Here is a 144,179-nt window from a genome sequence, read left to right as displayed (position 1 = left end):
TGTTGGAGGAACCCCCAGTCTTGCTTCGCATCACCTACCGCGATCATTGGTTTAAAACTTTCAGATGTTGAGGCTCCTCTGCCTCTCTCCTATTCCCACTCGCTTCATCTCGTTCACAGCCTGCGATCCGTCCAGAGTCTCTCCCGTCTTGTTCACTCTTTCGCTCTTCCCCTCCCTCCCCTCCGTCTTGCCCGTGAGTCAGACTCTGTACCAAACAGATGAATGTCTTCGTGTTGGCAACACGCCAGTGGTTCTGGGAGGTAATTTCCCTCAACACAGCCGTCCCACTGTTTATATTTGTCACTTTCTGTTCTCTCCTCCATTTGAAGCACGCAGTGGTGGGGGATGTCGTAGTGTGGGGAGAAGCCCTCTGTGTTGTAAGGTGCTGGAAAATTGTACTTCGACCCCATAGCCATTTTTCATTTCATCCTCGGTCGGCTCACGTTTTCAGGGTGGGGAAGTAATTATAATACCGATTTTCTTCTAGATGATTGCTTTTGAAATTTAGATCATACATGTTTCTCCGTGTGCACTCATTGTTTTGCTCTTAGAAGCAGATGCAAGACATTAAAAACGTGTGAAACAAATGAAATATCCCTGGAGTTTCCAGTTACCAGATGACCATTCATCACAAGAAAATGTGTGAAATACTGCCAGTAACATCTTGTTTCCCCTTTGGCAGACACAGGTTGGGTTTTAATCGAGTTTAAGTGTTCATAAAATAAAGTAACGCTAACGTTGTCCAGGTACATTCACAGTGACTTTGGGTGACTGGTTGAAAAACACAGGAAGCGAGCTAATGAGATCTGTTCTTTTACAATGCAAGTGCATTAGTAACTGCCACAATCACATCTCACGTGGCAAAATCGATCCATAATTTGTTTAGCTAAGCCGTATCAATGTGTGTGTTACTTCCCAGGGCAGAGAGAGTTATTGGGTTGCAGCCGTACCAGCCTCTGTCACTCACAACAATAAATGTGAGGCATGCAATCTTTCTATCAGCTATTAACCAGCTGTGAACCTCTGAGGGTTCGTTGACTTCACATCTGGATGGATGAAATGGTTTTTCCTTCCCAAGTGTTAGGTGTAATCTGTTTTTTATTTTATTTTCTCTCATTACCCTTTTTTTGGTTTTCAATTTTCTAAATTCTGAGGTATTTAAATCCATCAAACATTGGGAGGATATTTAAGTAAGACTTGAAATACAGACATTGCTTCACTGTCTTTTCAGACTAAACCTATGCTTGATTTATTTCTCCTGTCCATCTGAGTTTTTCCATTTCTGATGTTTGTTGAAGGTGTTATCTTTTAGTTTCCAAAGGTTGAGAAGGCTTCAGTTCATACGTTTTCATCAGATAAATTGAAAGCCCAAAATCACAAATTTGTATCCGTGGGTTTTACCGTCTGATCTGCATCCAAGGATGGATTGAGTGGCATCATCAGACTACCAGAATAGAATCAACTCTATCCCCTAAGGTGATCTTGATCTCAGGCTGATTGCCATTTGTGATCTCGATTATCCTCCGAGTATTGGAGCTGAGCTTCTAATTCCAAACAGAGCAGTGGAGATTATACTTTGGGAACATGCCACGAGGGTTGTAGCGATGCACAAGACGAAACGCAAAACCCAGGGATGCTTGTTCTCATTAACACGTAATTGTCAGGACTCTGACTCTGTTGAGTTTATTTCTTACTTCAACTGAGATAGTCACTCGAGCCAAATTCTTTACCTCCTCCCTAATGTACATTTAGGCAGTGCTAATAATATTGTGTTGAATGGACACAGAGGGATTATATTTTATTATTGAGGGCTCAATAAAATGTAGCACAGCTAGGAGATTTAGCCTTCTTTTTTCTCTTTCTTTTATCGGCTCCATGCATATGCAGCGCTAGTGTTCTTAACACCTTCATTCATATGACATTCTTGGTTATAAAATGGATTACTCCATCCTTGTGCATGTTTTTTTTTCTTCTATTGATTTAAAATGAAATACCTCTGATGGACCAATTCAAGAATACCCACAACATTAAACTTGACCGTTTAAGCTTGCAGATCTTTTTGTTGAAGTCAGGAGACCACCATGTGGTAATGCCTGGCACAAACTTTTGTTTAGGGTCGGCCTGGCGCTGCATCACGGCCTGTCCATCCCGTTAGTAGTTTGCATTAGTAGTAATAGTATTCCACTAGTGTGATTTTGTGTTGTTTTGTGCTTTTAGGCTTAATATTCTTGTTGGCATAACGAGCATAGTTTGTAAAAAGCCTCCTGCACACATTGTCCCACAGCCAAACAATAGCTCTACACTGCCGAAATATTTAATTAAAAATGTGGTTCTTCTTGTCTTTTCTCCGTCTTTCTCTCTTCAGGACCCCCGAGCAGTGTCCCAGTGTGGTGTCTCTTTTATCAGAGAGCTATAACCCTCATGTGCGTTGTGGGGCTGCCATGGCCCTGGGCATCTGCTGTGCAGGGACAGGCAACAAGGTGAGTTAAATTTTCTGTTTCCCTCATGGTGTTGAACTGCTGTTCATGGAAGTCACAAAGTGTTTCAAAATAAGAGCTAACCAGGAAGCTTAGGAATGTTTCCGTCTGAGCTGCTTCTGGGTTTTTAATGTGAAACATGCAACAGTGTCTGATGTAACACTGACATATTGTAAAGAAGGAGAAAAAAAAGCCTGTTTCAATAGTTGAAATGTTCCAATGTCTCATTCTCCAGCTCCCATTCAGCATACTATAGAAACGTGAAGGGTGTTGATCAAACCTTACATCAAATTCCCATACAAATAGGTTAAAATGTAAAGACTTCACATTTAATGAGATGTCTGCACAAGAGGACACTCCTTTTGGAATCAGTGCTCATCACTAAAACGTGTATACTTTTTTCCACTACAAAGGCGACACTGAATTTGCTGCCCTCATTTAATCTGTTTGCTTTCTTTGTGCCTTGGCGTAACATGTGCAAACACTATCCTCGCTGCACAAAGGGTTTTCCTCAACCTTTTGATGAGTCCTTAGTCTGTAGTCGCTCATCTAAGATAAGTGACAAACAGCCGCTGCAGAAAAAGTGCTTTAACCATTATTTTAAATGACGCTATATAGTGATTAAAAAATAAAGTAAACGGCTACTTTCCTTGGAAACGTTTGACATTTGCTTTGTCTGTACTGCGGAGCTCATAAACTGGTAGATCTGCTTACAAAATAGTCCACATTGGCTCACAGTCACCAGGCTGTAACCTGTCATCGCGTTTCGGTTCATTGCAGTCCGCGAAAGGAGAGTGAAGAAGACAGAGTCGGATGTGCTGCCAGTTCCTGAGTTGTCTAGCTATGTGGGCTGATCAGTCTCAGGTGGCATAGCTGAAGCTGAGTCATGGCTCATTACATCCTGAGCCCCGAAGCGCTAAAGTGAATGTTTTGGACCAGATCAGGCCAAGCCATGCTACAGCTGATCGGCTCCAAAGCTCCACTGCTTTGGGTTTTTCCAGAATAAGACCTCAAGCACATTAGGTCCTCGGTGAGAATAATGATGTTGTGGCAAGAGAAGTGGGCCACCTATATAGAGGGAGAACATTCCTCTGCTGTCATTTATGCACCTTGGCCTTTGGATATATTTTCTTTTATACATAACGTACAAAACTGCACAGGAAAGCTGTTTTTGACCTTTGTTTTTTCTTTGTTCACCAAAAAACAACTTGCATTTCATACTATCATATTATACATAATTTCTGCACTGTTGCATTTATTTACACAAGCTTCTAGACAGTATTTAGCAACACTCGACGTAATCTAATTTAAAGCTACGTGCTTTAACGTGGATAAAGAGGATCTTAAGCAACCGCATTACGTGTCGTCCTGCTCTGCTGATTGGGCCTGTCAGTAAATACCCCTCAATTAAATCCCTCGACAACCCATCAGAAACAGGATGTAGTCGACTGGTGTTGGCTTTACAACCTGACTTATCATCCCGCTACACGACTTGTCTCAGCCAGCGGAACCGAGAGCACTGATGAAACATGGTTTATTTTACCTCCGCTGTCATCATCCTAGTTTGTTTCTCTTTCCTCTGCGGAGTTGACGCCTCCCTCTGAGCCTGGCGGTGTGGGTTACAACCATTACTGCTCCTCTGAGGAGAGCTCAGAAATAATGAGAGGAAAGAGGTGGACCTCCCTCATTTTTACATTTATAGCGATCATGGGTGGAAACTAAAGAAGGCGGGGCTAGTCACAACGGTTAATCAGTTTTCCTGGACTACCAGATATGGATGTCACTAATTTAATTGTAATGTGCGCTGAATCTTACTATTAGCCAGTCTGTAATTGTTTACTTTTATAGCTTAGCCACCTGCTTCATAGAAAAATCTTTTTATGTCCTTCATGATGCATTTGTGAGAGAAACACATATTGATGAAATTGCGTTTTCATCAATTAAATATGGGATTGCATAGGACCAATTTCACTTCAGTTTGAAACATAAAAGTACAATACATTTGGACAACCTTTGTAAGTAGGCTGAGAGACACTAGAGACAGCACAGCTCAATCCTCCATTCTCTCTTTTATATTTGGTTCATCTATATCTGATTGCACTAAACAGATTTTTTTACATGCTTCTTCGTGTGGCACTTTCAACAAAGATCGAGATTAATTGCTGTCTTAAAGTAAATTATCACGGGAATTCCATCCTGAAGTTTATATACAATCTCAGGGAAATTGTGGCCAATATTAAATTGCCTCATCTGCCAAGTGCATAGCTTTCCTTCTTGCAGCAATGGTTTGTTCCTAATGCGAATCGGATATATACAAAACACTGCACAAAGTGAAGCTGAAAGTTATTATTTTACATTTCTTCAAGGAGTTCTTGGTCCTCACTACTTCTTTTTTTTTCTTCTTCTTCTTCTTTAAATAAGAACGTGGGAAAATATGGCATTTGTGAATTTGTGAAGCCCATAAATAACCGTTAACTGAAAGTAATTAATTTTAAATCATATTACCAACTTTCCTGCCGTGCCTTTTATCTACACAGGAGGCTATCAATCTGCTCGAGCCCATGACGAATGACCCAGTTAATTATGTGAGACAGGGTGCTCTCATTGCCTCTGCCCTCATCATGATCCAGCAGTCTGAAGTCACCTGTCCCAAGGTAAGATCCCACGGTCTGCGTTTCTTCCATTTGTCAATACTTGTTTGTTTCATCGCTTCTCATCGTAGTCTTTGAGGCAGCAGGCATAATCGCCTGGATCAAGTTTTGATCTAGAAACCTTTTACTTCGGTCTAGCAGACCTTTTAACATGGCAGATACATTTTCCAGACCAGAGCTATTGCCGAGTAAAGAGGGAGGGAAAAAGAAATGGGGACGACTTGACCAATAGAAATCATCAGAACGGTCCGTGTCATGGAAGGCTGGAGAGTGACCTGTCCAGGCATAAATGCACCCTGTACTTTGTCATAGACAGTTTAGATTTGCCAGACACATTTTCAAAGATTCTCCATCTGCACAGCAACAGTCCTTAAAGCTCAAGGCGGTATGCAGGATTGTGCAAGAGGCAGTTTTTTTTTCTGATGAAGTGGAATGTAAGGAGGTATTACACCCATGACTGTTTATTTCAAAGCCCCACTCTTTGTAATTTCCACTTCTGCTTCACAGTTGTAGACAAAAGTCTCAGGCCTCGCGTTTTAGAGCGGTATATTGCCGGGAGTGCCGAGACTCCCACAGAGACTAAACCATCATCATAGCCGAGGCAACTACTAATGTGGCTTTGTTATGAATATTGTGCTGACAGAGTGCAAGTTTGAATGTGGCTGTCACATGACGTAATGCAATTTGTCAATGTACCTTCCTCTTAATTTGGAGAGGCTCTAACAAGGAGACTTGGCACAAATACAATATGTACCGATGCACCCTCTGCAGTATTTGAAAACATGATGGAATCATTAGTCTTTAATTGCGTTAAAAAATAGTCCTTTTTTTAGTTAGTCATTGTTGAAAGGCCCATTTGACAGAGTTGCATAGTGTTTCCAAGACTTGAGGTTAAAACTCAGTTGCTACTTAGCAACCATATAAACTAGTTTTTTAATGATCCAGAACATGTTTCTTTCACAAGCACTCGACTCGAACATGGAGTAGCAATGTCTTTGATTAAATTGCAATATATTTGTGTAAATCCAGAGCCATTTGTGAAAATGAATATCATAAAACATGTTAATGTTCATGTTTTGATACTTTTATTAGATTAAAAATGCCACATTAATGTTGAGGAAATTAATCATTTCCAGTCCCTAGTATTGTTCTCATTATCATTTATATGCTCCAATTCAAAAAAAGGAACCTGATCAAACGTTTTATGACACAGATAGGTTGTAGTTTGTTTCACACCATCAATTATGTGTCTGAACATTACCATGTTTTCCTCCCCGCACTGTTTTTAGGTCAACCAGTTCAGGCAGCTTTACTCCAAGGTGATCAACGACAAGCACGATGATGTTATGGCCAAGTTCGGAGCCATCCTGGCCCAGGGAATCCTTGATGCAGGTTGGTCTCAGGCAGATACGTCTTGTGCACATGTTCTGTTTATACAGGCAGGGTATTGAGGTCGGTCATGATTTTCAAATAGTCCGGTGTAGGCTTGGTCTCACCAGTAGGCAATGTGTTTATTCATGTCTGTCACTGAGTAAGAGATCAAACTGGTGTTTGGCCCCACCTGCCTGTGCCCTTGGGCCCACAGGGATACAAAAAGACCCACATTCTTAATTGCACTGTAAAACAAGTGCTCTAACTTTAACATGGGTTGTGGTTTTGTGTGTGTGTCGTAGTTTGAGTTCCTTTCGCACTCAAGCAAACACAGAGTAACCCTCTTCAGCTGACCACCCGTGCACTTTGTCTCTGGAACAGATCATGCTAAGGTGCATTAGCGTTTGGCGTTCCACCTTAGCTCGGCGGTACTCTCGGCCATATGGCCTCCCCCCCTCGTGATTACTGTTTGTCTGATGTTCTCTGTGTTTGTGTGTCTATGCTGATGTTTGTGGACACAAGCATGCAGCATGTGTTTGTGTGTGTGGTCCAAGAGAGCTGCACATCATCACGTGGAGAGCTACACACTCGCGTACACACGGAGCACCCCCATATTCACATGTATACACAAACCCTCAATACAGGCAGGAGCAGAAATCCATGTTGGAGCACTAACATAAAACCCTGTGTGCTAAGCCAGAAAGAAACCAGCTCTGCTTACATTCTGCTGTCTAAATAAACGTTCAGGTGTTTCGGACTTACACAAAGTGAAGCCTATCTCAAGCATTTGCACCGTGCAGCGTATGTATTTTTTTTTTTTTAGATGTGACTCTCGCAAGTTTTTCGTCAGTCATAAAAATTGCCTCTTGATTAACTCCGCCCCTTCTGGGGGAAAAATGGTTTGATGGTTACTTTTTGCTCTGAGCAGAATACAGACAGACAGGGCCTCAATCGTATATCAAATCAGGCACATTTACCGTAAGAAACTCGGCTCACACGCCAAGATGACCCTGCGTGAGACCATCCAGACGAAAACCCTGACCGCTGGTTTCATTTTTCATACAGCAGACATACTCTCCACTCTCCCTCAGTTCTTAAAGCCAAGCTCTAGCTCTCCGTGCTTAACCCACGTTTTCAGTCCAATCCAGTGTATGGCTTACAGTTTAAACACATCCATGCAGGAAACGCACCACTGCGCTGTTAGTGTCAGACACGCTCAAGCTTGTGTTGAGTGAATGTTTGAGTACTCTGCTTCTTCTAAGGACGGTGGTTAGCAGTTTTTGAGCTGCACGGGTAATTGTATTTAATTTGACGGGCGGAAGCGATTACAGCTCAGTTTCATGATCACAGGAGATGTCGCTCTCTTTTGCTTGTTCTCTCACCCCTTCATGTTCTGCCCCCATTTACAGACTTTTCCTTCACTATTTGGACCATGAATTATTTGTATTTAATGCATGATTCATTACATGAATGAGGGGGGGTTAAACTACTATGATGCTGTTTTCCTGGATTTGGATGTTTGATCTTTCCACAGTGACATAGCATAAGTAGGTTGATTGTTTATATTGTCATATAACACCTTTTGAGGAATCACTCCTAACCATGTGCTTCCCTCCCAAACAAGTCGGAATGAAAATTGGCCCACCAAACTAAGAGTTGGCAAAAACAGCAGGGTGGGGGAGCTAGTCGAGTGCTCTCAACCTCTTAAGTTTTTAAGAGACTCTTAAACACCCAGTTGTGGCGCGGCGAGCAGACCTCATGACTTATTCTGGCCAACGTTCAATCTGTGGGACTGGAATGGTTTCAACTCTGGTTCACATGTCAAGATAAGGCCCCATTACTTTTAAACCTACAAGGAAAAAGACAGCAGATGATTTAACTGGTATTGTCTGGGCGTATCTCATTTTTGGCTTGAAGGGCTACTCCCGAGGAAACCTACCCTTTTTAAAGGAACGTTTTTCCTTTCATCCCTATCGAAATGACAGATTCATCCTGGTTGCCTCCCACAGTCTCTTCCTCCCCCTCCCTTTGTCTTCCTTTCTACAGTCCCCCGTTACATTTATTTTCCAGAAAGGCCAAGAGAGGTTTGTTACTCTTTGGTACCGAACCAAGAAGTACCCTTGACCCCTGTTCATCACCATCTTTTTGGTCAGCTATATATGTATATATATATCTTTTTTGGGACGGTAGATGCAGTAAATCTCCAGGGTCGATCACATGGAATAATGATAGCTTTTTTTTTTAAATTATTTTTAAATACAGGATGCTCGAGACAATGCATACTTGGGTTTCATCAGCTTGCCGGTTTGTCCCTATGATATAAATCTGGCTTTGGAATCAACAGATCCAATAAATTAAAGTCAAATGACGACCTTCTCAGGGTGGTGACCATCCTGGGCTTTACCCTCATTAACCTTCCACCTCTTCATCTTCTTGTGCCAAGCCGACATGGGATTGTTTCACAATCAGTGATCAGTGATAAAAAACGTTTCAACAATTACATTCCTTTATTATTGTTCACAGTTGGCCAGCAGTTCATAAAGCAGCAGCAAGTATGTTGTGTCAAAAAAAAATTGAAAATGGCAAACTTTGTGACTTCTAGTATATCGGTAACTTCATTTACAGAAATACAAACAATATTTGTATAAATGTGTTTTTTAACTGGCTGGATAACCACCAATGTAATGTAGGTTTGTAGTGACCATAATACTGAAACGCTCTTTACCTCCTCTGTTTTCCAGGTGGACGTAACGTGACCATCTCTCTGCAGTCCAGGACGGGTCACACTCATATGCCGTCATTGGTCGGCCTGCTGGTCTTCACCCAGTTCTGGTTTTGGTTTCCCCTCTCCCACTTCCTGTCATTGGCCTTCACACCGACTGCTATAATTGGTCTCAACAAGGACCTCAAGGTACTGAAGTGGTTAGACTTGCTGTGATTTGGTCACATGCGGTTGTTGATGGTGCCTTTTTTTCCCTATACAGGTCAAAATCTTGATTTAATAACTTCAGAACTTAAAGATCAAGAACATTTCTTAATGCAGAAATTACTGTAAATAGCTGGCATCCTATATCAAATTCCACGATAAGCACTCAGCAAAGCAAACTATTACATCATGTATTCTTCTCTGTTTTTTTGACACCAAAATGGATTAACCTGGCTTTTCCAGGTAGCACTGACCAAAATCCATCCATATCAAACCAACTTTTAGTGTTAATGTAATATTATTGACCTGTATCTGGCACTGCCTTTGTTTGAAAATATTTAGCTTTTTGCCTTAGGACAAGTCCATCCTGATTGTGGGCCCGTTTTCTCACACATACCAAGGGATCACTGTGACATATCGGGGTCTTAAACGGGCGCTGTTTACTCGGGTATCAATGAAGAGATAATGCCCATCTAATATCTGACATCAGAGCCAGTTGCACACTTTTGTGTATTGTGCCTCCCCAGCTTTACAAGGCACCGGAGAATATAGTTGGTGTAAAGCCCCCAATAATACACCAGGGATATAGAGCAGAGGGGAGGTGGGGACAGCAGGGACTGGGTGCTGCACCCTGCCAAGGCTCGTCAGCACCTGTTTAACTACGCAGCACGAGTCTGCACAGAAAAGGCCTCTCACCGTAAGACAAAGAACATTCTCGTCATTTACAAGTTGTTCTATTTTAGCAACAAATAGGTTAGCTTTGAGGAGAATATATGAAGAGTAAATTCACTGCCTCTCCTGCCTCCATACCGCAGTGAAAGGGCTGAATTATGAGGCGATAACCAGAAAGAAGTCCCCCCTGGTAACCTCTTGTACTGCTGTAGGACCATAGGGTCTGTTTAGTCATTTAGTTTCGGAACACTGTTTTAATTTGAAGGCTCACATTAAACAGACGGCACCTGGTGCTGCTCTGGCTGGAGAACTTCTTTTATGTTTGTCTAGGTAAAGTTGACAGAGCCATTTCTTTTTTTCATTTTTACATGAAGTTAAGCCCGTAGCGGTAAGTGCTTCTTCTTTTGTCCAACAGGATAAATGTAAATTAAACTTTAAAACTACTCCAAATAGACCCTGTGACGGCACTACCTGTGTCATCTGTCATAACAGCTTATTATGGGAAACACGGGCGATACAAAAGTGACTGAATATGAAAGTAATTGCTAAACACTGGGCAGCCAGGAGAATCTAAAATCAGCAAATCAGTGTTGAAATATGACATTTGAGGCGACATAAAGCTGCCAGATTTCAGAGAAGGTTTTGATGTGACATTTTCTCTAACAGAAAATTTAATAGAACCACCGTCTATCAGCGTTTTGCCTTGTGCGTATCCTCAGTTCAAATTAGTTCACTATTCAGACTGAATCAGACTTCCTATAATAGAGCACTGAAGTCACACACCCTTTCCTTGCTAGTCTGTGTTCCAGTGGCATCTGTAACACAAAAGATTTAACTATAGAGAGATTTAAGCCATCAATCCTTCTCTAAAACATGTTGCTATCCTTTTCTCTGCATTTCCTGAGATGTATGAGTGACTACTACTAATGAAAATTAAAATGGCAATGAAACAAATGTTGGCTAGGAGAGAAGGTGGTGTTAAAGTCTTTTTTAGGTTCAATAAAGACCTAAACAAACAAGACTTTTTGGCTGACCTTCAGAGTTCATTCTTGACTTTGGGGAAAAAAACAGTTGACAAAACATTTTGCAAATCACGGTTCAGTTTCTTTGAACTGTCAGATTTTAAATTAACGAGTCTACAGCATCCCAGCGGCCGTGCAAACAGTGTCTGTGCTGTGAGCTGAAGGCTAATATTAGCATGGCAACATACTCACAGACTCGTCAATTAATCTAGTCGTTGGATGGGAGAATAATCTGCAACTGTTTTGATAGTGTGTTTTTTTTTGTGTGCTGATTTTCTCCATTTATGTGAAGGTAAACCAAATGGCTTTGAGTTTTGGATTGATACAAAATAGTCTGCTTGAAGACGTCACCTTGGGCTACACAAAATTCTAATGAGCATTTTTCACATTTTATTATTTACTAAAACATTATCAAGGAAATAATGCATTTTAATACATAATTAGTTTCAGCCCTAGTTAAAATGCTGGCATTAAGCAGGTTTTAATGGTCACTAACACCTTAGTTTTACTCTAATCCAAAACTGTCATGCTCAAAGTGGCCTAGAAGAAGAGCAAGGAATGTTTAATGTGTATAGCCCAAATCGAAGTGTCAACTATTGAATGGTGGTGGAAGTACCACTTCCATCCCACGCTGCTCGCATGGCTAAAAATAATGTTGGTTAGATCACGGTGAGGTCACATACTCGTTACTAAACATCGTCCACTCTTCTGTCTTCCTGTTCAGATGCCTAAGGTGCAGTATCGTTCCAACTGTAAGCCCTCCACCTTCGCCTACCCACCAGCTCTGGAGGTTCCCAAAGAGAAGGAGAAGGAGAAGGTGAGAACTCGAGGAGCCCCAACAGATCATCTTGTTTTACATTCCTTTCTTCTGAAATGATTATTAGTTGCGGAGGACTGACCTTCGTATTGATTTGTGAATAATTCTGAACCCTCCCCGTCAGACTCATCATTTCCCTGCCTGTTATATTTATTATTTCAGCGTCTCTGACCCATTTTTCTTAGTTGCTTAATTTCACAACCCTTGATGCTCCTGGAGAATGTAATGAAAGACAAAGCAGCGTTTATTTTGCGGTTGTCTAGTTTTCTAACACGTTAAGCCATGTTTGTAGAAGGTCTGAGTGTCTGTGGTGTTGTCTTACATTGTGGGAATATCTCCGCTCTCTCTTTGTGCGTGGCAGGTATCCACCGCTGTTCTCTCCATCACCGCCAAAGCCAAGAAGAAGGAGAAGGAGAAGAAGGAAAAGGAGGAGGAGAAGATGGAAGTGGTGAGTTGAAATGAAAAGCCCCCCCTCTCCTTCCCCATTACTAGTTATCTTTTTTTTTTATTTCCTTAATTGTTTTCAATCTCACTTTTTTGTCTGTGATGATTTATTTAATATGGTTTATTGAAACAGAATAGATAGTAAGATATAGGAATAGATTTACAACTTGTGTCTTGGTAATGATGGTTTTAGTTTCAGGTTGCATACCACACGTGGCTTTTCTTGGATGAGGATAAAATCACAAATATTATTATTATTAAATATCCTTATTGGGGTATCTGTGCAGATCCATGCACCAGCCTCCTTTGTTCTCCGGGGCCAGTATAACTTTCATTGGGATTTTCTCTGGGCGTTAGCAGCACGTTTGATCCGCTCTAACACGCTGCATCTCATCCATGGTGCTGAGAGATGAGCTTGGAAATGTCCAGCCTGCTCATATTTCCCCCTTTTCATTTTATTTGGCTTAACTTATTCAGAAGGCGGTTTAAGAGGATCTATCCACTGTTAATGGGGTCAAATAGTTCAGAATGCAGTGGTTATCATTTTCTGGACAGTTTTAAAGAGCTGACTTTGCTTTTGACAATTTTATTTACATTTAGGACTATTTTCCCTTAAAAATATCACTGTGATATCTACACTAAATATATTGTCACTAAAATATGTTGTGATTGAGATGGAAATTGAAATGTCAAGGAAAATAAAATGGATGCATTATGTGTGTTTTAGATATAAAGACAAATTATAAAATGCTTACAAAGAGAGAGGTAACAAAAGTAAATACAACTGCAGATTTACCAGGGCATTAAGAAAAATGATCACAGTATCCGTGATGCAGAAAATGCTGCTTCTATGTCACAGGAGGTCCAGGAGGGGGAGAAGGAGAAGGAGAAGGAAAAAGAAAAAGAAAAAGAGAAGGAGAAGAAGGATGAAGAAAAGGAGAAGGAGAAGAAGAAAGAGGCGGAGCCAAATTTCCAGCTCTTGGAGAACCCGGCCAGAGTGATGCCGGCTCAGCTCAAAGTCCTCAACATGCCCGAGACCTGCCGCTACCAGCCCTTCAAACCGGTAACTAAAATGATTCAAGAGGCTTCAGCAAAAACTTACCACGAGTTCCACAAAGAGACGTAACAAACCCCACATCAAGAAAGAGGGCCGAAAGCCACCTTTTCTATTTCTCTGTTAAATTTAGTTCACAGCTTCCTCACAAGTCAAAACAAACTGGTTTAAACCGTATCAAACCGGTTGAACGTCGAAGCACCCGAAGTGTCTTATTACTACTATTAATAACAGGCTCCATCTTTTTTGGTATATAATGTAAAGATATTATTTCCAGGCGAAGCTACAAGGTATTTTTCAGTCGTCTTAAGCATAAACAATAAATGTTCGGTTATGTTTTTTTAGTTCTTCTGCATCAAAAAGCTTCTTATATGAATCACCATGTAATAATCACATATGGAGATCATCGAGGGAGACATCTGTTGCCAGATGTGATGCAGCAATATGCTTGAGAAAGTCTACTGTGTTAATGACCCTTCCCAAAAAAGGAGTTAAGCGTGCTTATTTTTTTTAATATAAAACCGATAAATCGACCAAATCTTAACACACTTAAAAGAAATTTAATGATATTCCACAATGTAGAAGTATCAAGAGGATTTATTTTTTTTCTTTTGAAATAAATCGCTCAAATCAGGATCCAGCCTGTTGGTTGATTTTGGCCTCTGTCAAACATCCTCAAGTCCAAACTGCCTTCTCTTCAGGCCTATAAACCAGACAACCGCAGTCCTGCTGTAAACGTTGACAGTTTTCCGCTGTTAATGGCAGGAAGACGTGCGGTCATCCAATGAGCACTCATCCCAATCCCGTAAAGAGGAAGTACTGTTTGATTTTGTGTCTAGCAAGCTAAGATTTTAGTATTACATTGTACGACGACTTGCATCAAATGCCAAAACTATGTCTTTGTATGTGTGACGTTTTGGAATGTTGCCTTTCCTTTTAAGGGTTTGTTTTTACATTCAAAGACGGGTTTAGGAAGTGAAACGGTTTTATGGACTTATCTTGAAATCCTGGTCAGTGTCAGGAGGTTTATTGAAACCTTATTATGCAGTTCAGCGATAATGTGAAGTTCCTGTGAAGTCTTTAATTCTTCTTCGGAACGGAATGGTTCCACAAAATTATTATTATTTTAACCTCACTTCTTAGTTTCAAAGTCAAAAACCACATGGTTTGTGTATTTGTGAACTTTTGAATAAATCAGCCCAAAAATCCTATTTTATTTACCCTATTCCTTGTTAACTGATAACACTCTTCTAACAGTAGTTTAGCATGATATATTGTATTGGGCCCTATAACATCAGTTATTCTGTCACTTATTTTTTTTCCAGATTCTGTTTTTTTTTAATTCTGTGATTTCCTTTCTTAAATTTTGCTGAATTCTGTGTATAAATGACAATTTAAATATTTGAACTCAACTCATTCACGTTTGGTGTGAACACACCTTTAGATGCAAATATAAAATACTGTACTTTGAACAGGGGTGGTTTTAACATACATTTCTAGTGTATTAACCATTAACGACCCTCAACCCGTTTGCTAAATGCTTTTAGTTGATTGTTATTTTCATGTCTGCCACCAGCTTCATACAGGTGGGATCATCATCATGAAAGACACCAGTGAGGAGGAAGAGGAACTCGTGGAGCCTGTCTCGGCTCACGGCCCCAAAATCGAGGAGGAAGAGCAGGAACCAGAGCCGCCCGAGCCCTTCGAGTACATCGACGAGTAGAAATGCTCTCACAGCAGAGGTATGCATTCCTGAAGCTTGTTATTCATTCATAACTTCAGCAAACCTAAAGTGTCTGCTGATGTTCAACACACTGGTCCCGTTTCCTTGCTGCTGTTTAACTTTCCGTCCCGGCTACTTCTTCGGCGTGTCTGCAGCATCATTGTCCCAAAATGTGTTGAACCTAAAGGTTTACATCAGTTGGAAGTGGCTGCTCACAGTCGAGGTTAGATGTAACATTATGTCTGATCACCTGACACCTCCCACATCGCTGTCGAGCCATTTAAAAAAAACAATATTGGAAGTAATATTATGTGATAACACACAATGCAGGTTTGTGCTGTTGTTTCCAAAGCTAACTTATAGTTTCCCCCATCTCTGACTGTGGAATGTAAACATCGCTGCCATCTCCAAACACCAGCTCAAAGGGCAAACCTTCACACTGTATTTGCTGATGAAGTCGTGGTGCTTAATGATTCCTGGGCTGCTCGTGTTTGTGTTGGATCGGCTGCCGCCTGCCTCCCATGTAGGAGCTCGCCGCCGCCGTCGCATGTGGTTAGACCGATGAGGTGTCAGTGAAATAATTAGGGCTCTCTGTTCCTACTATGTCTGTGTACTGTGAGGTCGGTATAAGTGTGCGACAGAGTAAACACTGCAGAGATCATTGTAAGGCTTCTAAGCGATGAGACGGCGCGGTGGCAGAGTCGTGGCAGAAGGTCACGGGGTTAAATGCCCAGAAAGCAAATGTGGTCAGTCACAGTGCATTTGAGAAAATCTGTTTTCCTGACTGTATGTTTTCTGGTCTGCAAACCCCTACACAGTCATGCTCCTATAGGATATAATAGGATCAAGTAGAGCAGATGTTTTCACAGCAGGCAGCAGGAAAATGTGCAAAGTCAACTGGTAACGGTTGATCAGAGAGGATGTTTTCGACCGGCTATGTCGATCGATAGCTTAATTTACAGTCTATATGTTAACGGATGGGAGGCACAATCCCAGTGTGAATGTGTCATAATAATAATGATTTGAGTATGTTTGGATTATTGAAATGAAGCTAACCAGTGTGTTTTCTCCTCTTCTCAGGCATCTGAAGAAGTGAGATCTCAGCATGTTGGTCCAGCGTCTCCCCTCCCTCCCCTGCATCCATCTATTCATCCAACTCCCTGCTTCACTTCCTCTTTTACACGTTTCTTTCCTGTTCTGTCTCCTCATTTGCGAGACAGGGAATGTTTTACATCCTCAAATTGTATAATTTTCTGTCCGTACAATAAAAAAAAAAAAGATATATATTGGAGGAATGGCGAGTGTGTGTGTTTATTTGAAAGGGTATTTCACCAGGCATGCATTGAGGGAGTTTCTCTAATCCCACACATTTAGACTGGTTTACATTGTCAGCACTCAGCAGCTGCTGCTTCGGCCTGCCCATCAGTCTGTCTCTGCACAGTGGGCCGAGGCTGTTGTATACATACTAAACAACCGTGGGTGGTAGGGGAGAGGAGTGAGCAACTTTCTGGGTGTCTTCAAATCTGCACATAAGAAAGTTATACTGAGTAATCCATTTGGGCGTGACGGAAGGAAAGATTTAAACTCTGGAGGGCAGATTACATTCTTATGATTTACTGTAGTTTGACATGCTATTCTGACTTTTTAATGTTTTCCAACATACTATACTATGACTTTTTTGGACATACTATACTGTGAGTTTTTTCTCTACATGCTATGCTTTGACTTTTTTCCAACATGTTATACTATGATTTTTATCGACATTCTACACTAAGACTTTTAGGACTTTTGACTTGCTATACTATACATTTTTTTATGACTTTCTTCAACATGCTACACTGACTTATTTTTTTCTACATGCTATACTTTTTCAAAATGTTATACTATGACTTATCGAGATGCTGTACTAAGATCTTTTATGACTCTTTTCAACATTGTATAATTTTACTTTTTTATGACTTTGACATTCTATACTTTGACTTTTTTGACATCCTATACTGATTTTTTAAAGACTTTTTTTAATATGCTACACTGACTTTTTTATGATTTTTTGGACATGCTATGCTTTGACTTTTTCAAAATGTTATACTATGACTTTAAATGACATGCTTTACTGACTTTTTTCAAAATTGTGTACTTGTGACTTTTTTACGACTCTTTCGACATGTCATACAACTTATTTCAACGTACTATTCTAAGACTCCAAGCCGACCCGGGGCATAAGCAAACTCTGCAACTGTTTTGGCCACTAGGGGGCACCCAAGAATTCTTGAAATGTTCGGGACATGTTTTTATTTAAACATTTTTTTTTGATATTTTGTCAATGGTATTGCTAACCATAGAAGTGTTCTGGTTAGAAACTTTAATAAATTCCTGCTACTGCTGTTGGAGCTGAGGTCTCATTCATCGTGCTCATCCCACTTCATGCGCATGTCAGTGGATGTAATCTGCAACGAAAGTCGTGAAAAAAGGACCATCTGCAGCAGAGAAGAGGAAAAGAAAGAAATCCGACGATGAAGCAAAACGGCAAGACAATTGGGAATTTTGTATTTTTAAAATTATTATCCAAAAGTAATTAAGGTAGTAAACATGTACAGTAAATGCATCGACTCCTGGTTTATTTTGTAACCTTTTAACATGTTACGCATGCCACTGAGTACTGTACTGTCATTTGAATATTAAAGTGAACTAATTCCAGACATCTCTAGAGAGTTTGCCATTTTAAGAAACCAGAAAAGGGTACAAACAACATAGCATAGGATGTTGGAAAAAAAGTCAGTATATTATTTAGAAAAGTCGTAAAAAGTCATAGCATGAGTTAAAAAGTCCTAGCATAGCATATTGAAAAAAGTCAAATTCAACATGTCGGAAAAGTCATTAGTATGTTAAAAAAAGTAAAAAAAAAAAACAAGGATTAGTATAAAATGTAAATACAAAGTCAAAGTAGAGGATGTCACAAAAAGTCTAGTAAAGTATGTTGAAAAAAAGTCGTAAAAACAGTATAGTATGTAAAAAAAAGTCATACAAAAGTCATGTTGAAAAAAAATTGTAGTTTAGCCTGAAAAAAAAAAGTCATAGTATATGTCGAAAAAAAGTCATAAACAAAGTAATAGTATAAAATGTAAAAAAATTCACAACACAATATGTTGGGGAAAAAATTGATAAAATAGTCATAGGATATGTATGTCGAAAGAAGTCATAAAAAAAGTATAGCATGTCGAAAAAATTCCAATAAAGTAAAATAAAGTAAATTAAAGTAAAGTAATAAGTCAAAAAATAAAATTAAAAACATTTTTTATGACGAAAGTCATAAAAACAACATAGTATAGCATGTCAAAAAGGTCAGCATAGTAGCATGACGAAAAAAACTAGTATAGCCATGAAAAAAAAGTTGTATACTAGCATGTCGAAAAAAATTACTAAAAAAGTTATAGTATAGCATGTCAAAAAATGTCATAGTAACACATGTTGAAAAAATTACCAATAAAAGTCATGCCAAAAAATGAATAACAAAAAAAAAAGTCATCATATAGCATGTCGAAAAAAGTGATAAAATAGTCATAGTATATGTATGTCAAAAGAAGTCATAAAAAAGCAATGTCGAAAAAAAAGTTGTATGATAGCATGTTGAAAAATATAGCAGGTTGAAAAATGTCATAAAAAAGTCACAGTAAAGTATGTCGAAAAAAAGTAATGAAAAAGTCATAGTATAGCATCCATATAGCACCACATTTAAATGACATACAATGTATGTAACCTACTAAACTGGTTAAGTCATTCTTAACCTGGTAGAAGCTTGTTAGAGAAATATAATAAATGTAAGCTACTGAAAGTGAGTTTTAAATGGACCACTGATGATTAAAATATATTCATAAAAAAAAATTCTCTGTAATAACTTTAATCCAACTATCCACATTGTAAATTAATTCAATTCTGTAGCAGCTTTTGTGGTTTTGGTCTTCAACCAAACATCAAGTCTGTCATATTCGAAGTGGCCAGTTTTCCCCAACCTAAGTGTGATTATATTTGGAAAATGAAGTCTCGGGTGGCAAGGTGGTTTGGGAAAGGTTCAGGAAAAACGATAACGCAGAGTTGCTTTCTGGATGGAATGTGTTTCATTTTTTAAGACCGGTGGAAAAAATGTCTTTGCTGTGAAATAAAGGGGTCAGAGATGATTTGCAGCTTCCAGTAAAACCAGCCTCTGTACATTTTGGGCCGACGTTTAGTCTAATCAATTCCTCCCTTCACATTCCCAGATTCTTGATCACGCAGGACTGTTTAGTAACCAATATCTCGGTTGTCTAGGATGACTATGCACAACATATGAGGTCCATCGGACTTTGACCTCAACGACTTAATCCATCATGGTTATCATGCATGTGATGCTGTGAAGCATCTGCTGTTTGACTGATGCAGAGCTCCACGTCTGACTCGTCCTCTCCTAAATATAGAGTCCACAGCTGAGGGATGTAACGATCACATTCCTGGAGATGCTGTAACACCTTTGGAGTCTCCACAGGAGGGAATGTTTAGTTACACTGCGACCTGTCTCACTCTCCTCGTCTCCACGAGACCAGGTCTGCTGCAGCCTTCTCTTCCCGTACGTCCCGGGGGGAAGTGCGGGTGGGATCTAGATGTAGATTTGTAAGTCCTGTGTGGAAAGTATGTCTCTGTACGGAGCCACGTCTCATCCGTCAGACTTTTCAAACATTCATTCCCACATTTTTCTGTGATGGAGTGGACTTCCACCTCACACCTCCTTGTAGAATAACAGTATGAATCTTTTCTCTTCTTATGGTAAATCATATCTATGGAGCCGACTGTGTGCTTCCACATGTAACACGGCAGTCCTGGATGTTTTGGTGTCCGAGTGTTTTGACTTTATGGCATTTTATACGATGACTTTATAATTAATTTTTTCTACATCCTATGCTTTGACTTTTTTTTTGACATGCTATACTTTTACATTTTTTTATGACTTTCTTCAACATGCTATACTTTATACTAATTTTTTCGACATACTATACTATAATTTTTTTATGAATGTTTTCAACATGCTATACTATGACTTTTGTTTGACGTACTATAATCTGACTTTTTGATGATTTTTTCTACATTCTATACGACTATTATTTTTTCCGACATGCTTTATAATGACTTTTTCATGACTATTCGACTTTACTATTACTTTTGATGACTATTTTCGACATACTACACTGTAACTTTTTTATGACTTTGTTCAACATGCTACACTAAGACTTTTTTCGACATGCTACACTAAGACTCAGACCCAGGCATAAGCAAACTCAGTGGCTGCTTCGGCCCCCTGCGGCCACTAGGGCTCTTTTGGTGTCCGAGTTTTATCCATGCTATCTGCTCAGCTATATTTATGCCAACGGCAGTCTAAGCTGAAATATCGCAACATATATTGTCCTTTCATAAGGATGGAACCGTTGAACTTTAGCTTTCAAAATCGTCGAGTTTGGACATGTGCTTTTTAAGGAAGTGTGAAAGGTTTCACAGCTTTCTAATGAGTACGAACTCCGAAGCACCATAGAAGGCAAAAAAGGATCCCTTTGGTGTTAGAGGCAGGCAGCCAACCGACGGCGACTAATGTCTGTCAGTAAACTGGCAAAAGCAAACGTGAAGAAAGGAAGGAGGAAGAGGAGGAGAAGGGTGATGGTTTGTGTGAGCAGACGGAGCATGTAGTCACCGTCTGTGGACGCGGCGGTGGTCACTGCGTCGGTTAAAGGAGCGTTAAAGCAAACAAGCAGACCCACCGGGGAGCTCCTCGGTCAGGTTAGCGGGGTCGAGGTCGCAGAGAGGTTTTTGGCTTGACTCGAGGGCCAGCGAGTGATGCGCCGGTGGTCCATGATAGAGATCTGGACTGAGCAGACTCCTCTGGAAGGAGGTTCTGTTGTGGGTCTTGGTCTCAGCGGCCTCCAGCTCAAAGGTTTCCTTTTATCTCTGGAAAAAGAGAAGATAGAAGAAAGGAAGCAGCGTGGAGTTAGAGTTCATATGCCACAGGTCGACTTTTGGTAAACTTTCATATATATTTACCCAGCAATCATTGCATAGCTGTATGGCAAAAATAGCAAAGAAAATAATATATTATTAATTTCATTCAATTATAAAAAAAATGATCAAAAGAAAAGAAATTACTTCTATTATTTATAGTTTATGGAGAATAAGCATGTACATTTTTGCTGCTGACTATTTCAGCAACAGTTTTACCTATGGTATGACCTTTCGAGGACATTTTTTTGTGAACTAACTACACGCAGGGCTCCATTCTCCACCCACAACACCACATTGTGTGAATTAGTTGGATAAAACAAGCAGCTTGCAATTTCTGACATTTTAAAGCTGTAACAATTAATAAGAAAAAGGTTGACAGATAAATAGATTAAAATAATCAATGGTTGCAGCCCGACACCAAATGCCATGTTTGTTTAAAGTTGAACAAAACTGGTAGCACCAGTATTGATTCTGTCCAATTGCAGCAGGTAGACTGGCGCACCATCCGCCACAGGAAGTAGTCCCCCGACTCTCTGCCACGGTAAGTAGTCCCCCGAATCTCTGCCTCAGGAAGTAGTCCCCTGACTCTCTGCAACAGGAAGTAGTCCCCCGACTCTCTGCCACAGGAAGTAGTCCCCCGACTCTCTGCCACAGGAAGTATTCCCCCGACTCTCTGCCACAGGAAGTAGTCCCCCAACTCTCTGCCACAGGAAGTAGTCCCCCGACTCTGCCACAGGAAGTAGTCTCCCGACTCTCTGCCACAGGAAGTAGTCCCCCGACTCTGCCACAGGAAGTAGTCTCCCGACTCTCTGCCACGGGAAGTAGTCCCCGACTCTCTGCCACGGGAAGTACTCCCCCGACTTTCTGCCTCGGGAAGAAGTCCCCCGACTTTCTGCTCGGGAAGTAGTCCCCCGACTTTCTGCCTCGGGAAGTAGTCCCCCGACTCTCTGCCACGGGAAGTAGTCTCCCGACTCTCTGCCACGGGAAGTAGTCCCCGGCTCTCTGCCACGGGAAGTACTCCCCCGACATTCTGCCTCGGGAAGTAGTCCCCCGACTTTCTGCCACGGGAAGTACTCCCCCGACATTCTGCCTCGGGAAGTACTCCCCCGACTTTCTGCCACGGGAAGTAGTCCCCCGACTTTCTGCCACGGGAAGTACTCCCCCGACTTTCTGCCACGGGAAGTACTCCCCCGACTTTCTGCCACGGGAAGTAGTCCCCCGAATCTCCGCCTCAGGAAGTAGTCCCCCGACTCTCTGCCACAGGAAGTAGTCCCCCGACTCTCTGCCTCAGGAAGTAGTCCCCCGGCTCTCTGCCACAGGAAGTAGTCCCCCGACTCTCTGCTACAGGAAGTAGTCCCCCGACTCTCTGCCACAGGAAGTAGTCCCCCGACTCTCTGCCACAGGAAGTAGTCCCCCGACTCTCTGCCACAGGAAGTAGTCCCTGTGCCACATGCGCTGCCTGTTCACCCGAACCCTGCCCTGCCCCGGTGACTTCAGGTTACTGGGTTGACGTTCCCTCGGCCTCTGTGCACCCAGGAAAGGGCGACTGATGTCAAAACAGTCTGAAGAGTTATACAACGCTCTCATTCGTCGCTGGTGTCTGTCAGCAGCAGCTGGGCAGGACAAGTGGCAGCTCTAAGCACTGCATTTAATCCTCCAATAACACTTCATTGATTAATCTCCTTCTTGAAGCCTCTGAGTTTCAGAGAGTGTCCCGACTCCCGTGAGTGGTTGAATTCAAGCACAAGAGGCTCGAAGTTTAAAGATGGGACTTTTAGTTGCAGCTTCTCGATTGTGAATATATATATAATATATTATTTTCTATGATAACAAAGCATAACTTCAAATCAACTCAGCTTCCTGATTTATTTTTTATTTAAATGACTCAAGGCATTTCCAAACGTCCCCTCTCCACTCACAAACGTGGGATCACTTCATTGTTGGTTATATGGGATTCTTAGAAAGTGCCTTTGCTCGAATGTTTCCTCACTTTAGGTGTTGGGGGAGAAGAGCGTTGGTCACTTTAAATCATGTTCCCAGTCAGTCTAGAAAACAGAGGTCATCTACCTGACCTTTGGGGTTCCTTACTGCCCGTATTCTCTGGATAAGAGGAGTTGTGGCTGAATGCTCCCTCAGTCTGAGAGGAGGTTTCCATCCTCCGAGTGTCGGAACAGCTGGACTCCAGACCTCCCCGACCGATGAGACCGGTTGGAAAGACTGACGGCTGACAACCCACCGTGGCGTGGAGCCCCGCTCTCTGGGGAAGCTTCAATCAGAACTAAAAACCTCCACAAAATGGAAGAGGGGGGGGGGGGGGGGGGGAAGATTTAGAGGCAGCCAGGTCTGCCCAATTCTGGGAACGCAGGCTGGAGACAAAAACTAAACAAGCGCTTGTTCCTGGAGAACGAGGCGTAGGTGAAGGTGGTGCATGGTACAACGCGTTACTGCACGTTGTCTAACACCCCCCCCCTGGTCGGTGTGAGTGCGGTGGAGGATATTGTGGTATGAAAGTGTGCTCATAACACTGCATCTATTCATGCAGTCCGTCCATTCATCATCAGCATTTAGAGCAAACAAGCAGAAGTGTTTGGATTCCCAGCACGAGGCCGCTCCAAAATATGAAACCTAAACCCTTTCTGTTCAGTGTGAACAAGGGCGGAGTCAATATTTATATATTAGCAGCGAGATTCGGAGGCCAACAGCTGTGGAAATGCTGAAACAGAGCTGAGTTTCCCCCGGGATGAAGGATTTTAGTTTAAAAGTGGAGAAACGCAAACTTTACTGAGTTTAAGTTTGAGCTGATCGAGTTCTGACGACTGTGGACGGTAGTGGAAATAACTCCAATGTATATTCACTCAGGATGAAAATTTTGATTTATTATCCATACACACACACACACACACACACACACACACACACACACACACACACACACACACACACACACACACACACACACACACACACACACACACACAGTATCATTGAAAAGACTGGAATCACCTGTTATACAGATGCTTTTCTTCTTTCTTTCAATAACAGGGATACACGTTATAATTAAGACATCAAATGTATTATTTATATTTGAAATAGTTTGGGCCTCAAGAGTAACATTTATAATATTTATGTATTTTATTTAAACTTTCAGTTAACCAGTGTTGCATTTCAAGGAAATTCATATTGTAAAAATACAATCTAACCAACCAAATTGTTTCCACTTTGAATTTGTTGAAACTGAGATCATTACTGAACTGCATCGGGGCTACAAATATTCAGGTTTTTCTTCGGGCCCTCTGCAGTCCAATCAGAGTGGAGTGGATGACTAACCTTCTATTTCTATTGTTTAAAGACTAGTTTTGCTAAAGCAACACACCTGTTAATAACAGGAACTTGCTTCTAATTCAATCTGAACAGGAACGTAACTATAATGTGATTTATTGTGAAATAATAGATTCTACGAATGCTACAACCCTCCTAGTGAAGTGAATCAAAAAGTAATTCATGAAATATTTAGACTTTTTTTTTTGCATTGGAAGTAAGCGAAGCGATCTCATCCCACTGGCATTTATTTTCTGTTTGTTTGATGAAAGTCAAACTTCAGTCACCACATGACTCGGTGACTTGTTAACACGAATGTTCCCCGGCAGTCTGAGCGGCATTAATGGGGCTTGGCCCTCTCAGCGTTTGTTCACATGGTGTTTTTATGGAGGGAAACATCTCCAGCGGCGGCCCTTCGTTTCTCCACAGGCGAGCAGACCACAGACTTCCTGGAAAAGGCCCGGTGGCCAATTCACGGCCTGTGAGCCGGCACAGCGGCCACGACGGGCATCGGGTGACATTTAGACTCATATACGATGTGGCATTCTGTCGCTATGCAGTTTATTGGATAATTACTTTATAACAGAGGTCTTCAACGTGTTTCAGGCTGAGGACCCCCAACGCCTACAGTGACCCCTGTTATATATCATATGAAACTGTGTTCCTTATTAAACCGGGTCAATAATAATGTGTAGTGCAGCCTATAGTGCCATGTATGTGTTCTGCTAAATGCCCTAAATGTAAATGTATAACATCACTTTGTAATGATGTATGTGTACAATGCTAAGCCATTAAAATAATAATTGTTGACAGATTCATATATATTTATAGAACACGTAATTCTATATTTGGAATTTCACAAAAATTAACATTTATATTTGCTTATTAGATGTTGAATTAATGTTAATGTGTTTTTTTGGGACATTTTGAATTTTGGGGGGAAAAAAAGTTTGGGGTCAAATCATTTTGGTTGGTTGGTGATTTGGTTTTATTTCTGGCAAACAGAACAAAACAACAAGAAAAAAGAGGAAAAAAAGAAAAAAAATGTATTCTTATTCTGTTACTTTTCTTGCTTGTTTGTTTTTTCCCCCTTTTTTTTTTACATTATTCTATTTATGTTATTTTTTTCACATGTTCGAAATAAAAATTTGAATTGAATTGAATTTTGAGGACACACGTTATCAGATCTCTGCTTCATAACATACAAATAATTTAACTTTTTATGTATTTATTTGCATTTCTTCCTCCTATAATTTGCATGTGATGTATGTACACTGTGCCTTGTTTCTGCATGTGTTGATTTATATCTCTTACTACTGGTTTAAAACTGACAAGTATAAATATCAGCCTCAGAAATCCAGATTATATGAAGCCATGAATGATATTGTGATATAACGTCTGGATGGAAATGTGTGAAATTGTGCATCAAAAACCACCAAGACGATTTATTCTCCCCGAAAGTGAAACATTTTAAAGAAGAGTTAATTGCCTTCGTCCCTGCAACCATTTACAGTAAACCCACGGCTTAACGGCATATTTCCACCTGATTATTTTACCTTCATCCTTCTCCGTCACGTCACCGTTCACATGCATTCCGTGAGACGAGGGAGGAAAAAAGAAAACCACATCAACTGTACGTTATGATGAGTTATGATCGTGCTATCGTTGTTGAGAAAGCAATGTGTGTTTTCAGGAACATTAGTTAGAAGCAGACTAAACACACAAGTTGGCCTGCTGTACACACACACACACACACACACACACACACACACACACACACACAGACATACAGACAACTATAAGTCATCTGAAGTGGAGGGGACGACCGGCCAGCATGCTTCTCATTTAAACAGCAGAGGAAATAAACACGGCGTAATTATTAAAGGTGGAATGGGAGCGGGGAATATATCCATGGATGTGTATCAAGATTGGCACAGGGAGAAATTCATGACATCACCAGTGTACATTCATGAGTGAAGCCTCTGTGTATTTAAAAAAAAAAAAGGAGAAAAAGAAAGAAAAACTGAATAATTTCCATCTCAGGTTAATGTTAACTTATAGCTTCAGCTGCGTTTATCATAGAAGTTTGGTTTATTTGTCGTGAGCAAACAGGTGCAGTGATTAAAAATGATAAACTGCTATAAACTATAAACACAGAGCAGAAACACATCACTTGAAAAATCATCATAGTCTGATTTATGTGGGGCTTAAAAACAACATCTCAGGTTAAAGTATGTAAAATAATATTAAAAAACTGGACAATCTCAGACTTACATAAAAGTTGCTTTTCGGGATCCTCAGTGGAATTTCAGGGTCCAGATATTTCTCCTCCAAATATGAAAAACTGAAAGCAGTGCTCCCCCTGCTGGACAAATTGCAATACAGTTTTCTGCAAAACATAAACACCTATATGTGACTGGAAACTAGTAAAGATAATAATATTTAAATTCTGGGCAGTGTCATGGAAGATCCTGTACGCTGTAAAGATTCCCCAGATATTCAGTAAAACACCTCTGTGGTTAATTAACATGGCATTTAATTTGGATTAAGATTAAAAATACGACACACATGAACTTGTACATTTAAATAGATAAAATCACTTACTCATTATCTGCCTGCAGTTCTCCTCTGCAGATGAAATCCAGTGTTTGATGATCATTCAACCATATTTAAAAAAAAAATCCATAGCACAAATCTTGGTGTTTTACATTAAAATATTGACTTCCTTATCCAGCATGATGTACAAAGGTAATTAGATGAAATTACATATTATGAGCAACAAATATAGGGAAGTGGAAGTGACAGAGCACAAAAAATGATTATTAGACTCTCCATTATTTCCATATTATCATAATAATTTATAATAGTCTTTGCAGATTTATTTTAAGGTGTCCATATCTAACTCACCACTGTTCTATGTACCAAACACTAAACTGGTTATCCCCCCATGCTCGAAGATGCTACCACTGGTTCCAGTTCATCTTTAAATGCATCCATTTCAACTACCCTTCTTATTTAAAACAATCCCTGTTACCATACACACCCTCATACCCACTAAGACATATTCAGCAACCTTTTTTCTTTATCCCAAGAACCAACAAAGAAATTGGGAGACGTTCATTTAAATTTAAAGCTCCTTCTGACTGGAACACCCTGCCTAGTTCCATAAGAACTATTAGCTAATTTCGTCTATTTAAAAATACACTTTTGCCCTTCCTTGTGGAACCATGTACCTGCTACTAGTGTTAGAATCTTCGAGCTCCTCCTATCATATGTGTGTGATTATCTGACATGGCTATTGTGTATGCATGGCCATTGTACTTTTGTGTTATTGTGTTGCATAGTGCAACAGTCTTGTATTATATTGTGTCACAATGCCATGAAAAGATTTGTCATGCAGTAGTGTTAATCGTCTGCATTGGTGTGTGTTGTGTGGTTGTATATGTCAAGTCAATTGGCAATTGTTATAATTGCAGCAGGTGGGGATGGAGGGGTTTTGGGATTGGTGTCTGGATAGGTGGGTTGATGAGAGCCTCTATGTTTCTATGTATTTATGTATGTTATGTCTGTTGCTGTAACAATGTCTTGTCTTGTATTATTGTATGTTGGACCCCCTTGAAAACGAGATGACTGTTCATCTCAAGGGGTTATCCATAAATAAACTTCAAACTTCAAACATAAATTAGATTATAATTTTAAAAAAGCGAAATATAATGGGCCAATTCTGTAATTCTGTTAATAGATAGTTCACAATGGTTGGTTGATGAATTCCTTCTTTGTGTTGCTACTGAAAAATTAATTCATGATAAAGAGGAAATGCTCTTCCTTTGAATTAAGTCATTTATGGGCTTTTTGAAAGGGGGGGGGGGGGAACTTTAGAAGCCTTTTTGTTTTTAAATTATTTTGTGGGATTGTTATTGGGTCATTCCGTGTCATTTCATCAAATTTCTGAAAATCTTCCCACCTGACCATCTCAGAATGTCCTGAAAAAATTCAAGTACAAAGACACACTTGTTCATAGGACAAATCCAAAATATTAGGTCTCTACTGTCAATAGTTTTCTCATGAAACATCATTGAATGAAGGGTAGTTTAGACGGTTTTTGGCATCATGCTCTGAAAAGCCATTTTTAAACAGCAATATCTGGAAAACTATCTCACCTGTGGCCTTCAAAATTTTTACAGAGTATATGTGTTACTAATAGCCTCCAGACATGGAATATCAGGGATGTAGCTCAATGATAACCTAGTATGGTAGGTACTTAAAATGAGGCTTGTTGAAATAAAGTAGTACATTTGAAGGGTGGCTGAGCTCCCATATTTGCAGATAAAAGACTTCTATCACTTCTGCCTCTATCTCTGGGGTTAGCTTAAACATTCTACAAAATATGGTCTCTCTTAGATTATTAGTTTCACAGATATTAAAGCTCAAAAATGGAAGTAAACACATCTTTGCCCAACTTCAGGGTCATATTCCAAAAAACTGACAACACCTATCAGGTCCAAACTTACTTTTTTTTAAAGATCATATTCTTGTTAAAATCATATTTAAAAATTGGGAGGGTTTTTTGCCTCAATTTGTCGCAGTGATTTTTTTAAATCCTGATATTGGTGGGGTTTTTGTGGCCGTTTTTGGTACTGCATGTCTTATTATCCTACAAGTAAACATCACAGCAGGGCAATTCAAATGTGTTTTTTACCATTTACCAAAGACTTACATGTGCCTAAATGCTACTGATAAATGAAGCCTTACGAAAACATTAAAATGTAGCACAGTTGTAGTTATAGAGGCAATAAGTCCTTGAATGTGAGTTGAACATGCTGAAAGCAGCTTTTAATGTCTTATGAACAAATATAGCATAATATTGAAGACTGTACATTTTGTCATACTTTAAGTATATAAATTACACAACTAAACCAAATAATAATCTTAATTTGAGCATAAAGATTTTGAATTACAGTAGAAAAGTCTCCAAAGTTTGATATTGAATAACAGTTTGTCTCTATGCTCACTATGAGACAATATGTGAGTTATGATCACAAAAGGTGGATAGGAAGTATCAGAGATGTTTCAGATCAAGATGAAGATGTACTGGTTCAGTTCATGCACCCACATGGCCCTACCAAGAGTTTCTACTGGCCAAGAAGAGAAGATGTGCAATGTCCCACTGCAGCATAGAATTGCCAGATTTGACGTTCCCTCTACAGAAACTGGGCGCATGTATGCCATCAAGAAAGATGAGCACAACAGAGCAGAGATGTACATTACACAATTTCTAAAGTGACTGACAAATTAATGAATGTGACGAAGGAATTGGATCTAAAAGATGAAAAATGTGATCCTCACAGTGAGCATAGAGAGAAACTGTTATTCAATATCAAACTTTGGAGACTCTTCTACTGTAATATAAAATCTTTATGCTCAAATTGAGATTATTATTTGATTTGGTTGTGGTATTTATATACTTAAAGTATGACAAAATGTACAGTCTTCAATATTATGCTATTTTTGTTCATGGTTTAAGACATTAAATGCTGCTTTCAGCATGTTTAACTCACATCTAAGAACGTATTGCCTCTGTAACTACAACTGTGCTACATTTTAATGTTTTCGTGAGGCTAAATTTATCAGTAGCATTTAGGCACATGTAAGTCTTTGGTAAATGGTAAAAAACACAATTGAATTGCCCTCCTGTGATGTTTACTGGTAGGCTGTTAGGACATGCAGTACCAAAACCAGCCACAAAAACCCCACCAATATCAGGATTTTAAAAAATCACTGCGACAAAATGAGGCAAAACACCCTCCTGATTTTTTAATATGATTTTAACAAGAATATGATCTTTCAAAAAAAGTAAGTTTGGACCTGATACGTGTTGTCAGTTTTTTGGAATATGACTCTGAAGTTGGGCAAAGATGTGTTTACTTCCATTTTTGAGCCTTAATATCTGTGAAACTAATAATCTAAGAGAGACCATATTTAGTAGAATGTTTAAGCTAACCCCAGAGATAGAGGCAGAAGTGATAGAAGTCTTTTATCTGTTAAACTGGGAGCTCAGCCACTCTTCAAATGTACTACTTTATTTCAACAAGCCTCATTTTAAGTACCTACCATACTAGGTTATCATTGAGCTACACCCCTGATATTTCATGTTTGGAGGCTATTAGTAACAGATATACACTGTAGAAATTTTGAAGGCCACAGGTGAGATAGTTTTCCAGATATTGCTGTTTAGAAATGGCTTTTCAGAGTATGATGCCAAAAACCGTCTAAACTACCCTTCATTCAATGACGTTTCATTAGGAAACTGTTGACAGTAGAGACCTAATATTTTGGATTTGTCCTATTAACAAGTGTGTCTTTGTACTCAAATTTTTTCAGGACATTCTGAGATGGTCAGGTGGGAGGCATTTGATGAATTGACACGGAATGACCCTATTATTACCCTTATTTATTTTCTTTATTCCATAAGTTCAGCTTCTGATTTTCCCATCAGCAGCTAAAATGCATGTTAATGTAGATGTAATGTTCGACCGGGCTTTGGTGTGAACAAACTTCATGTTTAATGAATATTTGAAGACAAATCAATGACAACGTAGCAAATTGAAAGAAACAAACCATGTAAAATACCCGTTGGTGGTAATCTCCGTTCAAACAGAAGTCACATTAACTCATTCCTGTAACGACTTTAATGAAGCCAAATGAGGCGAAAGGGGTTGAAATGTAATTTTGAGACAAAGCAAATAATAAAAAAAAGACATTCTGTTATGAATCCTCAACCCATATGTAGTATTTATATGTATATGTATGTCAATCCATTGAAGTTCTTGCATATTAAGGTAGAATATACAGTACATGTATACTGGTATATAGACAGGCAATATAGAATGGGCTACACTGAGTGAAGGATACAAAGAACAGCATATACACAAGCTTATATAATGATTCAAGTACCACTAACTTTATACTTCACTTCTCTGGAGAATTCTAAATAATCTGTACAAAATGTACAAGAGTCGTATCCCATGTTGCTTCACATCGTATGTTACTATATAAGACTTTTTTTTTTTTAAAGGACAAAAAAAAAAAAAAAGGAAAATTGCAGAATTCATTGCTGGATTTTAACATTTCCGTGCAGTCGTCTTGATGTAGTTACAACTAAAATCAAACACTCGTGAAATGTCTCGTTAACAACTCATCACATGAAATGACAGCAAGTCTACAACCGGAACTCAAGTCTTTACAGAATTTCCTATCCAGACATATTGGAGACTGTATGTACGATATTTCTGTAATTTCCTGGGAATGTTTATTTTAAAAATGTCTCTGTAATTTGCTGCTATTTTATGGAGTGTTTCATTGTTAATTGATTTTAATTATCTGCCTGCATAGAGGAGTGATTTTATAAGCACACAGCAAGTCAGCTGTACATACATTTTTTTTAAATTTGTCAACAGGCATATACAATTTAAGTAAGTGTTTCATGAAATCAAACTACATTTTTGATATTTGTTATGCTCAGCAATAGTCATTCACTCCATATTGACTTCAATAAAGTAGGCAACGGGCCACACACTGGACAACTTAAGAGGAACATGAAACACATAATTATGGTAGACTTCATACATCTGGTAGACAAGACCTGTTTTACGAGTCCTGAGTCCTTGTATCAAAAAAAGAAACTGATTTAGAGCTGTGACAATCTGGTAACAATGAAAACATTACTTACATGAAACAAAACCCTGACATGCAGTATCAACTATTGAATTAGCCTCTTACCAATTATCTGATATGTACCTTTTTTTTTAAACTTTGTTTTTTAAACTTTTCTAGAGATCTTGACTTGAAAAACAACAAGTCAGGAAGTAAACATTGACAGACAGGCAGGCCGTCCAATCGTTATCTCCGGTCTGACTTTTTTGATTGGACAGGGTTTTTACAGTCCTGCCACAGCCAGAGATTACTTTTTTTTAATATATATATATCAGAGATTTTAATGAATTCATTGCCATCGGTATGTTACGAGGATTTCAAGTAATATACCAGAAAGTGTTTCTGAAAATAATCACCTACTCAACCTTTAAGTTAAGCTTCTTTAAGGGAAAATCCTATATTTTCTATAATTAACACCAAATGACAGAATTCTTTCCAGGAAACTTCATATGAACTTGTAATTGTTGTAAGACAATAAAGTGCTACTGGTAATTCTGGAATAAAATTCCTGCATGCCCAAATTATTGTAGAGAACTCTACTTTCTAATAACCGCATGAGACCGAATCTATAAATGAACAAAGATCTAAACACGACTGATGCCGTTTTTATTCTGCAATAAATCAGGACGCTGAAGGGATGATGGCCTCACTGACACGTACTGCAGGTTCTGATATAGAACATTTAAATCATTCGGAGAAAAGTGTTAAAAAAATAACTAGCATTAAAAAAAAAAAAATCACCGATTTCACATAGCAGACACGCCACAAACACATTTACGTTCATAATCACTGTACATTGTTTAACATGTCAACGTTTTACCATCAAAACTGGTAAACATGAGTGGTGATTTAAGACAAAAGGATTTGTGCAAATAAGAAAAAAGCATATTGTCGCGTATACGCTGCTGAGATTTCACTAAAGCAAAACTGATATAAAAGATGCCGATGATGATGATAAAGAGAATCTATTAAAAAGAGCAAGCACTTAAAAATGTAAGAGTATTGTCATACATCTACCTCTTTACACATCACTTTAAAAACAAAAGGAAAAGAGGAAATTGTCTTTGAATTTCTTCTGTCAGGACATAAAAGATTAAAAATAACTGACGGCAGCGATGGCAGCTCTACATTCAGACTGAGTTCAATTATGATTTGGATTGTTTTTTTAGGATTTTGCAAAGCCTTTGCAAAGGCTTTAACACTGTACCATCACTTATTGCAATAATAGGTCCTACTGGAAAAGCACGGTCAAAAAAATACAATAAAGAAGTGAGGTTAACTGTTCACAGAAGTTCCCCTTCACGTGAGTGAAGTGCCTTCAACGAGGGCTGTAAACTCAGCTGCAAGAAGGTTGTTTCTTGTTTCTTTACGGCGACGCGAGTCCAGCTGTGGTGGCACGAACCGGCTTCAAACGCTGAATCATGTTGGAGGGAAAGTGGGCGATGTCTTCCAAGACATCCTTTTTTTTGGGGGGGTCTCTCTTGGGGGACGAGCAGACGGTGCAGCCGAGTGCTAGCGGACGGCGTTTGTGGTTGCATCAGGGTCGCTGCAGATCGTACTGCTGGTAGCGGTTGAGCTTGTCTGGGTCGTTGGAGGCCATGTGGGTGAAATCCTGGAAAATGTCCTGGTAGGTTTCATCTCCTGCAAGAGAAACGAGGACAAAACACATCAACGATGGGAAAGGCAAAGAAACATTAAAAAGTTACAAACAATTATCTTTCTTCTTTATCTTTCTAATTACACAATCTGAGAGGGAAAAATCCATTTTTGTTCAATGGTTCAAACTTACATCCCCACTAAGGCCCCTCCAACCTGTAGTGTTACAAGATCCTACTTCATTTTAACTACAGATACAGAGAACAGGGCTGCACAATCCTCCGTGCAGCAACTATTGGTCCCAGAACAGTGGAAATAATTACTCAAGTTTATCTCCAGTCACACTACAAGAGCATTAAAGAAGTGTTTTCTGCACACACAAGTACGATATTTGCTTCCAATACTGAGACATTAAAACCAGATAAAGCATTTTGTGTCTAAGATAATAACAATCCCTTAAGCACCACATCAAATTCTGAACGTAGTATTCCTTCCTGCCACATAAATCTGCTGCAAAAAAGTTCCATAAACATTGAGAAATAAATGACTCCTCATGTCTTTAAGACTAAATGATGCCTCATCAAGCAGATAGAAGTGTGTTGCAGAGTGCTCATGCTCAGTGACAGTATCGTCAGAAGAATGAAGCATAAAAAGTTTTGCCATACCTGTCAAGAGTCAAGTGTCGGGCGTGGCTTGAAATATGAAACGGAACGATGCAGAGGCAAGAAAAGATGGGAAAGGAAAAGAGGAAGCAAAGAAAAGGCAGGAAAAACAGCAGGAGAGTAAACCAGGAAATCGACTTGGAAAGAAAAGACAAGCCCACAGAGATTCATTTTTTGTCATCAACTGTATTGTGTTTTAAAGTGCAGGAGTTTATGTACAAAAAAAATACAGTTGTGTTGTGGCCTCATCACCGCAACGGAGAAACAGAACGGAAGAAAGGCACAAAACTCTGGGGGAGGAGAGCGAGAAGAAAAACTAAATACAGAGCAGAGTGAATTTACAGAGAGAGAGAGAGAGAGAGAGAGAGAGAGAGAGAGAGAGAGAGAGAGAAGAGAGCAATAAAGACGAGTGTGTTATAGACGTGAGAGCAGCCGTTCTTAATCTGTTTGAGGTTTTTTTAAGTCTACATTTTCACTTTTCAGGGTGTTTTTTTATTTTAAAAAAAATTTCATTTTGGGACACTTTTCAGGTTTTTAAACAATTTCCATTTTCTGTTTTTTTCTTTTCTTCATAAATTAGTGTTTAAATGCTGCCTCCAGAAAAAGGAATCAGGCTGAGAACCTCTGCTCTGCACTTCTTCCACACACTCAATCAGGTAGAAACACTCGAGTCGAGGGAACTGTAATTTTTCATTAAAAAGGCCGGACTGACGAGGTTAGTCCTCCCTTCTCATTCATTAGCCCTGAATATCCCTCATCAATCTCATCATTCATCGACTGATTCGAGGCTGCCGACGAAGAGGCCCTCGGGTTTCGAGGAGGACGGCGAGCCGATGCCAGCAACGAGGCAAAACCCTCTCACAGAAGCAACAACAATGTGAGGATCACTCAGTGACCTGGAAGCACGTACTTCAGACTCTCCTTCTGCCGGAGACAAAGCTCCTTCTGTTCCTCTCACGGGCGAACTGCTAGTGCGTCTGCTGTTTGCCTTTAAGGCATCCAGAAATAGTTCCTGTACCGTTCCCTGTCAACACGTATTGCACAAGCTAAGGAAAAATAATTAAGAAAAACAGAAGGATTTATTCTTAGCATTCAGGTCCAAAACATTCCTGGCTTATTTAAAAAAAAAAGCAAACTGAAAAGATATTCCTTTTTTTTTTTTAAAGCAGCATCCAGGCTAATACCAGTCCGCCTACATCAAGCCCTCCTGTCAGAAAACGACGAGATTTCTGAGCGTAGCCCTCCCTCCTGTGGTCAACACGAAGCCTACAATCTAACTCTGAAGGACACGATCAACAACACAGTCAGTTAATCTCTATTCAAACAAAAGCATCCCCCGAACTAGTCATTCACAGGGTCGGGGCTGCAAGTGGAGGAGACGTGGGATGAAACTGGGGTACGTTTCAATCATTCATTCACTATCAATAACAGCCCAAATGAGCTGAGCACTCATGTCTGTTTTTTATTATAAATAGATAAATATAAGCTAGGACCAGCAGGTGATAAGAATATATACATGGTTATGGATATTTGTCTACACTATTGCACTTGATGATGTTCCATCCTAAGATGGATTGTCTATATCGAGTAAATAACCCACAAACATTCGATTACAATCAATGCGAAGGAACAAAAAAAAGGCCTTCATCGTCTTACAATTCTGGATTTCCCGTGATTACGGGCCAAACGACCCAGCATACCTCACCCACTAACAACCAAGACACAATATTGTCATAACAGGAAGTAAAGAATGTCAATCAAAAATAAAAAAAAAGTAAGGATGTGAACAGAATCTCTACTTGTTCTGTCAGACTACGAAGAAATATGCACAAATACACATCATTTACAACATGTACAGTAAGTATACTTATTATACGGTTCCTAGAATAATCTTTATAAAAAAAACTGTTCTAAAATATATATTTTTTTTCTGACCAGGCATGTCACAACAGCAAGATGCATTATGTTTGGAAACAAACAGTTCACATAAGTAAACAGGCCTTAAAATGGTTAAGACTTTTAAATAGGAAACCAATACGATGGCAGGACACGGTACAGTAGTTGCATAACCATTAATAGGAATGTGCATAAATTACTTCTTACATTTAGAAATTAAATGATGGCGCACATAACACCTCTCCTCCAGATTGGTCAGATAATAAAAAAATGGCATTCAAAAGTGATGATTATTGCCACATAATGAAAACTGCCGTCACTTTGAGGTCACTGGATACTGGTGGCAGTTACTGGGGTTTGTTTTTTTGCAAAGAGAGACCACACTAATTGAAACGTATTTAACTCAAATTATAAAAAATAAAAAATTCTCACTAGCTGCTATAAATCACCTCTTAAACAGAGGGAATCTGCTAAATGTTTTATAACTTAAACTTAAAGGGAGGAAGTACACACGATGTAGTAAAAAGTGACACCGTTTCATTTAATTCTGTGCAATCAATAACTCCACATTAGTAACAGTCACTTAAGGGAAAATGCGGATCCACTTCGGAAGAAAACTCTTCAGAAATGTGTCGATGAGTCGATGGCTTTAACCCTGTCACGTTGATAGAGTATAGCACCTGACATTTATACCACACCACGGTGCAGCCGGCCCGGCGTCTGGACTACAGCCGGGGCGTTAAGATGGGAGTTGCACTCGCAGTACAAGCAGGACACGGGAGAACAACCGGCAGGGTGGAGAAAAGTCCCCGCCGAATGAATTGTCTGGGTAATCTGGAGGTTAACTGTCCAGCTGCAGGCTAATAAACTCCTGCATGCACTTCCTGTACTGCATCTCGGTGGGGCTGTTGGTGTTATATTGACCTGACTGGCTGTAGGGCCCCTCCGCCTCCCGCATCTCCTCGTTCATCTTGGCCAGTCGCAACCTGGGGGGGGAGGATAAGAAACAGGAAGTGACCGATTATTATAGATAAAAACAATATTGATAATGACTTTCTAAATGCTGTTGAATTTATCGACACACACGTCACATTCATTCCTTTTTCAGAAGCAATGCCTTAAAAAAATAATTAGCCTCACTGATACGAAACATCTCTATTGGTGTATTTATCATTGTGGAAGTTCATAATAGAAAAACACTCACAGAGTGACGATATCTGCGTTGGCTGCATCCACCGCTATCGTCAAAGGGGTTTTCTCGTCAATGTCTGCAGCATTTTGGTTTGCTCCTCTTTTTAAGAATAAACACACTTGCCTAAAAAAGACAAAAATGATGGTCACACACAATCTGAGTTGGATCAAAGTTTTGGTGAAGTATTGATGATGAGAGAGTAAGACGAACCCTGTGTGTCCCAGCATGGTGGCGTGGTGGAGGGGTCCTCGGCCCTGAGCGTCCTGCTGGTTCACATTAGCTGCGTTTTGGAGCAGAAACTCACAGGTGACCAGCGAACCCTGGAAGGAAACATTCACAATCATTTTCCAATGATAAAGCACGCTCAAATTTGAATGATTATTTGGCTCAAACTTAATTGCTCATTAAACTGCTGTCAAAATGAATAAAAAATACATTTTGTTGGATTTGCGAAGTGCTAGTGTTCATCATAAACAATCTAACATTGTCTATGGAGGACATTCGTTTCTGGTCTTTCAAACTCCCCCCTCAGGATATTATTTGGTCCTGGGTTGTGTCGCCGGTAGCGATGCTCACCCCCTGCACCGCCATGATGAGGGGCGTCCTCTTGTCGTCCTCCGTGTTGACCCAGTTGACCTCGGCTCCGTGGGCCAGCGCCTCCGACATGTCCGGCAGGCTGCGGGCGCACGCCGCCCAGTAGAGCTGCAGACCCGAGCTGTACTCCTTAGGCTCGTAGAAAACCACCTCCTTACAAGGCGACGGAGGAGGCAGCGTGGCAGGCATGGCCATGGGCGGAGACTCGGCAGCTTCTGGAGAAATGGGAAGAAAAAAGGTTCATCTGTGTGTTGTAATGAAACACCTATAGATTTGTCCTTCTTGTTTCCAACATAGTGAAACGCTAAAAAAAGACAAGGACATGTTTGTCTTTGACAACAATAAAGGGTGTGTATTAGCTCATGTGCAGACTCTGAAGGCATCATTTATGGCGATTATATGTTTTGAAGGCCTGTGGATAAGCCAAACTGCAATTAGCAACGTTTTTTCTTTCTCTTACATCATTCTTGGGCCCCAAATTCTGGCACAAGGGTCTGTTTTTTTCCCCTACTTGGCTAATATATCTCTTGCTTTAGATCTAAATAGGCTAAAAACAGAGGTGTGTATGCGTGAGCGTCTCACCTGCGTCCGTCAGGCTGTTGTTGGAGGCGGTGGTGGCCAGCATCTCCCTGCTCCCGTCAGCACTGTTCTGGATGCCGCTGTCTGCACTTTTTACTGTAAGACAAAGACAACGAATCACGACTTGTAGAACGGCACACAGACGTCATTCACTGAGTGTATAAAACAAAAGGAACACCTTCCTGCTGATTGTTTTCAGATCATCACACAACCTCCTTAAGAAACCCTCCAGAAACCGTTTAATAAATATGTTTTATGTTCTATTTCTTTTTCCAATTCCTCTGGAATGAATCCCAGAAACAGCAGGTGGTCCTAATATTTTGTACAGTGAGTGTGCATGCACAAGTCCTCTGCTGAAATCAACAGAAAGGGAAGCGAAGAGCGGATCCCCACCATCACCTTGTGTTTCAGGACCCTAAACAGCAAACGTGATGAGACAAATACAAATGCAAATACCAGACACTGACCAAAAAACCATGTGTGAGAGAAACAAACCCCAAACCCAGCAGGACAAACAAAACACTGAATGCGCTGCAATGAGGTCTGAACATGGCGTGATGGTCCGTTAAGGAGGTCTTGATGAAGGGGGGGAAAGGAGCGGATGAAGGTTCGTTAGTGGACGGACACAAAGCCAGTGGATACGAATGGACAGAAGTGGGGGGGGGGGGAAGCAAGCGAAACACGAAGCATTTAGTACTTACTGCTCCTGAGCTTGGCAGAGTTGTCAAAGTAGGAGAAGAGTGAGTCAAGCTCGTCGGGACAGAAGAGAGAGTCGCGGCGAGCCTCCATGCCGCTGGCAACCGCTACGTTTTAGATAACGGGAGTTTGGAAAGCGGAAGGTGGAGGGTGTAGATTAAGGAGCAAGATGGGGAGTTATAGGTGAGAGCCAGGGGAGGGGGAGGGGGGGTTAGTCCAGAAGCACGGAACATGAAAGGAGGGAAGCGATATTGAGGAAGAGGAGAAGGAGGAAAGCAGGGTGGAAGCAGAGATAGTTAGACTACCAGTTCAGTCGAGACGGGAACAGAGAGACTACAAGAAGCAATGGGAGGTAAAGAGGGCTGAGACGTGCTGTTCACAGGGAACATACAGTGTGGAGACTTATCCACGCAATGCATTGCAGTAATCACATATATCATATTATAAAAAAAGTGACATTTTGTTTCTGAAGAGGGATTAAAAGTTCTGAAAAACATCCAAACTCTGTATTTTCTCTGGTGGTTATCATGTGTGTGTGATTGCCAGACAGCATCCAGGTCAGGATCTGTACCTTTGAATGAGCTTTGTTGTCAGTTTGTTCAGTCCATAAGTTCAGAGACGTTCAGAAATGTTACAGTGAAACAGTAAAGCTCTGGTGTAATAATTCCACCGACCTGTCTGGCCAGGTCGGAGTTTCGGGGTGGGCGGCGGCGGTCTTGGAGGCAGATGCTCGTTGCTGCTGCTCAGCCTCTTCTCCTGTTTGCTCAGAGAAACCACTTTGTTGCGAAGCTCTGCGTCCGTCGGCCGGCGCACGAACCGCCGGTCCACGTATTTGGCTTTGATGTAGGCCTCTACCTCGTGTCTGGTATGAACAAGAAGGGCGTTGTTTGTGAATATGGTAAGAATAAAAACAAATCGTAAAAAACAAAAACATTTTCTATATATATATATATATATATATATATATATATATATATATATATATATATATATATATTATAATGCCTCTATTCTAATGTAATTTTTAAATTATCAAGTCTTTTAAGTCAGATACAGAAAAATACTAAATACGAGGAAATAAATTATGGAAGAAAAGTCTGAGAAAAAGCAATATGCTTCCTGCTGGTTTTGTACCTTGGGTCTCCTGGCTGTGGCTTTCTGGCTCCCAGCTCCTCCCGCCGAGCTTCGTAGATCTGGTTGATCGCTCCGTTTCCCAGTTCACACATCAACTGTGAAAGGTTCAATAAAAACATATCACCCTTTATCATCACTTGACTTTCTGTTTGAACTGGATGTTGGTGTAAATATGATTTCCCTCCCTCACCTTTAGGAGTTCTGGCTCCCATGTATCCAAAGTCAAAGACCGAACCTTCGAGAAATGTACACCCAGACTCCTGCAGGTGGAAGAAGCATTAAAAAAGCAGAACGTCGATTAAGTTCTGCAGTAAATATGCAGCATTCTTACTTTTTGTAATATATATCATCATTAAAAAATATATAACTACAGTTGAGGCCAGAGACTTAAAGGGGCCACAGATGGGGTTGATTAAAGGGAAATATATGTATAAATTTGTTAAATTGAATCCCTTAAATTTATGAACCCATTCTGTTTAGGAAATCACAATTAGATTATTTCTTTAGGTTGTAGTGAGAAAGATGGGAAGATTTACTATACAAACACACCATGTAGTAACACCTGCATATGTGTGTACATCCGTGTGATAACATATCCATAAAACAATCAACACTTCTATAAAGTATATTAAGAAGTACATCAAATATAAAAGAAGCAAACATTTACACGTAACACGAGATGATGAATATGACACAATCTTCAGTAGTTGAGCAGTCTGCAGGCGTAACCTACATCGCCTGAATCCCTGGACTCTTTAATGTTAGTAAAACCTTGGCCTGAATGATAATTACATATTCCACTCAGTAATTAAAGTAATGAAAGGTTGCAGCAACATCCCAAAGCAGGCCGAGTGTTCATAACAGTGAGTTTGCATTTCATGAATCCATGAAGACCAACAGTTTGTACAAAAATATTGAAACGTATAAAAACAGCAAACATGCAATGACTTTCTTTTTATGGGACCAAAATTAACTACATCCCTAAATACAATGTGCTGTAATTAGTTTCCCCGGGTTTATCCTTTCTGCAATAAAGCTATTTACATATTCAGAGTACTTAAATGTATGAGTTGGATATGTAAGAGTTTCATCATTTTGCATTTCCTTCATATTAAAAAGGTTTATCATAATGATTCATTAACAAAAACACACGCTACTTTACCTGTGGATACCAGAGCACTGTATGCAGAGGGTGATGCCCAGATTGATGCTGGCCCAGCGGGGGTCTGGCTGCCCACAGTCGCAGCAGCAGGTGTTTCCTGGGATGGCCAGGACCTTCTGCAGGGCACTCTCTCCTTTTAGTGGTCTCTCCTTCGGCTCCCCACCAGAATCCAGGCTGCCTGTCGACGTGGAGGACTTCCTATCCAGCTTCTGACATGAAGAGAATTAAGCTAAATTAAACTCGACAACTAAAGAATGGGAAATTGATGTTACATACATGAACACAGGTTCACTCAAGTTTCAACACATTTATTAATCTTAAATTTCATTTCTGTAATCTCAAAAATGTTCGTCGTGTACATTTATAAAGAGAAACCTGATGAAAATCCAAACTACTTTTTGTTTTTACACACTGTTTTAAGCATTTATTTCAAAGAATTAAGACAAAAACGTGCCAGATTTTTGAAAGCTGCACTTCTCTTGAAAATAGGAGCAAAGTTATTTGCAAAAAGGACATTTTATGACACAATTCCTGCATAAGAAAGACAGAAAGGACCAGGCGGACTGTAACAATTATAGGACTTAAAGTGTTAAGAAAATGTAAATCCCTTCAACTCTTAATTCAGCGTGTTTGGTTTCTACCTCGCCGTCCTCTCCCTTGTCACGGAAGGCGGTGGCGATGCTGTTCTGCACGGCTTTGATCCAGGCCTGTCGCAGCTTCTCTGAGTCCGCCTGCATCATGCAGCTCCTGTTGGGGACAGACGTGCATCACACAACTGCTGCCTGCTAAATGTGTGTGTGCACATGTGGTAGGAGGTGTGTGTACACAGCTACTCCACCTTCCCATCTTCAGTAACATATTCCTGTGATCATTGGACTGACCGGGACTCAAACTTACTTGGTGGGTGACACCACTTCGAAGCAGAAGCGACGCTCTATGTCCTCACAGTGTTTAACGGTACATAGCCTCAGGTCTTCCACCACCACTGTAGGGTTGTCCTGAAGGGACAGCAAAGCTTGTTAAAACACAATACAAACACACACACACATACAGACAGAGAGTGCTCAATGTTGAAGATTTTCCTTACAACATAGTAAAGGTGCTGCTCACTTATCTTAAAATAGTAGTTACTTCTGTCTTGCAATATTTAAATTAGATTCACGAATAAATACAGCGCTAGAAATAATATTATAGTCAAGCAGTTGGTTTATCAACGCAATAAACTACATCATGGTTTCCGGCTTCCAGAAACACTTTTAGAAATACACTCTTCAATTGTTTTTAATTCTGCTTTAAGCTACGATTGTATGTTATACTTTCTTAAAACTTGTTTTTGTCATCCCCATCTCTCTCCCTTTCACTTTCTCCCGATAAAAGGCAAAAACAGCCCAAAAAAATGACCCCCAAAAAAACCTTGCATTTAGTTACTGTTACGCTTATATTTGAAATGTGTTAATCGTGGTTAAACCATGTTAAGCACTTTATAGCTTTGTTTTGAAAGGTGCTTAATGAATAAAGTTAATTATTTTCTATCATCATCATCATGGGATGGTGTGGTGTCATTCCCACCCTCTACGTTATTTGTACTGGAAGGTTAAACACATGCATATTTTATTGTGTCAGTGTGCAGGGAATCACTTGACATACCTTAAATTTCTTCTGGTAAACTAGCTGATTGTTCTGGATGGAGAACCAACGCCTGAGAGGACATCACGAGAAAAACAAAGTCACATGCTGCTGCCAGAGTTATTCCTGAAATAACACCCTTTGACATAATTCTAGTATGTATGTGTGTATGAGAGAGAGAGAGAGAGAGAGAGAGAGGTTGCAGTAACAAGATGGAGCAAAACCATATTTTCTGAATGTTTGAGGAGTCCAACAGTTATATTTATTATATTTGTATTATTGATAGTGATGGTGTTTTTCTTGCTGATGTATTAAAATGTAAAGCAACCACATGTACTCGTATGGACACTAATTGAACCGTGTCTTTCGTACCTATTCCACGTCTTGAAGGCATTGCTGGCCCTCTTGAACAGGTAGCCCTCCATTGCGATGCCGTTGTCTGCATCCACATTGTACTCCAGTTTGGTGTCGTCATTCGAGAAGTCCTGAACAAACGTGTCAGAAAAGAAAAAGGGAAAATTTAAAAAAAAGGGCACATATGAGGGGCTCAGTTGTGATCTCGTGCAGACCACAGCTGCTCGGCTGCTTCTCACACACTCACACACACACACACACACACACACACACACACACACACACACACACACACACACACACACACACACACACACACACACACACACACACACACACACACACACACACACACACACACACACACACACACACACACACACACACACACACACACACACACACACACACACACACACACACACACACACACACACACACACACACACACACACACACACACACACACACACACACACACACACACACAGCTAATGGTTGCAGAGTTATATTTGTTTCGATCGACCATACGTATTGACTGAGAAGGGAGGTTAAAAATACATCTAACAAAATACTGGAAAATATTTTAATGTCAAATTATATGCCGCTTTACTGAGATATGTCTTCACAGTTTCAAGGCATCTGATTATTTTGCTTTCTCCTTCATCCTCATCTCTCTTGGTCTCTGAAGTTGGAACTAATAAGGGGACAAAAACATCCCATAAGTCACCTGGCTTGTCCAGATATTATATAATGTAAAATATTGAATATTTTCTGTTTGAATAATTCAAAAGTGGATAATAGACCCATCATGATCTTCCCATTAGTCTATACTCCTTAACAATTCCTTAATTAAGACTGAACAATGCCATTATAAGGTTTTAATTAATAAGATATTCATCTCCATAGTTAGTAAGTTAGATATTATCTTCCAAGGAGTAAAGCTGCAAAATGAGCCGTCATACATCCTTCCTCTCACTGAGTTACGTTGCCATGGGGACTGTGTGTGTGTGTAACTACCTGACCTGTTGCCGCACTTTCCTACACACACACTTTCTCAGCTTCACGTGACATTGAACACCATGATGTGTGTGTGTGTGTGTGTGTGTGTGTCCATGTAGACTCAGTTTACAGCGAGTGTCACCATCTCCACAACCGATTACAGCTCTACGTCTGTTACTGTAGTGAGCTGTGGAATCACCTTCTCTGTCGTCCTTCTAGAAACAGCCGGTCTTTGCCTGACACATAAAAAATACTTTGTCCTGTATTATGGAACATATTACGACGTGCTGCTTTTACAAAAAAAAAAAAAAAAAATGTGTATGACCCTGACAAATTGAAATGAGCTCCAATGTGTGTCATCTTGCCAGTTGTTTGATATTAATTTAGAACTTTAGAAGTAGTTATTAACCATGCAGTACCTGGTTCCCTCGTCTCAAATCCAATGTTTTTTTTTGTGGGTCTACAGATTCACTGTGTGTGTGTTTGATGTTGTGCACTATTTGTATGATGTGCGTTGTCTGTTTCGGCATGAACGCCGTCTCCTTGCTTGTAAATGTAACCTGAGCAAAAGCTTATGTTGAACCCCTCTGCCCTATGACACCATGGTGTGTATCAGATGAATGCACACACACACACACACACACAAACACACACTTTTCCAGCATGACATTCACTGGGACAACTGAGGTTATTTTGGGTGCAACGAGGGGAACAAACCGTGTCTGTATTATCATCTGATAATGGAAAGTACCGGCCCCACCAGTAGGAAAAAGAGATACGTTTAAAGCCTCAACTTATCACTTTTTCCTACAGGTGGGAAAGATCTGAATTCAAACTCAGGCCAAATAATGCTACACCACTGTACTGCTGCTGTCATGTGATCACCTGGTTTTCTTGTTTGAGAAATGTCTGTGACTGCCTGGGAAACCCTAAACTGATACTGGTCAAACATTTGTTTTCATTTATTATTCAATGATAAAAATGACAATGGACTGCAAAAGCACCAAACTCACAAACCTGAGTTAACTGTCGCAGACACCGGCACCTACAATGAGGCGTCAAAATAAACATGCTGCATAAATCAAGGCAAATCAACACTAATGCATGTGTTGCACTCTAAAATGAAGGTGCAAACATCGACACAAACACTGCAATGCAGTCTCTAAGTGTGTGCAGGAGAGGTGGTGAAAGATGAAGGGGGGGGGGGGGGGCTGCTAGGGTTACGAAGCGGAAATCGGATGGAAATCGATGCGGGGACTCTACGTACGGAGGTCGACCTCCAAGCGCAAAAGTTGCGGCAGTCTGGTAAAGCCCCGAGCTCAGTCACCTCCTAAAATGTCACACATAGCAAGAGAACGGCACACAGAAAACATAAATAAATGGGTATTTCTTATGCTAACACAAGGTGTATTGAGAAATCCTGGAGTTGCCCAAATAAAAATGGCGTACACACAAACATAAACACAAGCTATTGCTATAAATAGCCCATGGGCACAGAGACACTGTCACATGCGTTGACACTAGATACTCTGAGTCCTCCTTGTTTAAGGGCACTCACCAGATACCAAACGTAGTGGAAACGGCTGAAAATCCTCATTTTTCACAGGTTTTATGGAGTGTGAGGCCCTTTTCTGTGTGTGAATGTTTCCCTGTGAGGCCGGTGAATCTTCGCTATCTCTCCCTGTGGAGCATCTCAATGGCTGTGTGTCACTTCACAGCTGTCTCTTCAGCAAACCCTCACCTCCTCCTCCTCTTGTGCGACTGTGTACGTCTGTCAAAAATTTCGCCTCGGAAGCTCCTCCTCCCGAGGCCCAAGCGAAGGTCACCTGTGTGCGTTTGTGCGTGAGCGTCTGTGTGTGATGCCGGCGTGACCGCTGGGTGAGAATAATCAAGTGGAACGTGCAGAGGAGCTCAGGCATCAAACATTTATACCGACTTCAATTTAACAGACGTGCACTCAGCTTTTCCCTCCCTCACTCTCTCATCTCCCGTGTGTTAATAAAGTGGTCACTCCTTCAACCATGCTGAATGTCTGAGCCTTTAAAATAACATGAGTTATCTGGCATATTCCTGCGGAAAAATCAATTAAATTATTTTAATACCGTAGCCGTGTCCGACCCTATATTGTCTTTTGTTGTGAGACGATGTATCGCTGTCTTGCCCTGTGGTCATAGTGCTGCTGCTGCTGCACAGAGGCAGATAGGAAGCAGACAAACACAACCTCAGGACCCCCTTCAACTCTCATGAGGATGGAAGATTGATAATGGAAAATGACCAATGACCAAACCAAGTGGACAGTTTGAGAAAACCTATCCCAAAGGGAGCAATAAGTAAAGGCTTTAGTGTCAAATGACGTACAACACATAACTAAAAGATAATAAAATAATAATAAGGGGCTTATATGGTCATTCATCAAGAGCAACAAACAATTACTTTACAATACTTCCGGCTTTCAAAACTCAGTAAGTGGCTTTTACTCAGGTATAAAATGTGCTTTCTTTGCCCAATGGAGTTTCACAAGCATTGCCAGTGTGCATAATCTTCACACATTGGGGAAATATAAATGTTTGAAATATTTCAATTAAGTAACGCAGCATTATGTTAATATACCAAATCAACAGCAAACGCTGCTTTTGCTAAAATCCAGGGTAAATATACCAATACAACTTATTTCTTTTCCCACTTAATTCAACTGGAAATCTCTGAAAGATCACTGAAAACAACTGTTTAGTGGTTTAATAGCAGTTAATACCTGAACAAAACTAAGCACAAAACACAAAAGTGTAAAGACACGCGCAATACGGCATAATGGTGTCGAAATGGACTTAATTGGATTAATTTTGATTTGATGAATCGAGGTTCACTTATATACACTTACTGCAAATGGACCTGAGACACATGTGGTGACAAAAGCCCTGTTAAACGGCATCATACCATGCATGCTGCCCCTTTAACTTGTGATGAACCGGCTTATTGCAAATGACATGAGCTGCAGAGGTGGAGTCCAAGCAGTTAGAGCAACGTGTACAGCAAGTATCCGACCAGACATGCAGACGTGACACAGAAAAGACAGTGAAGGAGAAAAAGAAAGAGGAAATCAGCTTACCTGCACAGCAGCCTGAAGGGGCCCAAAGAGATAGGGGGGAAAGAGAAGCAGAAGTAGAAGAGAAGAGGAGACAGTTGGTTAGCAGTATCTGTGTACAAGCAGCCAGACGAGAGAGAGAGAGAGAGAGAGAGAGAGAGAGAGAGAGAGAGAGAGAGAGAGAGAGAGAGAGAGAGAGAGAGAGAGAGAGAGAGAGAGAGACACGAACATATAAATAGCATCTCGATAAACTGAGGAAGGGAAGGTGGACGATGCTGAAGGACAGACGGAGGTTGGTCCATGTACCATCACTGACTGAGCAGGAGGGAAGAGAGAGAGAGAGAGACGGAGAGAGGGGAAAAAAAAGGCAAAAGAAAAACACAGATGGAGAAGGCATATGAAAGATGACAAAGCCTAAGGAAACGGAGTGAGGGGTAAAAATGTACTCCATGCACACAGTTGGGGACTGAAATGAACATCGCTGAGAGGCAGGAGAAAAGCCCAGCAGACAACAGCTGGGTAAACACGGTGTCTGGAGTTAATGATGATGTACAATCAAAGCTCAGCGCAATTTACCACCTTAACCACACATACTAGCTTTTGTTCCCTTCAACTGTAGAGCTCATTTGAAGTGAAACAGAGATGTGACCGAAGGCGTGTTTCCATCAACTGTTTGGAGTAAATCAACTTGGCTGAAGCTGTAGTTTGGTCAGAAGTTGTTGTAAAAAACTTGGAAGAAGAAGGAGAGGTTGTGAACCAGAAATAAACACAACAGAGAGAGAGAGAGAGAGAGAGAGAGAGAGAGAGAGAGAGAGAGAGATAGAGAGAGAGAGATATAGAGAGAGATAGCGAGAGAGCGACTTCAGGAATTTGTTTCAATAATCCATCAATAAACTCCTTTTTTGACAAAAGGCAAAAACTACCGTAAGCAAGTAATGCGATACTTCTCGTATCAAGTGCGTATAAAAAAATATGTGAATGGAAACGCGTCTGCTGTAACACAACACCCCATATCCTGTTGAGGGTTCATAGAGCTCAACAGAAGTCAAGTTCCTTAATAACAAATGTTGAGAGAAATTAAATTTCTCCTAAGTTAAAGTTTAAGCAAACAGTTGTCCGCTCTAGTCTCTTTATGTTTAATTTACTTGCAGTGTGACTCAGTGGAGATATTAGGGGTTGGCGTGGTTGCTGACCAAGAGATGGGAGGTTACCGAAACTCAACCTTGTTTGTTTGGAAATGGGTTTCCGTCAGTCGTCAATAATGTATGGGTGTGTGGCTGAGATCATCCTTAGGGATCACCTTACACACGAGTACTACCTCCGTTCACGCCGATGAAAAGTTGATAGCTTTACTATGTGAATGACCCTTTGGACAACTTATTTTACCTGCATAATTTCTTTTAATTGCAAATAATTCATTTCAATTTAAAATACTTCAATGCACCACAACCTTGTAATACTGTAGCATGGTGACCCCAACAGCATAGTGGTCAGAGAAATCCCATTCCAGGGGAGCAGTGAGGGATCATAGGACTACGAGTACAAGATGCCATGGGGGGTAGAAGGTAAGTCCTGCAAGATCCCAGCAGAGAGCTGAGGCTTTACTTTTTAATAGGAGAAGGCCGAGTCCAATGAGAAAGACTTTGAGGGATCCAACAGCCATAAAGTCACTCCACATGTTAAGAAATCCAGGCTCAGAGTAGCTTGGACACGTTGAGTATATACTGAGTGCTTGTTTATGTTTTTTCTGTGTTTTTCTGTGTTGCTGGGCAGAGGACAGGAGGATAAAGTTGTCATTTATGATTTATATTCACAATTGTGGACCTAATTATGTTGATTTGTGTGCAAAGAGCTAAACGTGTGAATGCTGTTAGGCTTCCATGTGCATTTGAGCATAATTGAAGATATTGTGTGTGTTTACCTTTTGTTGGATAGTGGAATGTTTCTGCTCCATGTCCCTCTTCTCTTTGGCAGCGTCCACAACCAGCAGGTCCAACTGCAAGGGGACAGAACCACCGGTCAGCCGAGCTCACCAAAACACACGTATTTAAGTCAAAACTGCAACAAACACACACAAATGTTTAAGACACACGTCTTAAAAAAGGTGAGTAAGTGAGAGAGTCTGGGCCATTAAAATGGAAATCTTATGATTTGCAAGCGTGTGTACACAGAAGTGTTCCTTTCTCCAAGCTTGAGAGCATAAATTATATAAAGGAAACGAACAACTTCCCAGTGGCCGCATCGAGACAAGACGGGCCTTTCTTCTCGAAGACAGAATTAACCGTGCTGTGGAGGGTTTCATCATGTGTGAAATTGGATGGTGGGTGATTGATTCTCCCCGTCCCCACGAGTAACCATCTCGTGTAGAGAAGACAAACAAAAAGGATCTTGTGAGCAGGCAAAGAAACCAACACATCCATTTTTTTTTTAACTCAAATCAGTGCTGGAGGTCATACAGGGTGATGCCAAAATGTGCCATTTTTTTTTACCTCTTGATGTTCTGTGACCGCGATCTGACCTAAATCAAGCCTCGAACACAAAGGGATCAGTATCTGCCGAGTACACGTGTGTGAAATGTTGCATGCGTACGACGAATTAGCCGGGTTCGTCGTATGATTTTAATGGCTGCTGTGGCTTTACGAGCCCCAGTTACTGCACCGCAACTTCAAGTTAGATGGCAATTCATACTAATGGGTAACAGAGATGGGAGAGCGGGAATATCCATTGTAACAGTGGAACATACGGACTATTCTGTGTCATTCATTTTGCCGCCTGTCTCCAGATATTACTTTTGAGGGGGGAAAAGAAAATTAGACAGTATTTGAGGGAGCCTGTTCTTCTGTTTTGTTTGGAGAGGAAATGGGTGGACGGCAGAGCGGCAGGATGATAACATCACATGGGAAATGTTTTCCTGTCGCACCATAACAACTAGTCCAGGCCGGTCCAATGCAGTATATATCTGCTTCTATCTGCATCTGCAAATGCAGGTGTGTGTGTGTTTGTATCTCCACATATTTTGGGACAAACTTATCTCATCTCTCTTACTATGCAACCCCCCCACCCACCACACTACCGACCACAGCAGCACACTGAAGCGTTTTGGTCACTCGGGCGTTCTGCTCAGATCTGTCTCGACATGCAACAGTGTGATGACAAACTGCATGATTCATGGAAAAGATGCACAACATCCTCTATAATGGATATATTCATTCCACACATGTGCCATCCTGAGGCTTTGTGTCATTGAAAGAAATCGGCAGAATCTTATATATTTAGCCGTTTCCAAAGGCAGAGGTGGAACAAAGTGGCATATTTAACATGAATCATAAAGTGGTCATTCAAACACAAGATATGTGATCTTATAATCCCCCTACTGTAACCTTCTGTATGAGTTATTGAGCCACTATAAAAACATTACTGTAACCCATTTTTTCAACAAATTTACATTAATTTTATAGTTTATTTAACAGGGACAATACATACAACATTACCTCAAGTAATTGGAAAAATGTGATGTATGTAATATGTTAGGCTTCGGCTAGTTTACAGTCTTTTCCCAAGTGTTACTTTTACTCAAAGACCCAATTTATTTGTTTACCTTCACGTCTATCATTTCCTCTCACCAAACTGTAAAGAGTGGAATAAAATGTACTAGAATTTTGTTGGTCTCCATTATTAATTTCCCCACCCTTGACCTCTTTTTCACCGACTACAGGCATCGAGTCGTATCACCAGACCTGTTGACAGCTCCTCCACACCTCCCTGCACAGCCTCTCCACCTTCTTCAGCTTCATGATGGACGGGAGAAAAGGGAATAATCCACAATCCTCTTGTCACTGCTTCCCACAGCTCGGCCTCTTGATTTTTCCGTCCTTTCAAGTTCTGCACAGTTCCAAATTCAGTGAGGCAGGCTTACAATCCCAACACATCGCCGTTATGCTTCTGTCACCAGCCCACTCTCTATCTTTCCCTCCCTCTCCAGGATCTGGTTTCTAAAAACGTCTTCTGCCTTTTTTCCCTCACACAATCCTTGAAGTTGTTTTGGAGCGTCGGAGGCTTACAGTCCATGCCTTTCCATTCTAGTCAATCACTTTTTTTCTTTGAGAAGATTACATTCCGTCCTTTTATCCCTTCCTATAATCAGCTTTTCAAAGTTGTGTCCCCCCTTTTACTTCCCTCTCACTCTTTGCTTCCCTCTGTCCATTCCTTGATAGTACCAACATCAGATGGCTTCCAACTTCAGAGCAGGAGGGTAAAGAAACCACACTCTCCTCTCCAATCCAATTTAGAGGACCACTCTCCCAGCGCTTCACATCTGCCTTCCAAAATTCTTGTTTGTCTGTTTTTCAGATAGAATCCACCGTTTGTTTCCTGTGACATGTTTTTCAAAATGTCGGTTCAAATGTCAGAAAAAACATGTTTACAAGCTCCACTCCACTTCTACTCTTCTGCTCCTCTTCGGCTCTCCACGGTGACTCATTTCTTCCTCGGTCTTGCATTTGCAAATTTGACAAATATCTCTCATTCGGCTCTTTTTTACCGCTCCATTCTCAGCGTTTATATTCAGCATCAATCTCAGGTTTCTTTGCCGCATTCGCTCAGCTGACGTTCAATGACTCTGACTGTCGAAAAAAAACCTTTCCAGCCCATCTGACTGCTTTTTCTTCCTCATTCCTGCGCACTGTAACAGTAGCTCAACTGTGATAATCATCTTAAAGCCACAACCGGGCCCATCCTCTGGCTCAGAGGGACGGCTCTGTTTATCAGAGGATGCACACAGACACACACAGGGCTGAAATATCAATTTGATGGAAAAGATAGCCGTAGACACACACTGGGAGGATAGGCACACAAACACAAGGAGAGAGGTCGCCCGGATGTGAAGGCAGGAGGTGGGTCCCTGATGATGCAAGTGTAAACCCACGACCATTTACACATAAACTCAAGACGGCCAAGTTTCACGGCCCTCACCTGAAACAAACTCTAAATATGCTTCTGAACAGGAACGCTGTTTAGGTAATCAAGCAGTATTATCTCTGTGTAGATAATAAAACGTGTTTATGCACCGACAGTGCACTGGTATGTAAACTTAGCCAACATTTATTCTGCTCCTCAAAATAGACCCATGTTTGCTTATGTTGCAAGAGTTTATACTGCGTGTTCTAATAACATTGCAAGTGTTGTCCTGAGGAAGCTATATGTTTGTTTTTACAAAGAGGATTATATTAAAAAGGAAAAAAAAACGTAAACGAATTGATAGACGCTCAAATTAATTTCTTAGCTGAAGTGAGTTAGTTCAATATCCATCTAACAAATTAATGTAATAGCATATGTTATACATTTGAAAAATCATAATATATTTTTTTAGTTGCTCAAAATTAAGTAATAAAATGTCATTATTAAATTAACAAAACAGTATTACCCTGCTGCTGCATAACAGATGTTATGAAATCTGAATGATTATGTTATGATATCATTTTTACATCCTCACACATTGTTGATGATATTAAATGTATGTAAAAATAACTAAGATGTTTTATAATGTTCAACTACATTTTTATAAAATTGTCCATTTAGCAAAAATACTTTAAATTTAGCTGCTGCTGAAGCTTTGTCTTGACAGGAGAGTCAAACATCTTAATGCGTACAGTTGCATCGTACCTAGCGCTATATAAAAAAAATAATTTATTATTATTACCTGTCCTCCCAGCTGCTTCATCAGAGGTTGTAGTTCACTGAAGAGGTCATATCCTTGGTGGAAGAACGTAAGGTGGGCGTACATGAAGGACAACATCTGTGGAGAAGACGGTGAATATTCAGGGAGCCGGTAGGACTGCTGCTGCACAGATCATTCCATGTGAAAAAAAAATCATACTTACTGATTTCAGGATTTCCGATCTTCTCTTTGATTGTAGCACATTGATCTGTAATGAACAAAAACATTGTTTTTTTATCGTTAATGCTTTAAATAACCCTGAAATAAGGAAAGCAATAACTCAACACATACAATAGCAATAAACAAACTAAAAAATATACAAAATCTACAGTGACGATACCTGAGATATAACTGAGAAAATAAAAGGACATAAGACAGGAGGCGAAATGAGGTAATGTACCGAGAAAAAAAAATAACTTCCTCAGCAAAGGACAAATGAAACAGAGCAGACAAGCGTGAAATGAGTCGAACTGAAGCAGAACAATCCCCCCCAAGCAGTAGTTCCCCCCCGTAGTTCCTCGTACGGTCACCAGGAGGAGCTCCGTCTCTTATGTTTAACTCTGTGGTAGCCTGTCTCACCTATCAGCTCCATAGCCCTGCTGCATTCATTCTGTTTCTGTCTCTCTATCCTTGCTTGGGTGTGTGTGTTTGTAGTGCATTATAGACGATTATCGATGAATTTGATATTTATATTCCATCTGTTTCTAAAAAAAAACAAAAGAAGTGCTTTATATATAATAAGTGTTGAGTTCCTTAGTTATTTTGCTGACAAACAGGCGACCTCTCCCCAAAGTTTCCCCTCAACACCTGTCTTGCATTCTCATTGGCTAGCCTGCTAGGTGAAGCATTTGCATCTTTGACCAGCAAGCACTGAGCAACCACACATTTGTCTCTGATCTGGGGCTTTTGTTGGAAGGGTACAACAACTAGTGGAAGATCAGGGCTAAAGTTGTGTAGTGTGAAAAGCTTCTTCATGATTGTTTCACTGAGCCTCGCCCTCAGCGAGACACAGAAACCGAGAAGCAGCATGCCGTAAATGAAACAAGAAACATACATGTAGTGTGGTTAAGGTTTTTTTTTAACCGTTTGGCTTAGGCGCTGTGAAAAAACACCTTGGTAAAACCCTGATTTCATAAATCCACCTTTTTGTTGCAGCCATTCCATTTTTATCTTCAATTCAACAGCATAGCTGAAAGCATCAGGCCATTTGCTTGTAGGCCCACGTCGCAGAGTAGTAGTTAAATGATGACAGGTTGTAAATACAGATGGTCGAGGCTGGCAGGCTTCATTGTGACTAACAGGAGCTAATGTTTGACAGTAGAGACACTGACTGGGCGTGGTGCATCTGGCTTCTATAGAGGGCAAGGCAGCATCGTGCTTATGGATTAATCTGGCTCCAGTGTTTTTTTTTTCCTTTTTTGTGGTCATTAAAGCAGTGACAACACAAATTTGATTTGAACAAAAGTTCCAAGGTGGGGAGTCCCTTTCCCTTGGCAACACTAACCACACAGTGTGTTTATACACAGATCTAACTCCCACCCGGGAGTGGAAGCTCATTTTTCCATCCCCTAGCCACAGTGGCTGATGCATCACTACCTTTTATAAGCCCCTCCTCCTCCTCCTCCTCATCTCTCGTCTATAAACTCAATTAGTAGTTTTGAATGGAGTGTCTGGTTGTTTAACTGTATTATGTATTAAGTGTATTATGGTGTCAACAAACAATTTCCACAAGCAAAGTTTATGAGCTTTATGTTGGTAATTGATAACTTTGATAAAGTTTGAGGAAGATTTAGGCTTAAATTAGTAACTATTGAGGCGGTGGACATTTCAGGTTTGTTAAGTTCTGCGGACAGACAACGCCCGTTTATCTCACGTGTTAACTGCGGTTCTGCTTTTCTGTGTCATGTGCATAATAACGTTTTAGGCAATGGCTTTTATGTCGGGGTGACAAGTTACTTCTGCATGAAGTCAGACGGCTGTTTTACTCCATGATGTGTTTTTCACATTATATATTTTTACATGTTGGTTTGACCAACGGTCAATGAGGCAAACTTAATGTTTAAACTTTTAATGATCTCACACTACGTGGCACGACAGGGTATAAGTGAAAATGCTTCATTCTTAAAATGTCATGAATGCAAGTCTGGCTTACAACCTCTCTCGTATGTTTTCCCTCTCCCTCTACCATCTTGCATGTCACTGCAAACTGTGCACTGTATAAGTAAGCAAAAATGCCACAAAAACAATCTAAAAAGAACAAAAAAAATAAAGCTAGAACTCCGTCTCAAGTGTTTCCTACGAGCACAGCTGCAGAAGTTAGCAACGTTTTTAAAAGTGCTGACAGCATTACCCGAATGTAAAACTTTTAAAAGGAGGCCCATTTAAAATCAGCTGTGCTGGAGTTATAGATTCCCTATAAGCAGACTAACACAGCCAAGATTAAAAAAAAAACAAAAAAACTCAACTAATTTCTCACAGCCAGGCTGCATTTTATGAGAGAGTGATTATGCAGTGGGCTACTGGAGCAGACTGCCAAACCTATTTTGAAACCTACTTTTTGGGTTTCTTTTCTAAATCTAATTTTGGAGCCAACTGTGCCCATACAGCATTGTCTGCTTTCTTCTGAGTTAAATTCAATAACAGGGCTGGCGGCTGCCTTATCAGAAAGCATGAAGCATTCATCGGTGCTACTGTGGCCACAAGGAGAGGATGAAGGCTGTATTCAACGATACATCAGCAGTTTTTAACCACAAAAAGGTCAGAGTAAAAACACATGTTTAGCTTTAACAGGAAAAAAGGTAACAGATTAAGACATTTAAAACACGAGAAGAAAAATCATATTTGCATAAAATGAGATGTGCAGCATTTGATTTACTCTATCAGGTTGTATTGCTTTTTTTTTAAATACCTACCATGTGACTGTTAACATGAAGAAACGTAAAATATATTTAAAAAACTACCTCAAACTTCTTCTCCTGTTGACTCTGCTACGACTACTTTTACTGCTGACTCACTGTGTTCTGCGGATGCATCTACTTCGACCTTCTAAAGCCAAAATTCACTCTGATGTGGTGCATATGACATGTGGATGAGCTTCACTGAGGATGTCACAGAATCACAACACAGTCCTCTGCCACATCAGCATTTTCAATCTGAGCATATTAAGGTCCATATTCAAATCCATGTTGGCTATATCATGATCGTCATTGCAAGTTTTCGTTGCTTAGTAACGGCAGGTGCATATCCTCCCGAGCACCTTGCGTAAAAAAAGCAAGTAACAACATGTGAGCAGCCCCTCAGCCTTTTGAATTGTGTTTCTACGTTGAGTTTTGTCCATTGACTGTCATTTAAAGAGTTCTACAATTTAGGTCCCCCGTGCGAGTTGTCCTACCTGTAAAACGTAGTCGAGGACGATGTGTCGGAAGCACTTGCGCGTGGCGGTGAGGATGTTGGTGGCCTCCTCCACCTCGTGCTGCTTGTTGCGGGGAGCCTGGGCATTCTTGATCAGCGCCGCCTCCTTTTCCTCGCTTACTTTGTCAAATTGCTTCTTGGCTTCTTTGAACTTACGTATGTCACTGAAAACGGAAAGGGAGATGTCAGAAGTTTATTAGGACATGCACTTTAAAATGTATAATATGCAACACATTTACTAAAAACAGAAACAATGTATAGACTGATAAAAAAACAACGGTAGAAGATTGTGGTGTCTGGACGGGGCTTCTGCCTGCATTTTCTCTTTACTTCTTATTTTGCTGTGTTTGGGACTCTTTTAGACACCAGCTAAGAGCATGTGGACCACATGTGTGGGTGTAACCCCCAGCCAATAAGCAGGATGTGCAGCCTGTTCACAAACACCACTGTATGTCATGGCCCTCAGTGTACCGAGTCTCACAGGCCTGACACAGACCAAGAGAGAGCAGACAGGCCACAGCAGGATGAGGAGTGACTTGGGTTGCAATCAAGTTTTTTGCTGTTGATTACTAATTTTGACCACTAAAGTAGGTCTTGTTGTATGAGCTGGGTGGAAATACCTTTAGATGTTATTTAAGTAGTACTAGTAGTAAGCACTACAGCAGCCTTTTCACACACGGGTTTGTCAAACTTCATGATTTAAGGTCAAGCAGGTCATGTCCCTTTGTTGTCAACAACGTTATGAGGGGGAAAGGTCAAATGTTGAAGGAAGCAGATTTAACTCTGGATATGTAAGTGACCCAATCACGGTCAGGCACCAGGAACACACAAAGGTTAAACTTGATTCCATAATTCTTGGTCAGCTGGAAAATCCAAGAAGGTTAAAAAATGATTTCCTACAACTATTTGACCCATGACCTGTGTACGTCACTGGGCTGTACCACTTGTCTTGAGGAGGACAAAGTACTCAAACTCTGCAGCCCACGTTTGTTTTGCCTATGTGAGATTAATGTTTGAGCGCTGCAAGGTATTGACTAATAATGATGGAGCATGTTTCCCAGCCTTCCAGTGTGCTGATGATGTGGGTGTTAAGCCCTGGTGTACCAGGGGGGGAAAAGCTGCTAATCCTTATAATGAAATAAACCAGAAGACCCCCAGTGCTTCCTGTAAGCCGTCTGGAATTCAGCGCCATATTAGTAAGTTTTACAGAGAGATATGAATAGAAAAATAGTGTTTTATCTACTAATAACTGGATCATCTTCCCATCCAATACCAGTTCCTACTTCATATGCATTACATTCAAGAGTGGGTTTTCTCTTTGAAGTACAAGTAAGTTCACCTCATGTGTGCAGCGATCCTCATTAAGCTAATCGGGACACGAGCATGAGTAAAATCTAAATGTGCTTGCAGCTTGTTCTCACAGAGAGATGAGAAAAGAAGTGAAAAACTCAAGATTGATTAGCGATATAACCGGCCGCTTTATCCATCTTTATTCAGTTTATACTCACTCTTTGACAAATGTTTGAAGCTGGATCTTGATTGATCTCTGGGCCTGGTCAAATAATATCTGTGAAGAAACAAACAAACAAAGAGTAAATGTACCTTTCTGTTAGGCAAAATAGTGTATTTCCTACTTATTTGAACAAACTCAACACATCTTAAGGGACTCTATGAAAGCAGCAAAAAGCTGATTAATGTATTCACTATCTGGTCTGCAGGATGTTTTCAGCATTCTCAACCTCATGAAGACATAAACACCAGAAATGACGTGATTTGCTTATATTTAGTAGTGAGTCATACCCTCATCAACCTGCACGCCACCAAGCAAAGGGCCGAATGAACGCTTATCTGTAAATAGGGCTTCGGGGCGATTGAATGGTCTGACTAGACAATATAAGCAGTGTGGCTGGGAAAGTCTACCAGTGACAAACAGATTGAGCACTGTGTTTGAGTGGATCATGTGCTTAAAGATCGCTGAGTGGCAAAAAAAAAAAAACCTATCTGACAGTCAGCTGATGTGACCACAGTTTCCAGCGTTGAGTCAGAGTCGCAGGCCCGCATTGTGGCTCCTGGAGGCTTTAAGGGGTCTAGTCAAGGAAGTTAATAATAAGAGGATCTGGTGAAGAAAGACTCCACTGTTGAGTCATGGTAGACTGCCCACCGCAGCTTCCTGAGATACTAGTGTAGACAATATGAGCCGTATCCCATTTAATCTGGGAATTTCACAGTCTTGACTTCAAGGTGGAACCAAGACCCCGATGCAATCGAATCTGAACCAAATGAGCCAAAACCTCAGACATTTTCCACTGCATCAACAAAGAAAAAAGGTTTAATGCTGCATCGGCTCGATGCTTATGATAAATCCATCAGTTTTAAAACACAATTTGATGAATAAATTCATTGTTTTTTTTCCCATAAATTGTAAGTAAACTGTAAAAAAAAAAAAAGATCAAGTCACTGATCATAAATTGTTTTTTGTGAATCTACTAATCTATTCATAAAATACATAAATCAAAATAGAAGTACCTTTCACTATTAGGGTGGTGCAGGATAGTTTTTTTAACACATTAATGGAATGACATCAATTGAAAATTTCTTCCACAAATAAAGCCTATTAATTGATGTTTAACTGTTCATCATTCACATTCAAGTTGTTAAAATACACGAATAATCTTCGGGAAGGCAAATTTAGCACAGGTGTTAAGTTCCCATCCACAACCACAATGATCGTAAAGGTTCAATTCCCCGTGGCAGCAGTCTGGGCTTGGTTGTTTATTCAAACAAAGATCCTGGTTTGGAACTCACTCTGAACATGTTATGCAGATCTAACAGAAAACGCAATATGACTCGTTCAAAGGACTCTTAACGAGGAGGTCAAACAGAGGAAAGTTCTGTCTCCATTTGTGAATGTCAGTGTCATGAGACTGACAACCGAGGAGGCTAATAAGGGGGACTCTGGGAAAGAACACATAATCTGTCCTAGTGGGCTCCTTGGAAGGTCTGGTGGTGGGGGGGGGGGGGGGGGGTGAGAAGAGAGGATAAAGCAATACGGCCATATCTAGTGGTTTGAAGTGGAGTGAAAGTAAGCATGCATGAAACAATTAGATGTTCACGCTGTCTAACATGTAGAACCAACGGAATACGAATTATACTCTGACTGAAGCCTAGAGCGGTTCTTCATCAACCACTTGGATTTACCATGACCATGCTCACCTCAGCAATGCATGATTTATTCCAACAGATACCACATATTCATGGGAGGCAGAGAATGGGTTTTATGAGAGGGAAACCCCTCTATACCTTTATACTTTATATGCCGGGTTTTTTTCCTCCCAAAACAATTAAGAAATGTTTCCAGAAAAAAAAGTTTAGGCATCTGACCCAGAGGGTTTCCTTGAAATCCATAGCCACTTTCTTCTAAATGGGAATAACCCATGAAAGCAATCGAGATGAAATGCCTTGCTCAAGGACAACTTAACATCACTGCTAAACCTCTTTAAAATAATTTATTGTCCGGCATCCTCTCACAGACCTAAAGTCTGCTGCTGTCCGTCCTAGCAGTAAATAAAAGCTCCGACATTTAAAGAGCCGTTCCAGACCGTTGGGCCCAGCTGAGTTTTGTCATTGCCCAGCTTTAAGGGGGGGGAGGGGAGGGGGGCAAATAAAGAATGACAATACATCCGGTTTCACATGGCAAACACAGCATACCGTGTGATAGTTGATCATCTCCTGCAGGCTTTCAGCAAACTTTGTGAGACTAGACTGTGAAGAAAAGAAAGGGACATCCATGAAGACATGCAGAAAAAGAGAACATCACCACGTATTCTTATGACAATAACAGAACAGGCCAAACAATAAAAACGAGGCCTGTGTTAAAACATTTTCTCTAAATCTTTACGTTTGCAGAGCCACAAACTCTTCTGTCGGTCAGGTATGGACGCACAGACACTGTGGTCTTTTTTAGAGACACAATAACACTTTGGGAAAGAATTCTTTTGGCTAAGTTACTCCCTCCGAATACATGCAGTGGCTGAGCGTCAAACCCAAGGGAGAGGCATTGAGGGAAATGCACAAAAGGCAGAGAGGAAGTGCTTTACCCCGCCATGCAAGATTCATGTGAGAAAACAAAACCTCTGACCTTGACAAGACCCTGTGGACAGTACAAGGTTTTACTAGGCCTCTTTTTTTTTTTTAGATCTCATTTTGTAACGTCAAGAGAGATGAGAACACTTTGCTTAAAAGAGACATCTGCTCAAACAGAGAGGAAGTACAGGCCTCTTTATATCTGGGAACTAGGAAGAAGTTTTATACTGCGCTGATTTTAACGCTGCAACACTGCTTTTTATTGTTGTTGTTTACCTCGATGACCTCATCTTTGGTGGACTGCTGGGCCAGCTCCCGGATCCCGCTTACAAACTGCTTGTTGGCTGCGTTGTAGGCTTTTCCAGCATCTATCATCCCAATACATAACTTCACCAACTAGAGAGAGAAAAGGGAAAGAGGCAAATGCTTAGGGGCTAAAAAGAACAAAGAACTTAAGAAATGCACTAATAGACAGAAGTGGACACTGGAAGTTGGCTGCTAAAAGAATATTCAGGAATTGTAGATTTGTTGGAATGTGTTGCTGCAGAGTAAGATAAAAACGGATGCCTAGTCAGCACCTTGGAAATTAATAACAGGCACTTCTTTCTTTCTTCGTCTGACTCATCGGAGGAAAGAAAATTCCAGGTTATGTAAACTCGCAACAAATGTTGGCGGTTCTACATCCACTCCCACACAGGAGATGAAACAGAGGCTGAATGTGCCTCTGCAGCAAAAGCAAAAATGTCAATTTTAAGCAATTTTTCCTAGATTACCAAGTAATTAATAATTAAAAGCTTATAAAATACAAAGAAATGCTTGTTTCTCCTTCAGGAGGACCTTAATTAAACAATTGACATTGATGTTTTGAGGCAAAACTCGACTAAATTGGGGATTTGAATGAGAGCTTAAATAAAAACAATCAACATGCAAATCATGACTCATATATTAAACTAATGCTGTGACTCGAAATGTGGTATTTAATTTAAAAACATGGCATACAGATATTCCCTATTTGAAATTGCATGTGAGTAGTTTGCTATTAGCTAGTTTGCTATTAGCTAGTGTACATATTATTTTATTTTTTTGCTGTTTTTTTAATTGATAGATTATTTCTGAGTAAAAGTAGTAGACATATGACATTTTCATTTCCCCCTTTTATTAGTTTAAATTTCAAAATAAAAAAAAGGAACTTTGGCCATCGTGAGGGTTTTTTTTTTTTCCATTCCAAAGAAATTAGATCACCACAGATCATTTAAATATGACCTCAACCGAACCTGTAAGAACATCCTCTCAGCTACAAGACAACAGCTAGCCACCAATACAGTCTTCGGTCTGTTAGGAAAATAGCCCATTTATGAGCGGATGAAATATTGGCTGAGTTAAACGTCTGTTTACTTTTGGCAATATAGCAGTGTGTGTGTGTGTGTGTGTGTGTACATGTCTGGCAGGTAGGAAGCACAAAGTAAAAGTTGATCTCTGGTCCGTTTACCCCCTCGTCTCTCAACACACGCACACACACGCGACATTTTCTTTCCATAGCAAGAGGGGAAGTGAGGCCCGGGCTGAGTCACAGAGGTGGGGTCACAAGGAGGGTGGAACTCTGCAGGACTGTAAATCCAGAAACAATACACTGGGATCTTCCAAGCTCGAGGTCTTGTCCTCAGAGCTAGTGAACATACTCTCAGCTCTGCAAGGGGGAGACCCATTGGGAAGAGGGACTGGTTTGCTGTCAGGGCACCACTACTGGTCCCAGTTAATCTTAGCAGAGTGGGTGAGACGAACTGTGACGCACCTCACTAGGAGAGAAAATATAAATCTCCCCGTGTGAAAAGCCATTACTGAAAAGGTCAAGCATAACAACAAAGAAGCTAAACCCATCCTGGACTAGTGTTCAAGTTTGTTTTTCCATCATTATTTGGAAACAAATCATTATGGCACCCAAAATGTTTCCGTTCCCTGGTCACGGCCAGAACAGATTCAGTCAATATATTTTAGATAAACATGTGAATGTTAGAATAAAATATGATTAAATGCAGACACTTTTTGGTTAGCAGTTTCCCAAATGGCTGTAAATGGAGATGTGATATGCTTCAGAATCACTGGTACACCTGAAACACTGAAGTCAATCATGATTTTTAGGAACCATAGGAGGTAAATTGTCTAATTAACTACAGTTGAATGGGTTTATTTCATCATACATGTCTAACACATTCTCTTATTCCCTCAAAGTGCAAGGTGTCTATATTAGTCTTTCTCAAAAAGGTAATCTGCCAGGGGATTCACGCAGTAGAACAAAGGACAATTAAGCATGTTTTTCCATGGATGGTACTCACTTTGTCGAGCTTGGATTCCAACTCACACACATCCCCCTCCACTTCCTCTATGGTGGCTCTGCAGGGGAAGAGAAAAAGAAAATCAAGTATTGCAATGACTCAATACTATCAACTTCACTGACATTGAGAAGCATTCATGTGCTTGTTATGATGTAGGGAAGAGGAATAGTACACTGCAGGGGAATCCTTAGGAAAAAAAACATTAAGTCCTCCGTTTGGCTTACAGTCTTGCCACATTATTACCATTTTCCCATTTGTCTTATATTATATGAAACAAGTTGCATGTCAGACTGGATCAAAAAGAAAAGGTATAGAAAAATGAAATTTCTCTCTAGGTTCCTTTCCATAAAGTTGACACTGAAGGACAATATTTAAAAAAAAAAGCATTCCCTTTCAAGTAGAAGGTAAACAATAAACAGCAGCACATGCATATAAAGTCTTAAAACATTACAATCGCATCATACTAACATCATATCTTGATTCCTTAAACCAGATGATCATGCTCAATGATTATGGGACATATTTGCCCAACTGTTATATCTTATATCAACAATTCAATTTCACCAGCTAGCCCATATTCTACGATTATAGCCTCTGAAAACGGCATTTGTGATACATGATATTATACACGCCTAAATGCGCATGATTAGAGGCAGCCAGACTGAGAGCTGCCATTTTGGGTAATGCTGCAGGGCCGGAGTCAGGTCTGGCAGTCTGCCCCTTAAAATGTGACAAAGCACAGCTTGGATCTCCACAGGATCCACAGCCTTAAAGCATTCGAGTGTCACGACAGAGAAGGAAGAAATTCAAAGACCTCATCACCAGCAAAGGCTGGGCGAATTAATCAGCGCTCATTTTCGATGTTACCGTGTGACCTTATTCCAGTGTAGGAATACATCGATTCTGATAACTGGCTTTATTTTAATGTGCACCGCAAGCTTGCTCCACAGATAAAATACAATAAACTAATAATACAGCTACAGTAACAAATACAACACTATGGCAGTTTGTGTTCATCACTGTAGTAGGTACTATCCTTTAGTTATGCGTGTCTTCAGCCACAAAGGTTTATTTGTGCTAATGTTCCACCAGCAAAAGCCATTGCCAGATAAACAGTCAGAAAAGAAAATTCACACATTATAAAATTGATTGTATGACACGGTGCTACTACTGTACGGTGTCCACTCTTATAACGGTTATACCCCGGAGCTAAGTCGAGGTCTTTAGATGACGCATGTTCCACATTTGCAACAGTTTAGCAGTAATAATCTATAGAACGGAAAGTTTACTCTCCAACACTGGAATGGTTTACATCCACTGCAGTCGGATCACCGTTCTTTTCTTGTTAAAAACAATGATCTAGATTTCAGACTTATTATGTGGTTGCCCTCAGTGTAAATCACTGGATATATGAACATTAATGTAATGATTTCATGCCATTCTATTTATTCAAGATATATAAAAAACCCCACAAGAAATCATGAAGGACTGCTAGTGAGAGTGTATTTTTTCGCGTCGTGTCTCAAATATATAGCAACGGGATTAACAGTGAAACCCAGCGGGTGGCAATTCCCCAAAACCCCCTCCAGCTGTTTGTTCTTCCGTATGGTGTCACACTGACAGCTGCCAACATCTGGTCACTGTCGGGGGAAAAACAAGAGGCTGAAAGAGCTGGCAGATTGCTTTTGATAAGGAGGTACTGGAAAGCTCAAGTGTGAACTTCATTTATAAGCATGAACTTCATTTTCTATATCTATCAACGCATTCCTTCTGTGTTCATGTACGTATGCAGTACTTTGCTTTATTGTTTATTCTTGTATGGTGCACACTGAACACGAAGGCAAATTGTGAAAACGTACTTGGCAATAAGGTTGAAATGTAAATTACTGCTTCAGGTCAGTAACTTTATCATTGAGACACATTCTTCCTCTTTGTTGACTTTGAAATTATCAGACAGAATCTACGTGTCCAATGCATTTGTCTTAATTACATCAGCACTTAATGAGCAAGTAACAATGCAGTGGAACCTTCAACCATTTGAATCGACTCCTACTACAGAACATACATAATTTAGGCAGAGCTTGAGCAGGAGATGTCAGAGGTCTCTACACCAAGATAAATATCGAGCAGAATGCCGATATTATTGAAAACCCAACATTTGGCTGCATGACAGTCTGGTCTTGATGGTGCCAAGAATCCTTAAGTCCATGAGCAAGACATTAAGCCCCACTATCTTTGGGAGTGGCGCCCAACTGCTGGTTTATTGTCATGATGGTTGGAGATGGATCTATTATGACGTTCACATGCTACGTCTATGCTACAAGAAGGAAATAACTATTGCAGCTAAGTGGAGGCTAATTAGGCGTGCACAGGCAGCATCTCACACAGCAAGTGTTGAAATGTGGGCATGCCAAGACCAGACGCCTACAGAAACCGATGTGAGCCCAATTCGGTTAAATATGTTTCATGCAGATTGCTTTGATGCTAAAGCTAAACTGCATAAAGGATGCATTGGTACGTCAAAAATAATGTACTTTGCTAATACATACAAATGTAAACTTCAATAGCATGAACTGGCATCAGTTAAATCAATTTATTATACCTTCTGTGCTTTAAAAATCCAACAAACCTGTTCCACGAGAAAGGCGTTCAACGTGGGAAAGAGCATAATTGTATTGATATGACGTTTTGTAAACACAGTGGAATGAACTCAGATCTTGAGTAGAAACGGGGGCAAATGCAATACAGAGCTTTCGCAGAGACATTAATCCTGGTTAAAAGATAAACAGCAAGTCACTGTTTGTCTTTGTCAGCTGCTACAGGCAAAGTCCAATGAATTCGCTAAATCGCCTACCATCTACTGACAGGTCCTAGTGTCTGAGGATATGGACGATTTTTTTTTTTAGGTTTATACACTGGGTATTTTCCTGGAACAAACGCAGTGAGTAAATGCTGCAATCCTTGCCTCATCAATATTACCAGCAACCAGAGGCACAAGGCCAAAGCGTTCACACAGCAGCATGTCCCTGATAAGTCTTGGAAGGGAATAAGCTTAAGAAAACCCTTAAGGGGATAATTACGCTGATATTATCCCTTCATGAAAGCCACCACAAAATACCTTCACTAATCAATCAAGTAAAAGCTCTCCGATTGAGAAATTGAAGCATGGGCATGAAGATTATCATGCAACTATCAATTTGTGTTTTTAAAACACATGCTTGGCCACATTTGCTCAGGTGTAGCTGCTCAGGGGCGAACAACAGCACAACTTCGGAAAGGCAGATCCCAGATCTGAATGTGTAAAACGAAGTGAATGGAAGACAGGATGGCCCTGAAAAAGGTCCGGCACGCTCGGCCAATTTTCCCTGGAAAAATAGCCTTGTGGTTTAGAAAAATTTGCCTTAGAAATGTAACTGAATTCTTTGTCGCTCTTTGGCTTCCTATACAACCACGAGAACATGACCACTTCCTTCTAATCTCGTAACTTGAGCCTGCAGGGTGAACTTGTGAAAGTGCTGACAAGAGGATAAGAAAAGGAGGGGGGGGGGGGGGGCCTGGCAAAATGAAAATCTGGGCCATTGCCTCACAGCTCCGACCTTGGACCATGTCCAGCCCGAGTCTGGATAATGAGCAGCAGAATAAAGAATGAGAGACTGCAAGTCTTTTTCACTGGAAGGTATATATGGCTGTGATACAGACTTCTAGAAAACGTGGATGAGACTTCAAAGAAAAGGGGATTAACTGAACATAGAGCGGACCATGTGGGACAATCTTCTATATGGCTAGAGAGGGATAGTTTATTATACCTATATTACTGCTTGAGCCTTCAGGCATGTAGCAGTTATGAGATGCAACGAAGACACAGATACAATAAGCTCTGCAACAGCATATTGAAGTGTAACCTACCCAAGTGCATTGTGATCTGCTGCTCAGGTATAAATCACTTGAAATTCATGGGGATAATGTATTATTATGTAAATGATGTTACCCAAAAGATATTCAAAAATCACATATATATTTTAGAAGCAATGCCCCCCCCATGAAATGCTAAAAAATATCACACAATGTCCTTCTGTCATTCACAACAGAATAGACATGTCTTGTCTTGAAATGACTGCTCCACAAAACGACCTGTGCTGGAAGTATTGAAGGATAATGAAGGATAATGAAGTCAGCTATAGTACTTTAGAACCAGACGCCGGTACAACCTCCTCTACCCTCTAGCGAAATCGTCTCCTTGGCCGTCAGCAGCCTTGCAAGGGAGACGCTCTGTGATACGCAAGGATTTTATAACTGAACTATGGTCGGGAAATCTGTTCATCATCTGTGATACGAAAACATCAAAAGGCATTAGAACGTGTATCTTGCAGTAGGTAAATTGTCTTTGGGGGGTGAAGAAAGCATAATTGTCTTATAATAATGATAATTTATACATATATATATATTCTGAACATTCTCAGACATCTAAAAGTCTTAGAAAATAAGAGATATAGCAATCATATTCCATCCATTTTTCCTTACTAGTATTAAAAACATCAAAGAGTGTTTCCCTCGAACGTTCAGACAGACTTCCCACATTCTCAATATAACACTGCATTATGACGGCAATAAGATTGCATCTCTCAACAGCACACACGATGAAGCAGATTGGGCGATGAGCAGACAGCCCCGATGATTCTGCTCCCGGTTGCAAAGAGATTCTGGACAAACATCTGATATCTGGTTTCTGCAAGCAGCTGCCCGCCAAAGCAGACAAGTACAGAGAACGTTATGTGAAGATGTTAATCAGTAGGCAATCTGATTTCACCGAATTAAAATAAACCAGACAGCAGTCATAATATCCATTTCAAAGTGTTTCGGAGGAATATCATTAGCGCAATTTGTTCTGAGACAGAGAAATGGAGCCCCGATTTCCTGGCAGTGTTGGGTATTATCACACAACTCTTACAGTTTGGTCCACTGAATGTTATCTTTTGATTTTCAGATTACAGATTGTACGGTTTCATACGGTGCAACATGGAGTTAGTTTTGGATAGGGTTTTAGGGATCTGCTGTTCATTTTTTACACAATAAATTGGTACAATGTGTAATTTGTATGCAAGCATGTAACCTCTAAAATTCACCCTGCATCCTGTCTGAACATGTATAGGAGAACCTGAACATCTTTTAAGCCAGAACCAGTGGATTTTGGCACCTTTCCTTAATTATACTAATAATTTCAAACAAACTGATTATTATATTTTATAAAATTGCTGCAGATACATTTTCTGTGAACGTTATTTTGCTTGTTTTAAGCTCTAGTTTCCTTTATGCTTGTTTTATGGAGTTGATTCTGTTCGAACTCCTAATAAACTAGCTGTAAACTGTATTAAAGAAGTAAATGCTTCAGAGTTCATGTGAGCAACTTTCGGTATATATTTGACTATATTTGCTATGACTACACACGCTTTCTGGTTTTACTCATTCAGCAACAGAGAGAAATCACAGCCACCACATTTGTTGACCTCTATTGCTAAGAGAGAACCGTCCCTCGGTGACAAATCTAGGGTGGAAGGACTTTTCTGTAACTTCCAGCAGAAAAGTAAAAAGGAAACAGCAACATATGATTACAAGCTCTTTTTTTTACTAAATGGAACAATATAAATTAGGGAACTAAGACATGGTATAAGTGCTGTTTGGGTGTGAGGGTGAAGCCGGGGCTAAATAAAGAGAGACGTGTGGTATGAAGGAGACTACAGTGCATGAAAAAAAGGAAGGGGGAAAAAAAAAAGCTTTCTATGTTAACCACATCAGGGAGAAAGAGGCCAATTCAGCATCACTGAGTGAATGTTTGGGTCCTTCTATTTTACTTTAAGACCAAGAGCACGCAAAGGGACACTGATCCACAACATAAACCAGACGGACGTCCACATTACTGTACGTCTGGGAGAGAAACCAGCTTTGGATTATACTGGTCTGGTAATAAAATCAAACTTTTGATGTAGTTTGATGTCAGGATTTGAATCCGAATCTCCCATATTACACTACAAACACCTAATTTACATGATTATACATTCAACCTATCAAGAGCTCTCGCATTCATTTTTGTTAGAGAATCTGATCAGCTCTAGATGGAGTATACAAAGTGTACATTGTTGGCAAAATACACTTCAAGTCTGATTAAACCAGTGTTGACTTTCACTTCCCTCAAATACATTTTTTTTTAATTCTTGCATTTTAGTGTTTAAAAAAACAGTGAACCAAAAAAACAAGTGTGTTTACAAGCATATTAATAAAAGAGTGTCACTTTTTCACATTGGAGAAGCTGAAACAAGCTAATGTTTGGTTGATTTTGCTTAATACATTCCTTATATCTATATGAAATATTTATAATGCTATAGATCAGCATCCAATACTACCTTAAATTGTGATGGGAAGATGTGGATGCCAAAGCTTACAGATTAATCCACTAAAATCTAAAATGCATGTGTTGTTACACAGTAAACAAACACTACATAAAATGGTGTTTTTATAGAAGTGGGTGACTAAAATACAACAACCAACTGAAGTCCTTCGACCCTTTCTGTGCCACGGAGCCTCCACTTATTGCTCAGAGCTCTGACTACATAGTAAGTAACCTCTACAACAATGGAGACACCTAATTCTTTTGCAGTGATTCAGTGACCATGGACCAAAATAAAGGTTTTATGCCTCCCTGGCTTCTCTGTGGCTGTTGGCAGCAGGCCAGCAGGCTGTTTGCACTCCGCATGCAGGAGTGAGGTAGTTGAACAGGTTTGTCATTCACGCTGCAAACACAATACAGTCTTCTGTGCGGCACCGTGGCACACATCTCGGCACTTCAAAAAAGACATGCGCCGACACTCCAAGACCATCTGCTCGATGAATATTTTCACTATCCGCCCAGTTTCTAATGCAGATGTTCTGCACTATTCTGGTCCAACTGAAAATCAGTTTCATTGTACAACAGCTGTATTTTTCTCCCTTTTTTTTTTTGTCTAAATCAAATGATAAATCAATTCATCAGGATAATAAAAAAGTGATAATGAAAATAATCATCTCTTGCAGCCCTAATATCATAAAACATCTCTTATACCTTTTATATTTTAATGGATAGAATGAAAATTACACATGGGGGTTCCCTTTTTTCCTGTCCGCCATGAAGGAATGAATAAAGTTTTTTTCCACTGGACAGAACTGACAGTGGTGATGGTGTCGGTGACAAGCAACACTTTGCATCTATTACTGTGGATGGAAATGTGAAGAATGGGGTGAGCTTCAGTGCCATGACGTAGATCCTGTAATTGTTAGAGAGTGGAGCCGTGGTGATATGGGGGGGGGGGGGCTTCAACAACAACATCAACAAGATGAGGTCATTACTTAAAGATAAACTGTTACACGGGCTCCTGGGAAGCGCTGCTTGTTGTGATGAATAAACATTCAAGCCAATTTTGTATTCATTTTACATTTTCAGGTTTATAAGGTACATAAGTTGTAAAAAGAAAACACAGATAATTACAGCATTTTCAGAATCTACAGTAAAGATTGAGGAGTGATCATCAAATATAAAGAATCGGAGTAACAATTTATAGCAGAAACAAGGGGTACAATTAATTATTTTCATCATTGATTAATGCACCAAATATTTTCTCAATTAAGTAATTCTATTTTTATTTAAGTCAGAAGTTTCTAAGAGTCCATTTTATTTACTATGCAGCACCATAATTACTGCAATACAACGGCGTTAAGCTGTATGAATAAAGCAGGACTCGAGTCGGTGATCACATTTCATTAGCTGTTTAATTCCCTTTATTAATAACCATTAAAAGCGAAACCAACCGCAGCTCAATTAAGTCAAACTTCAACGAGCTCAGAACGCTAACAAGCCTGCAGCGGGACTCCCACGGGAAACTAATCGGGGAGAATTGCTAGTCCGAGTGCTCCCCAGTCAGGCTCTCGGCTCTGTATCGGTGAAGACCGGCAGTTTATCTAGCAGCTCTACAGCTGCCGTCAATGACTCAGGGGAAACTGCAACCGGGGCCGTTGAACCGATGACTTCATACGATGGCGATCCGCCAAGCTCACTATCGGAAAACCCAATCAGGCAAACGTGTCTTCATGATTAAGAAACAAAAAAAGGTTTCTGCTAACTACAGAAATAAGCTCACTTTTGGTCACTTCATATCTACTAGATACTGAAGCACATCCATCCTTCACTTGGGTTTTACCTTTTCATATCTTTGTGTTATGCTTTCTTGTGTGGACAATTTAAAATCTGGTATTTTTGTTTATAACACATCAACCAACTGTCATCTTTATTTTTCTTTAATTCCCCATACAAAACTTGCTAACATAATATTAAGGGGGGGACAGATAACATTTTTTGCCTTTTTTGGGATCTTGCAGGATAAAAAGTCACGTTAAATATGTAAAAAATGTAGGCCTATACATGTGGGGATAACAGCCACGGCCCTCTGGAGGGAATTTTCAACTCTCATAGTTGAAGAGGAGCCAGGAAAGGCTGAGGCTTATGTCTATTCTCAAGTGGAAAACTAGGGTACCAGCGTTTACTGCCAAAAATACATCATTTTTGCACTATGCATCTCTCCTCCGGGCTGAAGCAAGACAACTTCCCAGCTTAAATGAGGATGAGAGCGAAAAAGAAAAAAAAAATACATGGGGTGTGCCAAATTACCACTTGAAAACAACCCTGTCCACATTTGGGGGCTCCATATTCTCTGGCACCGAGTTGAAAGCAAACACCAAAATGGAAACAGATGTTGAGCGAGTGAGAGCCGCTCCACACACCAGCGTATCCATGTTTTCATCCATTCTCTCTCGTTATGTGCTCTTCCCTGGCCAAACACAACATGTGGGGGATGGAAAAGTAAAAAACGACGGTGGCCAAAGTGGAAAACTGCGCTGTGTGAAGATCTCCATTCAGCGTGAACCTACAGACGACTTGGAGTCAGGAAACTTTGAAAGATGACACTCGTGAAGGACAAAAGGCACTAAAAATAAAGATACAGATGGAGACATGTGCTTGAGCTGGACTCCCAGCTGCAGAGCATCATGGGAAGCGGCTTCATATTACACTACAAATTATCCTCAATCATTTTGATATTCAGGTGGTGAATGTTTGTTATGCAACACATGATCTCCAAATGTCAGAAAATAGTGGTAAAAATGCTCCTCATCTCCTAAAACTCTGATACGTTTAAATTTCTATCCTGACCAGTAAATATACAGTTTAAGATGATTTTAAGATCATATAAAAACAGAGATAATCTGCCAATCCTCACAATTGAGAAACTCATAGCTAACACTTAAGGGATAATTGTTTGAGAAACTGATCATCAATGAATCACTTGTAATTATTTCAGTTCCAAGTTGTTTACATTATCTTGACCGATACCTGATATTTGAAGCTGCAAATATACCTTTATATTTATAATATATATTATATTATTCTAGTCTATATTATTATCACAAGCCAGTGTGTATGAGGATGATGATGTGAAGCAAAGAAATAAAGCAAGACATTTCAGAGGTGCTAAGTTGTAACTAGAAGACATACACACACATTTTAAAGAAATCCTAGACCAATCAGATTGCTTGGCTGAATGTAAATTTATGAAAGTATAATAACATCTGAGATCTTCAAAAACAAGCAGTCTTGGTAATACACAACCGGCTTCGAGTTACACAGCTGACTGGGAAGTTTCCCTTTATTCAAACCATTGAATGTTAACATCTGTTCCTCGTTTTTGAGCAAGAGAGAGAGAGAGAGAGAGAGAGAGAGAGAGAGAGAGGATGTTGCAGCAACAGCAAAGGGAGCTGAGGGAGGAAGACAACGCTTTCACAAATCTCTGGAAAACGCAAAAGTGAATGAGGAGGAAGTTGAGAGTAAACATCCCATTTTACAGTTTTTAAGCTTGATCATTTTGGAGACGATGTCAGATCCGACACTGCTGCCGGGAATATACATCACATGAACACCCACCACCTGACAAAACTGCCAAAGAGCTTGTCTACACTTTTGAGGGAGACTCAGCCATTATTCCCCTTCATGCAAATACTTGGTGGTGAAATGGATGAGGGCTCTTTTAGATGTGGGAGAAGTGTCAACACTGTTTCATAGAAAATAAATTAAAAACACCACCAGAAAAAAATCACTGGTTTCATCTCCTTAAATGTGGCTATTTTATTTCAATTAAGGCTGTTATAATTAAACATGCTACAAGACATCATATGCTAAGCCTATTATATAATAAGTAATAATTAAATGAAGAAAGTGCATGTAAATTAAAATATGGGTGTTTTACTTGAAATGTCAACAATGGGCAAATTAAGGCTTGTGGGCACAGACTGTGACTTCATGCATTCATTTTTAATATATACACTCTTTTTCTTTACATAATTTATGTAAAAAAGAAAAACAAGCACCAGAAACAGCTTGCCACACCGGTCAGTGAGTATGTGTTTGGTTTCAGCCTCCCTGTCTGGCCCCAGCTTTCTTTCTTAGAGAGACCAAAATAGACAAAGTGGCAGGCAGGCAGGCAGGCAAACAGCTAGCTGGTTAGTGCTGATTAGCTCGGGATAGCAGGGAAGCTAACAGGATACTTCCCCCCTCTCTGTGATGAAGAAACAACACCAACCAGGACAAAAAAAGCCGTTGGTTGTCATCACTCACCTAAACCGTGGGGAGTCCTTTAGGCATTCTTCGAAATCCACAGTTATCTTCATTTTTTCTGCCGCAGTGAGTAAAGCCGCAGACTTGCGCTCTTCTGTGATTAAAGAGAGTAATCCAGAGTCTTTCCGGCTAATTAGCGCCTGTATTGCTAACGTCCCCGTTCCTCCGACCAGCTGGCTCCACACTCCTGTCTACACTGTGCTCTTTGCTAGCCCAGCTAGCCCCCCAGAGGCCAGCAGCAACTTACGGTTTTCAAAAAAAAAAGTGGCGGCAATGCGACCATAAACGACTGTACGCTTGAATGTCGCTGAATTGTCCCCCAAAAACTACAACAACAACTAGTTTGAGCCGCAGCAGGTTCAGTCCGTGGCAGCAGAAAGTGTCGTCCGGTAGCTAGGTCATAGCAGCCAGTGGGGAGAGCAGCTTTTCTTCAACGCAGATACTACTGCCTCTAATCGAAGATCGTCTCCGCTGAGAGGGATGGTTCACTAGGTGAGCGCGCATGTGTCCGGTTTCGGCGATCCAGAGAATTTATTATAACAATAATAAAACGAGAAAAGGGAGAAAAACAGAAATTACCATTTTAGGAATATTGTAATCTGCGTTATGAGGAACGTTAACTCCCCCTGACATTATCTTTAAGATAAAATATTATAAGATAAACCGTTATTTGTCCCACGACGTGGACATTTGCAGAGTTTACAACAGCAGGGAAAGGGAAAATAATAAATAAGTACATGCAACAATATAAACAAACAATTAAACACTATCAATTATATGTACAGAAAATATGCTCAATATAGTGTAAATTCAAACCACCAGTTCCTTGGCTTTGTTGCTGTAATACTCATGATTTAATATGTAGGCCTACATGCTACACAGAGCTCAATGCCATCCCAGTTTAGGGTTAACGAAATTACCTTTTTTTATTTTCCAACAATACTGGTTAATACTTCAACCTTAATCGTACCTTGATTATTGTCCTGTACATATTTAAAGATGAAACACAAAACACAATTAAACATAACTAAACATGATAGAGTAGAGTAGACCCGTGCCTAAATCCACCACACAGGTTCCCATGAAACAATTTATTATGTTAGTGACACAGCAAAACAGAGCAACTGTATCTCAAGCCACATCATCAAACCGGCGACGATACTAAGCGAGAGTGATCCCTCATAGTTCTCCTATGATCTTTGCGTGAGTTGACAGGCACTTCAGGAGGACTGCCTCCTTATTCCTAACTCCACCGTCGTTTTATACTGTAGATTTGATCACTCTGCAAATACAAACTACACACGTATTAAAAGCTAACAGAGCGATAAGGTGTGCCATTTGACATTTTATTCAAATCCAACGACCACTTGCGTCGAAACGCTGTTTTCTTGTTGCTTTTGTTGACTGAAACGGTAGAAGACGCGTTCTTTTGCCTTCTTTGCTGTAAACCCACTCAACACCAAACACGCGGGATAATCCTTGTAGGAACAGGGTTGATCCTATTAGAATTACTAGCAATCCAACGAGAATTAGTTGCATTGTGCAACAGTGCCACCTGGCGGTTAGAGAGCGGCGCTGTAACTTCAAAGATTAACCTCAAAAAGCTTGTGTATCCAAAATGAAATTACTATTTTCTGTGCAGTGTGCAAACTTACTCAGTTTTTTTTAATAAACTAAAAGGAGTTGTTGTTTTTTTACATTTTGGTATGGTAAAAATAAATAACTTTTCAAGTCAATGCAAAGTTAAAAGACATTTTTCTAAAGTATGGATTCGGATGAAACAAACCACAAGAGATACTAGTTCATAACAACATTTCTTTAATGATGGGAGAAAAAAGAAAACACGATCCACACAATCTGATGATTAAGGACATGCAAAACTGGAAATGCAAAAAACGCACGGATTTTAACATCCACGTCATTTTGGAGACAGACAGACAGACAGACACACACACACACTCACACACACAGTGCTTAACGGGCTGTTATCCTTAGAGAACAAATCAAAAAGCGAGACGGTGGAGACAGAAAAAAGTAAGATGGAGCACAGCCTGTTCATTTTACACACATGTACATAAATACATAAGAGGCACATTTGACAGGTAATAACCACCTACAGGGTGATCATGTCAGTCATGATTGGGACAATTCTGTCCTTTTTTATCTTAAGTGAGAACATAAATGGATCACCTCAGCTTGTCGTCTAAGCCGTTGTCTTTGCCATCAGCTTCCAGTATTCAGAGAACACAATAGAAGACAAGAGTACCGTCAAGATCTGCATTTCCAGACACATTCCTGTCTCTCTTCAAGCATCGCGTCACACAATTTAACTGCTCGGATGTGAGCTTGTTGGTTGGTGGAAAGGGCCCCCGAAAGGAAGTTGCCTTTAACCTCCATCATGGAGAGAAAAAGACCACCGAAATGTTAAAATACAAGAACAAAATAAACTGCAAAGGGACGTTTGCAGAAGTCATACCGTTGGTCTAAGATCTTTTTTCGCATTCTCATAAAACAGAGCTCAACGCTTTTCGATCACAGTGAGGAATTCAAGGGTCAGAAGAAAATGAAGAGAAACACAATACGTGCAAAGGGTTCCTACTAATTGCCCTGAAACTGAAAGTCAACAACTTCAGTGGTACAATTTAGGTCGCACCACCACGATCATTGTCTTTTTTTTTTCTCCCCTCAATACTTTTGTCAAATCCAACCATTTAAGACTTTCTCAACACTTACAGGAACCCCAACCATTATTGAAATCCTTGAAACGCCTCCAATAAGCCTCAGTGTTCAACTCCACTGCAAACGTGAACTAAACTCAGTAGCATCAATAAAAAAAAGATCCTTCCTTCCACATCGCAAAGTGTGTCGTCAAACAAAGTGTGATGAAGCTGGGTGAGAACTCAAACTACGTGATTGTGACTTCTTCAAATAAATGCACTCACAAACTGTGTCCGGTGAAGCTCCCATGCAATTACAAATCGACGACAGATCATATAAGCGAGAGCACAGTGAGAGCTGGTTTCACCTTTACATAAGAGCCTGGTGCTTAAAGCCATAAACTGTTAAAGACGGGACACTGTCCTGTTTATCAGTAACACATGCTGAACCCAGATGTGGACTTCAGTACCGTCCCTCCTATTATCTTAAAAGAGAAAGAATGTGTTAAGTGTTACATTTTCATTACCTTACTGCTAAGGCAAGGAACAACACAGGGGCTATAAGTCTGACTCTGACAGAAAATGTTGAATATTTAATACCTTTCCTGCAAATTTCTTACATATCAAATCAATTGTACTGAAAAAGTAGTTAATAAGTCGGTTCAATTTTGAAAAAAAGGCCTACAGTCTGGTTCTGTGAGGTATTCATGTTTTTTTTTTTTTAATTGCCAAAATTGTAAATGAGGTTTGGCCAAGTGCCATTATAATAATTACCATCTGTGTTGTTAGACTTGATCTTAAGCAAAATACCACACAGCTGACTACAAGCATCAAAGTGAGACACCGCAGCAATACACGTGTCAATTAATAGTACGTATTGTAAGATGCATCATTCCAGAATGTTTTAGATTATGTAAGTCTTGTGCTATTATCATCGATTAATACCTCGCTCCTAAATGATCGTACACTAGTACGCCATTATGAGTAGTTTACCTGAATAACCAGGTAAAACAAAAAGACAATAACCCAACTGGTCGTCATGGTGTCCAACTTTTAAGTACTGAAGGAAGGGAAGAAAATGCAACAGAGCTGTGGTTCAAAAATAAAAAAAACTAAAAATAAAAGCCATCCGAAGGGCACCCAGTAAAAGCGCTGTCGTCATGTCTCAGATATGCCTTTAGTGAGGCCGCGGGGTTTCCCCTGCCTTCCTCCAGCACTGACGTACTGGCTCTGTGGCCCGCAGGAGGACTGTGGTGGAGTGGCCAGACGGGAGTCCTGGTATCCAGCAGATTTTTGTTGTTTTTTTATTTTTTTTATTTTAAAAAGGCTTTGATCCCCCTTTCAGGGTCAGAATGACGTATTCTTCAGTGCGATGCCAGTCCAGGGGACATAGGAGGAGGAGGAGGAGGAGGAAGGGGGGGATTCTTGGCAACAGGAGAGGAGGAGGAGGAGGAGGAGGAGGAGGGAGCAACAGTCTTCTCTCGGGTGGTGTATGGATTCTGGGAGTTAAAAACCATTGTGTTTGAAGGTTATATTGCACAGTCCTATGGAATAATAGCGACAGACGGGTGACCGGGAGGTTATTGGCTGTTGAGGTTTGTTATACGAGTGGTGAAGCGGTGTCTGCTGTACGGCCCAGCATTAAAAACACAGAGCACAGTGGCATTGTCTGTCTGGATCCGAGAGCCGACGCACGGGGCTGAAGATGTGAGCGAAGCCTCGTCTACGAGTCCAGAGAATCAGCTGGAGGACAAACGAGAGAAACGGGCAGACGGACGTGAGAATACAAAGATAGACAGCTTAAAATAATCATATTTCCCAAATTTCTTTCCCCATCTTTGTACTTTCATCTTCCAAATAGAGCATTTGGAAGAAATGGAACAAAATTCCCCTCGACATTAGTTTCATATCTGCATTACAATTAGTCTGCAGTATCAAATCAGTATGTTTGTAAGGTGTACTAACCCTATACACCTCTTTACACACGCTGAAATACTGACTGGAAACTGTCCAAATCATTCAGTCATGCACAGCCCCTCCCCCTCCTTACCTTCCTGTGGCGGGTCAACACTGATCTCCTCCGTCTCTTCTGCTTCCTCCCTCGCCTCTTCTGTGTCGTCCCTCATCTCTTCGTCTGCATCCTCCTCGTCTTCTTCGAGCTCGCTGGCAATGAGCTGTCGGGCCAGCTTGATGTTCAGGCCCTCGTTGTAGTGCATCTTCCTCATCATCTGGAAATGCGACTTTTTGGCTGCAGGAGGAAGATACGTTTGACATTGATTTAATTTGTCCAAAGGAATTGGATGCACGCAGCATTAAGAGTGGTACGTTATTATTTCGATCACGACGACAGGCAGAAACAATGGTCGAACATTGAACATGAGGGTGTGACAGACATTATGCAATGCTAAGAAAGGCGACTGCAAGGTGTCTGCAAGTGTGAGTGATGTGCTTCTGACATATTTAGGATTGTAATGTGCAGTGGAGATGCACAGTAAACAGTTAAAGAACGATGTCTATTCAAGCAGCAATAAAGTCTCTTGAGTTTGATTGGAAAAACAAGAGGTTAATTTCATCCTGGCACTACCAGATAGCTCTTTAAAACACAAACATTGCAGCTCCAAAAGCAATAAGAAGTATTTACTACTCTCATTTGTTGAAGTGAACACAATGTTAAATTACTTTGGTTATTAACTCTTCAAAAATACAAATTACTTGGCGCAAAAACATGTTTAAGTCGAACAACAGAGGTCGAAAACTCAACAGAAAAAAACCCAGCTGAGGCCACACAGCTCTGTAGTTGCATTATATTGATCGGATTTGCAGTTTCCAGACTGTTCTCTTGCTTTTACCTGCATAGTTGATGCACTAAAGCAAGCAAGCAACTTAAATCCCAATATCTGAGTGAAAGGAGTATGTGTGCGTTCAGAGAAGGGCAGACAATGGTCAGGGCATACTGACATAGAGTGTCTGTGTGTGTGTGTGTGTGTGTGTGTGTGTGTGTGTGTGTGTGTGTGTGTGTGTGTGTGTGTGTGTGTGTGTGTGTGTGTGTGTGTGTTTTGAAGGAGTACACAAAACACTGGAGCCCTTTCCGAAACCGATCCCTCTCCGTCAGCACTTCACTGTCACTCTCCCAGCTGCAGTTGACATTTAGCTTGCATTAAGGTGAACTTGGGGATATCGGGATAATATTACACTTTCACTCCATAAACGATAGCATAGGTGTGGCTGTAAACAATAAAAAAAAAAAGGAAGAATCTCCAAGTTTACCTTGTTCTTCAGGAGTCAGCTCCTCTTCCTCCTCCTCGCTACTCTCTTCCTCCTCCTCCTCCTCTTCTTCCTTCATGAAGCGAGGCTCTGAGCCCTCTGCTGCTAACAGCCTTGCAAAATAAGACAAAAGCAGACAGGAAGAGTGAAGAAATATGTTAATAAGGCATTTAAAATGAGTTTTTACACATTTTCCATCCCAGTTTGTTCTGTTGCGTTTGGACTACATTCGATGAGTCCAGATAGAAAGAGCCGAGATCAACAATGGCTCCTCCGAAAGCCATTGTGGAGAGACTTGTGAAAAGGCTTTCTGTGGAGGGAAACAGACATGGGAGGAAGACAGATGGAGAGATATTCGGCGAAGGGGAGGAGAGAGCAGGCACAGTGAGAGGGAAGAGATGCGAGCACGTGCGAGTACTCAAGCATGAGACGAAAATAACGGTTACTATCCCCCATCCCTCACACTCAAAGAGCTTTAACTGCAGAGGACAAGATGAATAACGGTTTACAGCTCAGTGGATGGTAGTGAATCGGTGCAACTGCCCCAGGGAAAGCTCCCGTTTACTGTACTACTGGTATTCAGCAAACTGGCCTGATTCGTCCAGAAAGAAGACGGACAATTTCCCTGCAGGTTTTAAAATGCACCAATAACATCACAGGTATAAACACAGACAGGAAGGAAGACGGTGGAATGATAAAGTGACTTAGAGCGTAGGGAAGGAAATCGAAGGGTAGTATAAGTGATGCATGAGAGGAGAGGCCGAGAGTGGATGTTGGGGAGATTAGACAAGAGGACGGAGGAAAGAGCAGCTGTGGTGCTATCTAGAGGGTTTAGTGTAAAACAATGAAAGGCACTCTGCTGTGGAAGTAAACAAAAGCGGCTAATTGACTTGCAAGCCCGAAGCTAATCGCTATCCTCTCTGTGGCGCACAAACTTAAACTAGCTCATCCGATCCCTGCATCAATGCACTTACGTAAGCACGATGGCCCAGAGCAAATATACTTCTCAAGCTCCCGCTAACGTCCAGACAAGAAGCCGATGAATGGCAGATACATACTTCATCTTAACACTGACTTTTCAAGGTAAAGGTGCTTCCCAGAGACAAAGGTGTTCAACCTGCTGCTCTCCATTGGCTTCTGAGTGTCTATGAGTTATTATGAGATCAACTTTTTGGTGGTGTTTGCAGGAAGGTTTGTCAGATGATATTCAACCAACAGCACACACAGTAACATAATAGATATTTGCATTTTTATGTGTATGTTTCTTAGTTCGAAGAAATTAAACGATCATATTAAGACGTGTGCGTCTTAAGTGTGAGACCCATGAGTTCTTTTCAAACCACTGACTGAACAGGGTTGCGGTGAAACATACTGATCTGAGCCGCCGCGTTTAATGTACCGTAGTTTGGGGAATGCTGCTGACCTTTAGCAGGGTTCTCTCTCGGCTCGATGCTCTTTCAGTGGGAAGAGAAAGAAGTTTTGTCAAGATGTGTTAAGTGAACCCTGCCTGAAGCTTTGTCAAAGAAAGCAGTGCAGTCTGGGAGTGTGTTCTGCCTAGTTTGTGTGTGTGTGTGTGTGTGTGTGTGTGTGTGTGTATTACATGGTACAACTTTCTGCCTAGACAACTCTATCCTAGAGGCTGCACCCAAGCAGCTGCTCTATTCCACCACTAACTGGGAGGTTACAACTACCTTGATCCCATTACTGCCACTGGGTTATGCAATAGAAAGCTCTAGAGCTATCAGCTCTAATACACCAGGTGGCAAATATGATAAATATTTAAAAAAAAAAAAAGTAAAGAAAGTCTAGTTCCCAGGGAAAGAACAAAGCTACTACAACAATAGCATGGCGACTTCTTTGTCACGGCAGTAAATAGTTTCTTTGTGCAATACTGCAGTAAAGTGGTCAACGACTTAAGGACGTCAGTGTCTGCACAGTGAATTCACTCTTATCAGTTATTGTTACGACCCATTGTTGTTGGTGGACAAGGGCATTAGTGAGTGTATTCAGGTTTGGCTTATCTGGGCTACACCTGCGAATGATTCCCCCCCCCCCCTTTCCAGATTGCATTTCTACTTCACATAATCAAATCCCCTTCCATTGCTTGCTTTCCCACCACTCTACCTCTGTACGTGGTTCGTACTCGTCTCCCTCCGTTCAACCATTTCTTACTTTGATGCCAGGTCATCAGCTGCGAGTCCACTGTGGCTGTCCGAGTCACTCAGTGCACCTTCGTCGTCCTCGTCCCCGACCATCCTGAAAGAGAGAAATTAACTGAATAAATAGGGTTAGGGGCACGAGGGAAGACAGAGAGAGGGGACGGATATACAAACACAAACAGAAGCCGATAACCAAACAGACAAGTTTGTTTTTGTTAGGTGGAAGGATACACAGACAAGCATCTAAAACATGATAGCCTATAATTTAAAATATACCTTTTAAAATATTTTTCAAAAATTATTTATTACATATTAAATCAATTTTCATCAAGGGGAAATAGACAAGGTGGCTCTGACCTGTTGTAAGGTGTGCTGGGCTCATCTATCTTCATCAGACCATAGTCTTTGTCAGCGGGATGGTACGTGGCCAGGATGTTCATCTCATCCCATTTCTGGGATTTCTTCCTGTAAAAAGGATCAAAAAGGAAATGCACTGAGAAGGAAATGAGGGCTAAATTGGACAGACGCTCAATTTGGGACCGCTGTGCACAAGTTACCCACCAAAAGATTCACCCAGGGAGAAAAGCGAGCAGATTTAATCTAGAAGTGAACGTGTCCCACTTTGCATTCAGCATATTTTGAGGGGGGGGAAAAAAAGACAAAAACAAAATCCGGATATGTCATCTGCACCAATTTGGTTTCTGACGACTCTCAGGAGGTCACATGGCATCTGCCTTCGTGTCGAGGTAATCCATCATGGATGTGAAAACCTTATTCACTGAATGTGGGCTGGAGTGAGCGCTAAGGCTGATCAGCTGTGAGTGAATAAGGCCAAAAGTCAACGACAACAGTCTCATCTGATACAATTGCTTTTCCGAAAGTTGATTTTTGTTCCACCGATCTGAAACACACCTGTTCCTAATCCCCCATAATGGATCCATTTTCATCTGGGGACTAAGGCCGTCACCTCGGCATGCTCCACCAGGGTTTTTTTTGTTCAGAATTACTCTAATCCTTGCTGCCGTGTCAAATCCTTAGAGGAAATGAACAGAAACAAAGACTATATCAGCACCAAATGAGAAATTTGCTCGAGAGGACTCCTCTAATTGTAGTTCAAGAAAGTGGAAACATTTGTTATAACTCACAGAAAAAGGATGATTCAGTTTATTGTAAGCCTGTGCCGTTTAGCACAATGTTTACTTCTTTTTCACTATTTTTATCCTTTTAATTTCCAAAAAGCTGAAACCTAAAGCTAGGGAGTTATCTGGCTTGGGTTAAACCACCTCTGCTCTGCTCTCCCCGGCCTCTCCTGCCAAGATACTGTACATCAGTCCTGACCTTGTGCATGGAACAAAAGGTCCGGTGTCATGGGAGACAGGCAGGGGGTGGGAGACAGGCAGGGGGTGGGAGACAGGAGCGATGCTAAATCCACTGCGTGCTACTGCAGGCCTGCAAAGCTCCCCTAGGCCTCTCTCTCAAGAACAGACCTGAACCACGGAGACTTTGCATATAAAACTTAACATTATCTCTGTCCCAAAGCACGAGGGGGCACCTGAGAGGGGAGTCCTTCTAAGGTCCCATATGATAAGATTATCATAAAGTCTCCCTGCATAAATTAAGGATGTCCATTAGTTGACGCAACTGGTACTGTAATAAGCTGCTGGCCTGCTTATGAGCAGCAAGGTGTCTAGTGGTTTGATAAACAGACAGCAAATAGGCCAATGTTGCACACCCTGTTAAAATGTCCTTGACCAACATACTGAACACGCACACTCACTATAAAATTAGCCCCCTTGTTTGCGAACCTACAAAGCCCAGAGAGAGTGCATACTTCTGAATTCACTACATGAAGCAATATAGTTTGTGTGTGAATCTGGGTCCAGAGAATCCCAATAATATATGATGAAAATATTCAAGGATGATAGTAAAAATGATAGTAAAACAAAAATAACAGCAGCAACAATCATCTCTTTGGCAGATGCAGCGAGGTTGCCTCAAGACAAATAAAAAACCATTTGACAGCAAGAGTTTCATCAACATGTTCTAAGCAAGCTCAGATCGGAGGAATAAACATCACTCCAGAAACGTACTGAGCAAAGGGCTCCGAGTAACATCTGGGACTGTGTGTGTGTGCTACAACTAACCTCTATAGAGTGTGTGGTTACACAACACATCCGAGAACCAGCCAATGGCGTTCTACTTCCACCAAACCTTAAATCCAATCCAGCCCACATCGCTTATTTCAGAGCAAATCATCACAAAACCTATTAATGCAATGATGATGCACCTGCCGCTGTAAGAGTGAAAAAAAACAACTACTAGTGGGCACTAAATATAGAGCTGTATCCCGTATGTGATGATGACTATCTTTTGGGGTGGTCAATAGCTGGCGACACAACGCTTCGGGAAAACTCATTAAATAGAGTGAGTCATCATTGAGAGCTGAGCCGTGCTATCAGGTGGCATAGTCGGAGAGTAGTGAGCAAAGGTCCGGCCCCGTGTGCTTCACAACTGCCTGAATCCATCAAGAGTAGCAGCGGCATGTCCTCCTTCTGCAGAGGAGGCCAAAAGGCACAGATTATACTGCTTCCTTATACTGTTTCAAGCCAATAGTAGCAGGGAAGATTTGTGCCAGCCGTAGGGGAACTGCTCATTTTACCTGTGTCCATTTCCCAACATTATTGTCATGTGCTAGAAAAAATATTAAATTTACTTTGGGTGAATGACATGGATTCTATCAAATCTATATTTTTGAATCATCCCCACACCATTATTTTTATTTTGCTTTTTACAGACTCACTTCAATTTAATTATGATTAGTAGAATGCAGATTTGGTATTACTCTAAGAAAATCTTTCCTATTTGAGGTTTTCTGCCTTTTATTGCAGTTGCACGACAAATGCCAATCACTGCTGGTTCGACAGCAGTAGCTAGGAGTAGATTTAGGACTAAAACTGTTTGATAAGCCCGTCATCTGCCCAGACTTTAGTAAGTGCATCAGCAGAGAAGCAGAGTAATGAGGAGGGACTGCACAGTGAATTTTATAGCCACATCAGCCAAGATGGTCAGACCACGGTGAGTGTAGTTTGATATACCTATGTAGTTTAAGTATGACAGTGTTATAACAAGAGCCGTTCCTATGAGCAGCGATGTGTGCAGTGCTCTGTTAGCAGACTGAAATGAAGCAGATGGTTTTAACTTAGCCACAACATAAACTACAGGTCCCAGGATTTAGCTAGCACCAACTAGGATGGAGTCAACTAATTAAGTTGAAAAATGTGTTCAGCATGCCACAAACATCTCATGTCTGTATCAGCAGAACTCCGTTCAAAAAACAAGGAAAATAAAAACGTGGCTTTAATTACGGACCAAATGTACAGATGAGATTAGAATTAACATATTTTATGAATCCATCCTGGCAACTCTTGTAATTTAGAAGATAATCCAAGAATATTTATTAAAATATTATTTTATCATGTTTCTCAGTACCATGAATTGGATGGAAATGAGAGAGGCACATTCTCTTGACCAACACCATTTCAGTCTTCCTGATTTTAGCAGCTTTCCCTCATCAACTTCTCACAGAACGTCATCTGAATTTATTATTATTTTGTGTGTTTCTGTTTTGGTAGCCTTTCGCCGTCTCTCGTGTATTCATTTTTTGTGCCTGCGGTCATCTAACCAGGGGAGGTTAAATATCTGAGTGGACTTTTTCTGCCCAAATAATTGAAATTGAGAGATTCACTGCCCGCCAGTCCAACTGTCCGTTACACAGTCAGGGTGAGGCCCACAAGACAGCAAAGGACAGATTGAGTTTCATGGAAGCATCCATAAATTATACATGACTAGGTGTGTGAGGCCCATACATCACTGTTAACTAAATAATGGTGGGTGATTGAAGGGATAACAAAAGAGGCGGTCTCTAATGGGTAAAAAAAAACAACAACAACAAATAACAGCCACCAAGAGAGCTGTACTTTGCAACCAATAGCAACAACTGATGTTACATCATCTGGTTCCATGCTCTTCCTACAAATATATGGAGGGAAGCTGAATTGTTTAAATGTACAGGTGGTCAACTTAATGAATGCTGGCCGGGGGGTAGACATGGGTAGAGCTCAGGATATCCTCTGGGCACTGTAGAATGAGCTGGGAAGGCAATTCGATATATAACAAAGACAGATAGGAAGTAAAACATGTTTGGGCGGTTGTTGAGATCAATGTGAGCTTTACTGTCCTGAACAATAGTAGATATAATGCTTGCCACTCTCTAGTTTATTTATTTATTTTGGCAGGGGAAAAAAGACTACTAGAAAACTATTATGCACAGAGCCAGAGAAGTGAAGACCTGCCAAAGTTTTAGTATACTGGACAGGGAAAGACATTAAAGGGTAATTGTTGTATAAGAAAAATAATAATAAGGGCTTTCACTGACATGGACTTATGAAGAAAAAAAAACAAGAAATTATTCAAATATGCATGAAAATTTAAAAAAGACTACAAATCATGTACACTTTCAATACATAGACATATGGGAGTGTGTATGTCTGTGTGTGCTTTAAACCCTAACCCGTGGCACAGCATGGAAAGCCCTTGTTCTTCTCTGAGGATTTGGTGCTTGGCTGCACACAGAATCCTTCCAGAAAACTCTTTTTCCTCCACGTCCTTATCACTCAAAGAGAGACTATTACTACACAGAAAAGGCTAGCTGGATTCACCGTTGGGGGGGACAGGAATTCACTAATAACTCTCGTCGACAGAGAGTTGGCAGCATTTGGTAGGTGGGTGGTTTCAATTCATCATCCTGCCTGTATATCAGAGATAATTTACGTCAAGCCTTATAAGTCCTCATATTTGTGTACCAATTTTTTAAGACTTAAATCACACTGACACATTTTGTACACTGATTTTTGACAACAAACAATGCGTTCTTTAATAGTTTCCAGCTTGTTCTATTTAAAAAAAATGATTAAGTGCACTTGTGTAAACCCTGGTGGCATTTGAACCAGCAACTCATTAAGCATGAGATAACTGCCTGCTCAGCCATGCAAACCTTTTTTTGCCTCGGGGAATGTTTTACCCAGTTACTCGCATGTACGCTGACATGCAAAGCTAAAAATATCCAACAATGTGTTTACAATTACAATCCCATAGTCACAGCTATGTACAAATGATGCAAAGTATTAATGTGATTCAGCAGGGTTTTTTTTTTTTAGCAAAAGAGGCTCCCTCATGTCTGCCAATCTGCTTTACATTGGAAACAGCATCACTCAAGGAACTGTACGTGTCCAGAGTTTCCTTGGGGGCCAAGAGGAGATTGAGAGGTGGCTGTAGGGGACCAGAGCACTCGGGGGACTGGTGATCCATCTCGCTGGCAGAGCAAAAGTGCCAGTGCTATCAATGCATAAGAGAGGGCAAGGTTCCAGAAAAAGAAACCAACTTCCAACTCTTGTCAAGAGACTTTAGACTTTTGGCATAACCCATTTTATTTCCTCTGCATGTTCTTGACCTTATCTGAGGCGCCCCCAGTGCCATCGAACACCCTCGATATTTTAGTAGGCTGTCCTCTACTGCCAGTGAGGACATCTTGGCCATCGGGATGGAAATTATGTCAAAGCAAAGTCAGAGGTCCTCTCTGGCAAAGCATCTAATAGGACGCCTCACCAAAAGGGCACATTATATGTGTGTTCAGGAAGCAGGGGATTTGATAGCAGCTGTATTGATAATGGTGAATACTTGGCAGCAGCCTTGAGATGGTTATAAGACAACAAAAGCAGAGGTGAGTGTAAGATTATCAGATCACAGTGGGCTCGTCTGGGGGCTCATTTAACACATATTGCTGCTACTTTTAACCCAGACTGATGCTTCAGTGCCAATGCAGACCTGTAACACACTTTGTCAGTCGCTGTGAATATAATTTGGGGCTACACCCAGCTCGTCTTTGTCTACCTACTGGTTTGATATTTTACATCCCAATGCCTCACAGCCTGGGAAAGGCTTTGAGCAACGTATATCTTATCATTTTTAATTAAAAGTTTAACAAATACACTGGCTTTTGGTTGGCCTAGATCTTAAACGCTCTGGATTAACTTGTTGCAGACAATTTCATAATGCAGAAAAACTAATATCTAATATAAGTCAGTATTTGTAATTTACAGAAACCCCCACATAGCGCTGTTAACGTTAACGCCTAACTATAGCACCAAACTAACGGCTACCAGTACGTTATATGTCACAACATGAACGTTGGTCAACAGCCGTTACAACCGCATTTACGTTACCTGTCGTAATCTGACAGCGTTTGGGCTCGCGAGCAAGCTAATGTGACAAGCGATTTAAAGCGGTAAAACGTTTGGTCAAACGCTTCAAGATGTCATCGGGGACGAGATACCATCTCATTCACAAGAAGCAACCAGGAAGTTCTCACACAAACGCACACACAGAAAGCACAATTCATTGTCATTAACTGCCAAAAGAGCTGACTTTTAACGTTACAGTTAGCCTGACAGGGGAGTAACGTTCGGAGAGGCTAACGGTGTCCAGCTAGCTAACGTTACCTGGCTACCAGCCTCACGACAGCGAGACAGGGGGAAAAACTTACTGTGGGTCATCTTCGGGGAGCACAGGGACTTGTTCGGGACTGTCTCCGGGTACTTCTTCCGGCAGCGATTTGATGTTAGTACCGCTGTTCTTGTTTTTCAGGATGCCTTTTATCGGCCGGGGAGCTGCCATTCCCACGCGCTGTCTGACAGACCCGGCTGGCTCAAGTATTTCCGTTTCCAGTGATTTTCTGATTCTGTAATTGCTGCGACTCAGTTACCAAAAGACGGGTTCGGTTTTAAACATGCTCCCCGTATAAACTCCGTGCTCTACTGTAAACAAACGCAGGCTCCTACGCGCACTGTTGTTTCAACATGTCCTGCGACTCCACGGATATTCACCGACTGGTGGTGGTGGCGGGGCAGCAACAGCACTACTAGTGGGTAGGCTATGCCCAAAGCATCGCGAGATTTTGAAACGCAAGTTCACGCCTTCAAATGCTGCTTTTTTTGTGCTCGGAAATTTCTAAGTTACGACGGCGACTTCATGCCTTTTTGCCTTATTTAATGATATAGACAGGAACAACTTCAGTGTTTTGTCGAAGGTTTATTGTATTTCACAAATTATAAATGCAGGAACCCAAGATCAAAAAAGGAGGAGGACATTCATTTCATATATTTACACTTCTGCACCCCATTGCTTCCCTCTTATGGAATGATAATATATTGACAACATATCAACGTTTTTAACTATTACCCTCTACCATCAAACAGTACATTTTTGTCCCTCCTGTTATCTTATTGCAGTACATTTGAATGATTCTCCCCATCCTTAAAAAGCTTGTTTTAACAAGAAATATATCCAAATAAGATGCATTTCTTTCTCAAAATGTGTCACTTAAATTAACAAAGACACACACTGTGAGTAGTTTATGCTAACAACAGCATACTACAATCCATCCTTTGTATTTTATGTTTCATTCTATGCTCTAAACCAGCCCAACCTCCCACTTTTGCGGTAAAATGTTTTTGGGTTATTTATCTTCACTCACCTTGTTCTTACATATCCCACAGCACAAGAGGGCGCTATAAAACTTGTCAAGAAAGTACTTCTTTCACAATTGCTTCTAACCTCAAAGGCGAATTCCTCTTCAACCTTTATTGGAAGTGGGTTTATAGCTGTGCAACTACACACATAGTGTGGCAGGAATATCTAATATTTTAGTGCTCTAAGCTTGTCCTTCCTTGGACTTTTGTCAGACAAAAAATGGCATCACTGAATCCTGTAACTTAGTAAAACATATTATTAAATCTGTATGTGTTTATATCCACACCCCTGTCTATCTCTCTTTCTGTGAAAAGCAGTAAAAGGCCGGGATTTGGCTTAAAACAGGTGTGATTTTCAATGATACGGTAAGCCTGAGATACACTCCTCAGTTGTCACTCTGAAGGATTCTTCGTTGTCCACAGTTATTCAGGCAGCCGATGCCGATGAGATCCACAAGCAGTTGATGAGATCTGGATGAGAGGATCAGGCCATGGTGCGGACATGCTTCCTGATCAGGGTCCGTGCTATGCTCAACTGCTTCAACCAAGGCTTCTCTGTGAAGGTACTGCATAACAGAAACATGCATTATTACTTGATACATTTTAACTGTGGTATATAACTATGTGTTTTTATTGCATCCAGTATATAGTACAGAAGATACCTGGCTATAGTAAAGCAGTGTACAGCATTTCCTCTTGGAGTTTGGCCACAGTGGTGAGAGAAGGACTCCAGAGATGCAGCAGTCAGCATATTGGAAGATTTTGGCCAGGGGATGCTTTCTCTGGTGATTGATGGCAGTATAAACTTGCTCTTGCATGAGCTACTGTTGTCCTTATAGATTTCATCCGACAGGCCATCCTCTCTACTGTTTACATATTGTTTACGCTTTTTCTGCATCTCTTTAAAGTCCCCAGGGTTCACAGACTGCAGACTGGGTAGGTGAGACACTGAAAGTATGGGAGATAATGGCAGCACAGCCGTGGCTTTGATTCCTCTGCTTGGTTTGACTTTTCTGGATTTGGACGACATATTTGGCTGGTTGAAGCCGTCCACCAACAACATGTCTCCCACCCTGTCTTTGAAGGTGTTCTGCCATCGATCGGAGGCAACCCTTCTCTGCCCCAAATTCACCCAGCGTTTAATCTGGAGGTAGAGACGCAACGGCAGGGATATGTTTGCCAGGGATACGACTGAGCACAGCTTGTTGGCTATGTAGCGCACACAATCCCCATGGCCATGTTGAATAGCAACTTGCAAAGGGGCCCAACCGTCAGGGTCCCGACAAGCTAAAATCAAAGGGTTCTTGGTGATGAAGAGTTTGAGGATGAGGAGCTGGCTGCTCTCTGCAGCTACGTGGATAGGACACTTTCCAGTGTCTTGGTGGGCGGTTTGGTGGCACCAGTGGCGGTAAGGATGGACTCCCACCGGTTTGTCGGCGTGGATCCCCCTCTCCAGCAGCCAACCTGCCAGATCCAGGTGGCCCGAAGCAGCAGCAATGTAGAGTGCTACATTCAACTGAAACCTGGACAAGAAGGACCCGTTTGTAAGATTACACTGTGACTTGATAAGCCGTACAACAACAAGTTCTCTCACACTTTTTATTCATGTAGGGAAATTCTGACCTCATCACCGACTTCCTCTCTGATAGGTGGCTCTGGACTGTCAATCTGTGGCCCAGGAGGCAACCCTGGAGGAACTCCACCCACCCATCCCACGTGTCCAAACGGAGAGTCGTGCCTTGGTTTGAAAAGAAAAAAAAACTGTGTGGATTTTAAAATAAATCAGGTTCATTGAATTCAAACTTTAAATTTGTCTATGTGTGGTTTTAGAGAGGTCAGAAAACTAAGAATCCTATTGAAATAAGTTCATTCTTGTCATTCAGGACAGAGTCAGTACATTACACGATTTAAAGTAATCCACTCATTTAGATAGATTAACTATATCTAACCTTCCAGTGAATCTATTAAAATGTATAGGCCATACCCACTTCGATGGCATAGTCTTGGAGTTGGTTGCAGTCGTAGAGCTGCACACCAGTAGATGTGCTCAGTCTGAAGGTGCTGACGGGCAGGCCACTTCGCATGGACACCAAAGTTTTCAATCTAGCGACGGACATATGCAGAAGAGCCTCACTTCCCATGATTGGTAAGGTTTCTCCTGTCACAGCATTGAATACAAGCATCACAGGCCTTTGTTCACTCTGGAAAATAAATGGAACAACAGAATAACGGTAGACACAAGATACCCTTTGTTTATAGAAAGAAAAAAAGAAAGAGTAGAGATGAATCTGCTGCCACTCTGTGGTTGACATTGTGATCAAAAGTCATTCAGTGCCATTTTATATTGAAATTAGCCTGAAATGATTGTACGAATATACATCTATCTGCAAAAGCTCTACATGATTTACTATCTTGCACGCGGGGGGTTTTGACATTTGAGGACTCGGGGCAAAAAACGTGAGTTTGAAATACACAAAAGATGTGAAAATGTCAAAGCAAAGTGACGCAGACCAAGAGATAATAAAGACTAGAACGAGGACAAAAACATTGTAAGGCCAGCAGAAAACAACTACTTTTATGAGAGGCTGTAAAGTGATGACAAAGGGACACACATGCTTATTCCTTTCAGCTTTTACACAAGGTTGCCTGGTAACGAGCCTGGAATGCATCCCAATACTAAAGGTGACCAAAGAGCCAAGATGTCAGGCAGCCATAAACTCATTTCTCATCTTGTAACATATTAGTAGTACCAGTCTTCTTACATGTAAACCTAAAGCAAAGATGAACTTCAGCATCCTCCCACAATGTGCATTATTGTATGCTGATTGTATTTGCTGCAAATCCCAATAAAAAAACCCCTCTTCATGCTTTAATACCTTTATCAGGCATCGGATGGCGCTGCCACTTGTGATGCCCACGTCGCACAGAGCCCAGCTGTCCTGCAGCGCTGCACCTCCGTGGCTCAGCTCCAGGTACAGCTGCTGTTTGTCATCGGAGAGTTGCACCAGAAAGTTATCCTACAGAACGGGACAGGGTGAACATGTATGGAGCTGTTAGACTCCTCCTGAACAAGAAACAAAGTTCTTGTTAGAGTCTGTTGCTCCATTTGCTTTTACATCTGAGCTGAATAAAAATGTCTCCAAGGATGGAGAGATTAAGCTTTTTCTAGACTTATAACACGAAAAGATTCCACTATTTAATGCAACATTATGCCAAATCTGTAAAAAACATAAAACAGTCTCTCTTTCTCCCCTCAAGACATTCCAAAAAAAATGAGGTCCATCAATAGATGGACCTCAGTAACTTTTTATTACCTTCAACATCTGCTTCATTGCCCACACAGTCTGATCGGCAGGGACATCAAAAGGCTCACAGGAGCCCTCGAAGCAGATGAAGACCCTCATGGTTTGGACCTCCATGCTCCAGCCATTTGGCCCCTCTGTGGTGCTTTGGTCGGCCGGAGGAGTGTGTGTGTGGTGAGTTTGTCAGAGGCAAAGTCATTGTAGGTGGGTGGGGTTTGGGAAGGACAAGTCAATAAAACACAATGCTTTTAAAACTGATTGAATGAGGTTTCGTAAGGGTTTTTATTTTTGGGAGGTGATACATTTTCCTCACCTCTCGGACTGAATCATACAAAAGGACACAGGACTGTCTTATCTCAGCTTTTGGAGAAACGTAATAGAATATTGTGTTGCATGTGACAGCATTTATTGAGCCACACTGTTGAGTTTGATCTCATGTCATCTGCACCAGATCTGCCTCTGTTTTTACAGCAGCATTAAGACCTCACCACATGTGCCAAAGTTCAGATGCATTTATAGACGTGCTTTCTGAGGTAGACAATACATTTACATTTAGGGCATTTAGCAGACGCTTTTGTCCAAAGCAACTTACAATAAGTACATTTGTCAAAAGAAAGAAACCACAACATATCATCGCTATTAAATTAAGAAGGTAAAAATAGAAATAAATGTTAGGTCCTCATCTGAGTAAAGTAGTAGCAGTTCAGCAAGTATACCTTAAATACAACAGTGTTATAATCAAAGTGCTTTCGGTAAGAACATATTTTTTGGGGGTGGATTACATAGCAAAGTAGAGGAAGACGTCACACAGCAATACAGCAGAGATTGTATGTAACTGGCTCATTGTCATTTATATTGAAATTAACTTACAATAGCATAACTGTTTTATGTGTGATCCCAGCTGAACAAACCCCAACACAGTCTGACGTCAGCTCTTCGCTCTGCCTTTTAGTGGGAAACCAAAGGACTACCCACTGGTTGCACGCTGTGTTAGAGGAAGATTACAGAAACTTGAAATGTTCATTGATAGTTTTACAGGGAACTGCTAATTTGCATTTGACCTTTTATAGACTGACTCTGTCCACAAACGTTCTTGTGTTCAATCTGGGTATATGTTAGCTAGGTTCCCCAAGGTTCAAGAAATCTGCAAATTGTGATGATTTCTTCTATGGAAACCTTTATGTAATGAGCTGCATATTTATTTACAGATAATTATTGTCATTTTACATAGATTTGTATGTTATTAAGGTACTCTTTAAAAAAAGAGTTCATTATGTTTGATGTAATGAAAAATGTTTCCTAAATTTGTGTTGTGGAATTACAGAATGATAATGTAAAGATAAATAAAATGAAATATAAAAAAAACCATAAAACTACAAATAAAAATGTTAATTTGTTAGTATGGACATAAACCTTTATATAATGAGCTACATGTTTAATTACAGGGAATTATTGTCATTGTACATACATTTGTATGTAATAAAATAAAGCATAACAATTCTGTATAAATATTATAGTAATTTTACTGTACAAAAATGAGAAATACATGTAAAACTTTTGAGTTATTTCCCTGAAAATTAGGATCTTTTTTACAGTTTAGATGAATATAAGGGAAATCAAAGAAAGGTATGCTGTTTTTAAATTAATTATTTAAATCATACTGTAAATTTCCCCACTGTATGACATTGTAGGCTTGTTTGTGCTATTGCTCGTTTTATCTTTAGAAAAGCTTTATTCTAATTTATATATATATATATATATATAGCTGTTATCTATACAATTTTTTCCACCTCTTGATTGCAACCGTTAACACTAATCACACATATCAATGATCCCCTAAAACAAGATGCAGCCCATTTACAATAGAGGGTGCTAGAGATTTAAAAGTGACTCTTTTCAATACTTTTTAGAGTGTAGGGTGACGATTGTGCTGCTGTAAAATAACACATATTCCAGTTAAGATATATGATTCGTTTGTTTACACCGTCAATCTCAGATTTGATGCGATTGTAACAAATCTCTAAATATAGGCGCTTCACGCAAAGCTGTAAAAGGCATCAAATGTTTGTGTTCGGCGTCACGTGGATATGTTTACGTCTGGAGTCACTTCCGGAGTGTGGCTGATTGGCAGGCGGCTCCGTCCAATGGGGAGCCGAATGTAGCGCGGCGCGTGTGGCGGAAGGAGTCGGAGGCGAAGCTAACGGAGGGGGGGGATTAAATTCTAACATTATTTAATGTTCATGTTCCTCTGATCCGCCGTTCGGAACGGGATGATAGCGGCGCCCCGAGATCCTACACGTTACTTGACACGACGTCACGGAGAGGAGAGCGATGTCATCGCCGGTAGCTGAATTCCTGGACAAGATAAATCTCCAGGCAGCCATCGAGGTAAACACCCACGGTACACAGCCAGCCAGCTAGCCAGCTAGCCGCGTTAGCACGATGCTAACGCGGCTATAGGACACTCTGTTTTTGAAGCTCGATGCACACATTTAAAGCAAGTCACTGCTATATTCATGTGTATAACTATCCTCTGAAGAACCGTGGCTATCTGTCAATGCCCATCATTAACGCTAGTGACTATATACACTATATATATATATATATATATATATATATATATATATGTATATGTATATGTGGTGTGGTGTGGTGTGGAAACCGTAACCCACCATTAGTAACTGAGATTTGGCGGTTGGGAGTTTAACTGAAAGTCCAGTGACTCTGATATTGACAGCGTGTTTTCTCATTAACCGTTTCCGTCCTCTCACACTGGTTTGTAAACGTATATCGGTGTTATTATGTTAGATATTATGTACATAATAAGAAAATGTGACAGCTGTCTCCTGATGTTTTGTCATCGTCCTTGTGATGGTGAGTGATGTTGCTTTCACTTCCCCCTTTGGCTTCTTTGGATATTTATATATGCGAGCAGACCATCTGTCTGTGCCACATAATCTCATAAGAATACCTTTTTCTTTCTGTTTTTTTAGGATTGGCATTTATGAACCCATTAATTGCTTTTTTGAAAACGTGTGTGTATAATATATATATATATACACACTCACTGTAAGGCAAAATAGAAATGTGTCAACAGTCAGCAATTTTGTGATAAAGGTTACCAAGGGTTACCAAAGGTTACTGACATTTGATTTGACTAGTTTATTAAATATTTTCCCCAGCTACTCCCCTCCAATCCCTTTTAATTGTGGTGATTATGATTTTAATGGGTGGTTATGGCTGAAAAAAAAACATTCTTTATTGAGGAAATCAGGCTTTGCCTCACAGTAGCGGCATGCTTTTTTACTGGAGGTGCCTAGTATGTAAAACCTTGTTTCTTGGGACGTGGCAGTGGCATCAGACAGTGGAAGGGAGGGATGGAAAGTTACATAACAACCTCACTCCCATTTTACCCAGATGTGATTAAAGCTTAGATTTGAACCTCAGTCCTGCTAAATTGGGCAGATTTGACCGCTAAAGCGGGGCATGATATCACAAATAGATCTAGCGTTGCTGGATTGAGAGATTTATCAGTGGGGTTATCAGTTTTGGCCACATTGTTTATTTTTTTAGCTTTAAAACTGTAATTTTATTTAGTTTTAAAATGGGTAAAGTGCATTTCCAATGTGGATTTCTAAAATATATTTACAACCTTAGTTGAGTTTGAGCCTGCTCAAGAATTCACTGGGTCATACTTAAGCTGGAGCCCCCATCTGACAACATCTGTCATGATTTGATGCAATACAAATAATCATTTCAAAGCATTAGAGCTACAATACAAAGTATAAACTAGACAAACGGTGGCATTTCACACACCCATGATGTGCTTTAATTAGAAAATGTCCTCATTGCTTTTCTTCCAAAACATGTAATCTTCAAACACTGGATCCCTTTGCAGCCTCGACAACTCAGCTTAGTGGTTTAAAGGCTGGTTGTTGCTTTCTCCTGACCTGATCACATGCTGCCCTCTACTTGTGAACTCCAACCCCTCATGCTGTGGTGTCAGGCCCCGAAGCTCGCTTCGGTCTGAGTAAGACACAAACAGGAAGCAGCACAGGGGCGAGCAGGAACATAGTCCCGACACTCAGCCACTCTAGCTTCATGGAAATCTCCCACTCTGTACTTTTCAGCGCTGTTGCCCATGATATCCGCTCTGCTTTGACACTGTAGCACAAGGTTGATTTCAATATTGAAATAAATGATCTTACTAAATTCCACCACAAAGGGCAGACTACACATGTGGAGTGAGATAATTGAAAGAGCAGACGGGGATTGGAATAGAGCAAGGCTTGTTCAGTGTACCGCCGCAGCGATATAGGCATGAGTAAACATGAAAATACATGAAACATGAAAATGGCATTAAACAGTCCTCCACTCCGACAGCTGAAGTAATAACCTGTTGCAATAACCTGTGCAGCCAAATAAGGATTTGTTTCCTCTTAACATGCCAACAATGAAATACACCCAGGTATTGAAATGAAGAAATTACATTATTGAACATGATTTTCTCGCTGTATACATGAACATTACATTGGTGTGTTTTCCAGGTGTGACAACAACAGACGGTGTGTCGTGGTTCCACAGCAGGCCAGTGTGCGTGGTCCTGTGTGTGTATGTGTGTGTGTGTGATTGTGTATGTTTATGAGTGGCGTAGCAGCTGGCGGTTGTAACTCGAGGCCAAGATGCTGCTGTCCCTGGGAATGCTGATGTTGTCGGCCACACAGATCTACACCATCTTCACCGTTCAGCTCTTCGCCTTCCTCAACCTGCTGCCCGTGGAGGCCGACATCGCCGCGGTGAGTTGTTCTTAGTGCATTGTGAGGAATATATATAAAAATGTGAAACAATGATATGACGACGTAATACCATGATGCCCCACCCGCAAAAACACACCTCTAATCAAGATCACAGCTTAATTTGATGACGCATTAGCCCCCACTCAAATAACTTGAATCTTTTCCATCTTTCAGTACTCATTTGACAACAAAACGGAGACCTTTGATGACCTGCCTGCGCGGTTTGGCTATCGGCTGCCCAGCGATGGACTGAAGGTGGGTGTTGGTGAAATGACAAACCCATACAAGTCATTGATCTCTGATTTTGATTTGTTTATTCCAGCATGTTTCCACTTTACAGCTCTGCACCACTGAATTCAAGCTTAACCATGAAGATCATATATGAGCCAGGCAGTGGTCGAGTAAAGAAAAACAAGTTCTTTATGGTTAGAATTAGCTGAAAAATATAAATGCAAAAACGTGTGCGATATTTTTGTCATTTTGCTTCAGTGATTTATCTTTTATACATGGGCTAACAATGGGAAATTACTAATGTTTTATGTTTCTGGTATTTAGATTTAGTATAATATCCCCTAGGAGAAAATGAGATGGTTCGTGAGTGAGTGTGTGCATCTTTGTGTCTGTCCACAGCTTATCTCGCACACTGCTGCACCTAACGGCACAATATCTTGGATGCTCATTCATGGCTCCATGCTTAAGAATGTCACACACTCTGCCAGCAGCTTCGTCACATATTCCAAAACATTGCACATATTTCCAAACAAGTGTTATTTAGACAAACTGGCGACATATTTGGAATCTTAAGCGGCAACTTGAAAAAGCACACGAAAGTGTAAAAAAGTGATATGCATTGTAATGTGGGCACCGTAGTTTACATTAGTAATGTCCGTGAACACAACAGAAATCAGAAAACATGCTAAATGGTTTTCAAGTACACAAATGTCAACGTACATGTAGCAGAGGAGCACACACTGTAGAGCGACTGCAGAAAGGATTCCACCCCCATTGCACTCTGGTCGGCCTCAGAGGCTCCATCAAAGTTTAATAACGTAATGAAACTGCTCCCGAAACATTACTGCTCCGCGTTGAGGATTGTGCTAAATGTGTGTGTTGTTGTGAGGTTCCCGTACGCAACCGGCTACCCAGCAACGAGCACACTGCTTGATCCACAAAAGCTCACAAACAGAAGGGATGATTCATGTCTGCTATCTAAGCTGACCATTGTGGCGTTTTCCCCACAGTCAAGAGCCCTGTTGCTGTTGTTGTTTTTGTTGTAGCTGTACAAAGGATTTTTTTTAGGGCACAGAAGCAAACTGATGCCATGTTTTGTGTTCGTCTATATATGTGCAGTCATAATTAACTGCCACTTTATGTTTAGAATGGTTACACCATCATGCAGTTGTCTCGCATGAGTTGTGAGCCCATGGTATATTTTAGGAATCAAGACGACATAATGGGGGAATGACGGCAATGGAAATGCTATTTCTCTTAAAAAAAAGAAAGAAAAATCATCCATTTTGACATTTTACAGCTTTAGAATTTCAAATAAAAAGCCCTTTTTTTAGGGAGCATGGTCAGTTTACACTTCAACAGGTTAGTTAAATTATTTACTCAAGCAAGACATACCTGTTTACTTACACTAATCCGGTGTGTCACCTCCCTAGTGTTTATGTATCCATGCTGTGGTGAATTACGTGTCACCAGGCAGACAGCAGGGATTATGCCACACTGTGTGTGTGTTTGAGCACATTATGTAAGATTCTGTGTTATGAACGCTGAGAAATGACATGTATCTGTGTCATACGTCCTCCTTTCTTCAATTCTCATCTGCCCTCTGCATCTTATTTTCACGGCTGCTGTCCCGCCAGGCCAGAGAGACACGCTGTCCGAGTCCCTGCGGGGTCTCGACTCAATCTGTCCATTTTTTAAAGTGACCCTCGTCCGTCCACGTCTGTCTCAGTGAGCTTGGCACGGACACTTTGTATTCAGTCTGTGATTAACAGGTGTACTCAGCAGGATTGTAGTGTGAGAAATGAGTCCACCTACATTGTCTTCTGCATTATTACAGGTTGATAATAATTTATGGTGACACATAAACACACAAAAATGGGAAAAATCCAATTTCTCACCATGCAAACACTCAGTAAGAGCACACAGAATAGACAACTGCAGAAAGGTCTTGCGAGCGCTGGCTATAGTGGCCTTGGCTTCTACATCTATAGAATGATTTCTTCTGCCTACTGCAAGCTCCTTTTTAATAAACCAACATGTATTGTTTCATAAATGCATACACAATAAGGAAAGAGGAGGACTTTGCAAAAATCAAATATCATGCGAATGGAATTCAGACTGAATCTGCATCTGGCATTTTCCCTGTGCATGTGTGTGTGCGTTGTTAACTCACTTTGCAATAATTCGGTAACCTTTTTTGTTATTATGAGACAAGCTCACATGGACTGTTGCAGCCTTGCAGTGTTGCAGCTGCACGATGCCCAGAGAAAACCTGTGGCATCACAAGGCAGCACAAGCCTGTTTACCTCCTGGAGGATTCCCTACAGGGAACGAGGCTTCAGACAGAGCCCTCCCTGTTTCCACTTACACAACCGGGGCTGTTTACAGGGAGGGAGTCCGAGCGAGGCCTCTGCAAGACCGTGTACACCTACAGCGTGCAACAGTTGTGCTTTGTTTCATATCGGCGTACACATGCACAGTTTGAGTTTAGAGTTAAAGCGATGCATAACAAAACTTGCCAGTTTGAAATCAAACACCGAAAGTGTTTCACACTTAATATATGCGTCACTCCCAGCTCTATATTTGAATGTTTGTTTTATTATTAATGTATGATGAATAAGGCAACATAAAGCTGTTGACTTAAAATGGCAAATGATTAAAAACTAATGAGCATTTCCATCTTAGTTTTGTGGTGTAGACGTATAAAGAAGCACAAAGTGAGGGAAAAACTCAAAACTAGCACATTACTTCAGTAACTTTAAGTAGAGCAAGTCGTTTTTGTAACATGCAGAGACACATCCAGGGCTTTAAGTATATAATAATATATGCCAAGCATTGACACATGGTGGCTTTTCACCTGAATAAGCGTAGAAACAGCACATGAACGTAAGAAGAGAGGGGAAGGGCGGAGAGACATGACCCTGGGGAAGAATCGATACCCATCCTACCAGGTTCCCCTTTCGAAGCACATTTTCGACACACCATTTGGCTTTCAGGCTTTAAAAAAAAATTCCCATTCATGTGCACACTTACACTTCTGCAATTATAGATCCGTCTCGTCTGAGAATAAATGCTTTGGTTTCCTTTGGAAAGTCTTAGCGGTTTGGACGGTTAAGTCTCTGAAAATGCACCCTGTAAAATATATGAAAATCTAAATATTCCCTTTTCATATTGAGGCCTGGTTTCTATACGACTGCCAGGAGCTAAAAAAAAAAGTCAAAGTTTGACTTCAATCATTCCTTCTAATGCTGAAGTTGGTGGAAGTGGCAGGAAACGCTCCTCCCATGGCACATCTTGCCTGGAGTATTGCAGAATGAGCAAAATTTGGAAACATTGCACAAGAAGAGACTGTGGACTTCGAGTGGATAATTATATATTTAACATTTTTGATTGTTTCCTGCAGTTGAGACATCTCCCAAAAATAAATAAAGTCGTGAATGTGCCTCGATGCTCCGAGGTATTGAAATAAAACCAGGAGAGCCTGTCAGGCTTTCAAGGACCCCCGATGGTCCCAGGACTCCCACGTTGAGAAGGTGTAATAACAAACACCGACATCCTTTTTGGTTTGGATAGCGGTGAAAGGTTGGTTCTGACAGGAAGATGTGACTTGTTTTCATGGATGTGAAGAGCTGCTGAGATTACTGAGTCATTTCTCTTGTGCCCGCTTCTGGTAAATGTGTGGTAATGAAGGCAATGTTCCTGTCAGTATCCGGATAGCTCACTTTCCATTTACAGTGATAAACCTATAGCAAGTCATTGTGTCTGGTTTGCTGTTTTACTGCTCTGTGGCTCTGTTGAGGGAGTTTCAGGCATGTCTTGTTCTCGCTCCCCCCCCCCCGTTGTTTCAGCCGGTCTAGAATGTGACCCAGAAACGAATCCAAATGTTTTGTCACATTTAGCTTGCCCCGTTTCACCGGCGTCGCTATCCACGTTTAATACAGTCGTGGTTTCAGGAAGGAGGTCAAGAGACGGTGCCACAAGAACCTGGTTGTTGATGTGGGAATAGTTTTTTTATTTTGGATTATTGTCCAGTAATGTCATGATGAAAAGTGCTCGAGTGGGTTGAAGTGGTTTAGAAAGGTTAAAGTGGAGATTCTGAATCACACACACACTTTAATCTCCTTACAGGAAGCCCCAGCGAGGCTAGAGCGAGTTATTGTTTTTTTCCCCCCTTTTATCTGAACCCTGGGCAAATCTGCAAAACAAGCCCTATGGTGAGATTGTTAGTGACAGGATTAGGTGTGATCACTGCACAGTAATTTGGAATAGTCCACCTGAGAATTCCCCCCTCCTCCTCCTCCCTCTTGAATCCCGCAACAACAGAAAATCCCTCTGAGCGCTGTATTAGTAGAACAAGAAGACGTGTATATTTGGAGCTTATTTTACACTGAATGTCTTGATTGTGAAAGAAACAAGTCATATTTAGACCTCATTTCAAAATGTTTTTTGTGTTTTTTGTCATGTCATCATGATATAAAGTATTTGGAACCGGAATATAGTTCTTAAATTTAGGAAAATAAGAGCACTGATGCCAAATTTGTATTATTTTTTTATTATACACATTTGCTCGCAAAATAATGGAAAATTACTTCTCAGGGAGCTGGTTTATAATTTTGTATTTTTTTCCCCACTGTGCCTTTTTATTTCCCAAAAATCAATGCACATGCAAATTATGTTGGTTACATCACAGTTCATGAATTCATGTATTAATCCTGGCTTATGCAGTACTCATATACTGTATGCAGTAATGGGGTCACCACGGGGTGACTATAATATCCATATTGTCACACAGTCTGACAGAGCAGTGGGACTATATTGTCAGGTTTACGGTGGAGTCTTGTGGTGTTTAATGAGCGATATCCTTACGCAGACAGGATTTGCTCTATGTCTCATTTCAGTCGACGTTTTTCAGGATTTCCTCTCCTTCCCCAGTTATTTCCTGTTTTTCCCCTGCACTCTCCTCTCTGGAGTTCTTTGTATCTCCTTAAGGTGTTTTTTTCCCCCTCCCCTAAAGAGGGCGCTCTTGCCACTTGTTTTAAAGTCTGGAGGAGGAATGTGAGGCAGTGGCACAGTGATGTCATCGAGCAGCAAGGCAGGGCTGCATCTGGAGGCACCCAGAGGCGATGGCAGTGGGTGATCCCTCACGTTTCCCCTCCCCCGATGTGATGATTTCACAGATCCTCCTCCCCGATCTCCCGAGTTTGACCTTTCGCATGTCAGCGTTCGTTAATGTTGAACTACAACCGGGGGCGCCGCGTTCAGTCAGCAACTTTGCCTCTTCAGCTTAAATAGCATGACGCGGTTTTGTGATGTGTCACCGTGGTCATTTTCCATATGGCGTTAGGGTTGGGAGGGAGGGAGAGGGAGAGAGAGGGCTGACTGGCTGAGTCCCACAAGAGTCCACAACACTTCCTGTCTACCATCCTGCCTCTGACACACACACACACACACACACACACACACACACACACACACACACACACACACACACACAGTGGTGTTAGTTACACTTGCATAAGAGCAGCACAGATTTTCATCTCCTGCGAGTTTTCCTTTCATCATCTCTTCTTCGCTTATTTATTTTCTCACTATCTGCCTCTTTTTGTTGTCACCTTTCTATTTTTGTCTTTCTCTTGTCGTTCTGCCTTTCCTCTGTTCATTTCAGCGAGTGTCTGATTGTCTTTGCCTCCATATTTGTGCCTTTTCTGTCTTCCCACCTTTTATTCTCCTTCTCTTTATCAGAGAGAGACAGAGAGAGAGAGAGGTGCCAGTAATATTCTTCACTCCAGTGGAAAGCTCTGTATTAATTATACATTCGCAAGAGGTTTTTGAGAAACCCAGAAAAAAATGTGATGTTGCTGTGAAGACACTGTCATTTATCACAATATTTTAAAGATGAGATTTTTGGCTTGTGATTTTTTTTAGAAGGTCTTGATTAGATATGACATCACAGGGGTGAGAAAGTGAGCTTTATGACCATTAATTACACTTTGACTCTGAATGCATGAACCCATGTCAAAGTTCGACATTACTCATTTTTTAAGAGAATGTTTTGTCAGCTCTTTAAACAAGTAACATAATAGCTTCCAAGTGTGTGGTGTCATTGATTTTTGAAGGCTAGATTGCGCTTTTTTACAAATTAATTTTGGAAAAGGACTTCAAATGAAACGTTGTGTATTTCACAAACCATATCATGTCTGATGATGTCATCCCCACAGGGCTTCCTGATTGGCGCACGGCCAGAAAATGCGTGCCAGCCCATCGAGCCTCCTCCGAGGGACAACTTGACCGGCGCCTTCATCATCCTCATCAAGCGCTTCGACTGCAACTTTGACATCAAGGTACGGCGTACGCACTGGTGTGTGTCCTTCCTGAATGACACCCTCAATCAACGCCAACCATCTCTAGTTTTACTCTCAACATAACTATTTTAACTTTATATGAAATGATAACACATCCAGCTGGATTCTGATAGCTACACAGGGCGCAGACTTCCCTAAAACCATGTGCAGCATTAGTGGTACGTTGAATTACGGCCCATGTATTTCACTAACGGGCTTCCAGTGCTTGTTTAATGACCACATGGAAGTAATTGGAAACATTATTTATTATTTCGCCAGCCGTTAATTACAAGAGCAAGCTGCCAAAACAATGCGTTACACTTGATGTGTGTTTGCTGCAGACTGCATTTATCTCAGATCAGGTCTGGTTAGGACAGGAAGTGGCCATTTCCCATAATGAGCATCCCCCCCCCCCCCCACCTCCATTGCCTCCTTATCTTTTCTTCTGCTGCTCCACGTGCTGCTGCTGCGGTCTTGTGAAGTCAGTGAAGTGGCTGGAAGGATGCTGAGAGCACAGATCTCAGCATCGTTAGTCACGTGAGGCAGCAGGGTGGTGAAGGCTTCACGAGCTGTGTGTTGGGCGAGTGTCGCCTTTGTTCCACGAAGAAAAGAAGCGACGTCGAGACAAGGAGATGAAATATAATAAAGATGTCTGTCTATCTGACAAATGTGGCACACCAGCTTCAACGCCTCTGCAAGATTCATCACGTAAATGCCAGGAAGACTTAACAGTTTAACATGACAATGACAAAAAGAGACCTTGATGAGTCACTACTTTTTCTTTTTGAGGAACTTTACTCTAGAGACTTTTTTTTTTCACGACCTGCAGACATTCTGAATTGTTACCAGATACTTCAGTCATGAAGACACTTTCCCACCTGAATATTTCACTTTGTTTGTGGTGATTTGACAAATTAGATTGTTTTGTTTTATTATAAATACAATACACTCCTGCTGAATCCCAAGGATGATTTGTGACAGTAAAGTAAAATGTCTTTTACTTTAAGTTTTTTTTCCATCTTTTTGTTCGGTCACTTGATTTTTCTTGACTTTTGCACTAAAGGTAACTGAACTGAGGGTGTGGTAGTTTGGTTCTTAATTGTAACTTAAACCTGTAGGTTTTTTCTAAGGACTCAGAGTGAAAAACAGAAGAGAGAATAGAAAGGGGTGAGGGAGAGGTGGGACAAAGGAGAGCAGGGCTAGTGAGCTCAGTGATGAGTAATGGGGTGAAAGTGAGGAAAGCATGCAGCCTCTTGGCACCTCTCTCTCTCTCTCTCTCTCTCTCTCTCTCTCTCTCTCTCTCTCTCTCTGTCTCTCTGTCTCTCTCTCTCTCTCTCTCTCTCTCTCGTACTGTTCAGTCTTACCTTTTCACTCTACCTTCCAGATTCCTCCCACCGTTCATTCACTCTCACATTTAATAGCTCGCCTTCTTTTTCACATCTATTTTCTTGGCAATTTCTCTTACAGCCTTAGAAGGTCTTACTTACACACGCACACACACACACACACACACACACACACACACACACACACACTCATAGAAACATGATGACAGACAGGGCAGTGAGGTGTTCCCTTTGCTGGAGTGTAACCAGACTCGCCTGCACATAGCTGTGTGTCAGGCAGACACACAATACATACACATACACACACACACCCCAGTCCCTCTGAACTGTGTCAGATTTGACATTTAACCTCCTGCAACCCTCCAAGGAGCAACTTCGACTTGTTGAAGTTTACTCCAATTTTCTCGTTTGCTGAGATCTGGTGGCATTTTGAGTGAAACCTTACTGCTCACCTTTCTGCAGTCGTGTCATAAAAAGTACAAATAATGCTTGTAATGTTTCTTCTCACTGGCGACTCAAAGTAAGTTTTTACATTCAGGCTATCGGTTGGTTACTTAAAAATCACAAACTGATTGCCTGTGTCGTGAGAACCGGCCGCTTGTTGTATAGACTTAATGGCTTAAATGGTCTGTGTAGAGGCCTAGCGGCTAAGATGCATACCACCTGCAACATCCCTGCTTTGATCTGGTCGACAACCTTTGTGTCATACAATGTTTTTAAAAAATCATATAAGAAAACATAGTTGCTTTCAGAAGAATCTTTTTAAGCCTTGATGAGGAAATGCTTTTTGGCCTGCATGGATTTTTTTTATTGCAGTACTGCAGTTGACCACAAGGAAATATTGGCAGCAGGGCTGACTCACTGTGGAAATATGGCTCTCTTAATTAATCCATGTGTTAACTGCCTATAGTTTAACTTGGTGTGATGATATAATGATTTGTTTTTACAGTAAACTGGGGTTTAAAGAATGTTGTAAACTAGACCCTGTGAGATGTTTTTGTGTTGGACAGGATGGATCTCTGTCTCTCTCTTTCTTCTCTTATTTGTTTCTCTGCTTTCAAATGTCTTTTCCACCTCTCTCTTACCTCACTCCCTGACACACACACACACACACACACACACATCATAGCCAGACCTCACAACCGACTGAGTTTGTCTACACAATATCTATCATATCTACACACATCATCACATGGACACACACATAGTTTGCTCTCTCTCTCTCTCTCTCTCTCTCTCTCTCTCTCTCTCTCTCTCTCTCTCTCTCTCTCACTCTCACACACACACACACACACACACACACACACACACACACACAGAGACACACACACACACACACACACACACCTTCCTCTGCATCTCTCGTTGCCTTTGGCAGTCATTGTCGCTCCATCACTCTTCCAGGTGCTTTTTCCTCCCTACTGTTCTCTCTGTCACACACATTCTCGGTTTGTTGCTAGCATTCAGCTGTCTACCTTGAATTCTTCTCACACACTCCCTCCCTCCCTCCCTCGCTGTCTCTCTGTCTGCCGGGCTCAGTTCCCTCCAGAAGCTGCAAGGAAACAAAGGAATAATAGATTCCATCTTGACTGAGGCGGCGCACGCTCCTCTGTGTGTGTGTGTGTGTGTGTGTGTGTGTGTGTGTGTGTGTGTGTGTGTGTGTGTGTGTGTGTGTGTGTGTGTGTGTGTGTGTGTGTGTGTGTGTGTGTGTGTGTGTGTGTGTGTGTGTGTGTGTGTGTGTGTGTGTGTGTGTGTGTGTGTGTGTGTGTGTGTGTGTGTGTGTGTGTGTGTGTGTGTGTGTGGTGCAGGCGTGTCGCCCCCAATGCGCCCCCTGTTTTTGTTTCATTGCCCTCCATCTCGCTCTGTCCCTCTGCAGCCTCCGCTCTAGCATTTAGCCGTTAGCATCCAGTGAGCAACAGCCCAGAGTTCTAATGGACCATAATGGGCAATAAAACGGACAGTCGCCCACTTAACCCTCTGTCAAGTGTTTGCTCCTCTCACTGCTGGAGTGAGTGAGTGAGTGAGTGAGTGAGTGAGTGATGTAGTGTCTGTTGCGATGAGACATGACAGAGAAGAGGGTGAATGTCGAGAGAGAGAGTGTTTGAGGTGGGGAGGGGTGAAGGGAATCATGTGAAGGGCTGTTAATAGGCACACTCGCTGTGTGTGTGCGTGTGTGTGTGTATAAGAGAGAGAGAGAGTGTGTGTGTGTGTGTGAGAGAGAGGGAGAGAGAGAATTCCCCACTGCTGTTCCTTTTTATAAGATAAATCTCCAGAGAGACACGGTTTGCACTTCCTGTACAGTGGGATTCTTTGAGGGCTCACTGGTGACCTTTCCGACCTTCCTGGGAGGGGAGGGGGAGCCAACAGGAAACTTGATACCCTTTTCCTCCCCCTCCCGCACCTCCCCTACGTCTTAGCAAGATTCTTTGCAGACTGTGTCTCCGTCCCACTGCTGCCCTCCAATAACACACACACACACACACACACACACACACACACACACACACACACACACACACACACACACACACACACACACACACACACACACACACACACACACACTCACACAGAGCCGGTCTACATGCATTGAGACATAATGTCCTAGTTATGTAAGATGTACGCCTGAAATATGTTCTGCTCAACCATGTCTTCTCTTCCTCTTGTTTGCCGTCTTACACTCTTTACGTCTCTTTGCTGCCCTCTATGCTAAAACACGGTGTTGCACACACACACACACACACATAGAGAGGTCATAAAGTCAATATCTACCATAAGTCTGCCAACCATAGCTAACATTAGACACCTTAATGTTTCACTGTGGGGTTTCACACCTCCAGTAGCACTACAGAGCTGTTTATTCTGTGTCCGTCTGCTTGTAGTGACCAGAGCATTGTGTAAAAGCACCCAATGGATCGTAGAGATGACTGCTTTTATTGTCTGGTGGAAAATCCCCCCCCCAATCCGAGACTCAGGTTATGAGACGGTCCAAACCTTGCCTGGCACAAGGGCAGTTCAGACTAAACATTCAGGTCTGGTCTAAATGCTTTCTGTCCTTTTAGGAAGTTGTGAACTTCATGTGGCAGGGCAGAGATTAGGCGACTAAAACAATGCGCTCAGAAGAGTTCACTGTAACATTGGTGCATGGAGTTTGACCGATAAGTAGGCCAGGCCATTAAAAACTAGAAACTGGATATGACGTGTCCTAGACGGAGATGCCATGACTTACTTTGCCTGACAGAGAGAGCACTGCTCAACTGTAAAAATGTCCCACCACAGTACATGCATACATACAGGTCACCATTATAAAAGTGTGATGGTTTCATCAAAAATGTTTGTTTATACTATGTGGTCTCAGCCTGGCCTCATAAGTTCTCAATTAAAAGCTGGTATTCAAATACCAGAGCAAAGGTCGGGGCTGGATTAGATCAACTCTGTCCGTATAATAACAAAGCAATGAAAGAATATAATTAGAATCTAATGGAAATAAGTCTCTAACAGCCGCCTGGTTCAGGTGAGGAAATGAAGGCCAAGGAGATTTCTCAGTGTGTTCTTGAAGCTATATTCTTGTAATTTCTATCCGTAATCTCCCAAAAAAGCTGCTGCACGTGGTGACATCATCCATGTCCACTATTGGTTGCAAAGTCCTGTCGATTGGCAGCCCATCCATCCGATTTTATGAAGTGGCGAAAAAAAACCCTTCAGGTAAAATTCTCCCAGCTTATCTGAAGGTGTGTCCGTAACAGTCTCCTTCTCCTGCAGTTAATTATCAACCACTCAAACGTGTCTGAAAACGATCTCGATTAGTATGGGAGCGGTCACACGGGCCTCTTATTTTCTCTGTAACAGTATAATCTGTCCAGTCAGCTCCCAAAGTAAGTAAGTAAGTAAGGAAGTAAGTAAGTATACAGTCGTCGGGTGAGAATTTGTTTTTACCAGCTGCAGCCCAAGTTGGTCAGCGTTTTGTTCTGGTGGCTGGTAATTTCCCCCTCTAACCTTGCTTCCCACCTATGACTTACAGTAAGTGCATTTTTATTGTGCGGTGCTGAAATGACCTCACAGCCCCCGAGGCCAAACACACACACACACACACACACACACACACATACACACACATACACACTCAGGCCACAGTCTTTATTCAAACAATGATCTTACTTCCTGCACACATTCACTCAGTCTTATGATGGGGTATGACTATGACTGACTGGGTGTATGACTATCTTGTGTGTGTGTGTGTGTGTGTGTGTGTGTGTGTGTGTGTGTGTGTGTGTGTGTGTGTGTGTGTGTGTGTGTGTGTGTGTGTGTGTGTGTGTGTGTGTGTGTGTGTGTGTGTGTGTGTGTGTGTGTGTGTGTGTGTGTGTGTGTGTGTGTGTGTGTGAGACCCGTCCTCCGTCGCCGACATCTCATGTGGCTGTTTGTATATAATATATAGCAGCAGATATAGTGTGTGTGTCTCACACACTGGGAAGTAAGCTGCCTGAATTGCAGCTGTGCGTTGTTATCATTATACATGGCCTCTCCCTGCAGTTTTGCAGTTTTATTGAACTCTTTATCTAATCAGCCGCCTGGACCTTGAAACTAAAACCCCTGCTCTGTGCGCAGCATTCCTCTGGAGCAGAAAAAGGAAGGGGGATGGGGGATGGGGGGGGCTGAGAAAGAGAGGGAGGGCAGAGAGTGGAGGCAGGAGGGTTGAAATATCAAAGAAGGGGCCTGGCAGAATTATGGAGAAGTTGGCAGTCGGGGGTGATATAACGAGGGTAATGAGGGCAACTAGAGGAGAGCAGGAAGAGGGTGAATTTACAGATGAGTGAGGGAGTTTTTGGAGGCAGGGCGACGGAAAGTAGAGGAAAAGAGGGGAGGAGAAATAATAGAGGAAGGGTGGCACGAGCAGACAAAAGGGTGGGAGGAGAAAGGAGGATCGTGAAGAGACATGATGGTGAATGAGAGGACGGGAGGAGAAACGAGTGGATATGAGGGGAGGCGAGAGAGAGAGAGACGTTTAAGGGAGGAGAGAGGGGAGGAAATCTAGGACCTGATTGGGAGCTGCTGTCTAAACAGCAGAGGAGCCGAGCAGGGCTTAGCTGCATCTGATACAGTTTAGGGAAATTTGAACCAGTGGAGGTGTACTTTTACAGACCCCCAAACAGCCTATTTTTTAATATGCAAATCGAGCTCTCCTCGTGTATTGTATTTTTTTTCTCTCCAGGAGGTGTATTTTAGGCGGTGAAGTTGAGATAAAAGGTTCTGGAGAGAAGGAGGAGGAAGAAAAACATTACAAGGAAACAGTTTGCAGGAAGAGGAAAGGAAGGAAGAGGAAGGAGGAAAAAAATGCTTCTTCTAAAAATAATTTATTAACGGACCATTTAAAGACATAATCGACAGTCAACATATTCTAATTTTCTTGTATCGAAACATGATGATTTTGTGAAAATATGACGGTTTCGAGAACATCGTTAAAACCGCAACCGTGTGAGAAAGGTGGCTCACACTCATTTACACGAAGCCGAGGTCAAGTCTGCTCAATTCAAATGCAGACCAGTGACCGCAACGGCTGACTGCCTGAGCTTCACAAGGCAGGAAGAACAATGTATAGGAAAACCGATGGGGGGGGGGTGGAGGACAGGAAGAAGGAAGGTGAGGGATCCGTGGATGAAGAGACGAGTGATGGAAAAAGGAGGAGAGGAAGGGACGTTGTTGTGTTTTAGCTGCAGATTCACACACGGGAGGGAAGACAGAGACACACACACACACGATGGTGATGCAGGAATAATTAGCGATGCTATCAGCAGACTCTCCACACCGCCAATCTCAGACGGAGAGGAAAGGCAGATCTAACCTGTGTACAGGCATAGTTAACATCATTGGTAGTCTTATATCTTTCATATCTTTAGGGAGATAATATCAATAAATGATTATTTAACTTGTGTATATGATTGTATAATGAGCTTTTAACAGATTGCACTCGTAATAAATGACTTTATAAGAGCATGCTGCTCTTTCTGGGATGCAAACAGTTAAGTTCAGCTCCGGGTGCCACCGCTCACACACCTCCGCTTATCACCAATGTGAGTCTCGCACGCATTAATACACACCCACACACACGTATCAATAGTTTAGCGACCTGTAGTGGAAAGCTCCTTTTGAAAATGTCCTTTTTTCCCCTCACAGCTACATCGTCAACAAGTTGTTTTTCTTTTTTCTCAGAAACACCTTCCTTCACATTCATTCAGTCCCACGCGTTGACAGGAAGCCGCTCCATACAAACACACAGCGCTGTCGGCCTCCAAACAGCTGCAGCCTTCTCGCTGACGGCCATAAAATCACCAAGGCCTCCGCGTGCTTAATGCAGAATCGGTGATCAGCAGGTTCATGTGGATTATAGCTGTAGCTGCAGTGTGCACTATTTAAAGTATGCTGTGTTCACCATCCACACTATGTGACTCTGTACTTAAGTCTATAATCTAATGCTTGGATGCTTTCAGAAGAACAGATGAGGATTTCCATGTTTTTTGTGGAGGCATCCACCTCACCTGAAACAAAGGGCACCTCTGCTAATGTTATTAATGACATTGTTATGAAATATAATGGTGGTTACGGCCTTCACTAACAGCCTCTGTTAGATCCTCTGTCATAACATCTCACAATCGGCACATTAAGCTTGTCCTCAAACGTGTGGCGGTCCATATTTAGAAACGCTGGAACCATGAAGTAAGGATTAAAACCAGAGCTGCAGGTTAGTTGAATAAATGACTAAGATTTTCTTCAGTCAATTTGTCTTTTTTATGCTTAAACACGAGATTTGTAGCGGTGTTATCGTGTGATTAATTGTCTAGAAACCCACGTTTACAGATGTTTCTATTAAATTATCTAAACAATTAGTCAACATTTCATGAGTTAGTGCACTAAGAATGTATTTGGTCAAGGACAGCCCTAATTTAAATATGAAGAGTGGGATGTTAACATATTTTGTCCAATAACAGCAGTAACAGCAGGGTATTTTTTTTTTTTCCAGTATCAAACTGCTTTAAAGTACCAAATACATCATGACATGAAAACTCCAAACCGCTGACAAAAACGCTTCTGGAGCTCATCAGCTCCCAAAAACAACAGCCAATTACACAGAGTCCAATCTTCCTGTTAAAAATCCATAATTGGTCAACCTCATCCATAAAAACCGACAGTTGTCTGCGCTCCAGGCTGAAGTCACATTTTGGTCAGCACACCGCAGGGTGCCACGAGGAGAAAACGAGCATCAGATGGTCATTACGCTTCTACCTTTTCATCAAGTCCTCATGGTACAAAAAAAAAAGAGAGAGAAACAATGTGGACTTTGGAAGGAGAGCAGAGCGAGAAGTTTCTGGAGCCCAGTGATGCCGTCACATGACAACAAACCATGCCCTTGAGGAAAGGAGCTAGTTTTTTCCAGTGTCGTTCCACCGTGTGCCTCCGCTGCAGCAGCCATGTGTATAAATGTGGAAAAAAGACGAGCACGATGTTGCTCTCAACTTTACTTGGTGATATAAAAGAAGTAAAGAGGCTCAGACGAAATGTGAATACATTTTCATTTCGATGTAAAAACAAGGGAGTGTGTGTGAAGCGGGACATGATGCTGAAGGAGAACAGAAGGGCTTTTATGGGCGTTCCCACCGGGATAATGGCTATTAAGTTGTTTGATGAAGGCTGTTAAATTGACATGGAGGATTGCGCTCCAGCTCAGCACGATCGTCTGCAGATGGTAGAAGAGCTGCCCATGCGGCGATGCTTTTCTTTCTGGGGGGTTCGTGTGTTTATAGCCACAATTCTATTGATTTATTTTTATTTATTTATTTCTAGAGGTCTCATATTCCCTTTCCCCCTCTTCTTTTTCTGCCTCTCTGTCCCTTTTTTCCCCCTCCTCCCTCCCCCCCCAGTCTCAGGAATGCATTGAAAGTCCTTATCTTTGCCCATGCAAACACAAGGGTGAGCCAGCAGCAGAGGTTGAATTCCTCTGCAGATCCCAGGCAGGCAGACCGAACCGCACGCTCTGGCATCCCGACAGCTCTTTCTGCTTACTGTACACTCTCCCCTGAAGAGACACCGAGCTCCGACTGTAGGCCAGCCTGTCGGGAGTTAACACAAGTAGATTTTAGCGAGTAGAGCTTCGTGATTTGGTTACAGAACGAATTCACTGCTCTCTCTTTAAAAAAACCTCGAGCAACAGCTGGTTCAAAATTCGGCTTCCTGTTGATTTCAAACAACCTGGCAGACATTATAGCATTATATTTTAAACCGGTGGAGGTATAATATGATGCAAATTACGCTTCGTGCACATTTCCACAAGTCATCCATTACTGCCCCCCCCCTTCACCTGGACCCCCCCCGCCCCGTCTATTTAAACCAACTTTTCATCTGCGTGGTGAATAATTACATTTATCCGACATGGAGCACGAGAATTGATTTAAAATGGAGCCGGCAATACGTTACTTACCTTCAACTTTTACTGCAATGCGACACACACACACACACACACACACACACACACACACACACACACACACACACACAGTCGATTACTGTGTAAAATGAAATGCAATATTTTTACCGTTAACCTTGCGATCGCCGGGAGGAAAGATAAGAGAGACGACGCCATTCTGACTTTCTGGAGTTGTAAATCTTGCGTGTGACGAGAACAAACCATTTTGCAGTAAAAGCCATTCATTTGTTACTTATTGGACTTCTTTAAGGTCATTTAGCTCTTCCCTCATTATCAATAATTGTGTCCAAGCTTTCCTTGGATTCACTGATTAATGACACACACACACACACATCCAGACCCAGTATTTTGTGTGTGTGTGTGTGTGTGTATGTGTGTGTGTCTCACTTCTCCAGACAGCCTGCCTCAAGACACACACAGTAGCCATTGATACCTCCACACAATACGCCCTCACAAGAAAACGCACGGAGACACAATGCTGCGGCTGCCATACGCGCTGCTTCACGTATGCCTGTGCATAAAATCACAATGACAGGGAGCGGACAAAAGACGGTGCTGTTCGGCATCCATGCAGGTCACAATACACACACACACACACACACACACACACATGCACAGTTCACAGTTCACCCCTCATAGGTCTAAATGGATTTCCTCACACCACAATGCTGCTTTAGAGCTGCAGGGCTAACGCACCACTCTCATTAGCTGCCCAGGTTGGTGTGAGCTTCCACCCTATCTATAATTTAGCAGAGCAGATGACTGTCACACCTCTCAGAGTGTCACCGTTTACTCAGCAGGTTTTTATTTCCTTGGTTACGGTCTCCACTGCCACACATCACGGTCTGCTTTTGGGTCAGGTATTAATTTAGCACAGGAGGGTCACGCGTGCTCTGAGTAATAATTAACGCCAAAACTTCCTCTGTGGCTTCATTCAGAAGTGGTTTAAAGCAGAGATCTTCAACAGGGGGGGGCAATCATAGATTATGTTATTGTAATATTTGAGATAGTATTTATCTGTAATGTTCAGTATGTTCTGGTAGTTGTTTTTCTCCGTATGTGTCCACAACACCTCAGGCGATGGGAAGCTAAATGTCGGCTTTGAACAAGAAGCCATTGATCTTTGATGTTAATGTCTTGACAGCATTTGATGTGGTCTTCGCCTGATTAACGGCATCTGAAACACGCATTTTTCAGCGACTCAAAGATGTCTTGTGTTCCCTGGGAGGAGGAACACCCGAGGTAGTCAGAGGTTTCTTGGTTTGGGGGGGGGGGGGGGGGGTTCTTCATCAGAAAAATAGAGAACCGGCAGAAAAATAAGGACCAAATAATAGCAGGAATCTATGAAAAATGGGCCAACATGGACTCACTGCGGAACTGAATTATGAAGTAAAATAAAAAGTTAGTTCAGTCTGATTATCAGGCATATATTCTCTATATCTGGCCCTAAAACAAGTGGTTGTTTTACAAAGTTTTTGTGCCTTCGTTCCCGTTATTTCCAATCAGTTTGAGTCACTCTGATGCAAAAAGCAACTTTCAGGGGAAACATTCCCTATCTGAAGTCTACCTCTGTCTGTGTAAGAGCACACAATGATTCATACCAGGATTATATTGTCACATCCTATTTCCTCCTCCACATCTGTTGCGAGCAATCAGTCGCAACAATGGTTGTGCAGGATACCGTCGGCTCGACTCTGTCAGAGCCACAAAAACAAGCTCGCAGATGGAAGATCCTCATTACATCCGTTTCTCCTGCATCCATGATGCAGCGCACACATAGGCCTGTGGCCTCCGCTGCAGGAAGGATCCTTGTTTCAATGCTTTTTGTTTTAAAGTGTCTTCAGCATGAGCACGACTGGCTGGGGATTTCACTTGGAAAAGATTTGAAGTGAAAATGGACCATTTTTGCTGATGGTTTTTACAGGATTTCAGAGTGTTTGGACACCTGTCTTAATGCCTAAAGTCCCATTTATGACACATCTTTCTTGCTTAAATGGTTGACAAGTTATTATGTTAAGTAACATCTATGTTTAGTGTCTTAGAAGAATTTGAATACATTGTTATGGACAAATACAAACGGCTACACACACACACGCGCACACACACACACACACACACAGTGAACAGGTTACACTGAAAGCTGTAGCATCTGTTTTAATGCAGCGATGAGAGGCTTAACTATTTTTCTGAAACGGAACACATCTATGATTAATGAGTGTGGATGTTTATGCAAACTGTTCAAACACATTTAAGACAAACACACACACACACACACACATAGATACACATACACACTATCTTAGCCCATATTTGTCATCAGAATGCTGCAAACGAAAGAAAGTGTGTGCCTAAACAACATGGCCTCCAAACAAAAACATGCTCTGAAAAGAAAATACGAATTTGCTTCTTATAAATGGATGGATTTTGAACTTAATTACAACATTTAACATTTTGATGATAATAATGAACGTGGTCGTTCTTTGCTTTGCATTTGGATTACTGGTTGAGTGTTAAATTATTCTTAGCCGATAGTGTTTTCTACAGAATAAACCGAGTGTGGCACGTCTAAACAAGCAGAGGTGACCGAGATAAAGCCGGGAAGGTCGGAATGGGAGATGTTTTCTTATTAAGCAAAAACCAGTGTGCAGAATTCCAGCATTTGTCATCCCTTCTTATAATAGAGCACCTTCTTCTAACCTTTAGCCCACTCTGCCACTCCACGTTGACCATGTGGCTTTCTTTGTCTCCTTGTTTCCCGTCCTATCATCGAACGCTTCCTGTTTCTGGGTCTTCAGTTACAGCTCAGCCAGCTTCCACGAGTAGCTCAGGCATGAAACGCAAACATCTAGTAGTATTTGGACCATCTCTAAAAGCCTCCGAGCGCAGTTTACCCTCCTAACCACAGACACTTCACTGGTTTCACAATCTGATTACGATTGACCTCCCAACAACGCGAATGCATAATTCTCCCCGATGCATCTCGATGTATCACATCCTCAGTTTTCTATACTACTGCACGTGGCTACATTTAATCAGTTAATACAGGCGGTCAGATAAAATGACATAATACAAAATACTTTTCAATACCTGCTTTGTCAAAGACTGGAAATCATAATTTGGTCACATTATCTGACAGAGAACACCCTGTTAGTACACAGAGCACCTTCACTGGGCCTGTTTGCAATAATCACCAGGTGTTTGGGATCATTTAACAATCGGAGCGTGATTGTTTTGTCTCCTCACAGGTCCTCAATGCTCAGAAAGCTGGCTACAAGGCAGCCATTGTTCACAATGTGGCGTCTGAGGACTTGATCAGTATGGGATCCAATGATCGTAAGTTACCTCCTCCTCCTTCCCCCTCTCTGTAGCACATCTTAGCATTTAACACCTTACACAGCTACCTGGTTACATGCCTCTGTTTGTTTTCCTCTTCATGCCTGAGCCTGAGGGAATTACTTTTATAGTAAGAAGTCCATTTCGAGTCTCCAGATGTACGCGAGGAAGGATGTGATCCCCTGCAGCACCGTAGTACTCCCTGCTCCATATCGTACTTTCATGATATGATGGTGTCTGGGGTTTGCTTTCAGTTAGCTATCGCCTGTATTCTCACTCGAGACGGTGCAGCACAGTCGTAAAACTATCCTGAAGGCTTCTTGTCCTAGTTTTTTTTAAGATGAGTAGATGTCACAAGCTGACGTGAAGCCGGTTGTTGTTGATGGAAGTTATCCCGGTGCGTCTTCAGCTAACTGACGGTGTGAGCGTGCTTTAGCTGAAGACTGAGCTTCAACGTTTCAACGGGCAAGAAATCTGATAATTCCACGATGTTGCTCATGAAAGTTCTTTCTTAAATATGCTCATTTTTACTACAATTCCCCAAAGTCTGAGTTGACATTTTCCACAACATACTGGTCCGACAGTCAAAAACCCAAAGAGTTATTATTAATCACACAAGAGACCAAGGAAACCTGCAAATATGCATGTTTGAGAAGCTGCAATCAGTTTTTTGGGCGCCAAAATGACGGAGGAAAGGTTTATGCATTCATCAGAATTTGTGAATCAAGCAAATGATTAATTGACTTACTTGTGCAGCGATGAGGTAACCGCATCTCATTTGTCTTCATCAGCAGACGGAGTGAATATACATGGTATATTAAAGGTTTTTTGTTTGTTTTTTTTACCTTTTTTTTAGTGGATGTTATGAAGCAGATTGACATTCCCTCTGTGTTTGTGAGCGAACACACTGCCAACTCTCTGAAAGAAGACTTCACGTATGACAAGGGGTAAGTCTGAACACAAACCTCACTTTCCTGCCCAGGAATGTGTATAGAAGCAGGCGTTTCCTCCTCGGCCTTTCAGCGCGATATCGGGAAGAGATACCTATTTAGTTTTACATCTGCTGTGTGTGTGTGTGTGTGTGTATGTATGAGTGTGTGTGTGTGTGTGTGTGTGGTGTCAGATACCATCCAAATACTGAAAGTTATTCCTAACTCTTATGCCGAGGAATGAACACCAAACATGGTAGTGGCAGTGGAGTTTTGTTAGACTGCTTGCTATTACAAATTTGACGGGTGCCGAGATATCGCTGCTGTCGGGGGGAGTTCTGTGACGAGAAGTAGACCCCATTAACGATTAGTGTGAATGTCATTATGTTGATAGAGGGTCCTGTATGTGACTGTGCACTTTTTTGAAGTGGGACAATATAATTTCGCCGTAATGTTGCCTATTATAACAGCCTCTGTGGAGGTAATGTTCTGTGTGTTTGTATTACCTGCCAACACCTGACAAAGGGCTCTGCTTGTTTTGTCTAGGGGACATGTGGTCCTCATGCCCGACTTCAGCCTGCCCCTGGAATACTATCTGATCCCCTTCCTCATCATTGTGGGAATCTGCCTCATCCTCATTGTTGTGTTCATGGTAGGTACATCTTTAACGTTCTCCTAATGAAGTAGGGAGCATGTTAAATTTTACTTAAATGTAGTTTTACTGAAGGATTTTTGCTCGACTGTTAGAGTTGCTAAATACGATGATCCCCCCACTGCTGTGCATAGATCACTAAGTTTGTCCAGGATCGACACCGGGCTCGGAGGAGCCGTCTACGCAAAGATCAGCTAAAGAAACTCCCCATCCACAAGTACAAGAAAGGTATGGAGGCGATCTCAGACATCTCATTTACTGTATCATTTTAAATAGTTCTGGGTCTGTTTGTTGTTGACCTTACAGTCTGTGGAGTTGCTCCTCTACCACGCTGCTCTTTCTCACATGATTTAACCCGAGGAGAGAGATGTCATCAGTGTATTACGACACTTCATTCCATCCTGGAGCGCTGCACCTTGGAGCTAATCGGATTAATATGGACATGATTTTCTTCCACAAAGCCCTCCGTGGCAGATTAGAGCTCCTCTCTGTTGAGACTGAGACACATGACTGATGGTTTGGAATGTGGTCCTCAGTCATGCCTAGAGGCCTGAGGGGGGTTGAAAGATGAGTGTATTGAGCTTTTCATATCGGACGTGTTGAGTCGATGTACAGTATGTGCTGCTGGTTTGTGAGGAGAGGAAGATATACGAGACTAGATCTTCTAAGTGGAGCTCCTGAAGCCCTTAGAGTCCCGCCTCTGGCTTCCCCCTCTGTCCCGGTACAAGGGTCACATAGGTTATAGCATTGTTTTGCAATGCAAATCCACTTTGTGCTGGTCAAGAGTTGGTCACTGTATTTAGAAGGGGTTTGTGCCAGCTCTGTAGCAGCTTTTTTTTTTTGACTACAATCAGCTGTGCAGGGGAACACCGAGGAGCTATACAGACTACAGGCGGTGCATGATAAGTAGCCCCCTCGCAGTGCTGCTAATTGAGGGGGGTTATGAGTCAGGATGTTCCTTCCCGCCCGGCAGAAACGGATGCACGTGTGACACACCAGCTAAAAGCGGCATGGCTAACTGAGATAGCTTTTTTTTTTGTCACGTCATGCTCTGTGGTTTGTGCGCTTTGGTGTCCGTGCCAGCCCTGACTCAGGGTTTCCACCCGGCACCGCTAAAGCCGACCTTGGCCGCTACGGGGGGGTTTCAGATGTCCAAGAAAAACGGCCTCCAGGGCCGCACAGGTCTGTGCTCCCAGGGAGAGGGACGCCAAATCTCCACCTAATCACCTTCTAAGTCCTGCCCTCTGGAGCACGGCTAGCCTGGCAGAACGCTAGTGGGACACTGCTGCCGTTGTCCAACCCGGTTTATTGTTGGAAAGCGTGCCATGTCAACCCTGAATCTTCAACCAAACTGTTGGTAGTTGAGTTTGCATTGTGGGTAATGTAGGCGCCAGGTTTTGACAAGGAAGTGTATGTGGAAGGGGGAAAAAAAGGCGATCGCTTTGTTTTGGGCTTGCGACAATATTACAGAAGCGCTATGTGTGTAATCAGCATAATACGAGACTCGCTGTCTGTTCAGAAACAAATCCAGCTAGAATCACACAGCTGCTGTTACAGTAGCTCGTCGGCATACCGGCGGTCATTGCTTACAGCACGCTGATGGTGTTGTTTTTCTTTCTCTCATGTGGCCCACATGAGGACTCTTTTTCGCCGTAGCATTTTTTTGAGACAGCTCAGCGCCTCCGAAGTCACTGTGATGCTGGAGATTCACTGCTGTTCCAATCCCCATCCTGAAGACTTGGGCAGCGTGCCTGAACGGGGGGGGGGGGGTTCAGAGCGTGCACGTGCGTGTTTTGCGTACGTGCACAGAGTGGGAAGGATGCCTAATGGCACCACTGGGCCTCCGTTGCAGCAGATAATGCTGAGCTTGGACTCTGGGGGGCTTTGAGCAGATGCAGCCATAGTGAACAGGAACACTGATGCTGTGTTAGTACCAGTACGTTTAAAGCTGCAATCCACCACTTGTGCATGTTGAAGCCATTATGCGAATGTCTTCTGCCGTTCCCATAATGGCCACTAGGTGCTGGCTCCAAGAACCGTAAAGACGTGGCTGAGAAGTCTCCCAACTTGTCTCTTGAGATGCAAAAGACAACATTTTAACAGTGACATCAGAAACCATTTGTGCTTTTATGATTGGGATATGATGATGTATTTTCGGAGTAAAGTAAAGTCACCTCTAGAAGAGATTAACTAGCTCGTCAGTGCCGCTGTGCTGGCAGAATGCCTTTTGTGCTGATGAGTGTGTGAGTCCGCCCACCACCTACCTCATCCGGCAGAGGAGCTCAGACCGGCATCGAGCCAGGCATCCACCTATCTACCAAGTCTGCAAAACACTTTGTCAAACATGCCATTATTGAGTGTGTCCCCCCCCACCCATCTTTTTCTCACACGTATTGCTGCTTTTGAGCATTAATATTTGCTGATAATATTTGAATTCATGTTTCAATCGGCCTTTCTTTTGGACGCTTTTGGATAATAGTCAGAGTTGAATGTATGGAAATGGAGCCAATGGTGAAATGAATAGTATCTAACACAAAGGGAGGCTGTATGGATGAAGCACAAAGCCTTAATGAAAACAGTGCCCGTGTAATCAGCACACAATACCGGTCTGAGCAGCAGCATGCGACATAAGATGTGCGTAAATGTACAGGATTATGTCATACCAGCTGCCACAGCCGTCGGCTGTACAGTGCCGCTCTGCCATTAACTTGACTTAGGCTCTGGGTTTTTATTGCAGAGCCTTGCGTCATCCCCCTACTTAGGCTGCCGCCCGACGCTTGACGGCGAGCTCTGGTCCTCTGGGCGGCGGGATTTTAGGCGTCTACACAAAAAACCAGTGACACATAAAGTGAAATGCAAACTTGGTTGTGGAAAAAACTAGGAGGGGGTTGTTTAAGACTCTTGGTGAGTCAGAGAGAGGCTGGACTCTCCGTCTGACCTCTGAACTCCAGTCTGATCCCTCCCCTCCACCCCCCCTCTCCTTTCTCCCGGCTTTCCACTTCCTAACCATAGGCGTGGAGCTGAGCGCACACACACACACACACACACACACACACTGAACAGAGCAGCTGCAGTGTCTCAGCCGTCTGTGTGTGAGGCATGTTGATGTCAGTACAGAGGAGCTCTCTCTCCACCGGCCTCGGTGCCAGTTGCCCATGTCTGGACGGCTCAACCAGTGGCAAACTGTGACGAGTCGGTTTAGACATTTTTTACTTTGTCACTCTCTCTCTTTCGTTCGCCCCGCTCACTCGGGGAGGTCTGGAGCTCAGTAGGACAGCGTGGTTCCTCTGAGAGCCAGGAATGCTGGCAGGCCAGGCTGATTAATGAAACGTAGACGGGGAGAAGAGCTGGCTCGGGGACTCCTTTTATGATGTGCTACTGGCCCCAAAACGTACATGTAAGGGATTCCCAACAACTGAAAACGTGCATGCGTTGCCAAAACATGAATAAGATGTTGTCGGCCTCGGGAAAATATATTTTACTACCCGACGTCCAAGCTGACTCGAGTCAAAATACCAAAAAAATAAGTAGTTTCTCTCTAAATAAAATGGTAATATTTTATCATTATCGCAATTAGCTACTTGCAGTGTAAATTATCAAAACGTATCTGTTTAACACTTGACACACACTGTGTGCTCACATGTGCAGGTTACATTAATGACATTACTTCTAGAAGCTTCCAGAAATGAGCGTCCACAGCCGGCTCTTTGATCAGCAGGAGTGCTGTAAACCTGGAGGCCTCATCACTGCTGTTTCTTGCCCTTTTATTCATTTAGATTATTTTTTTGTGATGTCTCACCTTTTGACTGCCGTTATTATTACGTTAAGGAACGGTGGCCAAAACTGAAGAAATAAATACCTGAATTACCACGAGGGCATTAGAGTTCAGAGAGTCATTGAACCTTTTTTCTCTGTGTCACTGAGAATAGCTCAGTTCGAGCCACAGTTCAGCGTTTCCTGAGTGTACTCTGGATCCATGCCTGCATAAACGTTCCCGCTCTCTGACTCCGAATGTCCAGCGCTGGGCTTGGAGAGTGAGGAAGAGAGGGGAAAATGGTAGGCTCGCTTGGGATTATGTCCAGAAAGAGAGGACAAGTGTTGGGTTAAAAAAGTAGATGGAGGGGGGGGATGTTTGGGAGAGGAAGAAACAAAAGCTAAAAGTGGGAAAGAGGGAGTTGAAAACATCGACTTGAGCTTGAAGTTGCTGACGCTTGGAGAGGAAAGGAAGAGGAGGAGGGGGAGAGGAGGAGGAGGAAGGAGGGGGGGGCTGGTCGGTATGACTCCCCATCCTTATACGGTCACATGCAGCCCTGGCATGGATACAGAGAGCCCAGTCGGGGAAAACATGCTCATTTAGAGCTTACATAAACACACCGGGCCCACAGCCCTGCTCCCTCCGTCCAGCCCGGGCCAGGGAAGAGGAAGGGAAGGAGAATGAGAAGAACGCTGAGGAATTTGAAAGGGAGTGCGTTAATACATTCCTGAGCTTCTTCTTTTGCGCAAAAGTGACACAGTTAAAAGAATTTAAGGAAATGAGATTTATTCAGCAGCTGGAGTTCCTTATTGTGCCGTCACGTCATGGACACACCTGCTGTCAATGACCTTCAGAGAGACTTGTCTTCTTGCTCCTGCAGACAGATTGCAGTATGATGAGCCGTGCAAATATTAACATTTTTTATTAGTCCTGATTTCATGCATGTTGTTTTATAACTGTGAGGGTCATTGTGGATTATTGCACTTATATTATTGCATATACGATGGCCACAAATCAAACGTACATATTAGATATTGGACGTTTTGGGTTGGCATATTATGTATCAGCGTTTGAACAAATGTTACTTTATTTACCAAGAATTGATACATATGAACAACTTTTGGTTTCGATATCTGAAATCTGAAAGAATCACAAGACCAGCATCATCAGTATTATCAATGCCCAGTATAGTAAATGTGTTGTCTTTTTGAACACAGGGGACAACTACGATGTGTGCGCCATCTGCTTGGACGAATATGAGGAAGGCGATAAACTCCGAGTCCTGCCATGTTCTCATGGTGAGTCTAAAGTGGAGCAACAAATGAAATGCTTTCAATCTTAAGATTTAAAACCTTTTTTTTGGCTGGCAAAATACAGATCCTTTACCCCACATAGCCGGCTTAAACAGGGTTGTTAAATCGCCGTTTGTTCAGAAGACTAATACACTTTTGTGCTGAATGTGCATTTTGTTATCCGCAGCCTACCACAGTAAGTGCGTGGACCCCTGGCTGACCAAAACTAAGAAGACGTGTCCGGTGTGCAAGCAGAAGGTGGTCCCGTCGCAGGGCGACTCCGACTCCGACTCGGAGGAGGGGGAGAGCGGCCCCGACGAGAACGAAGAGGTGTCGGAGAGCACCCCTCTGCTGCGCTCCCTGGCCTCCACCAGCGCCCACTCCTTCGGCACCATGTCGGGGGCGTCGCGGTCCGAGCAAGACCAGGAGTCCTCCGACTACGAGGACGACGACCTGGACAGCAGCGACAGCGAGGAAGAGGTCACCGTGGAGACCGTGGTGGTGCAGATGCAGCAGCCCTGCTCTGAAGGCCACGAGCATGACCTGCCCAGGGCCTGACTAATTCCTGGCACTAAATCCCTCCACCCTTCCCAACCTCTCAGCCACAGAGACTTTCGTTTGGAGGGGGAGGGGGGGTCACGAAACATAATCATCAAGTTTTTTTTTCTGTCACTGCTTACAAGACATTGTAATTTATCCTTCCTACAAGCTCGAATACAAACCTTCAGTTTTATTTTTAACATGATTACAGATAAAGTGCTTTCCGCTTGTCTGTGAGAATATCTTAAGAGCCGCTCGGCTGATTTAACTGACGACAGTGACGTACAGTAGACTTTTATACTGTACTTTATTTAGTCATAAAAAAAAGATGACACAGATAAGTGGAACAGTCCCAGACACACAAGATCATGCTTGTTCAGTAAAAGTACTGTGTATATATAAAAAAGTATAAATCACAATAAGTTACACCTTCTTCTATTATCTCCTATCCTACACGTTTCAGATGACGGGGGGAGTTTCATTATTGTACATACATGTTCATGCTACACTCACACTCCTTGAAACGCTATGCAGCATTTTCTTTGTTTAAAAACAAAAAAAGAATGGAAAGAAATGAACATTCAGCAAGCATAGAAACATTTAAAGCCAATATGGTTTTGCCAATTTATTTCTAGCCTCATGTACGAAGGAGCCGAGGCGCTCCCGTCTGTATGTTGTGCCACGGTTCATCTGTTACAATGAGTCAAACTAAGAGACTGAAGCCAAAAGCCGAGTTGAGAAAACACATTCGGAGTGAAAGAATGTGCTCTCCTTGTGACGTCGAAATTGTGGAGAGACTCTTGAGTGGAAACTATGTCCACGCTGCCTGTGGTTAACTTCTTTTGGCTGCTCTAGACCTATCACTCCTTTTAACACAGTTATTGGTTGATAGGCCTTGTAATACATTTAACTGACCTTATCTAATTTTAATACAGTTTATAGTAAATGCACCTTTTTTTTTCATAACATGGCTTGATTTATTTGTTCATGAATCCTGTTGCCTTTTTTCAGTTGATGTATTTTTGTCGCGTTAGTGTTTTCCTGCTCATGTATGTTCTCAATACAAATTCACTTCAATAAAATGAAAATAACACATGACGAGGAACATTGTCATGGTTAATTATCATTTGCTCAATTTTTTTATGACACTCCAGATTTGATGCAACGTAGCCAATAATCTGACTTCTGTAGACGCCGGTTGGGATCATCATGGTCTTAATTGAAGACCATGGTTAATTAATTAGTTAATTCAGGTGTCTAAGTTCTGGGCTGAGTAAAATAATACATAATAAAAGCCTGCACCCACACTGGCCCTTCTTGGACATCCCTGGTCTAATCTGTTGCCACAATGTGCAGCTGCAGTGAATTCATCGTTGCTTCAGTAATGAGACCATTATCTGATGCAAATCAGCCCGTTTAAGTGCAGCATGGCTCATTAGCAGGTGGCAATTAGGGGACCTCTAGTCAAATATCACCAAATCGTCAGTTTAGAGCGCAATTTTATTACCTCAAAATTAGGGTTTTCCGGGTTGGACTTAGGGTTTTAAGCGCCCCACATGATCCATAACATCCCTACAGAGCGGCTTGGGGCCTTTGCTGCCATTCTACACCGCTTTTCCATTTTTATTTTATAAAAAGGTACCCTAAAAAAAGACACTTTACATTACTGAATGCACCAGTTAAACATTCTCATCCCAAGGTGAGCTTTCAATCATATCACATGACCTTAATCAGCAGTTTACCCAGTTGTCATGGAAATATTCAATTATTTCCCCCCACATGGTTTAAGGCAAATCATCCACGTAGGTTTTCAAGTTGAGTTTCAAACCTCCCATCTGCTGATAGCTGATAAGATCGATACGTTCAGGGCGGCTCCCAATGACCCTCAGGTTGAGATTGTTAACTGTCCGAAATGAACTTTGAAACTCGATTTATTAAAAACCCATGTAAGAACAAAGAACACTACCAGCTACAGATAGTCTACTCAAACCAGCTATCAACAGTGCCGTCAACTAAAGCGTGACTCTGGGAATGATACATTCTTGTCCCAAGGCCCATCTTGTGAAACAGGATTACCGAATCGGCTGGAAAACTGCACCGTTTATTTTAAGATAATGCCAGGATTTACTCTGCAGTCATGCCAACACTGTGGTAATCCCTTTTTCTGACAGACTCCTGTCCAATAGACGATGCAGCTCACATTTCTGGAATTTCTAACATTTTGCCTTATATTGATAAGACCCCGCTTCTTGAGAAGTCCTGCTGTTTGCCCTTTGGACAGTCAGGCTAGCAGTTTCTCTGTATGCAGCTAAGCTAACCGGCTGCTTCACATTTAACAACGATATGGTAGCATCATCTCATCTGAAGAAATCTGTAGTTAATGTTTATGTTGAACTATTCCTTTAAAAAGAGAGGAAGCACTCAGTGTGATGAAATGGGACAAAAACATTTATCTGGTTGGAATAAATTTATTTGATCTGTCTGTAAACAAGGTGATAAATCAATTTATGGCATTTCTTGGTTTTACGCATATGAAATCAGATGCAATAAAGAGAAAAAAAAGTGGTGAAGATAAAAGGAAATTAACATAAATCATCAAACAGGACTTGAAACTGTTTTTTTTTTTATGAGTACACATCCCACAAGGCCTAAACATTGGAGCTGAAGCTAAGAAAAAAAAAAAAGAAAAAGTGCCAATGTAATGACTTGTGGACAGTGGGTAAAATCCATCTTACAACAGCAACAGATCTCTATATTATGGCACAGGATAAACAGGTTCTGCAGTTAAGTTTCAAGACAACCATAAGCGTCTTTGTTCCAACCAATCCCATCTCCCATTGAGTGTCATTTCTACTTTTGAAAGGGGTTTTTTTTTGTCAGTTGGACGTTACAGTTAGATGTACTGAATGCGGACAGACCGTGCGATACCCCAGAGCTCAGCTGACTATAGAGTAAAAGGCAATTTATTCCACAGTTTTGTAGTTGTCAACACAGCATGGGTTTGTACAAATGCATGTTTGTTTTTCTAAACAAAGAAAAAAAATAATGAAGTGAGAATTTTCTTCAGATACTCCCACCCTTACCTCCCCCGTGTCTTCATATTTTTTTAACCATGGTAAGTATTACTATCTGGTTAGTTTTTCCTTCATCAGGAGGAGTTAGTCATCCTTCACGATTTAGAGCAACTGTATAAACACCCGAGCTGCGACAACACTTGGTCCTATAAAAAAGGAAAAACAAAAACAAAAAAAAAACTGTACACAATCCAGATGTTATATGCTGGGAAATCTACTGTCCAAAATGGCAGCCTTTTAAAAAAAAAAACTAAAAAAAAAATATATTACAGGAGCAGGCAAACAAAATAGTATTAAGTGCCTGAGCCATTGTTACTGTGGAATGTCCATGGGGTTTTCATGTAGTCGGGGAGGAGGTTGTGATGACGGGAGGAGAGGTTTCCAGCATTTGGACTAGACCAATGCTCGTGATCGTCAAAAGAGTTGATCCGAGCATCCCCCCCCACACAGACATGCCCCCACCCCCTCCTCCCCACCTTTTATAAAATGTATCCAGGACAGAGCAGATTATCTGAAAGGAGAGGAGTTAGGGGACTGGTTGGTTGGTGTGAAGGGTTTGATGAAGACTAGTCTCCTGTGAGATTTGTAGTGTTGCCTGCTTTGAGCAAACAGGATGTGGAAACAAAAGGGGAAGGGAGGGAGTGTGGATTGGGGGCAACGGTAGGTGAGAGGGAAACAGTGGACCGAGAAGCACGCAGTCTCCCCTCCTCAACTTGATTGGGTAAATGAAGAAGAAGAAGAAAAAAAAAAAAAGACGTGACGAGCTCGGTTACTGCTCCAAAGTCATTGGCTGCTAGGGGAGGAAAAGTGGATGATCGGGTTTAGGGGGGGGGGATAAGTAATGGGCACCATGACAGAAAAGAAAGGAATATCTACTTCAAATTGACACTATAGCTTTCATTGTCTGGGTGTTTGGCCAGAATATGCTGGTCTTGTTTAACTACAGATTTTTCATGACATCCTGTTAGCAACATACTCATCTTTGCTATGGATCAACTTGTAGTGCTTAAGGGGGTAAGAGTACACAGCAAGTGTGTTGAGGGGAGAGGGGGGAGGATAAGAAAATATGGAATAACAAATGGGGAGGAGAGAAAACAGAAAGAGAAAAACAAAGTAACTACCAACTAGGACTGGAAGTAGTGTGAAATGCAACAGGGTGGTAAGGGTGAGCTGCTAGGTGGCTTGGTACAGGCTGCTTTAATATCCGGACTTCCTCAGGTAGTCAGCCATGCCAAATGCTTTCGTGTTGAGGTTCCCGCCATGGACACCTTCCTTCCCCATGACAACTACCAATGCTGGAGTACACAAAGGAAAAAAACAAATTAAAATGGACATGGTGATAACAGGAGTGGAAAAGATATACTTTTATTGCAACCTTGCTAAAATGTGGGGCTACATTGACGAGGACAGCGCCTGAACCTTGCGATTTGTTAGAAATGCTCCATTTGAGGAGGGGGGGTAGACACCGACTTCATAATTTTTTATTTATTTATTTATTTATTTTTTAGGTTTTATGTTTTGTTTTCCTTTTTATTTATTTTTTCCCTCTCCCTCAACTACACCACATAAGCTACCGTGAAAACTATACTAAAACCCTGAATCCCTCAAGTATTTTGCCATCGAGTATGCCTTCTTATTCAATCCGCCTCCATGGACCCCTTCTTTGCCCATTACCAAGACCAAGACTGAAAGAAAAGAAGACAGAAGGGACATTTAGAGAAGGTGCAGAGATCACACAAGTGAAAAGAGAAGAGCACGGAGCCAAAAGCAGCAGGCAGACGAGACAGCTACAGAGCAGGAGAACGCACAAAGAAATAAAGGTCTGAAGGCATCATCAAGCCTAAACATTCATTTTCTTATCAGTGCTGCTGGTGGTGGTGAAACAAGACATCACACATTGAAATCGGGACGACAGCACAAGTACTGCGAGAGAAGAAACGTGAAGGATGCATGCAAAGCCGTTTTTCCAGTCAGGAACAAAGCTCTAGTTTGCCGAGTCACATTATCTGCTCACTTCCACTAGGAGTAAAAGCCATGTTTCATATAGCGCAACTTCTTAATTGGGTGGGGAAAAGGCCAATTGTCCACATCATGCTCTGGCCTCATGGTAAGTACGAGTATTGGACTGGAGTAAAACCAATTCACAAGTTGACAAAATCAGACTACATGCATTAATGCATTGCAAAGCATTTTTTAAAAACATACCTGAAGCTAACTTGCTGCTTATGACAAAAACAATCATGCATTAAGCCCTCTACAAAACTTAAAGAGCTGGACAGTACAGTTTGTTTCTCAAATTATGTTTCAAATGAACCCGATTAGATCATTATCTTTCCAAAAACACTACATCTTCTGAAAGCACAAATAGCAATGCTCATCATATAAACATCCTATATCTATACTGATGTATTTGGTCCGACATATCTTGGCAACAAGCCCCAGCCAAAGTTTGTGCATTGTAAGTTTACGAATCATCTCCTTTCCAAATTTATATAGACGAAATCGACCAGGCAATGTACAAATGTCGTAATACTACAATCGGTATCCATCATCACCCTGTCTGTACTTCTTAGTTTACCACACTCCACTTGGAGAGACTAGCCCTCGTTTCACCTGTAATCAATACACACCATGCCAGCAGCAAAGACTATGAAAGTGAAAGTCCTATGGGATACTAAAAACCATGACTAAAGCAGCACACGTGCAGATACAGCAGCATGCTTGTGGTACCTCTCCTCAATACACTTAAGAGCCCTGAAGTGCCTGAATAAGTATTTTACCAGGAATAGAGTGGAAGCATGTGAGCAGGGGAACAGATTCATACTTTTGAGGGTAGGGAGTGTTAACCAGGAAAAGAAAGACGCATGCAGTTCAGAAAGATCTTGGGAAATCTTGGCCCAAAGAGTGAGAATCAGAACCAGTAAGTTTTAGTAGTGTCTGGGAAAAGTGGGGAGGACAGGGCATTAAGGCCCATACAGGCAACATGAAAACTCACCCTTAGTCAAGGCCCTAAAAAAGGGACTTAATCCTTTGTATCATACAAAAAATAGCCATTTAGGAAATTGATCAAGCAACTTGTTACATTTGATCAAATCTGAATTTTCATATAAACAAATATGCTTATATTTTACTTGTTTGCTTTAAGTACTTTATTTCCTTTGGGGTGAAATGTTGCAACTATGCAAGGCACAAATCACATGCCAGCTTTACTGCTTTTCTGGTTGACAAGCATCCCGCTTGCTGAAGTTGAAGCCAACTGATATATCTTCAAATTTGACTGATGAAAACTAATGGATGTTGAAGTTTAAGGCTGAACAGTACCCTAGTATGGATTAGCATTTCATCGACTTTAATTAGGCAACCTTTTCCACAAATTCAATGCTGTTTTTTTAATATAGTTTTATCAAAGACATTGTCATAATGCGTGGTATTACCAAAAGGAAATTTAAATCATTCAATTAAATATGTCATAAGAAAACAAAATATTTCTAGACAACTGATATAGAAGATGGTTTACTAGAGAAAACAGTAAGAAACATGCAGTCAATAACAGGATTGTTATCATGTAATATGCAAGATGGCTAGTCTACCCAGTGCTAACAAAACATTATCCAAATTATATAAAAACTGCAATACAGCTAAAATTGACAACTATTAGAATGGAAGACTTAATTTAAGGGAATTACCCATTCACCCTCACCCATTGACAATCTTTATATGAATTTGCCCCCTCTAAAACAAAGTAGGTACTATTGCAGATTACTTTTAGCTGGGACACAGTTCTTCAACATTAAATTAATTTCAATTACAACATCCTGTGATTTTAACATTTTTTTTTTTTTTTTAAATCATTGTCTTATATTGAGGAAAGGTGCATTCAAGATCTATCCCACATGCATGGACGACACACAAGTCTAAATGTAGCTAAATAGCACTATGTCTAAGCAGGCTACGCTGTCACTGCAGCACTACTAAAACGTTTGTGATAAACACTTAATGTGGTGCTCACCTTTGGTGGCTTTGGCTACAGAAATGTTGTATGTTGACTCTCCTCCTTGACTCTTTGTCCGGATGTCCATTGTCCAGTCCCCCTCAATGTGGATGCTGTCCCTGATTACGGAGCACTTTTTATTGCCTAAGGTTATCCCACAGGTGAAGAATGTTGTGCGTTCCTTTCCCGTTATCACGTCGATTTCCTCAGGCTAGAGAAAACAAAATCAAGAAGTCAGGTACATCTTTTAAATTCGAAAGGTCTATTAATGCAGACAGAAAGTCCTAGTCTTTTCCATTTGTGGGCGTTTTTTCATTGCTCTCGAACATAATTCTCATTTACTGCACCAAATGTGGGCGCTGTGAAGCCTTTGAAGACTGATTAAATGCTATACAAAAAAAAACACGTTATTCCTCAGCCTCTCCTTGGCTCCAAATTTTCTCCTTTTCCCTCTATAAACAATGCCTTGCAGTGGTAACACTGGACACACCCTGATTTTTGCATAATGTATGGAGCAGCTAATTTTTTTTCAAAAACTCAATTTACACACGACCTTGTCACAAAATGTCTTTTAAACATTTTTTAGTTAATCAAAAACTAAGTGTGATAATTGTCTCATCTGCAGGTTAACTGAGCCAGTTTCCTTACTTAATCCCAAAACAGACAACAGCTATGATGGAGATATCATCTTTCCATCTATCTGAGAGAAGATGTGCAAAATACTGACTTGTGGATTTTCATTAAGTCATACATCTCTTACTTGCAAGTGTACTTTTAACTATTCACTCCTGGAACTAGTTGCATGCAATTGTGGCGGTCTAGGATTTAAAGCATGTCCCACTGCATCCATTTATGGCACTAGTGCAGCAGCTTAATGTGAAAAGTTCAAAATGCATTCTTCATATACATTTACAGAGGAATTAACCGTATTCCCGAAAATGAGACATTGTCTGTACTGGGAGCAGAAGCACACCATCCTGGAAAGTTTATTATGGTGCAAGATAAGTAACAGTCAAAATGCATTGGGCATACTTCAAGCGACACTAAATGCAACAAGGAGATGTATGCATAAAGTGATGCATGAGGAAATTCAATTAAGAAATGTGGACACACTGTTCCTGAATACATATTTGACTAATTTCTCAGTTACCAAACTAATCCAAACTTCACAAATGCAATATAAAAAAAAGTTATGAAATCTCAAAAGGCCCACTACATAATGCTGAGAATTCAGGGAGGTATAAAAAAGGCCTCGTTGTTTTAAAAACATGCCCTTAAACCCTAGTTATTCTTTGAACCAATCTGCAGAACAAAAGGCGTTGCCCCTCCACTCCAGAAGTGCACAGTCACGGCACACGCGAAACCCTTCAGGAAAAATCGAGAAACGCAAAGGATTTCTACTGGCTCAGATAACGGTAGCATGGCGGCTAACTAGCGAGCTAGCTAGCTATATGGTCGGGCCTAGTCAAATTAATTACATGCACCGCCTTTCACCCGGTGGAAGTCGAATGAGACATTCGCAAACTTTTACGTAGTTTCACACATTCTCGTTCAGCTTTCTGCATCACGACAGACGATTTTGTTTAGCACATGTTTCCGGGTCTGCGGAAAAAACCCACACAAAAAACAGGATGGCTAACGCTAGCAGCAAGCCGGCTCTGGTTTCACGTGAGCGTCCCCCACACTACCACACGGACAAGGAAACGCGAGAATATCGAATCAATTAATCAATTCGAGTTTAAATTGAGAAAGAAAACGCAACATTAACATAACTCGGCGGCCCGAGTGGACACTCCCAAGTAACCTCTGCAGCGGCACACTCGTTCACATGTCTGTAGCATGGCGTATCCGTTCATAGACAACATGCTTATGAAAAGGACACGTTTAGTCAGATTCAACTACACAAAAGTATTTTAATTACCGTCTTCAAGTTTACTTAACATACAAAATGGAGGCTGGAAGAATTATCGGAGACTATTATCCAGCCATGTTACATTGCACATAAACGCGACCACCTATTGAGGTCTACGTGTGGTAACTTAAAGACGTTAGATGTATATATATATTTTTTTTTAAACGTGTACAAATGTCGACCATTGCTACAAATTATAACCGGGGGATCTGACAATCTGAAATAGCTTCCATGAAAGAAATGAATGGGAGAGCACCCGCCATCTTGGAAAATAAGGGGCGGTCGCGGCAGTGATTCACAGACGCCGTGTAGGGAAAAAACGGGCGACCAACGGTCGCGCCAGAGCGTTCAGAACGCGTGTTAGCACCGCTAACTTTGCGCTATTAGCGTTAGCTAATAATGAATTTTCCAACGGGAATGACCAGCCTGATTTGAGCTAACGGCGAGGTGGGAGTTTTTGCTCAGCAACGTTAACTTACCCGACAATGCTGCTGGAAGATGGGCATGCAGCACACAAAAAAAGGCAGCATTTAAATTAACTGGGCATTGGTTTAGAATAAATTCTCATGCCTCCGCCCGTCTTATCTGACCTGTAGACACAAACAGCACACACGGCTAATCGAAGCTAGCTCCCTTGCTAACGTTAGCCTTTTTTAGCCTAAGTTCGCGGTACCGTTAGTCTTGGTTATCCCCGGCTGGTGGGGTAGCTCTTTTTTGTTTTAATGGGAACGGTGAAACTGTATCGTACCGATAAATATCTCGCAAAGGGATGAAACAGAAAAAAAACGACTAGTGTGTGGGGGTTTTGAAAAGCAGAAAGGGTGCATACGTGCCAATGCATCTTGATTGACCAACGGATACCATGTGTACCACACACACACACTCGCCTTATTCACATTCAACAAGGCCTGGCTATGCAGACAAACACTCCTGCGTCCACAAATGTACATTTTTCTCCCGTGTAACCCCCAGATACTGACACACACAGCATACTAACCGTCATGCAGGCAAATGGACCGCCGGCAGACGATGCCCAGACGTATTTGGCGTCCGTGTACCCAACAATGGCCGCGTCCTGACAGTTGCCATCAGCCATCAGGTTCTCCACGTAGGTTTGCCAGGACATATTTGTGAAATTAGTTGTAAGATGGGGAAAAAATACGGAGGGTAGAGTAAGGTCACAAACGTCTCTTGAGCGACGGAAAAAAGCAGTGAGGAAGCTGTGTTTATCAGTGGTCTAAAGGGCCTCCAGCAGACAGAACCCCCGACTCCGTCACGTCCCGGCTTTCTTCTGGTCTAGGCAATGAAGAGAAGCCGCTGCAATCGGACTGGCGCTTGGGTGTAGTCCTCGCGAAATCCCTCCGCCTAGGTCGTTCTACGCCCTACCGCCCGATTGAATAATATACTATGTGGCGGATGGATATATAGTGGCAAAAAGAAAGCGAGACAGACTATTTTTTCTCATAAAACATAAATTATTTGTTTCAGCTACCGTTTTTGTTATACTTTTATGACTCGTTCGATTTTTTGGGGAGGTGAAATCAATTAAGATACATATACTTAATATTGCAAATATAAAGAATATGTACACACGCACACACAAACACACACACACACACACACACACACACACACACACACACACACACACACACACACACACACTTTAATTAATCAGCAGTGCAAATTGACACAGCCAGCAGTCATTTGGGTCACACTTGATGCACTGAAAGACAGGGAAAGCACTCTCAAAACGCCACTAGTTCTTCACAAGGTGAAACATTGAGTGATTGATCTCATTATGCTGACCATGTCATTTTGAATCTCCAATATACATGGCTTATATATATCTGTATGATGCCAAATATCTTATACTTTGGGCAGGATATAAACTACCTTGAATAACATTCCTAATGTGGGAGGCTCTCCAAGGCGGCCAGAGAAACTGCATTTCCCTGTATGTGTGTTATGTTTACATAATCATAGTTTACTCTATATCATCCAGTGATAAAGCAGCGTGGCTGTCATGTGGTTTATTAAATGTTTTGTTTTTATGTCAGTGCGTTTTCTACTATTTTAGTCTACATCTTTAAATGTAAAATCCAAATAACAAGTGTCACTAAATGATGTCCTTTCTTCTCTAAATAGTGCACGCAAAGTGTAAAATTAGCAGAACAGCAAGATAGGCTGTTTGACTGAAAAGAAAGACTGATATGTTAAATAATTGATGTAATACAGTATATCTGAAAGGCTGCATTACTTCTCTTCTTTTGGGAATTTGGGGACCATTAATCAAACTAAACCTGACTCTTGACAGAATAATGGACAATGAATGACATAAAAATCAAGCATGTCCTTTTGGACTAGTGTAAAAAAATAAACAGAAGTGAGAAACTAGACAGCTATCGCAGGCGATATAGCTTAACATGAGCTCATATTTCATATTCCACACATTCTTCATCAGTCTTCTTTGAAGCCCCACATCATGTGACCGTTTTATCTTTATCCAGAAACTTCCAGGGAAATTCTTTCTCTCCTTCTCCGTCCCCGGAGAGAACGAATGCAGAGAAAGTTATTAATTGACCAGGCAAAAGGAAGTGAGCCGGGCCTCGTCAATCAGTCAGCCACACCCATATCCCAGTCTCCCATTGGATGTCGCCAGTTTCCATGGACACCTCTGTTTTGCACTCCTGCCCGGTCAAAATAGTACCACTGAAGCTGTGCATGAGTCACGGAGATACAGAAAGGAGCTAACTTGTTTGCTTTACAGAAAGGCTCGGTTTTGGACAAGGCCATTAGCATGGTGTGTTATCATCGTAACAGCTGGATAACACTGAGATAAACTCAGCAAGTAGCAATACTCTGATCTCCCTGCAGGCTTTTTTTTTTGTTCCGATACACGATGTCCTTATTATTTTTCCATGCGCGGTAGAAGTTTTTATATATATGATCTCAATGTACTGTGAAGTGAGAAAACAAACCTTGTAGTTTTCTGTATTTCAGAGAAAATGTATTTGAGATCAGTATAGTGAACACGCACTGTGATTTCCTGTCAGCTCAGCAAGCAGATGTGCATATGTGCCTGCAACTGATTTGACTGCTCTGACACATTGTTATTTCTTCAGTCTTATTTGCCTCACATTATCTAATGAAGCAGAAAAACCCTAAGACTACCAGGAAGAATAAGTAAAGTAATGGATTTTGCATAGAAAATGAACTACAGTATGCTCGCTTGATACAGTGGTTACAGCGCATGTCATATAATAATAATATGTATGCAGATTTTTTAAAAAGATAGATTTCTCCATATTTTCTGTAAAGAAACATGAAACTTATCCTGGGTTCAATTGTAGCAGATGTGTTTCTCAACAAGTGTACAACAAGTAATTCTTCTTAGTTGATCAATATGACAAACAACCAACAGGGAGAAAAAGGTCAAAGGTCGCTGACACAGCTGCCTGGCAGTCTTTACTTTGTGACGCTGCAGGAGGCTCTGCTTTGTCTGGTTTTAGTCTGAAACACAATTCAGGCCATTTTTTTTCACCTCAATTGGACTAAAATTATTAATTCATGACCCTATATTTCAATCTTTGTCTCGCGAAGAAGTAAACGGAAGTAGAGCTATTTTTAATTCACCCAGACAAACACGCTCAAAGGTCAATGTGTCGAGACGGATCTCTAAATAATTAATTTTCACTCCATGACACGTGATTGCCTGCATCCTGGGATTTGAGATCAAAACACACCATTATGACACATTTTCATACTTTTTCTCGCTATACATAAACAAGGTGAGTTTATACCCTTCTACACTTTAAATTGGTGTTGAAGAAAATGGGAGTCCTCATTCTTCTCCTTACAGGTCGGCAGAGCTTCATCGGTGTGAGGGAAACAAATCTCAACACAATGACCATGTAACCAAGTAGCCCAGATTTCCATTGTCAGCCCTCTGCAGGGCATTAAAAATTTAGCAGCAGCAGCAGCAGCAGCAGGTATGGGAAAGTGGCGAGCTGGCGCTGCTCCGTTCCTAGGAAATGTCTCCTTTCTGCTCACCAGGTCCCAGGTCTGTCACACACGGAGGAAATCAACACTAGGATTGAGGAGAGTGAAATTATGCACACGTCTTCACCATGAGAGACACTGTGGGAAGTGTAAACTCTGACGGAGGAGTTGCCAGACACATTTGGCAGGGCAAAATGGAAGAAAAAAATACCATTATCAATTGATACCAAATCTCTTTTCATAGCATAACTTGGGATAACACATGCGATGGTCAGCTTGGCCTTCGCTCCGGTAACCTTTGCCCCCTGAGAAAAAAAGGTCAACGTGGGAGATCAAAGGTGATGCATCTGCAGAGTCAGTATGCATGATCGACACAGCGTGACATACAATGAGGCAGTCTTTTCAGAGGCCTGCGCCCCCCCCCCCCCCAGCCACCCACCCATCTGTGGAATGGATCAACACCCCCATTGATCACGACGGCTACGCGTGGATGTCACACACACATGCAAATTAACTCTGAAAAGGACACACACACACATACAATTTCTCATATGAATAGACACATAAAATGTGGGTATGCAGATGCACCCGACACTCGGTCACAACACACACACATAGACACACACACACAAGGTGAGCTGGTGTGATCCCGGGGCATTCAGAAGGCAGTGGGTCAGTGTGGATTTTAATATAGTGATGATGCGGTCAGAACGTCTTATTGCAATGGACAGAAGAAGAAGAGAAAAAAAAAACAGTACATTTGTCAAATACTGTTATTTATAAATGTTGACCCGTACCTTGAATAGATCTAAGCAGTATAAATCCATCAAATGATGCATATGTAGCACTTTGTTTGTGGGGTACAATCTGTTTAAATACATGTTTGTCACTCCTTATTCTTTACTTTTCCTTATAAGCCATGATGAGAAACCATATACTATCTGCATATTTGGAATTTCTTCAAATGCCTTTGTGTACTTATTGATGTGCCTTGTTCTGTTCTGTGTCTTTGTATTGTAATTTAAAAAGACAGTAAAAACATTGGTCAAAAAAACGATGCCCACAAAGAAGTAAAAGCACTTCCGAGTGCTCGGGGTCTGAAACTCTAGCCTGCCTTGTTACTTCCTGTTCCTCCTTTTTCTTTCACTCACTCCCTCAAAAATCTGGAGGAATGTGGATCTTCCAACACCCACATTTTGTTATTCTTTAAGTAGGTCAGTTACAGTAAAACCCCCAAAAAAACAAAAAGAAAACGACAAAGGAGGTCCTCTGATTTTTCATCTGTAGTTAAGCTCTTTAATTATCCAAAGCCTGTAAAGAAGTGCAGCTTTAGGCGTTTTATTAGTCCATTTAACAGGAATAAACATGTCGAGCCAGAGTTGTTGTCCCGCAGTGCAACAAGCGACTGTACATGCAGTCCTACTTACTCTGGTAGCGTGGTATGATAATGTACAGACGGGATATAAAGCCCCACTGTTCTGCACAGCTGAATAGTCATGATTCATAGAGAAGGGCGAAGTGAGTCTCACTCTGGATGAACATTTTCATGCTCTGATCAGTTTTCATCACTTTACTGAAGGCCTCTCTTAACTTTGTCTACCAGTCTTTTTTTTTATCATGACTTTAACTTTTCTTTTAGTCATTTCCGAATTTGGTCGCCATGTTTCGTACGTACTAAGATTCCTAAGACATTTCCTGTCTTACTTCAAAGCCACAAAGGATTAAGTGACTGCACCCAAATCATAAATGTTTAAATGATTAAGGTGGGGTCGTGAGGTTTTCATGAGGCCTGTCTCCTTCAAACCCTCCTAGTGACAATAAATGGAACGTTTTACAACATCTTATGAAGCAAAGCACGGCTAACCAGGACCACTACCCTTAGCTTTTCCTGACATATACAGAGCCGTGCCAGGAGTATTACCGTAACTCCTAATGCAAACATACTGTATCACCGTGGAATGTGCGGTGGCATGCATGTGGTCATCTGCCAGGTCTGAATTCCTCTGGGGTTTTTTTGTGTCTCGCTGCTTTTATGTTTCCTTACTAAAGAAGAAAATCACCAACCAGCACAAACGTGTTTCTGTTCTGATGACTTTTATTTTTAATGGGGTGGTGCTGTTCTCTTTGACTTTTACGCTAACTGCCTGCCTCCTCTAACAGTTTGAAAAACCGCATGACTTACCATAGGATTGTTTGCCAGGAAAGACTTACTGTACATGCTTAAACCCAAGCATACAGTTAAAACGCTTCCCTGCACCAAATGGCAGGTGGGATCACTGTTTATAGAAGAATTTATTTATTGTTTTCAGCACATATCCACCGGTTTCCACCAGTAAAATCCAAGGAGTCTGAGATAATCATCACGAATAACCACTTTAATGATTTTTAAAGCGTGGGTGTAGTTGGCAGAAGAAAAAAATCTAACCTTAGGCTATAAATGAAGTACAAGTATATATAAAGAGGCGCACCAATCATTTTTAATCTCATTTAGCCACTTTTAAGCAACCACCTTTTTGTAAAAAGCTTCAAAATTCATGAGTGGGGTATGTCCTGATGTATTTTATAACATCAAAAACGTTAAAATCTCTTGGATGTTAGCTAAAAGGGGCAAACCTGTATAATTATATAGAGCTTCAGATTCATCACTTCATCACAGTTGCGTTCCCCACCTTGGTGCCTTGAATGTATCGAGGTTGATGACACATTTTAACTTCCCTCATCTGGCTGTAAAGGGACATAGCTTAATTCCCCTTTGCAGTTACGTAATAGAAGCAGCCACCACATACTGGGGCTCTCGCCTCAAATTGGAACGAAAAGAAAGTTAACTTTTTTCATTTCAGTCAGTGAACTTAAGTGGGGTTTTCTGGAAAATGAAAACATAAACACTTATTCGGCGGGGAAACCAAAACTGAGAGGCGCCACTGAATTGCATTTGTTTTGTTTATTTTTCAGCTCATTTTATTAGCCCTCCAGTAAACATGTGCCCGAATGCCTCCAGTCAGGTGTGCATAAATCTGAAGGTGAACAGTTTTTTCTCCCACATACGTCAAACTCCCCTCCTAAGGTGTGACTCCACACCTGGTCCGACCTTTGACTGCTACACCCACAGATATGGACACGTGTTGACAGGTCATGTATGTAACACACAAAGTCTACACACACCCAACACCCACCCACCCCCACACACACACACACACACACACACACACCCACCCACACACACACACACACACACACACACACACACACACACACACACACACACACACACACACACACACACACAGACAGACAGGACTCAAAGCCAACATGAAAGTTTTCCTTAAAGATCAAATCAAATAAATGATTAATGATAAGTGCTACTTCTACTTTCTATTTCATTTCACCCTGGACAGACAGACAGACAGACAGACAGACAGACAGACAGACAGACAGACAGACAGATAGACAGACAGACAGACAGACAGACAGACAGACAGACAGACAGACAGATAGAGTACTGTCTTTTGCTCAATGATGACACCTTGTGGCCGTGACTGTCTCCTGCAGCTTTGATTTACGTAGCTGTCGTTCAACTGAGTGGAGTGTGCACAGTGTGACACAGATGGTGCACTAGAGCCACTGGTTAGGAAACACTTGGCAGGTCAACACAAAAGCAATCCTCCTCGGGGTAGAAAGAAGAAGAAGAAGCAGAAGAAGCAGAGCCTGTGTTAGCCAAATTGTCAAGTGCAGCATATTTATCTCTGTAAAGGAATTTTAATTTTCAAGCAAACATTAGACATTACAAGTTGTCTCCTGCAGATTTACCACACAGATTGTTTTTTTCTAAATCATGACATTACTTCTGCATCGCCTTCTGGAATAAACTGGAAGAATAAACTACATGATTTTATATTGATATGAGTATTGATATGGCTTCAAACACTGCATATTGTCCTTTGAGTGATCTAGTATTCCACATGAAGTTGGATGACTCACAAGAGACGGGTTTAAAGAAAGAACGGTTCAAATTGAAGAGCAAAGAGATGCTGATTTTTAATCTCTATGAGCTACAAAAAAACAGTAGATCCCAACTTTTGCCATCACTAATTTAGCATATTGCCTTTTTGACTGGAAGCAATTGTAAACTGTGAAAGAATCACTGGACAATGAATTCACTGATAGCGATTACAAATCAGAAAAAGTTGAGATGTCACGAACAGGAGTTGAAGTAAAAAGAGGAAAATACTTATTTAGTAGTTGTTTCTGGGGAGCAAATCACAGATGGGGAGCATGGAAAGACAGCTAGGTAACAAGGTGACACCGATTTCATCATATTTTGTGGTTTACGGTCTGAGTTAACCTGTATTAGCCCTTAAGGTCATATAAAGTTAAGTATAATCAGTAATAATTACAGTGTATTTGCTGTTTGCTTACCATGCTGCCGTAGCAGAGCAATGGTTAGATACCCTTATGTATATTTTAGCTTGCAAAGACAGAACGTGGGTTTTGCCCGAGGCCAAACTCTGGGTTGCTGGATGGGTAATTACCCACTTATCTATAATGGTAAGGGCACTCTTATGAGTGGTTGATCATGATGGAATGACATGAGCTTGAATGTAAACTTGGCTTTTACAAACATCGTTATTATGCCTGTGGCAAATTCAATTCAGCTGAAATTAATAAAGCCACTTAAAACAATTTAACCCTGAAAGAAATGAAGCAACAGTCAGCTACGGGTCAAATGAGGATGAATGGTGGCAGTAAACAACAAAAAAAGTGTACTATTTTCAATTTAAAATGTATATTCTAATAATCTGTTGAAAATATTGCATCTGTAGTCTCACTCTCAATGTATTTGATCAAATGCCCATGTGGTTTATCATGTAAAAAAAACACAAAGAGCATTAAAGCCAAGATAGCAGAGCAGAGGAGCTGCATTCTGACCCAGGATCAGCGTAACCTAGTGGAGGCAATGCATTCCAGAGAGGCAAATCACCCCAGTGTTGAATCTCCAAGAAGAGGAGGTGATCCATAGTTATTATATTTTCACTCTTCAGACAAGGTCTGAATCAAGAGGTCAAACATTTTCTCTATTAAACTATATTTCTGACCATTTTCTGATATGTTACGATAATTCTGGATGATGAAAACCAAAAACAAAATAATAATAATGATAATAATAATAATAATAATAATAATAATAATAATAATAATAATAATAATAATAATAATAATAATAATAATACATTTGATTTGTAATGCACTTCTTTTTGTTAAAAACGACCTCAAGGTGCTAACAAAAATAAAAAATAAATAGAATAAAAAGAGGTTTCAGAACAGCACAGAAAGAGCACGTTTACTAAAATGTTTTTTTGTTTTTTGTTTTTTGTCGTGCGGAGCCCTCAAGTGATCAGGGAGGCAATTTTTGATGAAGATGATGGAAAAAGTTCCAGTTTTGTAACATAATTTTGTGTCGCTGTCAGACTAAATAAACAAGTTTAAGAAAGAACTTCAAGCTCCTGTAACTTATGATGCTGACCCTCTAACATTCTTTCCTATTTGTGGCATTTTATATAATAAACTTAATCAATGGAAACGTAACTGATAGATTAATTGACATTAAAGTATTTGAAGAAGTAAGTAAGAAATTGATTTCACATGACACAGCCTCTGGAATTTGGTTACATCGGACTTGACAAAAACATTTTTAATTCGACCCTTCTGAACACACCAGTCTTTAGCCCGTGTCTCTATGATTTACCGTTCCGGAAATACAGCCGGAAAAAAAAAAGGAATTAGGAATTAGGAATTAACCCCAACCCAAATCCAAACACCAACCCCAACCCTAACCCTAACCCACCCCATGTCTCTATGACTTACGGTTCCAAAGATGCAACCAAAAAAAAGGAAATAACCCTAACCCTAACCCTAACGCTTATCCTCCCCCCAACCCCAACCCTAACCCTTACCCTAACAACAACCCTAAAACCTAACCCCGACTCCACCTCTAACCCTAACAACAACCCTGAACAGAACACTAACCCTAAATCCAACCATAACAACAAACCTAAACCTAACCCCAACCCTAACCCAACCCTAAACCTCACCCCAACCCCAACCCCAATTTTCACATTCTTTCTCAGGAAGGGAGGGTCTTAGAGATTTTGGGGAGTTTTTATGTACTTCAGAGATTTCCACTATATGATCTGCAGTCTGCAGACAGGAGACGGGTTACAGTGAAATCAGATCTTGTTGCATGATATAACATACAAGACCTGGTACCACTTCTATTTGCAGCTCCAAATAGGTGTCATATGGGTGCAATTGCTCAGTTCTTTGGAATATAATTAGAATAATTTTCAACTGTCAGTATAGTTATTAAGTTTGACATTTAACAGTGAGATGTACATGTGAGTAGGAAAACATGATATATAACAATATTGGGTGCAATCACAGATCTATAGGGTCGCCCACAAAGTTGGACTTTTTTGCAAATCTCTTGTCTTTTATAGCAGTAAACAAATGTTATGCATGAATTCATTTCAC

The 144,179-nt window shown here is 41.3% G+C and overlaps 7 protein-coding genes across 14 annotated transcripts in view; 2 read left to right on the top strand and 5 right to left on the bottom strand.

Annotated features, from left to right (window-relative positions):
- Positions 1–338, bottom strand: part of htr2b (5-hydroxytryptamine (serotonin) receptor 2B, G protein-coupled) — an 8,054-nt gene extending 7,716 nt beyond the window's left edge. Inside the window, exon 1 of one of the 2 annotated variants that reach the window (XM_084011326.1) lies at positions 1–338. This exon is cut by the window's left edge and continues 327 nt beyond it. The gene's annotated coding sequence lies outside the window, so the exon portion shown is untranslated. The other variant, XM_084011327.1, reaches the window with a different exon arrangement.
- The window catches only part of psmd1 (proteasome 26S subunit, non-ATPase 1), a 31,723-nt gene extending 15,295 nt beyond the window's left edge, over positions 1–16,428 (top strand). The window contains exons 17-25 of one of the 3 annotated variants that reach the window (XM_084010675.1): positions 2,366–2,480; positions 5,015–5,131; positions 6,418–6,520; positions 9,241–9,410; positions 11,844–11,936; positions 12,298–12,384; positions 13,270–13,443; positions 15,011–15,176; positions 16,238–16,428. In XM_084010675.1, coding sequence (XP_083866801.1) covers positions 2,366–2,480; positions 5,015–5,131; positions 6,418–6,520; positions 9,241–9,410; positions 11,844–11,936; positions 12,298–12,384; positions 13,270–13,443; positions 15,011–15,157 — 1,006 coding nt within the window. In that variant the 3' untranslated portion in view covers positions 15,158–15,176; positions 16,238–16,428. Of the gene's footprint in view, positions 1–2,365; positions 2,481–5,014; positions 5,132–6,417; positions 6,521–9,240; positions 9,411–11,843; positions 11,937–12,297; positions 12,385–13,239; positions 13,444–15,010; positions 15,177–16,237 lie in introns of all 3 variants that reach the window. The other 2 variants (XM_084010674.1, XM_084010673.1) reach the window with 2 other exon arrangements.
- Positions 16,429–33,678: 17,250 nt separating this feature from the next.
- Positions 33,679–74,422, bottom strand: LOC311014356 (arf-GAP with coiled-coil, ANK repeat and PH domain-containing protein 2-like). Of its 4 annotated transcripts, none has more exons than XM_084010918.1 (24): positions 74,015–74,422; positions 63,325–63,382; positions 61,268–61,387; positions 60,617–60,670; positions 58,417–58,475; positions 56,889–57,072; positions 53,661–53,705; positions 53,480–53,575; positions 49,703–49,777; positions 43,716–43,828; positions 43,365–43,416; positions 42,615–42,715; positions 42,359–42,464; positions 41,718–41,926; positions 40,746–40,815; positions 40,556–40,650; positions 40,096–40,283; positions 39,427–39,528; positions 38,729–38,821; positions 38,129–38,361; positions 37,763–37,872; positions 37,565–37,675; positions 37,285–37,346; positions 33,679–33,847 (listed from the first exon to the last, which is right to left on the bottom strand). In XM_084010918.1, the coding sequence occupies exons 1-24, from the start codon at positions 74,065–74,067 to the stop codon at positions 33,744–33,746; spliced, it is 2,493 nt and encodes an 830-aa protein (XP_083867044.1). In that variant the 5' UTR covers positions 74,068–74,422; the 3' UTR covers positions 33,679–33,743. The 4 variants fall into 4 exon arrangements, 2 of the variants coding, with proteins under 2 accessions (XP_083867044.1, XP_083867045.1); XR_014597255.1 differs by lacking the exon at positions 33,679–33,847 and adding an exon at positions 34,837–34,928 and having other exon boundaries at positions 34,986–37,346; XM_084010919.1 differs by lacking the exon at positions 39,427–39,528 and having other exon boundaries at positions 74,015–74,420.
- A 2,256-nt stretch (positions 74,423–76,678) lies between these two features.
- ppp1r2 (protein phosphatase 1, regulatory (inhibitor) subunit 2) lies at positions 76,679–89,046 on the bottom strand. Its single transcript, XM_084012218.1, has 6 exons — positions 88,696–89,046; positions 82,452–82,559; positions 82,108–82,191; positions 79,939–80,048; positions 78,722–78,919; positions 76,679–78,414 (listed from the first exon to the last, which is right to left on the bottom strand). Exons 1-6 carry the CDS (start codon positions 88,824–88,826, stop codon positions 78,395–78,397), a joined length of 651 nt encoding a protein of 216 aa, XP_083868344.1. The 5' UTR covers positions 88,827–89,046; the 3' UTR covers positions 76,679–78,394.
- A 1,020-nt stretch (positions 89,047–90,066) lies between these two features.
- Positions 90,067–93,084, bottom strand: LOC311014463 (protein ANKUB1-like; the record flags this gene model as incomplete). Its single annotated transcript, XM_084011085.1, has 6 exons — positions 90,067–90,246; positions 90,366–91,203; positions 91,304–91,418; positions 91,665–91,881; positions 92,557–92,697; positions 92,995–93,084. 6 exons carry the CDS (start codon positions 93,082–93,084, stop codon positions 90,067–90,069), a joined length of 1,581 nt encoding a protein of 526 aa, XP_083867211.1.
- Positions 93,085–95,161: 2,077 nt separating this feature from the next.
- rnf13 (ring finger protein 13) lies at positions 95,162–128,477 on the top strand. The gene is made up of 10 exons (XM_084012072.1): positions 95,162–95,370; positions 97,530–97,778; positions 97,953–98,033; positions 104,228–104,350; positions 117,418–117,505; positions 118,362–118,452; positions 118,981–119,086; positions 119,221–119,314; positions 124,058–124,138; positions 124,320–128,477. The coding sequence occupies exons 2-10, from the start codon at positions 97,665–97,667 to the stop codon at positions 124,688–124,690; spliced, it is 1,149 nt and encodes a 382-aa protein (XP_083868198.1). The 5' UTR covers positions 95,162–95,370; positions 97,530–97,664; the 3' UTR covers positions 124,691–128,477.
- Positions 127,121–134,997, bottom strand: pfn2b (profilin 2b). Of its 2 annotated transcripts, none has more exons than XM_084012073.1 (3): positions 134,647–134,983; positions 131,756–131,948; positions 127,121–129,041 (listed from the first exon to the last, which is right to left on the bottom strand). In XM_084012073.1, the coding sequence occupies exons 1-3, from the start codon at positions 134,773–134,775 to the stop codon at positions 128,944–128,946; spliced, it is 420 nt and encodes a 139-aa protein (XP_083868199.1). In that variant the 5' UTR covers positions 134,776–134,983; the 3' UTR covers positions 127,121–128,943. The 2 variants fall into 2 exon arrangements, with proteins under 2 accessions (XP_083868199.1, XP_083868200.1); XM_084012074.1 differs by lacking the exon at positions 127,121–129,041 and adding an exon at positions 129,244–129,431 and having other exon boundaries at positions 134,647–134,997.
- Between the last annotated feature and the right edge of the window lie 9,182 nt (positions 134,998–144,179).

The sequence above is a fragment of the Eutrigla gurnardus genome (assembly GCF_963514095.1).
Source record: "Eutrigla gurnardus genome assembly, chromosome: 6".
NCBI classification, from domain to species: domain Eukaryota; kingdom Metazoa; phylum Chordata; class Actinopteri; order Perciformes; family Triglidae; genus Eutrigla; species Eutrigla gurnardus.
Note: the sequence above shows the minus strand (reverse complement) of the source record. Positions and strands in the feature narration are given on the sequence as shown.

Excerpts from the sequence above, each read along its gene's own strand:
- LOC311014356 (XM_084010918.1), bottom strand. The coding sequence starts at position 74,067 with ATGAAGATAACTGTGGATTTCGAAGAATGCCTAAAGGACTCCCCACGG. Across the intron at positions 42,465-42,614 it reads GAAGTGGTGTCACCCACCAA|GAGCTGCATGATGCAGGCGG; the intron begins GTAAGTTTGAGT and ends TGTCCCCAACAG. Across the intron at positions 40,816-41,717 it reads CAGTGCTCTGGTATCCACAG|GAGTCTGGGTGTACATTTCT; the intron begins GTAAAGTAGCGT and ends TTCCACCTGCAG.
- ppp1r2 (XM_084012218.1), bottom strand. The coding sequence starts at position 88,826 with ATGGCAGCTCCCCGGCCGATAAAAGGCATCCTGAAAAACAAGAACAGC. Across the intron at positions 82,560-88,695 it reads CTCCCCGAAGATGACCCACA|GAAGAAATCCCAGAAATGGG; the intron begins GTAAGTTTTTCC and ends TCCTTTTTACAG. Across the intron at positions 78,920-79,938 it reads GCTGACTCCTGAAGAACAAG|CCAAAAAGTCGCATTTCCAG; the intron begins GTAAACTTGGAG and ends TTCCTCCTGCAG.
- rnf13 (XM_084012072.1), top strand. The coding sequence starts at position 97,665 with ATGCTGCTGTCCCTGGGAATGCTGATGTTGTCGGCCACACAGATCTAC. Across the intron at positions 119,315-124,057 it reads CATCCACAAGTACAAGAAAG|GGGACAACTACGATGTGTGC; the intron begins GTATGGAGGCGA and ends TTTTGAACACAG. Across the intron at positions 124,139-124,319 it reads AGTCCTGCCATGTTCTCATG|CCTACCACAGTAAGTGCGTG; the intron begins GTGAGTCTAAAG and ends TGTTATCCGCAG.
- pfn2b (XM_084012074.1), bottom strand. The coding sequence starts at position 134,775 with ATGTCCTGGCAAACCTACGTGGAGAACCTGATGGCTGATGGCAACTGT. Across the intron at positions 131,949-134,646 it reads GTCCATTTGCCTGCATGACG|CCTGAGGAAATCGACGTGAT; the intron begins GTTAGTATGCTG and ends TGTTTTCTCTAG. Across the intron at positions 129,432-131,755 it reads TGTAGCCAAAGCCACCAAAG|TCTTGGTCTTGGTAATGGGC; the intron begins GTGAGCACCACA and ends CTTTTCTTTCAG.